Consider the following 116,000-nt stretch of genomic DNA (forward strand, 5'->3'; position numbering starts at 1 on the left):
TTATCTCTTCAATATCATAGTTAAATTTCTTTCCCAGCTTCCAATCTACTCATCTCAGGCTCTTGTTTTTATTGACATTAAATCCATCCATCAGTCGTCAAGCCTTGTCTTCTGGAGGCTTACTCCCCAGGCTGTTGATCTCCTCTGGTGTTCAGGCTCTTTTTTGTTGGTTTGTCTTCTGGGTGAGCAGGAAAGCAGAGACCGGATTCAATCAGTGCAGATGGCTGATGGGTGTCTCAGAAGCAGGGAGCTGTTTCCAGGGCAGCTTCCCCTGAATGACAGGATTGGCCTCAGGCCTTATCAGGAACAGTCCAGAGATGTCCACAGACATGCCCTTCAGGCTGTATAGATTGGGAGGGGGGCAAGCTCAGGCACCCCCTCCCCGCCCTGTCTCCCCAGAGTTGCCCTAAAACAAGAGCTGTACCCTCTGTGCACAGTACTCGATTTTGCTCTTTGGTAGCAAAGTTCTCACAGATTCCCTGGGACAGTTCCTGCTTTTCCTTTTCTTTTCTTTTCTTTTTTAAATATATATTTTTAGTTGTGGATGAAACTTTATTTTTATTTATTTATTTTTATGTTGTGCTAAGAATGGAACCTCATGCCTCACACATGCCAGGCGAGTGCTCTACCACTGAGCCCCAGCCCCAGTTCCCTGCTTTTTTCTAGGGAACATTCTCCTGAGTATTAACCCTCAGCAACTCAGTATTAATCCTGAGTAACTCAGTATTAATCCTGAGTAACCTGCCAAGGTGTCTGGCCATCCTCCTGCTGACCGCGGCCCCTGCTGGACTCCCAGCCTCTGCTGCTTCTCAGTGGGAGGTCTTGCTGGGCTCTGAGGACCACCTGAGACACTCTGTGTCTGTGCTAAGAGGTAAGCCCAGTGCCTCCGTGCCTGCCTCCTGCTCCACATCTTCCAGAAACTTGTCGAAACTTCCCGCTTGCTGATGGCCCCTCCTGTACGCCTCCGTGGTGATAACCATAGAGGTTTTCTATCTCTATATTCTGCTGTTGGGGTGCCCAGCCCATGTGTTGACCCAGGAGTGTCACTTACTCTTGAACTTGTCTCTTCTGAGACACTGTCCTCATTCATCAGCTGCTTAGTGAGCATCACCGTGAACCAGGACTGCACCGGAAGAGGCTGGTGTGGCTGGCCACTCCTGATTCTGGTTCCTGGACTCCAGAGCTAGCTCTTCTTTCTCTGCTGTCCCTCAAGCCCTGTGTCCTCAATGTCCATATTCTTTGGAGCAAGTGTCGTCTTCTGATGGCTTCAGCTACCGCTGAGTTAGGCCTGGTTTCCAAAACCTATTTTTATCTGAGATCCGAGGCCTGGGACTGGTGTCCAGCTGTTATGTGGACATATCCCCTGCATCTCACACATTCCTTAAGTATAGCACACCCCAGTTCTCTCTGTCTCTCTTTCTGCCCAATACAGGTTTTTTGCTTTGTTTTGTTTTGGGGACTGTACAGTATGTGGTGATAGCATCCACTCAGCTGCTCTTATGGTTCATCTGAGAGCAATGGTCCATTTTCCTTCACTGTATAATGAATTGCTGGGGACTTCTACATAGAATCAGTTTCGGCTTCTCGACCCCGTGCTTATGCCTTAAGAGAGGCGCTCATCTCTCACACTAGTCTATTGTCCTAACAGCTCTTGAAAACAGTTTCCTACCCTTGGCCATTGGTATTTCGGGTCATGTAATTCTTTGTTGTGGGTGGGGGGCCTGTCCACTGTGGGTTTAGCAGTATCTCTGGCCTCTGGTCACTAATTGTGGAGCAATCTCATCTCCCTCAGTTTTGATAGCCAAAAAGACCTCCAGACATTTCTCATAGCCAGCGGCAAAGTCACCTCTAGTTGGGAATCACTTCTTTAAAAATCCCCAATATGCTTCTGGAACATACTTTCAAAATATAAAGCTAATCATGTTACTTACTTAGATGTCCCCATGGTCCATACAAGTGATCTCCAAAAAGAAGTGTGCTTCTTCTCCCAAGGACAGCACTGCCCCATCTACTGGTGCAAGGAAAGTACTAGAATATCCATTGCATTTGTTTTTTATCTAAAAAAAATTAAGAAAGTTGTCAACCTTTATTTTTGGAGAATGGCTTAAAAATTGCATACATACATAATTTCCAAATACTCTGAAGGATACTAAGGAATTTTTAAATATTTTGGCTATCTCTGGTCTGTAGGAGAAAGTCCAAAATTTCTGTCTGACCACTTCCATATTTCTTCATCTCATCCAGTTCCTAACCTTCTTCTCTTAAATGATATTTTTAATTCCCTCAACTTCAGGTATGTAAGTTTAACGTTGTCTGTGCCTTTTCTTATGCTACTGCCCATGTTCACACAAAACCCAAATCCTGGTCTCCTTCATGAAGGAAAATTAACTTCCCTCCCTCTTTCTGGCCTCAGTCTAGATTGACCTCACATTTTTTCCACATCTCGTATTATTTATTACTGCACATGAATATGTGGATAGAAACTGTTCTCATCAGTCTTAAGATCCTTAAAAACAGGACCAGTGTCTCATTTTTCATAGCATTTTCTGCAGCCAGAACAGATCCAGATATGCAGAGGAAATTCAAATTGTTTTATGAAGTTATCGATGAATTTATAAATAAGGGTAAAGGCCCAGTGTTTCTGTTATGATTTCTGCTTCTCCCACAAACTGGAACAGGAGAGAAGGTAGGGCTAGACAACAGTTGTAACTCTTCCTGGTGGAGCGAACACAGCAGGAATTCTTTCCCATATGGATTTCCCATGTCGTGTGCTCCTGAGTACTTGAGACTGAGCAGGCCTGGACTGTTGCAGGGACCCGTGTTGTTTGAGGACGTGTCTGTGGACTTCACCCAGAAGGAGTGGCAGTTTCTGGACCCTGCGCAGAGATGTCTGTACAGGGACGTGATGCTGGAGAACTACAGGCACCTGGAGTCACTGGGTGAGCCCAGCTGCTACGCGGCCCCAGCAGCATGCACTTCCTATCTTGGGAGCCAAATTGTCGTAGACGGTGAGAAGTCTGATGCTGAGATTGTTGGTTCTATGACCCTCGAAAGAATATTCTGTTTTCACTTCCCTGATAAAAGGTCTTTTCACCAGATGCGCAGCCCCCCAGGGAGGAAACCTAGCCACTGGCCCAAGTTCTGACAGGTGACAGATGCCCCCCACCCCCAGGCAGAGGCTTAGCCACTGGCTGTGATAGAACACGGCCAGACACTGGTCACATGTTCTTCGACCAGTGACCAGTTCTTCTGTTCTTCGAAGGGCCTGAACCCTAAGCAGCATTGCCAAGTCTCATGTCATTTCCCATCACAGGACACTGTGTGACCAAACCTGAGCTGATATGCAAGTTGGAACGAGGAGAAGAGCCGTGGATACTAAAGAGGGAAGTGCCAAGTCACAGCCACGCTGGTGAGTTGAGGTCAGATGGAAAGAAGCTGGAAAATTAGATCCTGGGTGGCCGGTTTGGGGCTTGGTAGCTTTGAAAGGTGTTTTGGAAATCTGTCGGAGGCTATCGATGTTTAGAAGTGAGTAAAGAGGTGACCACATACCTTACACATCATGGGCCCTCCTAACATCACTCTCAGGTGTAAGTGTTCTTTGTTTCCTGTTTGGTTTTTAGAGAAAGATTCACTTGGTGTTTATAGAACCTCATTTCTGCTTTCTTCATCCTACATCTTTATTTCTGTTTTCCTTCCTCTTCACCTTCCTCCTGTGCCAAACACTGGTCAGTGTGCATGAATTCATTTTTTCCTTTATTAAACAAGCACATGCTGTGCACTGGTCACACTCTAAGCCTCGGGGGCACAGAAGCAAATGCTCTACTTCTATCAAGAGGTCCAGTTAGCACCAGGCATGGTGGCACACACCTGTAATTCCATTGCTCTGGAGGCTGAGGCAGGAGGATAGTGAGTTCAAAGCCAGCCTCAGCAACTTAGCAAGTTCCTAAAGCAACTCAGCGAGACTGTGTCTCTAAATAAAATAGTAAAAAGGGCTGGAGATGTGCCTCAGTGGATAAGGATCACTGGGTTCGGTCTCTGGTACCAAAAAAAAACAAATTGTCTAGTTAGAAAATAAATATATAATAGGGTAGACAGTCATCAGCAGTATGAAAAACTCAAGTCAGATGAAGAACGTGGAGTCTGATAGGGCCTTTTAGAAAGGGAGACCAGGGAGACCTTTTAGGGGAGGTGGATATTTGAATAGGAACAGTGGGATGGGTCTTGAATGGAGGGTTTGAGTGAACCAGGGGTGGTCAGAGAGATTTCCAGATCAGAGGGACAGCAAGGGCCAAGCCTCTGATACAAAAGTGTCCTTGAGAAAGCAACAAGGAAGCCCTGAGACCGAGCAGGTGGAGCGAGGAGAAGGAGCAGAGAGTGACAGAGGGAGCTGGGGAAGGCTTCTGGTCCTGCTGAAGATTTCAGTTTTCCTGGGTGAGATCACAGGTGAGAGAACAGGCCAAGGGCAACACTTTAAGCACAGCCTTTGAAGGTCAAGAGGACACACAGGACTCTAGCAAGAGAGACTGAGAAGGCCCATCCATCCAAAATGAAGGTGGAGAGTCAGAGTGGTGTCCAGAAGCCAGATGGACAGAGAGTCGAGAAGCAAGGAGTGAATCCACTGCAGAGGCAGGGATGTAACGTCAGCAGCGTCCCTTCTTCACCTCACCCAGAACCCACAAGGAACAGGAAAACACAATGTCATCTCCATCTCCACCTTCACGGGAGACTGGAGGCCACTGAAGTCTCAAAGTAAAAATAACGATGATACTCATGTGGAAAAGCTGCCAAAGCAATGGAAATTGGGAAGATGTAGAGAAAAGAAAAGTATGCATACAGCACTCTGGAAAATAGTGGAAGAATATATTCTGAAGACAGTTTTATATGCAAATTTGACTACAAATGGAACTTAAAGGGGTGAGGATGTTTTTTAAGCAGTGGGTAGGAGCATTGTCCTGAAGGATATCTGGCTTCCAAGTAGAGGACAGAACATGTACCAAATAAGGGGAAAAGATGGAGGTAGGATTGTAGTTGGAAATTAACAATTTATGGAATTAGCCTGATCTGATAGGAGCTGACAGCATTGTAGACTTGTGGGATAAGCACATGAGCATGAATCGTGAATTTAGGTGTAAGAATCTAGTTTAAAATCTAAGCATAAAAATCTAATGTCACATTCTTTGTTGGGATATTGACTTCTATTTGTTTTATCTATTGCAGAAAAGCCAAACTTTTTAAAAAAATTTTTTAGTTGTAGTTGGACACATACATTCATTTTACTTATTTATTTTTATGTGGTGGGTGCTGAGGATCGAACCCAGTGCCTTGCATGTGCTAGGTGAATGTTCTTCCACTGAGCCACAACCCCAGTCCCAAGTCAAATGTTTTTAAGCATACAGTTAATGTTATTTCATAAAATGTTAGTAACAGAAGATAATAATAATCACCCTCAGCTAAATTGTTTACAACAAAGAAAGACAAAGGTAAGTAGAGGGCCCTGGGCCACATCCAATAACCAGGAGCTTAGTTATCACAGGAAAGAAAAGCAATAGAGGAAAACATTAAAATAGCATTAAATGTTAGGAGTTGAAATTTATATTACAAAAACCAGCACATGGGTGTATAACGGAGCTTGATTCATAATCGCCAAAACTTGGAAGCAACCAAGTTGTCCTTAAGTAGGTGGATGGATAAACAAACAGTACATCTAGTCAATAGAACTATTCAGCACTAAAGCAAAACAAGCTATCAAGGCATCAAAGGACATGGGAAAACCTGAAACACTTACCAAGAAGTGAATGAAGACAGTCCATAATGGCTACACATTGTATGGTTCCAACTGTCCGACATTCTGGACAAGACAAAGCTATTCATTAAAAGGATCAGTGGTTGCAGGGGCTTGGAGAGGGATGAGCAGGATTCATTCGTAGAGAATTTTTAGTGAAACTATTCCGTATGATACTATAATGGTGGATACTTCTCATTATACTTTTGTCCCAACCCACAGAATGTACAACAAGAAGAGTGATCCTTAAGGTAAACTATGAACTATGAGTGATAGTAATGGGCAGATATAAATTTGATGGTAAGAACACATGCCACTCTTGTAGAAGATGTTGATGTTGGGGAGGTTGTGCAAATGTGGGAATGGGGCACATGCAGGAACTGACAGTACTCTCCGTTCCACTTTACCATGCTAAAAAAATAAAGTCTATTTAAAAATTCAGTGTGTGACAGATCACCACCAGTTGGTAAAGTCAGTCAGTGGGTTGAAAGAGGGAAAGTAGAGTTTTCACCAGGATGGATAACTATTGATTAACTCTGGTAGAACTGAATGATAGTGCCACTCGTCAGAATATGGAGGGGACTAGATCCTGCTATAGTCATGGCTTGCCCTCTTATCCATTTTGATATTTTATTGGACATTGTTTCCCATATCATAGCTGTATAGAGACATAGGACCTGAACTATAGGATTGACCTTTAGACCTGAGGATGTGAGTGACTTCATAACTTTAGTTGGGATTGGTGTGCAGTCTGGAAAGGGGAGAGAGATGGGAAGCACATAGAATGGATTAAGGATGCTCCTGTGGTGATTATGGTAAAAAGGAAGAGAAATCAGGATCCTATCTTCTACAAGCCTGTTCCTCGCTCTGCTGTTTTCCTTGGGCACCCTCTTCCTCCTTGCCTCCTGTTCAGGGTTCCCCTTCTCTACCTCATGTTTTGAATGTCCTCCATCCTTAGATCGATCATGTTCTTGACATCCTTTGTTCTCAGTTCACCATTTCTTGTGTTTATTTCAAGTTCTCTACCCATTTTGAGGTCATGTTTATAACAATCCAAAACTACTTATGTTTTTTTCAGCTTTCTCTCTTTTTCTAGTATAGTATGTGGCTTTGGCTTTGTTTTCATATAACCCAAAAGATGAGAAGAAACATTTGCTTAGGACTATTGTCCACCCAGGAGACTGCCTGAAGCCCAAGAATCATCTCAGCACAGGGCACTGTGTACAATCCCTTTCCTTCAGACAGGTGCCAAGATGTATAATGTCTGGTTAATTTTTCATATTTCTAGAAGTCCAGCGAGCCAATGACATGAAAGAAAGCCAAGAAAATGAAGACAAATATTCAAGACCAGCTGGATTTATCCACAACAAAACACTCCCCAAGGAGGGAAGGAAGATCTTAAAAGAAACAGTAGAGATGGCCACGAACCTAGTGCCCTCAGGAAAAACGTCTCATAACTGTGACTCATTTGGAACAAGCTTAAAAAGTGTTTCAAAATTAATTATTAGCAATAGAAACCATTTAAGAAAAAAGTCTCCTGATTTCAGTGAATGTAGGACCCTTGATACGAAGCAGGAGAATATGCGTACAAGGAGCAGGCCCCATGGAAATGATCAGAGGAAGAGACCCCACAGTCCTCATGAGGACTGTATTCAGAACAGTTCATCTCCAGAACAACCTCTCGAACATGATGATTGTAGGAAGGCCTCTCATAGGAAGACACCCTTGGTTACATGTGAGAAAGCTCACACAGGAGAGACATCCTCTAAAGGTGACAAATACACACGAACCTTCAACCAAAAGTTAAAGGTCATTTCTGATATGAGGATCCTTGGGGAAAGGAAACCACATGAATTCAGGAAAAGTGGGAAATTATCATGCGAAAAGCCAAAAGATGCACATCAAAGAATTCCCATACAGGAGAAGCATGTTAGCTGTAGTAAATTGGGGAAATCCTTTAGCAAGAAATCAAACCTCACCCAATGTCAGAGAATGTGCCCAGGAAAAAATACTAATGAGTGTCACAAAAGTGAGGAAGACTTAAGGAAGTCATACCACAGTCAAGATGAGAAAACTCATGCAGGAGAGAAGATCTATGGCTGTACAGAGTGTGGGGAATCCTTTCATGAAAAATCATGCCTCACTAAGCATCAGCGAACTCACATCACAGAACCAAGCCAGCATGATGATAGGAAGAGAGCCTTGGAGAGGAAATCCCACCTCACTCTAAATCAGAGAGACACCACCAGAGAGGATACTGAAAAAGGTGATAAATGTGAAAAAACTTTCCGCAAGAAATCAATATACACTCAACATCAGAGAATGACCTTGGAGAAAAAAACTCATGAGAGTAAGAAAAGTGGAAGAGCCATAAGTGGGAAGTCACACCTCACTGAAAACCGGAGCAGTCGCAAAGGAGAGAGAACTTATGACTGTGGTAAATGTGCGGAAAGCTTCCATAAGAAATCGAGCCTTACTCAACATCAGAGCACACACACAGGGAAAAAGCCCTACGAGTGCAATGAATGTGGGAAATCCTTCTTTGTGAAGTCCAACCTCACTGAACATCAGAGAACTCACACAGGAGAGAAGCCATATGAATGCAGTGAATGTGGGAAATCCTTCTGCCAGAAATCGGCCCTCACAGTGCATCAGAGAACTCACACGGGAGAGAAGCCATACAAATGCAACGAGTGTGGGAAAACCTTCTGTGTGAAATCCAACCTGACTCAACATCAGAGGACCCACACTGGAGAGAAACCCTACAAGTGCAACGACTGCTGGCGATCTTTCTGTGTGAAATCCAACCTTGTAGTGCATCAGAGAACTCATACAGGAGAAAAGCCCTACAGATGTCCTGAGTGTGGGAAAACCTTCTATGAAAAGTCAGCCCTCACAAAGCATCAGAGAATTCACACAGGGGAAAAACCCTATGAATGCAATGAATGTAGAAAAACCTTCAGCCAGAGGTCAGCCCTCACCAAACATCAAAGGAAAACACACAAGAAGAAAACTATCAACACCCTCCATGTGGAGAAACCTACAGTCACAAGCCAAACTCACTGAACATCAGTAGGACCTGAAGGCAAAACCCCGACGCGTCAACATGAGTAGGAAAGTCTTCACAAATACAACTAATGGGAATCAGAGAATTCATATAGGAGTAAAACCATAAGAACGTTTTGAATATGTGAATGCTTTCTTTCACATGTATTTAAAGTTGTTGAGGAAAATTTATAATTTTAAGGTGTATGGATTAAAATGTCCTAGCAGAAATGTTGTTTAACCAGAAGTCAGATTTCAGAGGTAATATCAAACTTATTACAGAAAATAGTCTATTCTTAATAGAAAAATGAAACATGGGCCTTTGGTAAACACATGAATCATTTAAGCCATTCTATATCAGCATTAAATAGAATCCTTCTGGCTAGCATTCTCGATTTTCTTCATTGTGTTTTCCCTTTGTTTCCTAATGAAATTTCTCTTAGGTTTTTAAAATAATAAAGTGGACACTGATGAAGATAGAAAAAGTAAAGTAGGTGAAAAAGAAACAAAAACAAAGTATAATGACCTCAAGAAGGAAACCTGAAAGGAAACCAAACATAAGTTATCACAAATAATAAGAATAAACTGAACTGCCACATAGAAGTCAGAAGTAGTTTAATGATGATTTAGAAAGCTAAGTCTGCCAGGTATGGTGGTGCACATCAGTAATCCCAGCTGGCTCAGGAAGCAGAGATGGGAGGATTGCAATTTAGTGACACCCTTAGCAACTTAGCAAGACCCTGTCTCAACATAAAAAATAAAATGGGATGGGGATGTGGCTCAGTGGTACACTGCCCCTGAATTAAATTCCTCTACCCAAAAAATAAAGTAAAATACTAAGACTAATGTATGATCTACAAAAACTACTGTATCTAAAACCAGTTGATGGAGTTTGAAAGTTAAAGGATGGCAAAAATTTATCTTTTTAAAAAAATGTCCAGCTACTACTATGCTGGGCACAATGGCACACACCTGTAATCCCAGTGGCTTTGGGAGGCTCAGGCAGGAAGATTGCAAGTTCAAAGCCAGCCTCAGCAAAAGCAAGGCACTAAGCAACTCAGTGAGGCCCTATCTCTAAATAAAATATAAAATAGGGCTGGGATGTAACTCAGTGGTTGAGTGCCCCTGATTCGATCCCTGGTACCACCCCCACCCCACCGCCAAAAATGTCCGTCTACTGAAGTATGACTCATAAGTCCTGTGTTATGTGGTTTAACCACCTTCCATGGAGTTGTAGTCTCGGGGGAGGACGGGTGTTAAGGATCCCCCATGCACTTGGTGCATAGCAACTGTGGCCTGGTGGATTCTTATCCTCCAGCAAGCCTGGTCCTCTTCCTTCAATAGCAGAACTGCCCATGGGTGTTAGCAGGCTACATGGCCACCCAACTGGACTCTATATTTCCTAGCCTACTCTGCCACCAAGGGAATGAGAAGGAAATGGCACCCACCTGTCCAGTGGGACTTATAAGTAGATTATTGTAGACATTTATTTCCAAATGGTTTACTGAGAATTTATCCTCTTTTGGATAACACCAAAACAAATTAAGGCCCACAAATACACCATAATAGGGGATTGGCCAAGTAAATTGTGGCACATCCAAAGAAAAGAAGACCTTGGTATTCACTTACAGTAGGTGACCCTGCTGTAGAGTTTACTGTGTGTCCGGCATTGTTCTAATTAACATATACATGTAAAACAATATGATAAGACTATTGCTTAATCCTCATAACAACCTATGAAGTAGATACTATTATCCCTCTTTTATTGATGGCGAAACCAAGACACAGAGGTTAACTTGCCCAAGGTCATACAGCTAGCAAGACCTGGAGCCTGTCTAAGTCTAAACAGTCTGGCTTCCGAGTCTGCTTAGACTCAGCATCTTTAACCTCTCATCAAAAACCAGCTTGGGGGGCTAGGATTGTGGCTCAGCAATAGAGCGCCTGCCTAGCATGTGTGAGGCCCTGGGTTCGATCCTCAGCACCACATAAAAATAAAATAAAGATATTGTGTCAAATTACATGTAAAAAAATAAATATTAAAAAAAAAAACTGCCCAGTGCACGCCTGTAATCCCAGCAGCTCAGGAGGCTGATGCAGGGGGATCACGAGTTCAAAGCCAGCCTCAGCAAAAAACAAGGCACTAAGCAACTCAGTGAGACCCTGTCTCTAAATGAAATACAAAATAGGCTGGGGGTGTGGCTCAGTGGTCGAGTGCCCCTGAGTTCAATTCCCAGTACCAAAAAAAAAAAAAAAAACCCACCCATCTTGTAGGGAAATCCACTGAGATGAAAATATGTTCTTGTTATGCTGCTTTTATGTCTTTAACTGACATTTTTGACCCTTCTTGGCCAGAGGATTCACAAAAGCCCCTGGAAAGTGCAAGGTAGGGCAGTGGCTTTCTGGCATGTCTGTCTGCCTTTTTGATTGATGGTGCTCCCTTGGTCGTGATTTACAGCAAGAAACTTGTTCATAGCTTAATGTATTTTAATAGCAGACTCTTATGGGAACAGCTCAGAAGAAAAACACCATTGAAAACACTTGAAAGTAGGACAACTCAGGAAGTATAGTGAATGGATGGAATCTACGGTATGATAAAAACGCTACCAGAACCATTTAGTTGCCATCAACAAGAAGTTCACCTGTTAAAAAAATCCAAATGCTGGATTATCCAGAAAAATTTAACACTTTTATTTATTATTGTTTATAAAATTGAACTATTGAAACTTGTTCAGTGGACCCTTTTGAGTTACATTAGTGCTTTACATCCTGCATTTATATTAAAAATCGACACACAAATGAACCCATATCTGCTATCCATCCCCTGTTATCTATCCCACTCACAATTATATACCTAGGTACCTTTCGACCCCATGGGTAAAAAACATCTAGCACTTAGAACTACCAACATTAGGAAGAAGAGAAAAAGAATGTTTTCAGGAATGAAGTGTTTCCTGTGGTAGTGAATCCTTAAGCATGTTCTCATGAATGCTGTGTGCAAGTTAGATGTCTTCTGCCCTAACTGTTACCTGTTTGGCATGGATAGCACCCAGGTTGGTGTCTCAAAAATGCCAGCCAGGGAAGCCTCGCCTGCCTCCTGCAAAGCACAAGTACCTGTGCTCTGGAGACACAGATGCAATTTCTCACCCAGACGCTGGAAGGGGAGTTTTTGAATAGAGGTTCAGCGGGCTCCTGATAACGTCTGGGTTCCCAGAGTGTTACTTACCCAGCCTGTAACGATGAGGAGAGTCATTTCCCGGGTGCTTTACCAGTGGTCGAGTTGCGGGCAGCCTGCTTTGTGCCCGCCACGGTAGGCAGAGGGCCTTACTTACCTGCCTTCTCCTTTAGCTAAAGCTCCGCCAGCGAGAGGCTGCTTTAAAGAGCAACCCTGGTGCAGGGAGGCTGCAAACAGAATTTTTGTACTAAAACACTTGATTTTATTTGGATTGGTGAACAGGACACAAAGTGGGACCACTTAACTTCTCATCCTGAGGTGGTTTCTAACCAAGTGTTGGCCTAGTCCAGCCCCATTTATTCCTCTTTAAAGTACGGCAGAAGTAGATAGCACTACGATGCTTTTCCACTATTATCGTCCTGAACTTTGTAGGTCAGTCCACAGGGCAACCTGCACATCCTCACAGGCTCCAGATGATGACTGGGGTCTGGGTGTGCTCCATATTGGTCCAGGGGAGACCGAGTGGAGGATCAAGAGAGCTCATGTCTTTGGAGAGGGTTGATATGGAATCTCCACAGCTCAGCCTGAAGATGCCATCTTGCTCCAATTGTGTCCTCACAGTCATCTGAGATAACAGGACTTTTCTCATGGAGACTGTCCCCTCAGCTCAGCTCACTCCTCGAAAATTGTCCCCAACCCCCCATTATCACAGAGCTCTCACGGTCTCTGTGGAGGTGACTCCATTAGACTTTGCACACACTGAGCAAGAAGATAAAGAATTGCTTGTGGCCCTGCTGCCCGAGGGAGGGCTCTTTTGCCTCTGCCTTCTGCAGAGAGAGGTTTCATTTCAGCTGTGTCCCCGTGGGTGGATATCTGTTCCAGAGCCTTCTCTTTATAGTACACAAAACCATTGCATTCATGTGCGCTCAGCCTCTGGGCCCCAAGCATTACCTCGCTTTAGATGGAACCTTCCATAGCATGCCTGTATGGCTCGCAATATCCTGGCTGTAATTTGTGTCTATTTGCAGGACATTCGCATTGGAAGATACTGGGTGAAAGGAACCCGAGATTTCCCTGTATCATTTCTTACAAATATCAAATGCCTGTGAATCTACGGCTACCTCAAAATACAAGTTTAATTTTTAAAGGGAGAATAGGAATGATCCCAGAATATGGGTTAGCAGTTCCTTCTGGGACTGGGAAAGAAAGAGGAGAGGAAAAGAACGTCCCCCACCTATAGCCCTCGGGCATCTGCCTTAAGTTTATGGTGAGTACAGATTTTGGAGTCATGAGCGTAGTTCCCCCAAATGACCTCCTTTTCCAGAACAATTTCATTTCTACCTCTGAGTCCCCAGCTGCTTAATCCAGGCCCATTCGGATAAACAAAGTCAAATTCTGAGACTTCCTAGCCCCTTTAGATTGAGAACCAGTCCCATTCAGGATTATCTTCTCCTCATCCACCTAGAGTTTCACATTGAAGCTGAATTTGGGGGGGGGGGCTGCACAGATGCACTGCTGAGTCCGTGGGGGAGGGGCGTTGCCCTTCGTCTCATCTTCACCCGTCTTCATCTGGCCTCCTGCTCCCAGGGCTGCAGGTACCCAGTGCTCAGGTACCCAGTGCTCACTGGTCCTAGGCACCGGTGTTGCACAGGGTCCCCATGAATCGTGCCTGGTTGGACTCAGGGCGCTGGCTCAGGGCTTCTTGGCCTTTGTCTTTTCCCATGTTGTGCCGCTGTGACAGGATACCGGGGCTGAGTAGTGGACAACAGACAGCGCTGGGGACTGAGAGGTCCAAGGTGGAGTGGCTGCTGACCAGGGCCTTCTTGCTGTGTCATCCCGTAGCAGAAGGCAGGAGAGAGAGAGAGAATAGCCAAACTCCCAGCCTCAGCCCTTTGGAAATCAGCACTAATCCATTCCTGACGAGGCCACACCTCCTAAGGCTGCTGCATTGAGGATTAAGTCTCCAGCTCTTGGCAGGTAGCAGGGGACACATTCAAACCACAGCAGCTCCCTTGGTCATTGATCCCATGTTTGGAGCTGCATCATCAATTACTTACCAGTGAGACTCTCTCTGCCGTATCCTGACTATATATGACTCACAGAACAGAATTACAAATCAACTATTTATTTTCCACTATTCCTTTAAATCTGCACTGCAGGACTCACTCTCCTCCCAGCCCTGGGTGGAAGTCAGGCCTCATACCTTCTCTGGCTGCTTGTAGGTAATAAATAACCAGCAGCCAGCCCTGGAGGCAGCAGAGAGGTGGGGAGCCCTTGGGAGGCAGTGCCTTGTGACTGCTTGGTGGGGCAGGGGAAGCTGGCTTACTGGCTGCTGGCCACAGTGTTTGCCACTGGCTCAATGGTTGCTGAGCCCTGGGCTTGAGCTTCTCCACTTCTTGCAGCCCAGTGGGTGGGTACATCCACCCAAGCCCAAGGCGCGGCCCCTGAGATCCGAAAGCAAGAACCACTATGCTGTTTGCTGTGCTCTGAGTGACACACCATCTCACTCTCTGTGTGCTTTGGGCACCTAGAGTCACATCAGGTCCACCCCTGGATGTCCTCTATGAGGCTGGGGCTCTTCCCAGTGCCCTGTCTCATGGCCCCAGGGGGAAGGACCTGCTCCTTCAGGGAGCTAACCCTCTGGAGCTCTGCCCACTAGGCTCACAGGCCCCAGCCCTCCACTCCTCATGTCAGTTCCAAACCTGGGGATCTGCTCCGACCCAAATACCAGGTGCTGTCTCTGAGAGGGGCCAGAAGGGGAAAGAGCTTTCAGAGGGCCACACTGCAATGCAAGGAGCCTCAATGACTCGGCCTCGTGGCCTAACGGGCCTCGTGGTGCTAGAGACATGGTGGAGAGACGGTAAGTTAGGGTGAATCTCACTGGGAGAATCGTGACTCAGATCCCTAGGGTTCTGGAGCAAAGCTGTGTCATCTACACCCTTCAGTGGACAGTCCCTGAAGGCTGCTTGGCTCTGGTAGGGATGGAGCCCTTGGACATGGGAGAGCAAATGGCCTGCAGCCTGAACTGTCCACAGTGAGTCAGAGCAACTAAGGCACAAGCTCAGGCAGGCCGAGGGCATGCCAGGATGGAAGTGGGACATTAAGGACTGAGCCCAAGAGGACCAGATGGCACACGCGATCTGCAAGAGCAAGTGGCCCCGACCCCACCTCACCCATGTGTGGGCTCTTCCTCAGCTTACCCATATTGTCGCGTCCGGCAGGACACATCAACGTGGGCAGCGAACCTAGATGGGGAGGAATGAAGGGACAAGAGACACGAGAGGTGACAGCAAGACAGGGGTCTGATCAAGCTGCAAATTTTTATTGTTCACACAGGGGTATTTATCTGCTGGGGATGGGGAAGCTCTCTAATCATCAATTGCTGGATGTGGGTGGTAAAACTGCCAGGTGCAAGATGTCTGATGATCCTGATAACCATAGCCGCAGGATGTTCCAGGGAGATAGGTAGCTGCAGAATGCCTCCCGGGCAGGATGTCTCCCAGGGAGCTGTCAGGCTAATCTTTGAAGGAGAATTTCCTTCTAGTCCCCGACACATATGGCTGCATGGGGTGTGGGTCCTTTGTCATTGGTGACCAAGGAAGAAGCCTGCGCCTGGTGTGGATCTAGTTTTGGTGGTCAGTAGCCATGGGCATTCATCATATCTCATCAAGAGAAGGCATGGTAACTAGGGAGGGGTGGATCCCTTAGGGAAGAGGATTGGGGTCAGAGCACCAGGCAAGCCACCAAGTCCAACTGAGGTGCGAGAGTGAGGGAAGCTGAGATAGAGCGCTGCTGGGCAGCTGCCCCCCTCCGCACCCCCTACCCCAGACTCCCATCCCAGGAGGAAGGTTAAATGTTCTACATGTTTAAACCACATTGAGTTGGGTGTCTGTTGCACAGGATTCTGGCAGTATTCCTAACACCAGCACATGGCTGGGCTCTGTTCAGTTCTCTTTAGTGGGTCTGGGTTTAACAGGAGAATTTGGCCCATTTGAGGTTTCTATAAAAGGGATACCTAATTTATTTTATTCCCTCCATTTAATTTAGGTTCACTGTCTCACTTTATCATTTCTCTCTTCCTTTTTTATTTTATATTTTTATTTTTGCTGGCGTGATCCCAGGCTACTTGTTGCATCTTTCCTTGCAGATTCGGACCTTCCTCTGGACTTTCCGGATCCAGGAGTGGTCATTTCCTTTTGTTCTCTCTCTTTGCTTCTAGTTTTTTGAAATGTACCTGTCACCACCTCTCACCCTCTCGCCAGGCGGTCACCCCAGAACTTCTTCCCTCTCCCCGACTAGACCTCGCACCCCCTGAAGGGCCTCTCCCACCCCTCCCATCCCTGTGTCCCCAGCCCTGGGGACAACCTTCCTGCTCGGCCCCTCTGAGGTCAAGTCCTTGCTGTGCATGGCCTATTTCGCAGACCATATGACCTCCAGTCCCACCCGTGCTGTCCTGGGGTCACCAGGCTCAATGCCAGTCCCTTGTGCACACGCATCGCATTTTCTTTGTCCATTCCTCAGTGGGTGGACCCTTAGGTGGCTTCCTCGGTGGCCCTTGTGGAAGTCCATGATACACAGGGGGAGTGAGTCGCTCCTCTGACCCGACCCGCTCCTCGCCTTCCTTCCTTCCTGGCTGTGTCCCAGGCTGGCCTCCCCGTCTCCACAATGGCTGGACTAATGGACGTCCCCTTCCTCCACACCCTCAAGGCACTTGTGGCCTCTGTGGTCTCCCAGTGGCGCCTCCTTTCTGGGGTGGGGTGATGCCTCGTTGAGGTTTAATTTGCATTTCCCTGACGGCTGGTGATTTGGAGCGTCTTTTTCATATACCCCTTGGTGGCTTATACATGGGCTTTTTATTTTTCCTTTTTAACGTACAGAATAAACACACATTTCAATCACAGAATCTGCCATTGACTGAAAAAAAAAAAACACCACTATTCCCCCACCTTAAGACAACCCACTTATGCTTCTTCTGTTTCCGCTGTTGACCGGTGACGAGTCCTTGCTTCCCCAATGTTGAAGAATAACACAGAGAAGCAGGCCGAGGCAGGGTCAGGGTGGAAAGTAGAAGCTTATTAAAGGACAGCAGAAAAGACTTCTCCAGGAGGAAGAAGGGGACCCAAGAGGTGAAATCCGTGGAAGTGCGGTTGTCTCCCCTTTTTATAGTTCTTTCAGTGATGGGATGTAGGTGGGAAGGCCCAGGGGTGGGACTCAGGTGGCCAAAGAAGTGATCTGGGCAGGAAGGACTTCATTAACACTTCTTTGGGATGGACTTTGGGCCTAGGGCTTTTCTTGGGACTTCATTAACATTCCATGAGTTGTCCTGCTCCCTGGAATTCATTCTCAGCATGGCCTCCATTTTAGATTTCACTCCATATTAGACCTGATTTACCTAACTACACTGACTACCTAACTTTAAATCTAGCTTCACTTCTACCCTCCATTCTCCTTACCCCTGAGAGATCTGAACACTTTATTCTCTATCTCCATCTGCCCTTCCCGACACTGGGCTAGCTTCCTGCAGGACTTACAATCCCTCATTACTGTTTGTCTTTCCTTAGGACTCTTCCTCCCAGAAGCCCCTAGATGTTATAGCATCACTTGTTCCACAGTTACAGACAGGAGTCCAGTGCCAGCCTCACTGTTAATTGTTATAAGCTACTTACCCTCCAGAAACTGGTAAGCTTTTAATATTGTTATTGCAGGACATGCCTGAAGGTATGTTAAGTTCTGTTAAGAATTCAGTGGGCCTTTCAAATCTGCAGGTCAAGTCTTTATTTTAATTATTTCAACCAGATGGAATTTTTTTTTTGCAACTGAGTTGCTGGGATTACAAGATACCACCTACCTGTCATATCAGAACATGGGAGGATGAGGCAGGAGGATAGGAAGTTAGAGGCCAGCCTCAGCAACTTGGTGAGGCTCTAAACAACTCCAAAAGACCCTGTCACAAAATACAAAATAAACATAAATCAAATATTTCAAGAAAAAAAGTTTTTCCAATATTTCTTTAACTGTTTCCTGTTTTCCATTTGCTTCATTTTATGAATTTTTATTATTTCGAACACAACAACTTCAATGTTGCATAATTCAACCCTATGGTTTTTTAGCATCCTGGGTCACTCTCTCTAACTGCTTTTATTTCCCCTCATAATTCCCATCTCTTTGAATGTTTAATGGTGTCTTATTGTCTTCATTCAGTATTTCAGGTCAGATACCAGCAGAGAGCATCCTCTCTTTGATTCCCTACCTGGAATGTATCAGCCTGCAGAGGAGACCCTCCACCTGCAGAGGAGACCCTCCACCTGCAGAGGAGACCCTCCACCTGCAGAGGAGACCCACCAAGGGCCTCTGGGCTGCGAGACCCACCAACTCCACTGTAAGACTGGAAGACGCTGCACCACACGACACAGATCACCAAAGAGGTTCCGCTTTACTACAAAAGGCTGTGTGTTTATATAGGTCTAAGAGAGGTCGCAGGGCTGAGGTAGATAACAGGTCGCCCGTTTATTGGCAAGCTCTTCCATATGTCAGTTCCGGAGCCCAGGAAGTTAATTCTTATTGGGGCTAAGGCTTCCCACCAGCAGGGTTTGAACATTGGCGCCGGCGGGAACGTTTCGCGCCAGTGAAAGAAACAAAGAGGAGAAAGAGGGTCGTTAGACGCCATGCTGGGGTTTTTCTCTGGGGTGCTGCTGCCGTTATATGTTTACCCAACATTCCTCCCTTTTTGTTTTCTTAGGAATTGGGGCGTCGTTGGTCAGATCTGGCTGCTTCTGGCTGTGCAGGGGCGGCATAGGGCCTAGAAGGGGAAGTGGAGGAATGTTGGGGGTGGGGTTGTTCCACAGTGAAGTGTCCCAGATCTCACTGCTTCTCTTCGGACCACTCCTCCTGTCCCTGGGTCCCTGAGTACACAGGGGACTCAAAGGCAGAGGCTATCTGTCCCAGCTCCCCCTCTGGACCCCAGAGATGTCCTGGATCTCACTGCTGTTCCTCACCCCAGAAGCTGCTTGGCTCACCAAGGCCCGGGAGCTGGTTTAAACTGAAGGACGAGGGCAGCGAGGGTGGGTTCCAGCAAACATCTCCCCAGAACTCCAGAAGGAGATGCCCCTGTTCTCCAAAAGGCAGGACTGTGCCAGGCCTCTTCACAGACCCGCAACAGAACTAAAGGCAGCCACCCAAAGAACAGCCAAACAACAAAAAGCCCCCGCCCCCCACAGAACCCCGGGGACACCAACGTCCCAACTCACTCTTCTAATTATCCCTGGAGTTAAAGAAGAAATATCAAAGTAGAAATCATAAATTATTTCTCGTGAATAACAATAAAAGCACCAAACATAAAATCTATGAGCTGTGACTAAATGCAAATTTAAACAAATCTAAATTACTCTATTAGAAAAACAAAAATTAAAAAGCATGAAGAGGTCTCAGGTGAAAGCAGCAGATGGAGCATAAAAGTCTAATCTTGTTCCCACAGAAAACCTATTAGCAATAGAGGGAAGGGATTTTATTTTTACCTTCCTATTTTGTAAAATATCGAATCCCCAGAAAAGGCCGAAGAATGCTGCGATAACACTCATGCACGGACCGTCCACATTCACCACTTAGATTTTCCTCCCTTTTTTTTTTTTTAATATTTATTTTTAGTTTTTGGCGGACACAACATCTTTGTTTGTATGTGGTGCTGAGGATCGAACCCGGGCCGCACGCGTGCCAGGCGAGCGCCCTACCGCTGGAGCCACATCCCCAGCCCTTCCTCCCTTTCTTTACCTTTCTGTTCTTTTTGTTTTTTACATACATACTTACACATTTTTGAAAATCCCTGGGAATGAGTTAGCAGTGCTCTGCTCCTGCACATTTACACATGCGTTCCCTAAGAACAGTGTCCTAACGGGTTTCCCTCCAAGAGAGACCCTGAAACAGAGCTGGACACGAGGGAGTTGCTCAGGGAGGGCTCTCAGGACCCACGTCTGTGACGCTGAAGAAGGACCAGGCAGAGTGTGGAAGCCGACGACGACTCAGACTTAATAAAAACAAAGCCACCTTCATGAGGAGCTGTGAAACTGTCCACTTCAGAGTTGACCCAAGGCAGGGAGAGAGAGAAGATGAGCCTGTTCCTGCCGTTGGAACATGGAACAACCTCATGTTTCCACTGTCAGAAAGCAGAGACCAACCACTGCTTGGAGACATTGGTCTAAGAGGCTCTGGTTTCCTCAGTGCTGTTGGGAGAAGCCTAATACAGACTGGAAATGCCAAAGATTTAATGCCTGATGTCAGACACAGTGGTGCACACCTGTCATTCCAGCGACTCAGGAGGCTGAGGCAGGAGGATCACGAGTTCAAGTCCAGCCTCAGCAATTAGCTAGGTCCCAAGTAACTTATCGAGACCCTGTCTCAAAATAATAATGCCTCTTTGCTTTGCTCTTCTCTGGCCTCTCCTTTCCCCTCAACCTGGTCTCTGAGATTGCACTCTCCAAAGAGGTGTTAGCACCCACGTGATTGTCATGGACTGTTTCCTGGGGATCCCAGGCTAAGACAATAGTCTTCTTGAGAAATAAGAAAAGAACAAGAAAATAATCTGGGGGTGGGGGAGTAGGAACAGGGAACTTATTTAAATAGAAGACAATATTTTAGAAATAGGGGAAATAGCAGGAAAAAAATCTAAAATGCACTTCTTTGAGAAAAAAAATCCCCTGATAAATCACTTAAGTGTTCTATATGTGAGAGATAGAAGCTGGTTGGGCTGAGAGCAAGTTTATTAAAAACACAGTCAGACCCCCTTAGAATTGTTGGAAAAGCTGAAAAAGCTAGACTCTAGGGTTAGCAATGCCCCAAACTGTCCCAGGTGCTGATCTAGTGAGAAACTGCTGTCCCTGTCTCCACCCTGTCGGGGACTAGAAGGAAATTCTCCTTCAAAGATTAGCCTGACAGCCCCCTGGGAGACATCCTGCCCGGGAGGCATCCTGCAGCTACCTATCTCCCTGGAACATCCTGCGGTTATCAGGATCATCAGACATCTTGCACCTGGCAGTTTTACCACCCACATCCAGCAATTGATGATTAGAGAGCTTCCCCATCCCCAGCAGATAAATACCCCTGTGTGAACAATAAAAATTTGCAGCTTGATCAGACCCCTGTCTTGCTGTCACCTTTCGTGTCTCTTGTCCCTCATTCCTCCCCATCTAGGTTCGCTGCCCACGTTGATGTGTCCTGCCGGGACACAACCCGCCATTGGCAGGAGCCTGATGTGGCAACAATCTCTTCCAAGTGGGCACCAGTAAGCTCCCGCCCACCCCACCTGGGCCTTGGAAACAGACGCCAAGGGAAAGTCCAGCTCTCCTGGAGCTCACTTCCACTTCATCCCCAAAAGGTCAAACATGTGCATCGTAACTGTGGGGGGTGAGGACTTTGAGGTCTAATGTCTTCTCTGGGGGACAGGAGAGACGGGAGTCAGGACTGTAATTTCTCCCCCCCCCCATAAAAGGGCTGTTCCAAAGATGATGAGAAGCCTGAATAAGACAGATGCCTACCCTAAGAAATAAAATAGACTCACCCCTCAGGAGGCAGATAAAAGATGAGTCAAAGAGAACAAAGACCATTAAGAAAAGTTCTGGCCCAACTTATTACCTGGAATAGAGCAGCCCAAAGGAAATACCATGTGAGCTCTGTGTGACGTCAACATTAAAAAGAGTCAAATGAAATATGTAAAATTGACTTTAATAACGTTTAATCCAACATCTCCAAAATATTGTCATTTCAGCATATAAACATAAATGTTATAAATGTGACATTTTACCCTCTCTAGTTTCAAACTAGGTCTTGGTATGCTTTATCCTTACAATCCATTTCCATTCGGGCCAGTGGTAGTTCAAACGCTCAATAGCACATGTGGCCTGTGGCAAGTGTGTTGAACACTGCAACCACAGAAGAAATAAAGTTGACCGTAGTTCATACCATCTAAGCAAAAAGTAAATTCCAGGTGAATTAAAAACCCAAATCTAAAAAATAGAGCCATGATAATTTTAGAAGAAACCACGACAGTCTATCAAGACAGTCTATCAACTTAGCCCTCGGTGAGCTCTTCCTATCTACGTGCAAATCAGATGTCAGCCACAGGTCTGATTCCTGTATACCCAGAGAGCTCTTGCAAATAAGTGTTGGAAGAGAAATCATGAGAAGGAGGAACCAATCCAAATGGTGGATAAAGGTAAAGAGATGTACAGTCTCCCTCACAGCTGGGGAAATGCAAACTAAACAATGACATCTCACTTTATTCACATCCAACTAGGGAACCCAGAGCCTGGTGACACCTACTCCCACCTACTCGCCAGCGGCTAGGACCCTGTTAGAAAGCGACGTGGTGACATACATCAGAATGAATCTCCCCATGCATTCTTTTACCCTGCAGTCCTCCCTGAGAAACTGTCCCATGAGGTGCACTGAATGCAGCGGTCTCATCACCAGTGACGGTGACTGTAGTGGAGGGGTATCCTGGATACCGGGTGAATGTCCCATAGGGAGAGAGATGGTGAAAAGGTTATGGAACATTTGATTCATGGCCCTTCATGCAGCTATCAAACAACAGTAATTTAAAACCTGTCTACTGCCTTGAGAGCACTGTAAGATGTAGAGAAATTAATAAACCTTGGCTCAATTTTTGCAAGAATCATCTATGTGTATGTGAATACTAGACAGGATTTATGAGTCTAAAGAAAGAAGGACATGATCGCTTTGCTGCCAAGGTTCCTAGAAACAGGAGAAATGGGGGTACAATGGAGAGAAGGGGAAGTAGAGGCTAAAAGAAAACACTGTTGCTCAAGGGAAGGTGATTTTTATACGGTTATCATTTGTGCTTGAAAAGGGAAAATGTTTACCTCAATATAAAGCCACTCCATAAAGCTTATTATCATGGTACTCAAATCCTTTATGCTCCTCACTTGATTTTTTGACTACTTGTTCTTTAATCTAAAGGTGCATTAACATAATCCCCAAAGCTGCAGATTTATTGTTTCTTCCTTATAATTCTATCAGTTTTAGTATTTACATATTAGGCACATACAAACCTCCAAGTCTAAACTTATTGGTAGATTATTGTATCATGAAAAATATTATTTTTTCTCTCTTCAAATAATACTGATTATTTTTGCTTAAAATCCACTGGATTGCTGGGCATGGTGGCACACACCTGTAATCCCAGCAGCTCTGGAGTCTGAGGCAGGAAGATCATAAGTTCAAAGCCAGCCTCAGCAACAGCGAGGCACTAAGCAACTCAGTGAGTGAGACCCTGTCTCTAAATAAAATAAAGAATAAGGCTGGGGATGTGGCTTGGTGGTCAAGTGCCCCTGAGTTCAATCCTTGGTACCAAAAAAAAAAAAAAAAAAAAAATCCGCTTGACCTAATGCTCAGATGGCCGGCCACTTGCTTTGTTTATGCTGACATTTGCCTTCTAGAACTTTTTATATCTCAATAATACCAATCTTTCTGTGTTATTCTATTTTTGCAGACTCATGCAACAGCATACAGTTTGGAACTTTTTTTTTTCACTTAGTTCAAGGGTCTCTGTCTTTTAATGGTAAATTTAATATATTCATATTTATTGTGATCATTGATAAGTTTGTACATTTCTTACCAATTTACATTGTGTTTTCTATTTTACATGTCATTTTAATTTTTCTTTTTTAATATTTGCTTTTTGGTTAGCTATTGGCTGATTTTGGGTTTCCTAATTAATTTTCATTCTAATGACTTGGAACTTATATGTTCTGCTCCTATTCCCTTTATATTTGTGGCACACATGATCATATTATTCATTGTCTCAAGTTTTGTATCTTCTCAGATAAGAGACTCTTAACATGCTTTTATTTCATTGTCCTTTCTTCTTTCTGAACTTTATAACACTCAGTCCCACATTATTATAAGCATAGATATTTATTTAGACTTAAAAACAAACTTCGTTGGTTTCCTTGCTCACCTGTGCATTTCATGTCTCATACTTTTCCCCCAGATCCATTTCCTCTTTGCTGGACTATCTTTTCTATACCTGCAAGTTCTCACCAAAAGGCAATGCAGTACCTCTCCCACTGCGGGTATTTTGTTTTGTCATAGTGAGGAGAAACCCTACAAACATCTATGTAATGGATGGTGATCAAAGACACTGAGAAACCGGCAGAGTGTCCATCAGTCTTGCCTGGTGAAGAATTGTTCTACCCAAAATGTTACTATTACCCTGTAGAAAAATGCTATGCTGCACAAACTGTGAGTTATAAACTTTTTGCATCTGTTCATATCTTTAAATGTCTTTATGATATTTTCACATTTGCTTAATAGTTTGGCTAGTAAAGAATCCAAAAAACACACATATTCTACCAGAAAAAAATAAAGATAGTATTTGGTTGTTTTTTTACTTACCAAGTTGCTAATGAAAAGTCTGATATCAATCTTCTTCTTATTCCACCTTGGGTCATTTATTTTCTTTTGTTGTTGTTGTTTTTAGATATACATAACAGTAGGGTGTGTTTTGACATATTATACATACATGGGGTGCAACCCATTACAATTTTGATCCCATTCTTGTGGTTGAACATGATGCAGAGTTACACTGGTCGTATTCTCATATGTGAGCATAGGAGAGTTATGTCCGATTCGTTCTACTGTCTTTCCTATTCCCATCCCCCTACTCTTTTGGAATATTACTCAGCCATAAAAAAGAATGAAATTATGGCATTTGCTGGTAAATGGATGGGACTGGAGACTATCATGCTAAGTGAATGATGTAATCCAGGGCCAGAAAACCAAAGAGCAAATGTTCTCCCTGATATGAGGATGCTGACCTAAAGTAAGAGAGGGTCTGGAGGGGAAGTATAGAAGGTCATTGGGTCATTTATTTTCTTACTCTGAAAACAGTCAGGGTTTTTTCTTCTTTCCTGAGTGTCCTAAAATTCCATATGATGTGCTCAGGGTGAGTTTCTTTACATTCCTCCTATGAATATTCACCAGCTCTTCCCAATAGGAGTGTCCCTAAGTTCCAAGATATTGTCTTAAACTATCACCTGGCTTCCAGGACCCTCCTTTGTTAGATTTCTTCTCTCCTACTGATGTAGGGACAAACGAGGCAAGGCACCGAAGACAGCAGGAAACAGTGTTTGGCTGCAGCCAGGCTCAGGGGGCACAGCTTTTGCTGTAATCAGTCAATCCCCTGAACCCTGAGTTCAGGGAGTTTCAGTTTTATACCCAGCATGGAAGGGGAGGGGCTCAGAAGTTCCCAGTCTGCAGAAATTCACATAAAAGCAGCTTTTGCTTTCACTGTTCTGGGCAAGTTAACCCTTCAAGGACAACACCTGAGAAGGGGAGAGCTTCTTCTCCCCTTTCTTTCCTCCCCCTGCCAGCTGTTACCATGGAGCCCAATTGTAACTTATCTTAAAAATGTAGACATCTCTGTGAAGCCCAGCTCAAGGCCAGAGGCCTTGTTTGCACAGTTCTACAAACTACTATACTGGATACGTTTGTGAAAACTAGTAAGGGGTGTCCAGCACCTGGAGTGCTGGTGTCTTCTCCATCAGTGGCCAAGTAAACAGGGCAACATGAAAATAGGAAGTTTATCTACATTGGACTCTTTTGCAGAGAATCTTTTGCTGACAGTCCTAAAATCAGCTACGGTGGAGGGGGATTTTCTGTGGAGAAAGGGGGTGCCATTTCACTACGGAAACACTGAAAACTTAACATCTCTCTGCCCTCATGGCTCCTAAAGCTGGTTTATTCTTCTCTTTTTTTGCACAGCATTCTGGGAAAATTCTGCTGCTATAATAAAATACCACAGGTTGGGTAATTTATAAAGAAAATAGATTTATTTCTCATAGCTCTAGAAGCCAAGAAGTCCAAAGTCAAGTTGCCAGCATCTGGTGAGAGTTTTCTTGGGGCATCCTGACATGGCGGAAACCATCACATCAACCTGTGAACTTGGGGATTAAGTTTCCTGCACGTGGACTTTGGGAAAGCAGAAAGCTCCCCCTGGGCCTACCCTGCCATGTGGCACTGGAGCAGGGACTCTGACAACTGCACTTCCTCTTGGCCAGCATCTCCCTCTTATGCAGAGGCTTATGGGAGGCTGTAAGTCGGGAAGAAGATGAGTCTGGACTTACCCTTTCCTGCTTGCCTCCTATGGGTTCCTTGGGCATCGCTCCCAACATCTCCTACCCACCATGACAGTGGATGTGTCTTCCTGTAACACCTGCTGAATCTGCTTTGCAGCTTTTTTGACCCCCGCGACCTGTTTCTAAATATTCCAATGTCTTTCCTGTGTTTCTTTCAGCCTGGGGGTGGTGGATGCTGCTGGCAGTCACTCTTTTGACCCTCTTTTAGGTTGACACCTTCCTACCCAGGGAGCAATTCTTTATATTGATTCATCTGTTCAAATCAGTGGTGTGGTTTCTCTCTCCTGACTGGACCCTGACTGACACGTCCATTGGAAAGGTCAGGGCATCCACTGAAGAGCTTGAGACTAAACACCTAAACAAAGCGTAAAATCTCCAGAGGAAGACAGAGTCCTTCAAAAGAGGGCGGCTCAGCCACAGGGGCCTGGACCAGGGAGAGTCGATGGCACAAACCCCAGCAGGGCATCTGCAGCAGTGACAAGACAGCAAGCCGCACCCATGGCCTGGAAGGTGATAATGACCTCTGCTACAGATTGAAGGCCGGTCCCTCCAGTATTCCCATATGGATGGGAACCTAGCCCCCAACGTGACAGATTTGGAGGCGAGGCCTTTGGGAAGCAAGTAGATCATGAGAGCAGAATCCTCGTGAATGGGATTGGAGCCCTTATTTTTTTTATCCTTTTTTTTATTTTCTATTTTTTTGGTTCCCTTATAAAAGAGATCTCAGACGGTTCTTTTGCCCTCCTGCATGTGAGGAGCCGTTAGAAGATGGCCATCTTGATCTAGGACTTCCGGGGCTCCAGAACTGAGGGAAACAAACGCTGGTTGTTTAGAAACCATCCCATCTATGGGCTGCAGCATCCTCCACCAGAGGAGAGGGCCACCCTCTGCAGGAGCGCCGTCATGGTCAGGCCTAACTGGCTGAGCAAAGCAAGCACTTGTCTTGCACAGACTGGGGGAAGGACTCAATTTGGGATCAGGCTGGTTCCCAAGCAGAGGGTGGGTTGGCGAGGCCTGGGAAGCCTGCTCACGGCGGGATCTGCTGCAGTTGGGCTGTTGTTCAAAGCACAGACTGTCACTGATGGTTGGCTCCAAAGGCAGGTGCAGTGAGTCCAGTTGCCATGAACCTATTAGACAGGTTTAGGCCGGTTCTGGTGGCTACGTGTTACTTGGGCCCCGGGGAATCTGTCTTTTCCCAGGAGCGCACAGGCTTTTTGATGTTCATCCCCCACGCCGGCTTCCTGCTTCCATCTTTGTATCCTACTAGGACTGGAGCGTGATCTAATCACAGGAACCAGGCAGATCTCTGTCTAAACTCAAATCAGCTCATGCTAACAATCCCCCGACACGGGACTCCTTCACGTGGCCTAAAGCCATTCTCCTCTCTCTGCCTTTATGTCCCAACCACCCAGTGCCTGTCCTGATCTCTCTCAACCTCCACTTGCCATCCCTTCTACTTGGAACTCTCTACCCTTCACCCTCTACCCCCAAAGCCCTTCATCTCTTAGGTCTCAAGATCATCTCTGCCTCCTGAGAGCGGAAATTCCGCCCTGTTTGCTGGAATATGGGGAGGTGAACTGATCATCTGCTCTGATCCCTACTTGTCCAGTCTATGGTCACACTGGTTTCTTGTGTGCTTGCTTCTGTGCCATCTTCCCTGGGAGGACATGAAAGCCCTGAGGTCAGGGACCTGTTTGGTTGCTCACCCACAAGGAGCTGCTGGGTAGCATTCACTGAGCATTCAGCAAGCACCTGTGGCAAGAACAGACGATCTGTCACGTTGGGATGTCTTCCTACAATACACGAGAGCCGCGTGGCCACCACCCGCAGCCAGGCCCCCTGCGTCAGGCTGTTGGCAAGGGTGGGCCTTCATTTCTTCAAGAATGGCAGCCCCAGATTTTCAACAAATGGGCAGCTGCCCTGGACATCCAGGCCAGTCCAATAAAACTCGTGGAGGTGTCCACCAGAGCAAGGAAGCAGAGCCCAGGAGAAGAGCCAAGTCCCCACAGGCTCTGGTCCCCAGAGGAAAGACAGGGATGGTCCTGGCAGCCATCTCACTCTTGCCAGACAGACAGACAGACACACACACACACACACACACACACACACTCATGCACGCATGCACACACACACACCTATTTGGCCTTTTTAACACTGGATGAATGCCTTCTCTGGGGTAGAAGCAGGACTTTCACTTGTGTTCTCCATGCAGCCCCCTCGGCAGCTCCTATGATTAACCCCATTTTTTTCAGATAAAGGTAATGAGATTCAGAGGGGTCAAGCTCTTGGCCCCAGGATCCACAGCAAGGATGGCCATACCCTTGCTGAAGGACTGACATTCTCCCGTACCTGTTGGTGACTGGCAGCCCTAGTGCTGTCCCCCCTTCCCCACAGTCCCGATTTCCTCCTCCCCCCCCAACCCTTCACCCCCCCACTTTCTAGTAGCTAACAGGTCAAGACCTTGGTCATACTGGGGGTGGGGGAGGGTTGCCTGGGACCCTGCTCCCGGGGCTGTCTGCTCTCATCTGTCAGGGGTTAGGCTTCACGGGTTACTAAATATTTTTCATTATTAATCAGGGTTGTCTGCTTCCCTTGTAACAGATCTTACTACTGGAGAAGCAGATCCTGGGGACAAGTCTAGAGCTGACTGGGGGCTTCCCTCTTTTCAGACAGGTGCAGCCACCCAGAGGAGTCCCCAAGGTGCTCGCAGAAGCAGCACAATCACCAAGTCCCAGCACGTTACCATGCCGTCTGCTCCCAGTGCCGCTCTATGTAGCCAACTGGCCAGGGGGCGCTGCAGACCTAAAGAATGGCAATGTTCGGGTTTCCAGAGCTGACACCCAAGGTCAGAGTCCACTAGTTCTGCTACTATACTAGCCCCGATCTGCTACTTAATGGCTGTATAGCAAATTACTTATCTCTCTGTGCTTTGGTTTCCTCTTGTGAAAAATGGGAGTAATAATAATAATTGCTAATTCAGAGGTTTGGGGTGAAGGTTCAATTAGATGCAGTGTGTAAAGTCCCTGGGATTAAATAGATTAACGTAAAGTCCTTAAAACAGTGCCCGCCCTCCACCCCAATGTTTTGTTGGCAAATGGTAGCTATTATTTTTATTTACTGTGTGTGCTCGAAATTTTGCAAAGGTTGTTGAATATGCTCCCCCAAGTCCTGCCCCACCACACACACAAACACACACACACACCCTCCACAGCTTTGAATGTTGGAAGGTGACCCTTGGGCCAGCAGAGGGCGCTGGTCTCCTGCAGGCAGGCTGAGCCCCGCCCTGGTGGGGCTGACAGCTGGGCTGGGGGTCTCTAGTTCCAGCCCCCCACATAAATACATCTAACACCCTCCCCCCATTCCTGGAAGAAGGATCTTGGCAAATTAAGTTACTGTGAGTTATGTGAACCCCGGCCCGTGGGAGCTGATGCTAGACTGGCTGTCTGCCTCCTGCCCTTTGCTTTCCGCTTACAGAACCAAGTCACCATGAATTTTCTTAATAATACTTTATTCTCCTGATTTAGCCATTTTTCTTCTCTTTCCATCGGAGGCAGAGTTGTCTTAAGGGAGACAGAGTGATGTTGCAGAATGGACACAGGTCTCGAGTTAGACAGAACTGGACTTGAGTAATGGCTCCACTGCTCAATGAATGACCCAAGGCAAATGTCTGAACAGCCTGTGCCTCAGTCTCCCCAACCGTAACATAAGAATGACAGCAGTTTATGCTTCACAGGATCAAGTGAGGTAAGTCGCAGAAAGACCTGAGCACTTAGTCTCATCTGTAACGGCGCTTGAAAAGTGTGCAAAAAGGGCTGGGGACATAGTTCAGTGATGGAGAGCTTGCCTAACATGTGTGAGGTCCTGGGCTCAATCCACAGCACGGAGGAGGAGGAGGAGGAGGAGGAGGAGGAGGAGGAGGAGGAGGAGATGGAAGAGGAGGAGGAGGAGGAGGATGGGAGGAGGAGGAGGAGGAGAGGAGGAGGAGGAGGAGAGGAGGAGGAGGAGAAGGAAGAGGAGGAGGAGGAGGGGAGGAGGAGGGAAGGAGGAGGAGGAGGGGAGGAGGAGGAGATGGAAGAGGAGGAGGAGGAGGAGGATGGAGGAGGAGGAGGAGGAGAGGAGGAGGAGGAGAAGGAAGAGGAGGAGGAGGAGGGGAGGAGGAGGGAAGGAGGAGGAGGAGGGGAGGAGGAGGAGATGGAAGAGGAGGAGGAGGAGGATGGGAGGAGGAGGAGGAGGAAGAGGAGGAGGAGGAGGGGAGGAGGAGGGAAGGAGGAGGAGGAGGAGGGGAGGAGGAGGAGGAGGAGGGGGAGGAGGAGGAGGAGGAGCAGGAGGAGGAGTAGGAGGGGAGGAGGAGAAGAAGGAGGAGGGGAGGAGGAGGAGAAGGAAGAGGAGGAGGAGGAGGGGAGGAGGAGGGAAGGAGGAGGAGGAAGGGAGGAGGAGGAGGAGGAGAAGGAGGAGGGGAGGAGGAGGAGATGGAAGAGGAGGAGGAGGAGGATAGGAGGAGGGGAGGAGGAGGGAAGGAGGAGGAGGAGGAGGAGGAGCAGGAGGAGGAGTAGGAGGGGAGGAGGAGAAGAAGGAGGAGGGAGGAGGAGGAGAAGGAAGAGGAGGAGGAGGAGGGGAGGAGGAGGGAAGGAGGAGGAGGAGGGGAGGAGGAGGAGAAGGAAGAGGAGGAGGAGGAGGGGAGGAGGAGGGAAGGAGGAGGAGGAGGGGAGGAGGAGGGAAGGAGGAGGAGGAGGGGAGGAGGAGGAGAAGGAGGAGGGGAGGAGGAGGAGAAGGAGGAGGGGAGGAGGAGGAGGAGGAGGAGGGGAGGAGGAGGAGGAGGAGGGGAGGAGGAGGAGGAGGAGGGGAGGAGGAGGAGGAGGAGGGGAGGAGGAGGAGGAGAGGAAGAGGAGGAGGAGGAGGAGGAGGGGAGGAGGAGGAGGGGAGGAGGAGGAGGAGAAGGAGCAGGAGGAGGGGAGGAGGAGGAGGAGGAGGAAGAGGAGCGAATCCAAGGATGAAATGCCACAGTATGTTGTTCCATTGGGTAGTATAAAGAGAAAGACATACCCCTTGAGTCACACTGATTTGAGTACCAGACAGGCTGTGTGGTCTGAGCAAGTTTCTTTGCAATTCTAAACCTCAGTCTTACTTATCTGTAAAATGGTACACTCATATCCATCGAAAGTTGGCTGTTCTAAGTATAATGTATGTAACAGTCTCCAGTGTAAGTCTTGACACCCAGTAGATTCACAATAAATGCTGATTCTGCTTCTTTTAGAAGACAAATGCGAATTTTGACATTTAAGACCTACCATACCAGAACTCCTTCTCCTGTTTTGGCAGGAATTGGGGTTTTTTTTGACGATAATTGTATGTGAGAAGGCACACACTTAACCTATATGAGTGTTTAGAAAAGTTCAGACATTAGTCAAGTCCTAAGCCCTGGAGACTTTCTGGTTACCCAAGGCTTATTGTTATTCACTTATCCAAAGATGTAATAAACAAGATATTGAGCACACATCATGTGCCAGGCATGCTCGGGTGCTGGGGATATAGTTATGGACAAGACAGTCGGGGTCTCTGCTGTCACAAGGCTTAAAACGAATGCAGAAGTCAGAAAACAAGACAGCGATGTGACGTCAACTGCTGGGAGGACACACAGCAGCTAAGAGAAGGGAATGGGTGGCGGTGGGCTTTAGGGGTCAAAGAAGGTTTGTTGGAGGCGGCATCACCTCGATAAAGAGGAGAAGAGAGCGTGGGAGTTGAGGAAGAAGAGAAGGGAGTGATTAGGCCGGCCTTGAGCTGGGGTTCTAGTAGGCAGGGAGGGAAGTGAACTCACAAAGGGGTGACAAACCTCATAAATGTGGATCGTCACATGGATTAGAGAACTAGGAGGGGTATTTCTACCAGTTCCGGTTTCAGATATCATTTTAGGGGAACTCAAAATACTGTAAATACTTCACTCCCCAAATAAATACTTACTGAAAACTTTTAGACTTAATTTGTTGAGCACCTATTATGTGTTAGACATACGTTTTGTTTTGTTTATTTACCATATCTCATCTAATCCTCGTTAAGGTTAGAACTGTTATTTTCCCATTATTCTGAGAGTCAGAGGGATCTGGTAACTTACCCAAGGACACAGAGCTGATAAGTGGTGGAGAGGTCTGCAGGATCACAAAGTTCAGGATCCTGACTGCCATGCTCCACCATATGCCACACACCGAGCTGGAATCATGTGACTGACATTCAGCTTCGGGTATTCCTCCTACTAGATCCCAGCCTGAGAACAGGGCGCCTGGCCTCAACTGCACAATAGTAGCAGCTGGGGTGGAGGTGGAAGGATCTGGAGCTCTTCACTGGTGCACATGCAATGTTAGTGGAAGTGTCAATCCAGGAGCTGCCCTTCTTAGCCAAAGGGAAGACTCGTCACCTAAATTTGGTCCGTCAGACTCTTGTTCCAATGACTTGGACTCTGATCAAGGAGGGGAGAGAAGAAGCCAGGCGCAATGGTACATGTTGTCATCCAGTACTGTGGGCATTCGGTGGGAGTATGATGAGTTTGAGTTGCCTGGGAAATTTAGAGAGACCCTGCCTTGAAATAGAATGAAAAGAGAGAAAGGGAGGAGACTGGTATGTTTTGGCCACCTAAACTCCCAAAGCATCTGTGTTCCTTTCCTAAGGCTGATTCTCCAACTTCCCGTCACCACCATCACTTACCACTGGCCTGCCCGCGAACTCCTCATTTCTAAAGGAGCCAGAATTGGTTCCTAAGTCTAAGTGGCAGGATCAAAGGACCTGCAATCGGCATAGCAGAGGGGAGACAAAGAATTATAAAACTGAAGTGACCCTTAGATTAAGGTGAGGTCCAGGACTGGGGTGAGGCAAGGGAGGCACCCAGGACACAAAATGGAAGGAGTGAAAACAGGGTCCCTCCTCCTCCTTCCAAAATACTCGTGTCTCAAAGAGCAAAGATTATTTCTTTCACATTAAAATATGAAATGAGTGTTGCAGGGCTGCAGGGAGCTTTTGGCCCCAGGTGATCATCTGTGCCGTGACTCTGTCCTCCCCCTGCACATCGACCTCCTCATCGTCCTCCACATCATGTGGTCAGGACTGGGTTCGCCTGGCGAGGAGAAAGGGCAGGGTGGAGGCAGCCCGCTGAGTTCAGAGCCTGGCCCCAGGTTCCCGCATCGCCCCCACCTGCAAGAACTAGTTACCCACCAGACCTTCCCGGCCTCTGCACCTGGGAAACACAACCTGGGTAGCCATGGGGCCCTGGAAGGAGGGGAGAAGGGACTTTGGTGGACAGCTAGCCAGTCCTTGCTCCCATGAAGCCTACTTTCCAGAAGATTCTATTCTGAATAAAGGCTGCTGAGGTAAGTGTTGTGGGGGTTGAGGGGTGTTCGTGGACTGGAGGAAACCAGGAAGGCAGAGAGATGGGGGAATGCCACTGAGAGGCTTAGGGGCCAAGGAAGGCCAGGACATGGCCTGTCATATTTTGAAGTGGCAGGAAGGACATGGGCTGGATCAGGTGGAATGTTCGTGGAAGCTCACAGAACAGGATGGGAGGCAGAGGAAAGTCAGGTTTGAGTCTGGCTTCTGGGCTGACCTCAGATTATCCTTAATCTTGCCAAGCCTTAGATTCCTTCTTTTTAAAATAAGTGTGATAACAACATCATTAATATGATAATGCACTAATAATGAGCAGTAAAGTAATAATAACAATAAGATTGTTGTGAAGCTTCCGCAAACCAATGTCTTTGAAAGGCTTGGGGATCCAGCAAAGTGCTACAGATCAGGTGTGGACGGACCACTGTCCCAAGTCATCCCCTGCTTTATTTAATAAAGTCTCATTGGAACACAGCCGTGTGTGTGTGTGTGTGTGTGTGTGTGTGCGCGTGTGTGTGTGTGCACGCGTGCGTGTCCCCCCACAGCAATTGAGCAGACATGATGGAGACTTGTGGCCACGCGTATGTCGGACCTGGACCTAAAGGGAAGTTTGAAAGTTAGTAATGGCTGAGCCTTGGCCTCCCGAGTATCACTTTATTCACCAGTAAAACAGAGCTAATAAAAATCAACCTCAGTTCCAAGGTGTTTAGAGGATCCAGTGAAACCACGCATTAGGAACTGTTTCACAGACTGTAAAGTGCCATATAAATGGTGGTCATTATTTAGTCCCTTTGCTGAGCATGGGTTTCTGGACAACAAAATGCCTACCTCCCAGGATTGTGAGAGGAAATAAGTGAAGTATAAACTTCGGACTCAAACGGGGAGCGGCTGCGCATCTCTAGCTGTGAATGTTGACCCTCTTTGGCCTCAGTGTCCTCTCCTGTAACAAGGGGATCAGCGCACTCTCCACCCCACGGGATTGCGGTGAGCACTGAGGGACGTGGCAGGAGAGAGTCCTTGGCGAAGTGCCCGGCCTTGTTCCGATTCGCAGGTGCGGTGACGAATGCCACCTCCCACGGATCCCTACCAACAGTACAGCTGAGCTGTACCCCTCTGCCTCTGCTCAGCGCCCACGGTCAGCCCTGGGTGCCGGTATAATTAGCTCCATCTCGGTAGTGAGCCGCGGCTGCTCACTGCCGCTGACACGACTGTCACCTCCCACTCAGTTCTCCAAACCAGTTATCCCCACTGTTGAGAGTGTGTCACGTGCCCACTGGGCACAGAACTGAGTGCCACCAGAAAACAGCTTAGTCCTCATAACCCTTGATGTGTCACAAGGAACCAGAGCCTCTTTCACCATTCTTGGGCTGTGCACAAAAAAAGAAGAAGAAGAAGAAGGAAGGAAAAAAAAAGTTGGTGGGGGGAGTCTACCTCTTGCGTTTGCTCCTCTTGGCGTTTGCTGGGAAATCACGTTCCTCCAGACCAGAGAGCCTGCCAAAGAAAGGCGTCCTGTTTCTTTAAGAGGCCTTGGCTGGGGGGCGGGGACTGTCGGCGTTCCTTCACTCCCGCGCCCGCAGCTAGACCCGCCCCTTATTGAGTGACAGACTAGCAGTCCAATTGAAGGAAGAGAGCTCAGCGTGACTGCAAAACGGAGCAATAGAAGCCCGGGCCGGCTTGCGAGGGGCGGAGTCCCAAGAAGGCGGGGCGGGCGGAGGCAGAAGGACCCGCGGCGGCGGGACCCGGGCGCGGTAGCTGGGCCTAGGTCTGCGCCCTGGTGAGTGAGGGGTGCGCCCCGGGTCCGTGTGCGCGGACTGCCGGGAGGAGCCGGCCGGAGGGACGCAGGGAGGAGAGGCGGGTCCGGAGACGGGGTTCGGGGCTGCGGCCTGCTTCTGCCCCGGGGGCTGAGGGGTTGGAGAGGGCGGGCCTGGGCTGGACCCTGCCGGCTCCTCAGGCCTCTCGGGTCGCGGCCCAGTAGGGCCAGCCGGGCGGGAGGGACAGCTGGCCTCACCGAGGAAGGGTCGCCGGGTTGGAAAGAGGGCGGGCCGGGCGCGGGGAGCTGGGGCTGGGCCGGGCAGCGCTCGGAGGCCGGAGGGTGGGAGCCCGGGGAGGGGGAGGCAGGGGGAGGGGACGCGCGGGGACTGGAAGGCGCCCGGGAGCGTTGGGGCCGGTGGAGCGCTCGGAAGCCCGGGTCTGCTCGGCCTCGCCGCTCCCTGGTGCACCACCCCGCCCCGTCCATCCTGCCGGCTCCCACCCATCCACTCTCCCCTCGGTTTCCCCGCAGTTCAGGCCCCTCTCTTGCCGGACAGTTGCAGTGACCGACGGGTCTGCCCACAGCCCCGGTTCCCGTCGGCCTCGCGTCGGGCCCGGGGGAATTTGTTTCAAAAGGCAGATCAGGTCCGACCCTTGGCTTGAGACGGGCCGCCTTCCCACCCCTCGCAGGGTCAGCACTGGGCCCTCGCCCAGGCCCTGGAGATCTGGCTCCGTCTCTCCCTAGTTCCGTGTCCCAGTACTGTCCCTGCACAGGCCTTTTTTCTGTTCCTTCGGCAGCTCTTGGTGTCCTCTGGGGCTTTCTCTGAGTGTCCCTTCTCCCTGGCCTGGAGTCTAGTAAACTGTTCATCCTCCAAATTTTCCCTCAAGTATCACTTCCCCAGAGGGCGTCCCTGGTCCCTGACTCCCTGAATCAGTGCCCCACTTTGAAAACCCTGTGTTCTCTTTCACAACACTTGCCCAACTGCAGTTTTGCATTTATTTAAGAAAGTATTAATGTCTGTCTGTCCTACCAGATAGTAAGGCCCACAAGGAAGAAGACAATGTTGGGTTTTGCCCTTGGTGCCCTTAAGGCACTCTAGATATTTACTAAAAATGAGTGCAGGGCTTAGATATATTGAAGAAGGGGGTGTGGATTGTGGTCCCTGACGTCTACCTGTGGGAAATGGAAACCAACCTTTGGAATACTTTTTGTGTACCAGGCTGGATGCTGAAGTGATGCTGTCCAATAGAAAAATAATTCTTATTACATGCTTAAAATTTTTTAGTTTCAACATTAAAAAAGAATTTAAAAGAGACAAGTGCGATTAATTTTAATAATAATGTTTTACTTAACCTAATATATTCCAAAATATTAGTATTGCAACATGTGATCCATATTAAATAGTGTTGATGGGATATTTTACTTTTTTGTTCTTGATTTTTAAACTCTAGCATGCATTTTGTGTTTAGGGTAGCCCATCTCACTTTGTAGTGGCCACTTCCCAAGTGTTCCATAGCTAGTGGCTGCTATATTGTGCTGTATAGTGCCAGACACTTTATATACCTCATAGTGTTTTTTTCCCTCCAGAGTATTTTGAGGGAACTATTTGTATCTGCATTTTACTGATTAAAAAAAAGAATGTAGCTCCTAAAAGTTGTTATCTGCCAGGGATCATCGTAGAGTTTGTGAATGGAGGAGCCAGGACCAGGACCTCTGTATTGAGTCTAGTTACTCTTTTTATACCTCGTGCTAGTGCCAAGGAAGTTATGAGGTACAGGAAGTGGGAACCAAACTTCTTAGAAACAATGGCACCAGTATATAGCATACTCTAGCTCGTTCTATACCAAGGTAAGGTATCTGGATGTATTAGCAGCACCTGCCTTGGTGGCTTACAAGTATGTACAGTTGATGCAGTTGAAGAAAAACACCCTGCAAGGCAGTCCTTCTCTAACTCAGTCACCATACCTTGCCCAGCTGCACTAACAGTCCGATCCCGGGAGCTGGGTAGAAAACCTACACCTTGTAGCATTTCAGAGGTGCTGAGAATACTAGGCTTGAGTTTACAGTCTGAGTTCAGTGGTTGCTTATTGAGTATCTACCATGAGGTCAGCACTGTTCCAGGCCAATGGTGACTAGACAGTGAAAGTCGCAGCCTTCATCTTCAAGATGCTTACATTTCTACTTAGAAGGGTGAAGCTGGATCACATCAAATAACTAAATGATGTGCAGCTGGATGTGGTATGGTGAAGAACCAGAATCTGATTTGCTAGAGGCTACAAAGTGGTTGTGTGGCTAAGCTGCATGATGTATTTTTAAGCACAAATTGAATTTGAGCTCTTCTAGTCAGGGCAGTTCCTTATAATTTACTCAATTCCTATATGAAGGCTGTTTGTTGGTTTATCTTCTTACCTGTCTGACTGCTTAAAGCATTTGACTTTAGATCCCCATTAGGCATGCTGCTTTAATTTGACTCACTAGAAGATGTTTTTCCATTACCAATTGTGTGTCAGGCATTGTATTGGCCTCTGCTCTGGAAATGAAATAAAAATAAAAGGTTCTTCAACTAGGAATAATAATAATGATAATAATAATCATAACAACAACATCTACAGATGCCTTGCCTTTTAGACTGATTTTTCTCCCTGATTGCCATCATATACCTTCTCTAATTTTGTCACAATCTGGCAGTGGGTTTGTTTGTTTGCTTGTTTGTTTTTATGCTGGGGAAACATGGTTACAGTTTTTGTTTTTTCTTCAAGTTCACACAGCTAGAATTCTGCTAGATATTATGCTCAATGCTTTATATATGTTATCCTGTTGAATGGTCACACAACTTTGTAAGGTAGGTTTGGTTCTCATTCCCATTTTACAGATAAGGAAGTTGTTAGAACTGAGATCCAAATCCAGGTCTGTTCCATTCCAGAACACAAGCCCCTTAACATTAACCTGCATTGCCTCACAGTTCAAGCATTGGTAGAAACCTCGAAAACATCTAGTCCAGCCCCTACGTGTAGAGCCCATCCAGAGAGGCTTGTATTTATGGCAAAGCTGTGCTGCAGAGGGAAGACTGAACCAGAAGTGGGGGCCTGGGTCTTCTTTTGTCTCTAACTGGTGGTGTGATGTGGCCTTGCCAGTGTCTCTGTCCCTTACTTCCCTCCCTTATAAAATTAGAGGGCTTGGCCTAATTTTATGAGAACAGTGCTGTGTTGTTATGATCACTATTAAAGGAGTTGGACTCACAGCTTGGGATTTCAGTCATAACCCAGGCCTCTTCTCAGCCTACCACCTCCTCTCCCTACTCAGGCTTCATCTCCTTGTGCAACCATGGTAATTTATTGAAGGGAAAAGTTTTTCTCTCTCATTTTTGTTTGTTTATTTGTTTATGGTACTGGGGATTGAACCAGAGGTGTTTTACCACTGAGTTATATCCCCAGACCTTTTTGTTTTATTTTGAGATAGGGTGTTGCTAAGTTGCTAAGTCTGGCCTCAAACTTGTGATTCTCCTGTCTCAGCCTCCACAGTAAATGGGATTACAAGTGTGTACCACTACATTCATCAGGAAACAGGGTTTTTTTGTATGGAGGATTGAACCCAAGGGACACTTACCCTGAGCCACACTCCCAACCACTCCCCCACCCTTAAAAATATTTTATTTTGAGATGGGCCTTGCTAAGTTGCTGAGGCTGGCTTTGAACTCATGATCCTCCTTCCTCAGACTCCTGAGCCACTGGGATTACAGGTGAGTGCCACGGTGCCTGGCAGGAAACGTTTTCTTAAAGTTCACCTGTATTTCTGTCTTGGTTTCTGTTTCCTCTTATTCCCAAAAGTGGAGGCAAGTGGTCTACAAATCCCTTCTAAACTTTCAGTTATTGTAGTTAAGGATTCGGAAAGGCCTAGATAATGGATAACCCTATCAGTAGTGTTCTTATTCTTTTTTAAAGGCAGTTAGGTCTGGGGAGAGCACAGAGGATATTTTGGTATGGAATTCTGTGGACACAGTTGTATGTAGGGTACTGTGTTGAAGGCTCAGGGGACAGTTTAGGGGGGAGTAGATACAGGCTTCAAAGTCTTGCTCTCAGGTTGCTCACCTTCCTGGAGCATGATTTCAATCCTGGGACCCATTAAAATCATCTGGGGAAGTTTTGGGAGATTGTTTTATTTTTGTTTTTGTTTTTGGTATGTACTAGAGTTTGAACCCGAGCTTCCCACATGCTAGGTAAGGGCTCTGTCACTGAGGTACTTCTTGCCATCCGCCCTTTTTTGAGTTTGAGACAGGATCACTTTAAGTTGACCAGGCTGGCCTTGAACTTGCAATCCTATTGCCTTAGCTTCCAAGAAGCTGGGATTACAGGGTGCATCGCTGTGCCTGGCTTACTACTAGTCTAGGGTCTGCTTCCCAGACATTCCAACACTGGGGTGGTGTTGGCAAATTCTGAGTCAGGGGTCTGGGCTAGAGGGGTGCTTCTCATTGGTACTAGCCCCAGAGATGCCCCCGCTGCTGGCATACAGATCCAGTTTTAGTAGCTAGGGAAGATTGCACATAGAGAATCACAGTAATGGGCCCAGTGAAGGGCTGTATGGAGGACTGATGCACAGATGAGGGTGCAGGTAGCTGTCCCTGAGGTAAAAGGGTCAGGAAGCCACAAGGAACAGTGGTACCTGAGCGGGGCCTGAAAGGCTGGGCAATATGTTGCCATCAGAACAAGGCAGAGGGAACTCAGCACTACAAAGGTCCAGCCCAGAAGAACATGGTGTTTGAGGGACAGGTGGCCTGGTGAGATGGACTTGGTGTCTGCAAGGGTGAGTCTGAAAGCTAGTGTCACCCCAAAGCTGTGGTGAAACTGGAGTAAATTGGATGCTGTCCTGAGCCTCAGCACTATTCTCTAAGCTTGGGAGTGTTACAGGAACTTCTGCAGGAGGAGAGGAGCCGTGGGGGCTCTTAGGGTAGGAGTTGGGGGAGAAGCCACACAGTATTTGGTTCACACAACCTTCTCTCCACATTTTTCTCTGTGCAGGTCAATGGTTTTTAACCATATCAGGTGAGTCCTGAGTTCACATGTCAATACAAAGGAGACCCTCAGCTGCCTGTGGTGTGGCGGTTCTTCCCTGGATTTTTAGCAGTGGTGTCAGGACCTGGTCTCTGACCTGGAATCCCCCTCTGCACCTCAGCACATTGTGCTCATGCAGTGTGTGGACTAAGGGAAGTTGAGTCATGTCTCCGATGAGAAGATTGCAGAGGGGAAGCCTCTACTGAGATTGTGTTCTTGATTAGAAAATAGGGTGTGACCTCCAGTTGCCTTCCTGGTGAAGTTGTATTCTGTTGCAGGAAACATAAACCAAACTTACCCATGCCTCCCCCACTGAATCACAAGCCAAAGAACAGAACAAAAAGCACTCATCATCCTTACCCTTAAGGGAGTGGGGGAGGGAGAGGAGCTGGAAGCCTTCTGGCATTCTTCATCCAGAATTCCTTCTCCCGGGAGGAGATCATCTTTCACTTCCTCCCCAAAGATGGGCTCTCCAACCTTCTGGCAGTTCCAGTTCTATGAAGCAGTCACTGTAGGGGTGATTGATAAAGCCCCTGGGACCTTTTGTAATGGTGCTGATTTTATAAGCTCACTTTCCAGAAGCTGCTTAGGGATGGCTCCACTGGAGACACTGCTGTTCTTATTGTCTGTCTCCCCAACTTTGTTGAAAAGCAGAGCTTCATCCTCATACCTCACAGTAGACTCATCTTCAGCTCAGCCTCTTGTTTTGTGGTCTTTTTAACTTTCCAAGTCATCTTTATTTATGTAATGCTTTAAAGGGGAGGGGGTGGGGAGGGAACTGGGGATACAGCTTAGTGATTGAGGGCTTGCCTGACATTTGAGTCCCTGGGTTGAATCCCTAGCACAAAACAAATAAATAAATAAAGAGGGTGGGAGGGAGAAGAGCTGTGAAATCCTGGCCATTTGCTATTGAACTACAGTCCTGCTGAGTGGTGGAATGAGAGGCTATTTATAATCCTGAGAATTTTGCAATGTTATTGAATTGTTTCGACCTAATTTCCACTTCCTTTATAAAATGAAAATGAAAAGAGTAAGCAAGCACGTGCTCGAAGGATTTCCTACAAGGAAACCCTTTATCCTAGGAATATTTTAATTATCTGAGAAATATTACTCTATTCTCATACCTCCTAAGGTTTCCATGGAGAGAAAAGCAGAAGATATTTCCCTCTTTGTTTTAACAAAGTCAGGGGTGCTAAGACTGATTCTCAAGTAAAATTTGTTCTAATGTTAGAAAACAAAAAACAAAATTATAAACATGGAAATACTATGTGGTTGTGTTATAAGGTGTGGGCCTTCTGCAAAACTGAAGCAGCTGCAAAGGTCCCCTTCACTTGTATACTTAAAATCATGCCAGAAAGACTTCAGACACGTCTCTCGGACTAATAGGCATGAGTTTATTAGAAGGGATAGGAAAGGGGAAAAGGGGACGCTCTCAGAGGAGAGGGGTGACATGCCTGTCCTGCCCTCCTCTTTTATTGGGGGTCCCAGGGAAGTTTCCAGAAAGTTCTACCCAGGTTTACCTCTTGATTTTTGATTGACAGCAGGATGCCATCAGGCTTTCAAGACCCTGCTGTGCATGACAACTCTAGATCACTTTGGCCCATGCTGATCAGTTCTGATTGGAACCTGTTCTTACAGATTTTTTGGTTAATGGGAATTATCTTTAAATCCCTGAGTTCTGGAATCTGGTTTGTGTAAGGATCACAAAAGTCTCCCCTTCACGATAACCTGTATTCTTTTTACCTGGCATTTGGGGCCTGCATTTCTCCTGCAGATTATTTGCAAAGAAAATGTAACATATCCTGTTAACTTAAACCAGACAGGGCTGCAGGTAAATTGTTTTTTTAAAAACTGCATGTGGGGTTCAGCACAGTGGACCCACTTTACAGAATTATTCCCTTTACCTCATGCTCCCATCACTCACCTCTGTCTGTTCCCTGCCAGCTGGAAGGCAGTGGGACACAGAGGTACAAGAGTAGAACTACTCGAACATTTCCTGCCATTCTTTCCCTTGGGAAGCAGATCTGGTTCCTAGGAGCCATTGTGTTTGTGCACCTTCACTGTTCCCCAGGTGCCATGCTAGTTCATGAGACCACCCAGCTATACCTGACATGGAGGAGGAGCTAGGGAACGGGAGAGCTATGTGGGTGTCTTGTTGAGTGTGACAGGGCTGTTCGCAGAAGCAGGGACAGAGGCCCCTATCCTATTTAGCTTTGCTGAGAAAGGTAGAGAAAGCTAAGGATGTTAAAAAGAGAAGGTACCGGGCTGGGGATGTGGCTCAAGCGGTAGCGCGCTCGCCTGGCATGCGTGCGGCCAGGGTTCGATCCTCAGCACCACATACAAACAAAGATGTTGTGTCCGCTGATAACTAAAAAAAAAAATAAATATTAAAAAAAAAAAGAGAGAGAAGGTGCCATCTGAGCTGGACTTTGAAGCTTGGCTAGGGGCATCTCTGGTGGTCAGTGAAGGAAGAAAATGTGCAGAGGTACAGAAGAGAACATGGCCTGCCTGTAGAAATCGCAGGTGGTCCAGGGAGAAGGCTGACTAGATTGCAGACTGAACACTGCATGAAGTAATGTTTTTAGGCCATCAAGGACCTTTCTGCTACAACAGAGAACCCTTATTATACAGGTCTCTTAGCGTCATTGTGCTTTAACTTTAGATACACAAACCAGAAGTCTCTACAGAGTACCTGCTGCGGATTAGGTACAAAGCTATCTGCTTTCACATGACTTTCCAAAAACACCAGACCACCCGAGATCAGATTCTGGCTGTGCCACTTAACTAACTATGTGACCCTCAAAATGCTACTTCACTTTTCTGTCTGTATGGTGGGGATAACAACACACCATACAGGGTGCATCATGGATTAAGTGAATCAGTATATGTACAGCCCTTAGAGCAGTGCCGAGCATTGTGTAATTGTTACCTAGCTAGTATCATCATCAAAGGAAGTACTACTGTGTAGAGGGAAGAGAACTGTGGTGTCAAGACCTAACCTTGAGACCCAGTTCTTTTGTAATGGACTGTTTGGTTTCTTTGGAGGAGGGCATGAAAGGAGATACATTGACAAGGAATTTCTCAACCCCTCTGAACTTTGTTTGCCTCACCTGTAAAATAGGAATGTTTTTCAGGGTTCTTGTGAGATCCAGTATAAAATGCTATAACATGAGTACTTCAAAGTCACCATATAACTGATCTGTTTGCAACAAGCCAGACTTATCTAAGTGGGTTTTGCTCTCATCAGTTTAGTGTTAATTAGATGCGTACTCAGTGTCATTATCTTATGCTAGTGATGTTGCTCTATTTTCTTACCTCCACTTCAGAATTCTTCAGAGCTTGGGGTCAGTCTTGGTCTTTGGCTTTTTAGTTGTGGCAAACAGAAACAGACTAGCTTAATTTAAGGAGTTGTGATGATAGAATGTCAGGAATATCAGGTAGCCCAAGCATAGGAAGTACAGCCATGGAATCTGGAAAGTCACTAGCCAGGGTTTTTTCCAACTCTTTAGTCCCAGCAGCTGTGGCAGGGCTAGGGATAGTGTCGTGCAGCCCAGGTAGGCTGCCTGGGGTTTCTGGGAGAATGGGAGCTTGTTAATATCTTTTGGGTAATCTGGATTGTTGCAGATCTCTGACTTAACATGGGTGTGAGTTTTCAGAATTGCTAAGAACCATTCAGTGCTAGCTTTAACAAATGATGAGACATCCCAGGGAATGTCATGTGGGACCAAGGAGAAAGTATATCTATAAAGTACTGAGCTTTAGCTTCTTTTTCTCCAAAGATAGAATTCAGAAAGGAGTTTTTAAAAATATGCAGTTTCTTAAATTAGGAGTTTCACTTTTATTTTTCTTTTTTTGGTTAAGGACTTTACAATGGTATCTTCATTTGGATTTTTTAAGTTCTGCTTTACAATCATGAACTTAGACTCCGGAGCACTTGAGACATGCTTTAGTTCTACTCTAGAGAACTACAGTTCTGCTGCTGCAGAAGAAAATGGAGACTTGGGTAAAGGGACCTGAACGCAGTGTGAGGGAACTAGGATTAGGTCCCAAGTCCTGGGGCTGTAAATCCCGTTGCTTTCCTCAGCGGAGAGTCATCCCAGCCTAGTGCTCTCTATTCCTACCCTGTCTACTTATTTTTAAAAGAAGAAACCAAACTAAACAACAAATGGTCTAAAAAGCCGTGCTGTACAAGGCATGTGTGAGGTACAGAAACAGGCACCACTCCTCTATGGTGATGGAAACCAGGAAGAGGTGGCCTTTGAAAGGACAAGAAGGAGGTTCCAGAGTATTTTGGGGGGTAATGAAATGTCCAGTATCTTATTGGAGGTAGTTGTAGAGAGGTCTGTATTTTTGTGTTTCTACTATGTATATGTGTACACACATACACAAACACACACACACACATATTCTTAAGCATGTGACATTTTATTGTATGTAAATGTATCTCAGTTTTTAGAAATGACCTCACTACTGTGTAGTCCTGCCACCCAGTTACAGCAGACGGACAGTAAGCATAGGAGCCCACCTTCAGCGCCCAGTGTCCCAGCACCACACCTAGCGTGAGAACTTCCTGCCTTGCCCTGGCTTTGGAGCAGAGCCTTTCAGCTGGAAGTTACACTAATGAGTCAGTTTGTTTTCAGAGGCACATAAATCCACACGAAAAGTTCTGCGTGGAGCTGCAGAAATTGTGGAAGCTTTGGGGGCCATCAGGTCAGCCCATTTCAAAACCTTTAGCCTTGATTCACAGTGAACAGGAATTCAGGCCTGCTGAGGGGAGGAGGAAGAGCCCTGGCCAAGTCAGCTCCCAAGTTCTGTCTCTCCTTCGCCACTTACTAACTGGGCGTTCTTGGCTGAACTGAACTCTGAGCTTTTCTTTCATCATCTTCAAATGGGGATAATAGCCCTATTCTGCCTACTGCGTGGGCTACGGGGAACACTCAACAAAATAAATGAAAGCGTTCTGAAAACCACTTATTTGACATGGCCAAGTCTTGGAAATGCTGATATGACATCTGGCTTCTGAAATAGCCCACCCTGATCAGGAAATGGTGGTGGAAGCCTCCATCTTTCTGAAGCCTGTAGGTGTGTAGGGAATGGGGTTTTACCCCTTTTCACCAGGGAGATTTGTAGGTGCCAGGCTGTGAGAACCATCATCTGTTTGGGCTGAAAAATTGATAGCACACATGAATAACAGCTTAGCAACATCTATGCTGCATGTACCAGGAGAGGCGGGTGGTTCCCATTAGTGAGGCATGAAATGCGGGTGAGTGGCTCAACCTTGAGATGCAGAAAGGTCTTTTTCATTAAGAGAGTGGCCTCTCCTGAATCTGTAGGCAGGCAGTGTAAATATACATTGAAATAATCCATCAGCCAAGGCTTCCCTTCGTCAGACCTTGGAGAGAGATTCTAGCTACTGCTTAGAATACCACTAAGCGATCAGAGTTGCCTAGGATACCAGTCACATGGGCCCATCTCCCAGACTTGCTCAAAATGATTTATTTTCCTTTATTTTAGAGAGAAGTGGGGGAGGGGGGTCAGAGGTACTTCCAAAGCTTTGTCCTCCCATAGAAGGGCCTTTGTGTGAAAGCATCCTTCCCGCTTCCCTGCGCCTAAGCCCTCAGCAGCCCTTGCCCTTGGCAGTAGGGACTAAAATAGCATTTCCTGTCCCAGTTCTCTTCCCCATTTTCTGAACTCTGCATCATCCTACGCAGAGGAGGTGCTACATTGTGTCCTTTGAGGGGGATGGAGTGGCAGTAAGTAGTGGCAATAAGTAGGAAGGAGACCAGAGAGTGTGTGGTTGGGCCCTCCTGAACTGGGATCTTTCTAGGATGCTGCTGAACAGAAGTAGCCTGGCTTCTTCAGCCAACCGCTCGACCAAGAGGAGCCTGTCTGTTCTGGTCTGTCTTGGAGCATGTGCTTTTCTATCCCGAGGTCCCAAGACAGGAATTTGTGGAAAATTTGCTCTTCTACCACTGAATCCTCTTGACCCTTCAACTGAAGTGTCACATTGGCAGATATTGCTACTGGCTGAACCGTAGGTGGTAAATAGGTTTGTCCCAGTTCTTTTGCTGATTTAATCTGAAGAGACAAAGGCCCAAGGAGAGCTTTGGTATGATCTAGAAAAATTCAAACCAAATAGTTCCATATGTGACTTCAAACAGTATCTCCAAAATAGATAACAAGAATGAAAATGAAGGCATACTCTGACTTTTTCCTTCTTCCCTGTTCTTTCTCCCCAGGCAGCCGTGTCTGTGTGTGTGTGTCTTAGAGAAGTAGGGCCCACTGGGAACGATGCCACCACCATCTGACATCGTCAAAGTGGCCATCGAGTGGCCAGGTGCTAATGCCCAGCTCCTTGAAATTGACCAGGTATGCTCCAGAAATGAGATGCAGCGCTGCAAGTAAAGGGATCTGGGGGTGTGTGGCAGAGGGTGTCTTTAGGCCTAAAGGGTAAGGACGGCAACAGAAAGACTGAGCTTTCTGCCTGGCTCCACAAGGAAGGTGGGTCACAGTTTGGAAGAGGCTTTCTCCTCAACAAAAGCTGTCAGGAAATTATTTCCGCGCCCCAACCGGGCCTGCTTGGCAGCTCCTCTCAGAGCCTGGCACAATTAGCACATGATTGCTGGTAAAGGATCTCTCTCTCTCTCTCTCTTTTTCTTTCAGAAACGGCCCCTAGCATCCATCATTAAGGAGGTTTGTGATGGGTAAGTTAAAACTTCTTGTTCTGGGTAAAGTCTAAAGAGCACCAAGTCTAAAGGGACTTTGCAGGGTATCCAGTTGGCAGTCCCTTGTGTGGGCTCTTGTGGGCTGTTGTCTTACCAAGAAAGAGTGCTTGATGAAGCTTCCTTGAGGCTGCTGTGAATCTTCATTTGCTCTCCCAAGTGCAGGAGTGTTCCATGGAGGTCCTGGAAGGGTCTAAGGCCCACCCTCAGCAGTGTGCACTTCCTTTTGTGATACTACCCTTTACCAAAGGCGGAGGAGGTTATTTTTCAACCTCTCAACCTAAAGCTTTGTTTTAATTCCACTGTGGTCCAAACAAGACACCTAATCCCTTAAGCAACTCTATTGAAAGTTATTTATTTGCAGCTTCTGGATAGGCCCAAAGGAATGACCAAGTAAGATACGCCGTTTTCTTTTGTGTAGGTGGTCGTTGCCAAACCCGGAGTACTACACCCTGCGATATGCAGATGGTCCCCAGCTCTACATCACAGAACAGGTTAGTACAGGAGGACTGAAGCAGTGCAGGTCTTAACATCCAGGTAGCTCCATTTCTTGGGTAAAGCGTTATTCCCTGGGCAAAAGAGACAGCGCCGGTCCTGCTCTCCTCCAGTGACTGGGAAAAAGTGAATTTGACTTCTGAGAGCCCAGGGTGCTTGAAGAGGCTCTCAGAAGGAACAAGCAAGAGGAGAGAGCCTGGCTGAAAAGCATCAGTGTCAGTTAAAGTCATCCCTCAGTATCCACAAGGGATTGGTTCTAGGACCTCAGGGATATCGAAACCTTTGGATGCTCAGAAGGCACCGTATTTGCATATGACTAGGCAATCCCCTCATGCTTTTTTTTTTTTTTTTTTTTCCAATAAGGGATCCAAACCAGGGATGCTTTGCCACTGAACCATATGCTCAGCCCTTTTTACTTTTTATTTTAAGATTGGGTCTCACTAAGTTGCTCAAGCTGGCCTCAAATTTGTGATCCTTCTTCATCAGCTTCCCAAGGAGCTGGAATTATAGACACATGCCACCATGCCTGGCCGTACCACTCATACTTGAAATCATCTGTAGATGACTTATAATACTTAACACAAAGGCAATACTGTGAATAGGTGTTATACTATGCTGTTTAAAAAATAATGACAAGGAAAAAAATCCCACTGTTCAGAATTTCTATTGTTCCAATTATCCATGGATGTGGAACCTGTGGGAAGGAGAACTGACTAGACTTTAAAGATGACCAGAAGTTCCTGTTGGTTCTGGTTGCTTATGCTATTTTGATATAGTATCTTCATTGTTTTTTGTCTTGTTTTTTCTTTGCTTTCCAGACTCGCAGTGACATTAAGAATGGGACAATCTTACAATTGGCTATATCTCCGGTAAGTATTCTTCCCTCTTTAAGAGTTTATTAATTTAACAGTCATGAGCACCACAGGCCAGACTGACCTAGAACCTAGGACTGTGGCAATTAAAAGTAGATCTTTGCTCTCACAGCCTCCTGACAGCAAACAAACAAATAGGATGTACCTCTCCCAAGGGTCTCAGGAGGGAGTTGCTAAGGGAGCTGTGGGAACTCAGAGAGGGACCACCTTCTCAGCCTGAGGGTTTCCAGAAAGCCTTCCCAGAGAACGGGACACAGCTGAGATGCTAATGGATAAGCTAGAATTACCAGAGAAAGAAGAAAATGAAAGTTTCCAAGCAGAGAAGTCAGGATGTCAGAGTACAGAGGTGTGTTTGGGAAGGTGACTGAAGGCCTGTGGCATTCACTGGGAAGCCAGGTACTGAAGCTCTTGCATGTCCTGCCCACGGTCCACTAGAAAGAAGTGGTGACACTGGAGGATTTTAGGATGGAAGGTACATTCTACTTAGATTTAAATTTTAGAGGGACGACTTTCGTGACAGTGTGGAAGATGGACTAAAGAAGGAAGGCTGGTGGGAGGATGAGCAGCTCAGAGCTGGTAAGGAGCGTTAGCATCCCAGTGAGGCCATTGGTCATGAAGGGACCTGAGAAATACTCACGAGACAACCCTGATGGCTATGGTGAAGAACTGGATATAGATGGCAAAGGGAGAATCCAAGATGACCCCTGACTTCTGCAAGAGCATCCCTTAAAGGTAACTAAAAAAGCCACCGGAAGAGAAGAAAGAAAACCTGGAGCGTGAAGTGACTCAGGAGCTGAAGGCAGGGGAGAGAGTCAGGATGGGGGAAGGTGTGGTTTACAGTTTGTAATAAGCAGAGAGGGAAGGTACACTGAGAACAGACCTGGGAGGTCAAGCGCACATAAGATCTTCATGAAACTGTTCCTGCCAGGTTTGCTGGCATACACCTATAATCCCAGCAACTCAGGAGGTAGAGGCAGGAGGATCACAAGTTCAAGACCAGCCTCATTAACTCAGCAAGGCCTTAAGCAATTTAGCAAGATCCTGTCTCAAAACGAAAAATAAAAGGACAGTGATTAAGCACTCCTGGGTTTTTCAATACCGAGTTTAAAAAAAGAAGTGAGAAACAGTTCTGCTGGGAAGCGCTGGTGGCCAGATTAGTGGACTGAATAAAAGGTAAGAAGGTTAAGACCTGGAGTCACCGCTGCATTAAAAGGCTTGGTTTTAAAAGGAAGTAGCTGGAGAAGGCAGTAACTCAAGGAGGATGTGGAGTCAAAAAGACGTGCTTTTCAAAAAACAGGTAAAAAGTTAATATGTTTCAGAAATCATAGTTTGACAAAGATCTAGTGGAAGGTCTCTCTCCTACTTTGGACCCCATATACCTAGTTCTCCACCTTTCTGACCCTTTGAGGCTGTTGATTTCCTTTGCAGTTTTTTGTGTCCTTGAGATGGTGTTAAGGTGGGAGAGAGGAAGATTGAAGGTGCAGGAAGGAAGGGTAATTAACAGAACAGGACCTTCCTACATCAGGACACTGAGGACCTAAAACCCAGTTGGAGGAAACCACCCTGAGTGCCAGTCCCACGAAAAAGACCTCCCAGGAGTGCAGCTTTGGTCACATTTGTAGAAGGGCTGCCAGGAAATTAAGGGTGTGATGGAGCCTGTTTTCACGGTGAGGGAGAGCCTCGTCCACCTGAGAGGAGGTGGGTGTGTGAAGGGAGACCACCGAACACTGAATGCCTGTATTTTGATAATGGCATGTATGTCATGTTATTTAATCCTAATAGCAATGAGTTTGGCCTATTTTGCAGACAGGGACATGAGGACTTAGATTGAATAACTTGCCACTTGTCACACAGCTAAAAAATAGTCCCAGCTGGCTCTTTCCCTTGTGACTCTGGGCCGGTTTTTTCACCGTCGTGTTTTTCTGCCTTCTCTCCTGAGCTCTTCTCAGCTTAAGAACTTCATTCTCCCCTCCTAAACTCTGCTAATTGAACATGACAGTTTGGGAGTTACTTTTCTGGAAGTACCAAAGCAGTTTACAGACCTCTCGCATGGAGTAGTTGACTTTCCCAGAAGCTCATCTCTCTGGAGCAGGAGCCCAGAAATGCTGTCTCTGGAGGAAAATTGACATTTGGGTTGGAAGTTTCTAAGTGTGATGCAGACCAGTGCTCTTCAAATTGCTCTATCCTGTGACCTTTTCTTGTGGAGCGCATTCTCTCTACCGTAGGATTTGGAGGATTTGTGTGTCACTGAGAGCGCTATGCTGCTCTGGGCCTTCTTCAACAGTACGAGAGGAGAGACAAGGGGAGGGAGAGGGGCTTGACTGTAGCTGGTCGCCGAACGGGCTTCAGTCACTTGCTTAACAGTGTGAGGGAAAGGACTGGGGGCGTATTGGCTCTCCCAGCAGAGAAGGTTAGATTTTAAAAATATAGAATGATGAGGTGAGACTGTGAACTTGTTAAGTCGAGCACAAGGAAAGAGGGGTGAGCTCACAGAGAAGAGGGATTGAACTGTGGCTGGTGGCAAGAAGGCAGGTCCCACTAGGAAAAGTTGGTGTGGTGGAGGGAGTGGTGTCTTCACTGGCATTATTTTCCAAAGCTGTTTTGAAGTTGTTGGTATCCGACTCCTTGGATTCTTTGTTTTCCTAGGACTGTTACTGTGGGGAATGATCATATGGCCCTTGAGGCAAAGTTTTTTAAGAAAAAATATCAGACTCATCACATTTTAGGATTAAAAGAGACCTTAAAGATCATCAGATCAGTTCACCACCCAGTGTGTGAGTTCCTTCTATAGCATATCTGACAGATGGTCGTCCAGGTTCTCATCGATTGCTTCCAGTGACAGGGAGTTAGTTCCTCCGAGAAACCTCTTCTGCTGTTTGACAACATTAATTAACAGAAAACTCCTATTAAACCAGTGTCTGTTTCTCTTGCATCTTGCCACAGTAAGTAGATCTCCCAGATCTCTCTGTATTTCCTTGGTAGGGCTGTTTTTGTTTAAAAATCCATAGACCAAGGTGGTACAGAAAAGGCACAGATAACTGCAGATTGGTCTCGGCTTGCTGCATGCTGGAACTCCCTGGCAGATCCTGTGAACATATATTCAGCAGTGTGAAAAACTAACTCTGCTGGGGGTTCAGATGTCTACAGAAAAGCCCCTGTGAGCTCTCCACAGAGCACTCACCTGCCACAAGGAGCAGATGGCATGTATTTTGTCCCTGGTCCCCTAGTCCCGGGCTGCACGCCAGCTGATGGAGAGGACCCAGTCATCCAGCATGGAGACCCGGCTAGATGCCATGAAGGAACTGGCCAAGCTCTCCGCTGACGTGACTTTTGCCACCGAGTTCATCAACATGGACGGCATTGTTGTGCTGACGAGGCTCGTGGAAAGTGGAACCAAGCTCTTGTCTCAGTGAGTATTACCACTGTCATCTTCCAAGGGATTTCAAAGGCTTTACCACACGGCAGGGCCTCCCGTTCTCATTTCACTGAGTGAGGTAAGAGTTTACCACCACCTCTGCACACAGAGCAGTGTGCCGGACACTAGAGTCCACACGGAGAGGGCTGAGTCACCGTTGTGATCCTACATCTCAGACCTGGCTGTGCTCTCACAAATTAAGTAACAGTACAAAACGGTACTATGCCAAGGGACTGTCAAAACAGGGACCACAGAAGCCAAGAAGGAAGAGGTCTGCCCATGACAGACCTGCTAATGTATGGGACATGCTTGGCTTGATGAGGGGTAGTGATCAGACCAGACTGCCCCTTGTCTCCCAGGATGGACGACTGTTTTAACAGCCCTCTGCCTGCCTCCCTCCTTCTCCAGTCACCTCCCACCCTGTCCCCATGTGAGAACGCAAGCACACCACCTTCCTCCATGTCTGCCACAGCTTTCCCCTACCATTAGCCATCTCCTGCCACAGTTTCCTAGGGAGCAGGAGATCCAGAACTCCGCCTCACCACGAGATCTTTACAGTCCTCCAGAGTTAGGCAGATGTGGTGGGGAGCCATGCCTGTGATCAGCAGTGAAGGACAGGTGCTTGGGTTTCCAGCTAAGCCTGCGGAGCCTGAGCTGGCATACAGGGAGTCAGAAATCTCTCAGGCGATGGATCAGCTTCTGAAATTCCTTGTCAAACTGAGAGACTAATCATAGGTATTTGTTGTAAGTCTACATTTTCCAGCTGCATTAGAGTCCTAAAGCCTTCGGCTGCCGTAAGCACTGACGCAGGAGTTCTGCAGCCTCCTGAGAGTAGAGGGTAGACCAGCCTTAATTTCCACCTCTTCAAAATGGGGATAACGCCCGCCTTCCGGTAGCAGTCTGAGGAGTATTACGGTTAATGTGTCTGAACATGCCTGGTAAACGGGAAGATGGTTTGCTAACTAGAGATCGCTGTACAGGTGCATGGGGGATTAAATGTGTAAGGAGAGACAAAAGAAAGAACAGTTGAGTCCTTACTCTGTACCAGCACTACTGTAACGCTCTGTGTACAGCATCCGCTGCCTTCACCACAACCCTGGGAGCCTAACTCAGTTTTACAGAGGACAGAGTTGAACTTTGAGAAAATAAAATGTCCATGTTAGTAAATTGTTAAGCAGGCACTGAACCCACGTCCAGGCCTTGGGCTCTTTCTCTTGCACCCTGCTGCCTTTTGGCCTGAAGGTTAACATGGGACATAAGATCTGATGTCTTTTTTTGTTTTGGGAAATAGATGAGTGATTCTGTGTCCCTGAGACGAAGCAACACAGAGAAGGCAAGCCCAGTCACCCAGCTACACTTTCTCCCCTGACGATAGAGACCTGGGCTGACTGCTCCACATCTGGCTGGGTGTGCATGCAGGCAGTTACAGCTCCTTCAGCTGATTTTCCCTGGGGTGTTTACATTGAAATCTGTCCCTTTTGTGCCTGCCTTCACACTTGTGTTCCGGATCTGAATCTTTGTATTATTTTGTGTGTGTGTGTGTTGCACATGTCTCAGCTACAGTGAGATGCTGGCATTCACCCTGACTGCCTTCTTAGAGCTCATGGACCATGGCATTGTCTCCTGGGACATGGTTTCAATCACCTTTATTAAGCAGGTGAGGCCTCCAAAATCCTGTCTCTCTCTTCTCCCTCAGTTGCCAGTTATCCTCTGGGCTTAAGGGGAGATACAGACAGTACAGCCTCTACACTATGGTGAGGATAAGCTTTGTATTCCCTGGGGCCAGATTTTTTCATCATCAAGCTCTGATCTTTTTTTGACTCCTCATAAATTCACACCATGTTCCTCAAATTACAGTGGGTTCCAACCTGATGAGCCCTTTGTAAGTTGAAAATATTATAAAGCCAAAATGCGCTTAATATGCTGAATCTGCTGAACATCAGTACACTGTAAAGATTTAGTTATTTACCTAATGATCATGTGACTGACTGGAAGCTGTGGCAACTTGCTTCCATTGCCTGGTGCTATGAGAGAGAGAGTACTGTCATTGCTAGTCCAGGGAAAGATCAAAGTTTACTTCTTTTGAATGCATATCACTTTTGCACCATTGAAAAATTGAAAAATCATACTTTGAATCATTGTAAGTCAAGGGCTGTGTATTCTCAGGGCCTGTGTTGAAAAGGGAGCCAGCATCTCAGAACTGAATATGGTCCAAGTAGAATTGGTTGTCATTGAGACTCAGAATAAACCAACCAGTTTACTGGTGCTGTCCGAGTGTTCTTACCCTCTCCCTCTTGGTTCTCCCTTCTCTTTGAAAAAGAAAATGTGCATTTCATTTGCAAATTTGCCTTCTATTTACAAATCTGCAAGCTAGCCTGTTTGGATTGTCAGATTGAAGACTGTGGATAGAAGGGGGGTACTTCCAGTTTTACCCTCCTTTCTTCTACCAGAGGGGTCAGTGTCAATTCAGAAAACTGAACTACAGCCAATGAATAATATATCCCTTGACCTAGAATTTCCCCATTATTGGCTTGGGACATTGGGAACTTCCAAACACTGGAGGCATTTGGGCAAAAGTGAAATAACCATGTGTCAAGGATATTATAATGGGGGTTGAAAAGAGGGATTAGATTAAAAGACTTCAAGGTCCTTTCTGCCTCTCAAAGTCTGTGATGTTCTGAATGTGTATGGGGGAAAGTGTATGTCAGAAGCAGAGTAGATGAGATAAAATGAGATTCCAGCATCAGTAAATCTTTATAGTTTTCCACACTCAACTTGCTCAGCTTTCTCACACCTAAATCCTTGTTTTGAAGAAAAGGATTGAGCTCTTAGATTTTGAGGAAACATAATTGAGTGACTACTATAATCTGCCATTAAGATATTTGTGCCTAGGGAATGCTGGCACATTGGCCAGGGTACCATAAACCAGATACAACTGTCCACCTGGCCACAGCAGCCCGAATACAGGCATGCCCAAGGAAGGTGCCTCAGCGGCTCAGCTCTGCTGTTCAGCTCTCCTGGGCCCTGAGCTTCCCAACTGATTTGCTCCTCTCTGGGTCTAGATTGCAGGATATGTGAGCCAGCCCATGGTGGATGTGTCAATCCTTCAGAGGTCCCTGGCCATCCTGGAGAGCATGGTCTTGAACAGCCAGAGTTTGTACCAGAAGATAGCAGAGGAAATCACCGTGGGACAGCTCATCTCGCACCTGCAGGTGTAAGAGACCCCACCCTGCCTCTTCCCACTTCTTTGTTCTCATCCCTCCTCTTTTGTCTTCTAGTGCCACCTCTGCTTTTCATGTCTTCCAAGCTGTGCACATCCTTCATCCATCACCTCTTACACACGACTGTCAGATTCTCCCCATGATCCAAGCCTGATCACATCATGCGCTTGTCTGAACTCCTTGCCCCACAAGGCCACAGTGGAGCTTCTCCCAGTCTCCCCTGGGGACCACCTGGGGACCAGACAGAATTACATGCTGCTTCTCCTGTGGCCCTAACGGGCTCTGTTCGTACCTATGATAGTTATATTTATATGTAATACAGTGTCTTTATTATCTCCTTTCTATCTTATACTTGGAGCTTTATGAGAACAGGGACTGATCATTTTTGTGTCCCTGGCTTTGATTTAAGTAGAAGCTCAGTATTTGTTGGGTAAATGCTTGCTGAAAGAACAAGACGTGACTTCAGGAACCAGTAAAGATCCACCACGTTCTGCGGCCTAAAGGTCTCTGCCTTCAGCAAGTTACCTAGTTAGTCTCTTCTGGCCTCAGTTTCCTCATCTCTAGATTAGCGTCCCCATCTCCCAGACTGTGAGGACACAGGAGATTTTTAAAAGGCCTAGTATTGAGGTCAGCACATCTTAGGTATTCAGTAAATTCAGGGTGTTTTGCTTTTGTTTGTTTTTTTTTTTAAGAGGCTTTTTACATCCTAAAACATTTTGTTAGATAATAAAACCAGATGGCAAATGAACCTTTGGAAGGACTGTTTCTTTGCTCTCCGTTCCTTTTCTGCAGTTTGATCCAGGCTATACAGTTGAAGGGGGCTGGACTTCCCAATGCCAGGGGTATAATGCTGCAGACTCCCTGCACCCCTATGGTTCCCCACTGGGAGTGTACAGCAGCTCCGTCTTTACTTAGTTATGCTCCTGACCCATGTTTCCTTCCTAATCCAAGTAAAACAAAAGCACAGTGATTTCTTTGCACTTCTCATTTTATCTTGTCACTTTTAAGGAATTCTTCAGTTTTAACTTTCATACCTGAAGAGCCAACAGGGTTGATTAGTGGGAGGGAACATGAAGGTCACTGGATCGAGTTCAGATTTTCTGGTGACCTTGAACCTACCTCTCTGTTTCTTTGTGTGTGATTTGGGGACATCCCCAATTCCCTCCCTGAGGACGAAAGAGGACCATGGCACTTGTTAGAGATCTGTCATGACCACTTTCAGCCCATGGCTGATATCAGCACATTTATGTTCTGCTGTGTGGGCAGGGGCCACTTAGTGCCCTCCATAGAGTCTTGAGGTGTCCCTGCCTAACCAGGAAGCCCATGAGCCCCACTGGAAAAAGAGCCACAGGATGCTTCCACAACGTGGCAGGGGATGTCAAGTATCAGGATTATAAGATTCCAAAAATGGGTGTAGTTTTTTTTTGTTTTGTTTTTTGTTTTTTGTTTTTTGGGAAAAAGAGAGAAAGAGAGAATTTTTTAATATTTATTTTTTAGTTTTCGGCGGACACAGCATCTTTGTTTGTATGTGATGCTGAGGATCGAACCCAGCGCCACGTGCATGCCAGGCAATTGTTCTACCGCTTGAGCCACATCCCCAGCCCAAGTTTTTTTTTTTTTTAATAAAGTAGGATAAGTTTGTAGTCACACTTTAGAAAAGCACAATAAAGTACATTTTTGGCCAACCATCCCACTCTAGACATAACCACTGTTAAGTATTAAATATTCCTCTAGGTTTTTTTCTTTCCGTATTTTTAATAAAATTGGGGTCTTACTACGCATATTATGTGTACCTTGGTAATTTTTTTTAAACAAATAATATCTTGAACATTTTCCCATGTCAAAGATTCTTTTGACAGGGTAGTTCTAAAACTTTTTTGCATCCCAGACACCATTGAAAATCTAATACCAACTATGGACTCTTCTCTCTTTGGAAAAAGTATCATATATTTAATTAAATACATAGAATAATTTCTGAGCCATTCTGGGGTTCACAGTCTCTAAGCAGATCCCTGAATTTAAGGTTAAGAATCTACTTTTGCTGGACAATAGTGGCACATTCCTATAATTCCAGTGACTCAGGAGGGAAGCTAAGGCAGTAGGATCACAAGTTCAAGGCCAGCCTTAGCAATTTAGTGAGACCCTGTCTCAAAATAAAAAGATTTTAAAAGGCTTGGGGATGTGGCTCAGTGGTAGAGTGTCCGTGGGTTCAATCTGTAGTGCTATAAGACAACAACTGAACAACCCTCTAAACCATTATATGAATTAATTTTTTTAAAAAAGACAAAAAAAAAAAAGAATCTTTATCCAAATTCATGATTTTTAGTAATACTCAGGATTCATATATATAAAACAGAGTTGCTAATGGAAATATTTGGATTGCTTAACATTCTTTGATTTTTAATAGTTCTCTAGTAAAACACCTGATCAATAAATTTTGATTACTGTTTTGCATAAATTTCTTTTGCTGGATCATGAATATGCCCAGTTTAAATGCTTTTGAAACTCAGCCCCAGATTGTGATTTGTTTACAGTCTACAAGTGATTGTGTTAAACCATCTGTGAGTATGATCTCGGTCTTCTAATCTCCCTCTGCTTCTTTTCTCCATTGACACAGCTCCAACCAGGAGATTCAGACCTACGCCATCGCACTGATTAACGCACTTTTTCTGAAGGCTCCTGAGGACAAGCGACAGGTCTGTGGCTGCCTTTCCAAACTTTCCATTTGGGCTTTTCTGAGAGAATCCTCACTCTATCCAGTCTTTGCTCTGTAGAGAACAGAAATGCAACCATTTTCCCATGAGTTCCTCCTGACTTTCTGTGGTCAGAGCCCAGCAGGGTGGCTTGGCTAAGTAAGCCCTGGGAAGGCACCAGGAGGGGAAAGGAGCTGGGTCTTAGATCAGAGCAGGGCCTGAAAACTTTTCTTCTAAAAGGCCAGAGTAAATATTTCCCACTTCATGGACCATACAGTCTCTGTGGCAGCTGTCCAGCCTGGCCTTTGTAGCCATAGTAGCCACAGGGGGCAGGTAAATGAATGGTGTGGCTGTCTTCAGTGAAACTTTATTTACACAGACAGGCGTGTAACACGCCTGGTATAGCCCTAGCTTGCTAACTTCTGGGATAGAGGATCAAGAATAAGGAAGGGCAAGACCCTCTTGGCACCTCTGTTGAGTTCTGAGGAGTCTCAAACAAATGGAACTTAGCACCAAGTTTTCTGTTTAAAGGTCCTCTGATCCAAATCCTATATGTCTCTCTTTCCTTGTTGCTTAGCTATGTGACAGTAGGCAAATCACACTGCCTCTCTATTTCCTCCCCATAGCAGAGCAGCAGTAGCTGCGCGTTTACCTCATCAGGATGTCATTATGTGGACACCTGTTATACAATGAGAGAACCTGGCATCATCTGGGCAGTAGAACAGGCACTTACCTAAGAGTCAAGGGGCCTGAGACAGCTACTTTTCCTGCCTTTTGTTGAGCAAATGTTTTAACCTCTCTGGGTCTCATTTTCTCTTCCTGTAAGATGAAATGGCCAGATTAAATGATCTCTGAGGGCCCTTCCAACCCTTAACATTATAGGTCTCTCTGATAAATGCTCAACTCGTGTACAGAACTAAGGCTTTTTAGTTTTCTGTCAATATCATGGGCTCCATAAAGGGAAGTCCAAGTGGAATGGCCAAACTCTTGATAGATTATAGAGGGAGGAGCAAAAACATCTGTGGTTCTGTCTATCCTGTCTGTCCTGGATGGTGTGGCTCTGTTAAACTCCTCCTTCTGAGTCCTCCTCGTTTGAATGTAAGCTGAAGCTCATTCGTCTGCTTCTCTCTGTGCTTTTTGCTTTCTGCCGGCAGGACAAGCACCTTAATCCTCTAGACCTGCCTGTCACTGTAAGTAGCACCGCTGTGTGGAAGGGACCCTGGCTGTCTTCCAGGTGGGGAGGTCAAAGCTGGGCAGGAATCTTATGGGCGGATCAGGATGTTCAGGCTATGCCAAGGCCCAGGGAAAGGTTGAAAGATGTAAATCTCCTTTGTCAGGACCCAAGGGCGCTCAGCATCACAGGAAGGATTGAAGGCAGGTCTGCCCCAGGGAGTGAGGCCCAGTTTTTCCTTTGTGATTTGCTTTGCACATTCTGTGGTCAGCTAAGGAAGGTCAGATTCAAAAGTAGTCTGTGCCACATAAATATAAAATAAAGGCATTTTGTCTATCTACAACTAAATTTTTTTTTTTTTTTTTAAAGAATTGGGATTGTAACTCAGTGGTAGAGCACTTGCCTAGCATGTGTGAGGCACTGGGTTCCATCTGTAGCACTAAATAAATATAAATAAATAAAGATATTGTGTCCATCTACAACTAAAAATATTTAAAAAAAAAAAAAACTTGTGACTTTCACCCAGATGATGCCATGGAAGCATCGCCTCCTAATTTGTTATAGCAAAAGGGTGAAGGTCAATCCACATGCTTTGGGGAATTCAAGAAGACTTAATTGACAAAAGGGAGCCCACATGCTCATGTCTTGGTTAGAAGGAAGCTTCTAGAGGCCAGCTTTACGAGATACCAAAGGCAATGAGTGCTCCCTTCCCTAGTGTCAAGGAGAGGCTTTAGTGTGAGACCTTGTGCTCCAGCTCCCGGCCACAGTCCATTACTGATCACAGCAAGGTTAAATCTCGACTGACCTCCTATAGATACCAAAGAAGTTTCTAGGCCACTCTCCTCTCTGCCAGCAGTACGTGCTCAAGGCATGCAAAGTAAAACGTAGAGCTCCTGGCGGTGTCAGTCATCTGGGTCATGAGTAGAAATTGGAAATGAAAGAGGAAGGCCTTTCAGCTTGAGGGAAAATGACAGAGATCATAGATACTATACCACAGGAGAGGTGTTCATCTCCTTCAGGCTTATTGACTTAGAATTATCTATGAAATTAGGTGAAGGCAGCAGCTTAGAAAGTGAAATCATACTAATTAACATTGGGAAGAAGTGATGGCTGACATTGGAAGGAGGAGACGGCACTATTGTGAAAAGCTGTCAGGAAAATTAAAAGCATTGTAATCTGGGACCATTTTGTTTAGGGGAAAATAGCTTCACATTTCAATAGCTCTTCAGGGTGATACAGTGTCATAGCAGAGAATAATCACTGTTCTTTTTGATGAAGCCGAGTCCTTGGCAAAGATTAAATTATAACCATTGTAGTCTCTTCAGAATAAAGAATGTATATATTCTTAAAGATTTGCATAAGAATGGTAAAATAATAAACCTTTAAGATTTTGCTCCCTGGAAGGTTCATTTGTGTAGGATACTTTATTTCCTGGGCATGCAAAATAAGCAAATCATCACTGTCAAAATCTAAGCCAAATATAATGATTTTTTAAAACGGTAAATGAACCTATTATGAGAGCACATTACTCTCTAAGTAAGAGAGAAGCGATGGGGTTACTGTCTGTTTTGGGGCACCCATCCCCATCCCTGACTTTTGGGGAGCTGGAGGAGGGGCTGGGGCTAGCCTTTTGCTCAGTCTGGAGTCGGTGCTTCTGCAGAGTCCTGTCCAGCCTGGGCAATGGCCTGCAATGATGCCTGTAGTTTGGGAATCGTCGTGCTGCTCGTGCTCTGCGCAATGTCCATTGCCAGCATCCTTGTAACACAGTGTCTCATCGTCCATGTCCTTCTGTGAAGACATGTGGTTGATTGTGCCATTAGGTGGAAAGTTCTATTTGAATTGATTTGCACTCATTAAAAAGGAAGGGTGGTTCTTGATAGAGTGTAAGATACATTTGATGGTCAATAGATTTGTCTTCTCACCCACTTTTTGTTGGAAAGGGGAGAAAACTTAAAGAAAGGGAAAAGAAAAGCTGACATCACCTTCCTCTGGTTACTAATCACACGTGTGTGCATGCCATCTTTCCTTACATTTGCTTATTTTTTCCCACAGGATATGGCTAATGCATTTGCACAGAAGCACCTTCGATCCATAATCCTGAATGTAAGTCCCTAAACACATTTTGTTACTATTAATAGCAATTATAACTATCATTATAGTTATTATTATTATTAAAATCACTGTTGCGTATTAGGGTACACAGAGGGAACTTAATAGATATTAAACCTTTTGTTTTCATCATCTTTTTTGCTGCTCTGACCAAAAGACCTGAGAAGAACAATTTTAAAGGAAGAAAAGTTTATTTGGGGACTCACAGTTTCTCAGAGGTCTTGTTCCTAGACAGCCCACTCCAGCCCCAGAGGCTCAAGGTGTGGCAGAAATCATGGTGGAAGGACGTAGCAGAGGAAAGAAGTTCAGCATATCACATCGGAAGCAGAGAGAGAGCACTCAGCTCTGCAAGGACAAAATGTATACCTCAAAGGCATACCTCCAGGGAGCCACCTCTCCAGCCACACTGTACCTGCCTACAGTTACCATCCACTTAATCCGCATCTGGAGACTATTGTACTGATCCCGTTAAAACACTCATAACCCAATCATTTCACCTCTAAACTTCTTTGCATTGTCTCATACTTGGGCTTTTGGGAAACACTTAATATCTAAACCTTAACACTTTTTCTATCATGCTGGGGATCAAACCTAGGGCCTTATGCATGCTAGGCAAGCACTCTACCACTGAGCTACATCCCCAACCCACTACACTGTTCTTAAACTGTTAAGATTTTCATATAATCCTCTGTAAGCAGAGTTGTCTCTGGGAAGCCATCCCACTAGGAATTCCAGCACTTCAAGAAGAGACTAAGGCCAGCTCTACTGCTTGACTACTTGTTACAACTCCAGAATGTTCATCAGAGGGCGTATGTTAAAATAGGCACAATAATTGGGTGTGGTGGCACACACCTAGAGTCCCAGTGACTTGGGAGGCCAAGACAAAGTTTGCAAGTTTAAGACCAGCCTGGGCAACTTACTGAGACCCTGTCTCAAAAAGATCTGGGGATGTAGCTTAATGGTAGAGCAGCCCTGGGTTCAATCCCCACAAAAGAAAGAAAAAAAAAAAAAGGAAAGCAATTCACACTGATTATAAGCCTGAATCATGTAGGGCACTGATGAGATGAATAAGAGTGCATGCTCTCAAAGATCTTTGGTCAGTAGGAAAAACAGTGATGGTAGCATGATGTGGTCAGTGCTTCTGTAGAGATTTGTGGTCTTGAAGAGGACAACAGGAGCAATGAATCCTCACCTAGATTCAGCGTTTCAGGAAGCCTTTAGAGGAGTCTTTGGGTAAGCCCTGGAGGACGAGTAGGCACACCAGGAAGAACAGGGTCCAGCTGGAATCACGCACTGTATGACTGAGCGCAGGAGAGGGCAAGCAGCATAGGGACCAGATCCAGGAACGCCTTAGTCTAGGGGCAGTTGAGGGGATTTACTCAGTGGCAAGAGAGCTGGTTTGCATTTTAGAAAGACCACAAGAAAGAGATGTGTTGTTTCCTCAGGGGGGAAGAAGAGAGGAGAGGAGAGAAGGAATTGCCAGGCAGGGTTCTGGAAGGAGGGTCCTGTGCTATTACTGTGGTGGTGTTGTCAGGTGCAGGAGGACAGAGTGGGTAGTAGGGGAGCTGGGAGCTGGGAAGGAAAGCCAGGGATCTAGAATAAAAGGAAACAATTCTATTAGTTGTCAAAAACAAGAGACCACAGTGAAGGGAATAAGGAAAACTCAGGAGTCAAGTGTTAAAAAGTAATGCTGAACATGGACCTTGGAGTTGATGAGTCCCTGCTCTGTGATTTTCCAGTCTGCTTTGATCTTGAACAGTTCAATTCACATCTCTGGGCTTTAATTTGCTCATCTAGATGCAAGGACTAAATGAGATGCGCATGTGCACACATAGACACAGACATACTCGTGCTCAGCAGGGTGCCTGGCACTTGGTAAGCCTCCACTCTATGGGCAGAACAGGAAGCAAGGGTGATGGAATTCAGGAAGTAAGCCCTGAGCACCTTTGAAAAGGAGCCGTCAGCTGTTTTGAACTTGAGTCTATAAGCTTCACCTTGCAGAACTTTGCTTCTCTCTGCTATCTAATCGGTAGTAGTCAAAGCCCAGCCACCAGCCCAGGAGGAAGGGCTCCAGCTAATACTGGAATGCAGCCCCCAAGTGACTGGGAGTGCACAGGTACTCATGCATGGCTGGCGACACTTCTGAGCAGCTCTCCAGGCACCCTCATCTTCATGTGGGGTTGAGGGTGCCCCTCCAGGGAAATTTAATTATGTTTGAGACTTATTTTCCTGAATAGGCTTAGAAAATCAGCTCATTTCTGGACAAATCTTGTGAACAAGCAAAAATTCCACTATAGAAGATGACTCAGCATCAGGCCTTAAATGACCTGCCAGGAAATGGTTAATGCATGCTCACTGAAGCCCAGGGATTTAGATGGTTGGCAGTGGAGTAAGCCGAGTAAGCCTTCAGGCAAGACCTCCAAAGCTACAGCTGTACTTCCCAGGCCTTTGCTGGCTAGAGTAATTAACCACCTTTCCATCATGGTGTCTCTTTAGTTTGAGAAAGGTGATTAAAGTGAATGAAAACAAAGAGCCGGAGAAATCAGGGTAGTAGCAAGAGGGAACAGTAAAGAAAAGGTTCAGTGGGCAGAAGAGGCATGGAGGGGGTAAGAAACGGCAGAGGCAGGGCAGAGAGTCCAGGCCATGAGAGCGCAGAGAAGGAGACAGCTTGGGCACAGGCATTCTGGAGAGACAGAGGGCTAGAAGGAGTCCCCAGTTCAGAGGGAGGGTGAGGCAAGAATTGACTCAACTGCATTGGCACTTGCTCTAGTTTATGGAAGTGCTGTCCAAAATGGTAGCCACTTGGCACTTGAAATGAGTCTAGTGTGGCTAGGAAATGAATGTGCAATTTTAATTTCAATTAAATTTAAATACTCATACTCTGATTATGGCAACTCTACTGGGTAGCACCATCCAAATGAGGAAGAAAGCACAGAGTCACAGCTAGGGAAGAGGTCTAGAGCAGCCCAGCTGGTGGAAATAAAGTTTATCCACATATTTAATTTCAAATGTTTTGGTTACAACATTAAAAAAGGAGTAAGGGATGCCATGCACAGTGGAGCACACCTATATTCCCAGTGGCCCAGGAGGCCAAGGCAGGAGGATCACAGATTGAAAGCGAGCCTCAGCAACTTAGTGAGGCCCTAAGCAACTTAGCAAAATCTTGTCTCAAAATAAATAATAAAAAAACATAAAAACGAGCTGCAGATGTGGCTCAGTGGTTAAGTGCCCCTGGGTTCAATTCCCAGTCCCCCCCACCCCACTGCCCCCAGAAATGGAGTAAGGAAAACTGAGTATAGTGGCATATGCCTATAAATCCCAGTCACTTGGAGGCTAAGACAGGAGGATCACAAGTTCAAGGCCAGCCTGGGCAACTTAGGGAGACCCTGTCTCAAAATGAAAGAATTTTTAAAAAGCTGGGGATATAGTTTAGTGGTGAGCACTTGCCTACTATTTTCAAGACCCTGTGTTTTATCCCAGTTTGGCAAAGAAGAAAGGAATAGGGGAAATTAAGCTTAATGATATAGTTCATTTAACCTAAGATACCCCAAACATCATTTCAACGTGTAATGAATATAAACCATTATTAATGACATATTTTACATTTTTTTCTCATACTAAATTTTCAAGTTGTGGTACTCATTTGACACAACACACTGGCTTGGACTAGCTACCTGTCAGGTGTTCAATGGCCACTTGTTGCCTAGTGGCCACAGTTGGACTGCAGAGGTCTATGGAGATTAATCTAGAGCCAGAGCAAGCTCTACAGAGAACTGACCTAAGGCTGAGGGAGCTTGGAAAGATAGGTGTCTAGAGTTAGAGACCTCTGGAGAAGGGGCAGCAGGAGAGAGCTTCCTGCCCCGCAGCCACTAGCCACAATGGCTGGGGAGACAAAGAATTGTTAATCTAAATAGGTTTTAACTGATTTAAATATAAATAACCAGCACTTTGGACTGCACAGCTCTGGAGACAGGGCTGCTGAGAAGAGACCCTGAAGACACAGCGGAGGGATGTGGGAAACTTGATAGAGGCTCATGTGAACCAGAAAGAACCCCAGTGACAGGATTTAGGACGGTGGATGAGACAGAGTGGGGGAGCCGGGAAGGTACAGGGAGCCAGGAGGAAAGGGAGGGTTTCATGGCAGATGGAATGAGGGCACCTGAAGTGGGGCGGGCATGGGATCAAAGCGAGAGGCCATGAGGGGAGGGTGGGGCCACCAAGGGGGAGGACAGAGGAGGACAAAGGACCTGATGGGGGATACAGGAGCAGGACATACACAGATAATGGGACAGAGGGGCACAGGTGTGAGAGAGAAAGGAGGGGACAGGGCAGTATAAGGAGTTGGACAATAGCATTTCTTCAATAGCATTTGAAGAAAGTGATCTTCCTAAAGCTTCTCTACTGGGTGAAGCCATGGAAACATTTATTTTTTAAGGAAAAAGTGGCCCTTTTTCCATGACCTATCTGTTGCCCTGGACTTAGTGTAGGGTCCAGCCCTGAGGCCCCATCTTCTAACCTTGATGGGTGGCCCCATGGCAGGCACAGTTGAAGCAGGTGCAGCTCTGCCCTCCATTCCACCTCGCCGTGGACGGAGTACAGAGGAAGGGCGGGCGCCCTCAGCCTCCCTCAGCCTCCCTCAGCCTGGCCTGTGTGGCTCAGGTGCCTGACTCCAGCCCTTTCACACTGTGCCTCCTTCCAGAACACGCAGTCCCTGGGTGCTTGTTCCCTACCGTGCACTGTTTTCACCAGCATGTCTATGGCACTTCTTCAGAAAGAGACAGTTCAGCCCCCTGCTCTCTGCCTTTGCCTTTTCTAGCATGTGATCCGAGGGAACCGCCCAATCAAAACAGAGATGGCCCATCAGCTCTATGTCCTTCAAGTCCTGACCTTTAACCTTTTGGAAGAAAGGATGATGACCAAGATGGACCCTAATGACCAGGCAGGTGCTAAGTGGGATAGTGCCTTCCTGCTTAGAGTGCTGTTTTATTACCCCTGCTGTGCATCCCTTTGGTCTGTGCCAGGTACTGTGTGTGGTCTTTATCTTCCCTGAAAAGTAGTGTGGTGTTTGCCTACTAAGGGAGTCTCTGGGCCTTGCCTATTTCTGCTGGGGTAGAGGCAGTGCCTCCCAAGAGATTGATTGGGGCCAGAATTTGGCTCTGGATAGCCTGCCCCACTCTTGCCTTCTTCCTTCCCTTGGCTGACTGACTCACTTGCTGATTGTCTCTTCACCTGTCAGGCTCAAAGAGATATTATATTTGAACTAAGGAGGATTGCGTTTGATGCTGAATCTGACCCTAGCAATGTTCCTGGGAGTGGGACTGAAAAACGCAAAGCCATGTACACCAAGGACTACAAAATGTTGGGATTTACTGTAAGTAAAGAATAGAGGATGGTAGGCTTTCCCCTCTGACAGGAAGTCAGAAGGTTCATCTAGACAGGCTGATAACTCTTCCTTCATAATGGTAGCCTTGGGTCTTGATGTTTGGTTTGCTTTGGTAGTAGCAAGTTTGCAAGTTTTTGTGCAACATTTGGCCCCCTGAAACACATTCATCAGGGGGCGGGCCCAGGAGGTCTGCCACAGTGGGTAGAATGGGGACCTGTCCCCTAAACAGCTAGGTTCTTTGCAAAGCTATCATGACAATTTTATGGTAGAACATGACTGTAGGGTGGAGTTGGTTTATGGATTTGCTGCATACCTGCTCAGTGCCTGGCAGCAGCTAGGCCCTGGGATGCACGATGAGGCAGCCACAGTCCAGCTCTCTGAGAGCTCCCAGATCAGTCACAGAGATGGGAATGCAAAAAGAGCTAGGACCAAGGTAGAAAGCATGAGGTGCTGGCAGCAGACAGAGGGAGAACATAGGGCTTCCCTTAAGGTCTTTGCACACATGGGAGCACTACTGAGTCTTAGATCAGTTGTCTCTGTTTCTCCAGAACCATATCAACCCAGCCTTGGACTTTACCCAGACTCCTCCTGGAATGCTGGCCTTGGACAACATGCTGTACTTGGCTAAAGTCCACCAGGACACCTACATCCGGGTAAAGGTGGCAGGAGTTGGCCTTGCTCCCAGTGCCCATCTCTTGTCTTCCTCCCTCACCTCCCTAATCCTCCTTTGTGTCTTCCCCACAGATTGTCTTGGAGAACAGTAGCCGAGAAGACAAACATGAATGCCCATTTGGCCGTAGTGCCATTGAGCTCACCAAAATGCTCTGTGAAATCCTGCAGGTTGGGGAACTGCGTAAGTCTCTGCAGCTTCCTCTCCTCCTTTAGCCAGTGTTGTTGCCAGGAATCTTTTGAGACTGCAAGTTGTCAACAGTTAGATGTCAGTGGCCTGGACAACCTTGGGGTGTTTTAAATTACTACCTGAGCTGGTCATCCGTCTTATCTTTGTGGGAATCATGGTCATTACTTTGTTTAAGCTGGTAATTTGAGGTGTAATCAGAAGGTGCAGCACTGTGTGTCAGAGGTAGCTGGGCCCTAACAGGGTAGAGGAAACCAGGAAAAGCAGCCTGGAGAAGAAAGCTAGGGAGGGAGAAAGGCCCACCCGTGCTTCCTGGCAGCCTTGGTTCTTGGTCTGCTCTGGTTCTTTGGAGCTTTGGTGCAGAGAACCAAAGCTGCTGGATGTGAGCTCCCAGGCCCCATGGACAGAGCCTTCGGCCTTTGTTACTCTCCTCCTGCAGCAAACGAAGGGCGCAATGACTACCACCCGATGTTCTTTACCCATGACCGAGCATTTGAAGAGCTCTTTGGGATCTGCATCCAGCTGTTGAACAAGACCTGGAAAGAGATGAGGGCAACAGCAGAGGACTTCAACAAGGTCAGTGTCACCAAGCTGCTCTGAGGCCCATGCAAGATTATCACTCAGTGGTCTCTGACAGCTGGCCAGTGCCGGGGGAACCCCTGAGAGAGAAAACCAGCTTTGTCTGCAGTGCCGAGTCACAACACTGAGGTGTTGGAGAGCCATGGTCTCATCTGGTTGTGACTTCCTCTGTGACCTTGAGTGGGAGGCTTGTTGCCCAAGGCCCTCATTTGCCCAATGAAGCCAGCACCTGCCCCTCCTATCTCCCTTGGCTGGAGGCAGGAAAATTAGCATAGCAGAATAGCTGTGGCTTATCGTGCACTGAGTGTGGTTGCTGTTGAACTGCCGATGTTGAGAGACTTCAGGAGGCCACAGGCATCCTCTGTGCATCATGGATTTTAATCGATAATCGTCCCTTGGTGCTTTCGGGGTGTCCACTCTATAGAGCACTGTGCCAGGCCCTTGCATGCTGACACTCTAGGAGCTGAGGGTTTTAAAGTTAATCTTATCTCATTTAAAAAATAGAAAAGTATAAAGAAGAAAACGTCACCTATAATTCTACCACCCAGCACCAGCCACTGCTGTGTTGTGCCCTATTCTTCCCCACAGCTTTCCCATCCTCAGTGAGGCCATCCACACACCCAGTAGGGCAGCCAGACCATCAGCACACCACGGTGTGCCAGGCACCGTGCTTGCCTTCCATCTAACCATTTGTCACTTGACCTGAGTAGCCACTAAAGGGTGTCCCTTAGAAAGTCACCCAGCAGGTATCTCTAGGACTCGGGACTCAGGAGCTGAGGAGAGCCTGTCCCTTTATCAGAGCAGTGGCATGAGTTGCTGCCTTCTTTCCTCTCAGGTTATGCAGGTCGTCCGAGAGCAGATTACGCGAGCTTTGCCCTCCAAACCCAACTCCTTGGATCAGTTCAAGAGCAAACTGCGTAGCCTAAGCTACTCCGAGATTCTAAGACTGCGCCAGTCTGAGAGGATGAGTCAGGATGACTTCCAGTCCCCGCCGATTGTGTAAGTGCTGTCCTGGAGGAGCCTGGGAGGGAAGGGGCAGCTGCCAGCTGTGCCCTCAGGAGCACCACATCCCCATGACCTTCTCCTTACTCAGTGCGTGTCCACCCTAGGGAGCTGAGGGAGAAGATCCAGCCTGAGATCCTTGAGCTGATCAAGCAGCAGCGCCTGAACAGACTCTGTGAGGGCAGCAGCTTCCGAAAGATAGGGAATCGCCGAAGGCAAGGTGAGGAGACGAGGAACACTGGGCTGGTCCTCACCCACAGACTCCCTGTGGCCAGGAGGAGGCTGCCTGGTGGCCCCTGGAGGGAGCAGGCAGGCCAGTCGTCCTTCTGTCTTTTGTGGGCCCAGGCCTTTCCCAGTACTGTCCCAGTCCACCGGCTTGGTTTCCTTGTATTCCAGAACGGTTCTGGTACTGCCGATTAGCACTGAACCACAAGGTCCTGCACTACGGCGACTTGGATGACAACCCTCAAGGAGAGGTGACATTTGAATCCTTGCAAGAGAAAAGTAGGTTCATTTCTCTGCTGATGTGTTGTAGTAGCTAGACTTGACAGCAGACCTGAATTCTAGTCCTGGCTATTTGAGTGTCTGTTCTTGGGCCCAAGCTCGCTCAGAACCTGTTTCCTTATCTGCCAGAGATCACCTGCCTGGCCCACCTCTCAGGTTGTTTGGGGAATTGATGAGGTCACAGATGTGTACATGCCCTGTAGGTTGTAAAAAGCTCTGGTGCTGGACAGCCTGAATTTAGATCCTGGCTTTCCCCCTAATTAGTGATTAATTCTGATTAATTGCAAGTTAACTCTCCCCTCTGCTTTGGGTGTTTCTGTAAAATGGTAATGATGATCACCCTCCTAGAGGTCTGCATGGGTGGTGAAGAATGGCTGGTGGGCAGTTAGCCCAGTCTTCAGCTGCCACTGACCTTCGCTCTGATGGCATTGTCACCTTCATTCTGTGAAGTGTCCAAGGCCCCACTCCTTGGGAATTAAACCAGGAGCCCCACAGTGATGCCCAATGAGGCAGCCTCACTAAACCATGGTCTATGGAAAGTGACCAAGGAGGAGGGAACACTGCAAGGCCATGGTCTACAGCCACTCTTCCTGAGGCACTAGAGCCCCTCAAGTCTGGGATCTGCAGCTCCCTGGCACTCTGCCCAGGGCTTCCCTTCCAGCCCTGAGGCAAGCACTGACCAGCCTGCAGCATCAGCTTCCAGATGCTAATTCCCACCATTTATCAGTTCCTGTTGCAGACATTAAGGCCATTGTCACTGGGAAAGATTGTCCCCACATGAAAGAGAAAAGTGCTCTGAAACAGAATAAGGTGAGTGGAAAGACAGTCCTGAGCAGCCGGCACAGTGATACCTGCAGAGTGCAGCCAGTGGGGGGTGTTGTTTAGCCACATGCTCATTCTCTTCCCCTCTCTTTAAGTTATTTTTGAATGTTCTAGTAAGAATTTTGAACATACAAAAAAATACATAGAACCCCCATGCCTCACCCAGCCTCAGCAACTGTGGCCCATTCGGCCGTCACTTCTTCCTCTCCCTGTGACTTTGAAGAAAACCCCTAGGGTCACATCATTTCATCTGTGAATGTCTAAAACATAACACTCTTTTAACAGGAAAAGTAGTTGTTTTAATCAAATACTTTCTACATGTTGGGATGTCCACCAATTGTCTTATAAATGTCATAATATCTTCATGTAAAGGTTTAGATGCGTACTCACACACCTTCATAACCATTTTGGCAGGGGAAGGGTGGGGCAGTATCAGGGATTGAACTCAGGAGCACTGGACCACTGAGCCACGTCTCCAGCCCTATTTTGTATTTTCTTTAGAGACAGGGTCTCACTGAGTTGTTTAGTGCCTCGTTGTTGCTAAGGCTGGCTTTGAACTCATGATCCTCCTGCCTCAGCCTCCCAAGCCACTGGGATCACAGGCATGTGCCACCATGCCCAGAATAGCCATTTTATTTAAATCAGAATCCGAAGTCTATACATCATAAGTCTTTTTTAAGTTTTTTCATTCCTAAGTTCCCCTGCTGTATTTTCCATCTTTTTTTTTTTTTTTTCTTCTTGTTTTAGTTTATTTGTTGAAGAAATCAGGTTGCTTGTTTGGTAGTTTCTCAGAGACTAAATTTTGCTTAATGTCTCCCTATGGTCTAGTTTAATTTGCTCCTCTGTCCCAGATCTGTAAATTGGTAGAGGGATCTAGAGGTTTGATTTGGTTCACGTTTGTCCTTTTTCTGGCAAGACCCCTCACAGATTGTCTTGTGATCTGTCAGGAGGCTCCTAAGGTCTGGTGTCTCCTTTGGGCCACATCAGCAGACTCACTGCTGGTGCCCACACGTCGTTAGTAAGTTAAGATTTGCAAATAAGGGACATCCCAATGTAGTTATTCCTTTTTCACTTATGAGCTGAACTTCTCTGTCTGAAATTTGCCCTTATTTAGTTTTGGTTTCCTAGGAGTACAGTTCATGTAAGAAAGGAAGATCCATGCTTGATTCTTTTTTCTTATGTATGTACTTTTAAGACAGTGAGCGCCCTGTTATCATTCAATACTGTCTATTTTGCTTTGTTTTTTTAGTGTTATTATGAAGTCATGGATATAAGCAATTTATATTTGTTTCATTCAGTCCATTGCAGTTATTTTATTGATGCTCAAATTGTCTTTGTCTGCAGTTTGTTTTTTGGTAATTTTTAAAAAATTGTTAAGACTTCCGTGTGCTAATTACAGCATGATAGAAAGAGGAAACCAGTCATTTTTAATGTAAAATAAAAAAGTTTTAAGCAACATACAGTCAAGGACACTGACATGCAAGGGTTCCGAGTGTTGAAATGACTTGTCCCATCTTAAAAGTATTACCACATTTTAGGTAGAACTTAGGTGAAGAGTTAAAGTTGATGACCACTGGGCCTTATCTCTAGCCACACCTGTGTGCATGCCTGCAGGCCTTGGGGATATCACAAGTAAATCAATGCATTTGGTGACTTTGGCCAAGATCTTGATGTGCAGAGCCCAGGCCATTCTGTTGTTCCAAGTAACTGCCATCCTTTCTCCTTTAGGAGGTGTTGGAACTGGCTTTCTCCATCCTGTATGACCCTGATGAGACCTTAAACTTCATCGCTCCTAATAAATATGAGGTGAGCAGTGTGCTGCTGCCCGGAACAGCAGAGTCCTCACCAGAACTCTGCAGCGGGGTGGAGGAGGGGCAGAACAGGAGCATCCATCTCAAAGCAGGTGGCCGAGCAGATCATGCAGTCCATCAGATGCTGAGAATTTGCCACACTGTGGGCCTTTCACTGCATACTGGTCTTCCCAGGTTATTCTTTAGCAATAGCCAAATATTGGAAACATGGACTCAACTAGGGACAACTTATTCACCTGGGACTAGAAAAATTCTCTTTTCATTTCTTCTGTGGTTCCCAATACAAATTTGACTTGACAGGTTCTCCCTACTCAGGGCTCCCAGTCACATGTCATGGATCCAGCCTGGGCTTTGAAGCCAGTGGATCTGGTTCTTCTGACAAGGGGCCTGCATTTCTACCCACAGCTCTGGAAGATGCGGGACATTAAATGAGTAAATGCAGTTGAAACCCTACGTGCCTGGTGACCTCTGAGAGCCATCAGTGAGAACCAGAGGCCAGGTGTTGAGAAGAACATACAGTTGGTAGGGTCTGAGCTGCCAGTAGAGTTTAGGTGGGAGGAAAGGAAGGATGCGCAGGCAGGGAGCCAGGTGAACAAGGCAGGAGGGCAGGAAAACGGCAGCAGAGAATACAGGAAGATTTCAGGGGGGAGGTTGGGAAGAATTGTAAGTTATTCCCTCCCATCTCGACACCTCCAGCTCAATTTCTTTAGTACCTACCTACTTTTTTAACATTTATTGACTGATCTTTTTAATTTACTTTTTTTTTTTTTAATAAAACTGAGATACTTCCATATTCCTGTATGGGTCCTATTTTATCCACCTAACACCCTCTGCCCCATATGCCTCCAGTTTTGGGGACTGACTAGCATTCACTGACCACCATAATCATGACAGATCTGTACCCAACTTCAGGTAGGTGTTGCTCCAGATTTAGGTCTCATTTTGCTTTATTAATTATTTTTAGGCCACATTTCATATTATTTTAGGAAGTTTAACTGTAAATCTTCCATAAAAACCAGAATTAGTAATAAAAAGTGACTACTTCCCACTTTATCTTTGCTATGACCAGTTTTGCCTGTTCTAAACAATGCAAAGGGGACCATGGTAAGTTCCATCAGAACAGGGACTCTGGCAGGATCTCTTGTGGCCCCATGGCTACCATGTGACATTTTTGCAACTTGCTCCCCACAGTACTGCATCTGGATTGATGGCCTCAGTGCCCTTCTGGGTAAGGACATGTCCAGTGAGCTGACCAAAAGTGACCTGGATACCCTGCTGAGCATGGAAATGAAGCTGCGGCTCCTGGACCTGGAAAACATCCAGATTCCTGAAGCACCGCCACCAGTCCCCAAGGAGCCCAGCAGCTATGACTTTGTCTATCATTATGGCTGAGCCTGGAGCCAGAGACCACAGTACCCAGGAGGGATTTGGGCCCAGGAGAGACACTCAGCTCTGGTGCCTTGTCTTTTGCTTGTACAGAAACTACAGTGATGGTGGTGGCCAGTAAATGCCAGCCACTCCTCAAACCCACCTCAGACCACACAGAGCTTCTTCCTGGTCCCTGCCTACTAGGAGTCATGGAGGCAGGGTGCTTTGCCTTCCCATCACCGCAAAGCCTGGGATTGGGCCATGAGGAATGAATGATAGGTGCCCTGCCTTCCAGCCTAGAAACTGTTGTCTTGAACTGGGTTTAACAGCAGCCACCCACCTTCCTTCCTGAGGCTGCTCTTGTTGGCTGGATCCCACATGAGCCAGAGATGGCTCAGGAAAAGCTGCATGCAGAGGACAGGTAATCCCGGCATGTTGAGAGCCTTGGAGTGGCTGCCTTTGGGTGGATTTGAATATAGGCCTTGTGCCTTTGCTTTGTCTTCTTTGTGAGGGCTCACTCTAGCCTCATCTGGTACCGAGATGTTGCTGCTTCTGAGGTTTGGCTCTAACATCTCTGGTCTCCAGAGCTATCAGATCTCTCTTGCCCATGAAGGTATCAGAACAGATGGATGTTCCTCCATACAAGCTCTCCGTCTCTTCCGGCCAGGCAGAGACCTCCAATCCAAGTCCTGCCCTCTTAGTTTCAGGAACACTGCAGGGAAAGCCCCGCTGAGGCCTAGGTCAGGACTGACTGTGGTCACAGGATTCCCCCTGGTTGCCCCTACATTTATCTTTCCTTCCTGGAGAAATCTCCCACTGGCTTGAACTGCAGCCCCTCCAGTTTGTTTTCCTTTGGCCTCCAGACTGTAGGAAGTTTACCTTCCCTTCTCTCCTTCCTAGTGCTGTGGTTTCTGCCACTGGCCATGATTTCAGGGAGCTGGCTGGGGTCAGCCAAGGCCACAGCTGTGCTATGGGGCTTCCCTGGTGCTTCAGCACTTGAACCACATGCACATCCTCTCCCCTTGGACCCGTTAACACAGTGGCATTCAGTATTGATACCCTGGCATGGTAGGTACTACCCAATGAAGAGTGTACTATATATTTTCTTTACTATAGGCCATACTTATACAGACATGTATATATATTTATATAATATCTACCTATCCTAGGACAGAATGTTTGCAGGGCAGTAAAATGGGGAAAAAGTAACACTCCCAATTGTGAGCCAAGAGTAACCAGAGAACAGCCAGGAGCTTCCTGTCAGTAACCAGGTTTTCAATAAATACTCTTTCATGTACAAATTGTGGTTCCTGTTAACAGCTGTTTCCCTGCACTTGCTCCCTGCCCAAGGGTGGAGTCACCTTGGTCGTCTTCATTTTAGTATACCTGGGAGGCTACAAAACTCCAGGTGGAGCCATTAGCCACTCCAAAAGTCCCTTCCTCCTCCTCATCCACGCCCCCCCCAGCACACACAGCACACATCTGCTGGTGAAGAACTCTCACAGATTGTGTACTGGGACAAAGTGTTTCCAGCTCCGTGTCGCTCTGTACAGCAGGGAAAGGAGTACTGTACACCCCCATGAACACATCCTCCCTCTTCCCCCCTGCCAGGGAACAGCACTTCTGCCTTACAAAGAAGACGTTCTTCACCCAGTGTCATCTATGTTTGGTGCCCAGCCTTGCAGCTGGTGTTTAAGGCTGTTGCTCCAGTCCACAGCCTTGGTGCCATGAATGTCAGTAATGATGAAAGTAGATACTTTAATTTCTCTCACCTCTGAGAGAGGAGGGAATGAGAACAAGTTCTCTCAAAAGGCATAGAAAGTACATGCCACACAGGCCTTGCGGACTGAATAAAGCCAAGACCTGGGGCAGCGACGGGTACCACTGTAGGTGCTTGGTAAGCACTGAATGAACTGATGCCTGCGTGATGCCAGCTGGCAATGGAGACAGCAGCAGTTTGCACGAAGCTCTGCTCACACTCTGGCCTTGAGCCTTCTGTTCAGAGGGGTTGGGAGCCCAACTGAGTCACAAGGATCCTTGTTTGCAGCCAGTCACAGTGCAGAGCCCAGGAGACTTGAGTAGAGCAAAAAGCACAAAACTGGGTCTTGGTGTGCAGCCCTCACCTGCGGGCCTAGTGTTTCTCACTGTCCATAAACACTGCCCCTTTTAACCCATCCCACAAGATGCATCAAATCTGAATGCTCTCGGCTGGCGTCTGGGGGTCACTGCAACCTGTCCCTTGGCTACTTTAACCACTGTAGTTTTTGTTACCTTCTTGAACCACCTGAGCTCCCAGCAAGCCTGGCACTTTCTCAGCCCCTCTTAAGGTTCTTATTTCCTCTGGGATACTCTCCTCTTACTCAACCTCTTGAAATTAGTCTTATAAGGCTTCAGATGAAATATTTCACAAATGTTATTCTGTATCTTTCTAAGTAAAAATTCAGTGTCCCTGACATTACTCCCCAGCTGGCTGCAGCTTCCAGAAGCGGAAGCCCAGAGAGATTTCGTGGTTCGCTGCATGCTTGCCTGGCGCTGGGTTGGATGTAGATAAACCATCTGTTTAACAAAGGTAAATAGGTGACCACGACGGGGGTGCTCACTGTGTGCCGGGCAGTAGCAGGCACCGCGGCTCCACGACAAGTGGCTGCTTGCGCGCCGGAGACAAGCAGTTACAATACAGGGCTGAACAAAAGGTGGGCGCGGGCGCCCAGCGCACGAGGGCACCGCGGGGGTCTGGCTGAGCGCGGAGGAAGGCCCCCCCCCCAAGCCAATAGAGCGGCTCCCGCCCCAGCCTCTGCACATGGTCCCCGCTCCGCCCCCTCACTGCTCGGCCCCTCGGCGGCTTCCGGCGGAAGCCACCCCTCCCGCGGCTCGGGGGCGGAACCCGGCTCGCACTTCCGGCGGGAGGATCGCGGCCGCGAGCGCCACGGTGGAGGTGAGTGGGCGCGTTGCGGGAGCTCCCGGGAGGGGGTCCGGCTGGCGTGGGGGGCCGTCCCGCCTCGGTTCTGCACGCTGCTCGCTCCTGCTGCCGCCCCGGCGCCCGGCCCGGTCCGCGGAGGGGCGGGGACCCCGGCCTCCTGCAGGCCGCCCGCCCCGCCGCGCCGCCTCGGCTGGCACTCGGAACACCTGCAAGGTGCCAGGCCCTGCGCCGGGCGGGAGCCGACACCCCGACCGGCTCGCAGAGGCCGGGCTCCGCGGGAGACACGAGCCAACACGGCCACGTCAGCTGGTGGGGAGGTCTGGAGGATGGGGACGCTTGGCGGAGTCCGAGGACGCGGACTTGATGTGCCTGACCAGCCGCTGGAAGCCGGGCGGCGGGGGCCGGGGACAGCGGTAGGAGGAGGTTGCAGACGTCCGCGGAGGCCAGGTGGTAGGTGGCCTCCTCGCGGGCCGAGCCGAGGAGTGGGATCCGCCCCCGGAGGGCGTGGTCTGCTTTCTGTGTGTAGGCCACCCCTTTGGCTGCTCCGTGGACTCCAGGCTGTGGGGACAAAAGAGGAAGCTCCGCGATAACGGAAGATAACGTGGCTGAGACTGTGGTTGTGGAAAGGGAAGTGAAGAAAAGTGGACGGGTACAGAAGTCATTGGTGGTGGAGCTGACAGGGCAGGATTTGAGGACTGAGGGCCAGAGGGGATCAAGTGTTCCTCATCTCCGATGTGTGCATTTGGTTTAAATAACTGCATTACACTGGCGCTTACTAAATGACTTTGGAGTAGGTTAGGGGCATGGGGAGTAATTTAGATGTATTCTTAGGGCATCTTAAGATTTAGATGTCTGGAGTGGAGCTGCCAAAAGGACACTTAGATACACAAGCCTGCACTCACAGGAAAGCTTGGCTAATGTAAAGACATCACTGGCAAGTGGTTTGGGATGGATGCAGTGGTTTGGTTAGGATGAGAATGAAGAAAGAAGAGAAGCCAAGATCCGACCCTCAGGTGCCAACTCTTGCACGTTGAGTTGAAGAGGGGGTGTCAGCTAGAAGACTGAAGAAGGAGCGGAGAAGAGCAGAAGACAAGCCAGAGATTGTAGGGTCCTGGCATCCAAGTCATCTTTGCAGAAAGAGGAAGTGGTCAGTGTATAAGAGGAGAACAGAGAGAACAGGAGAACAGAGAGTTGGCCCTTGAGGGGGCAACTGGAGGAAGGTGTAGTAACTCAGAAGCAGGACAGGAAGTGAGAGGAGGTCAGTAGGAGTGGGCTGTCAGTGCAGGGCCTCTGGGGAAGTGTTGCTATAACTGTACACCATCCAGCATCAGTGCTGTATGTACCTAATGCTGTTGACTCCTTTCCCAGGGGCTAGACGGTTCTGTTTCCCGTTACAGTTGGAGAAACTGAGTTTCAGCGTCTACTCATTTAGAGTAGAAGCATTAGGATTTGCTCCAGGTCTCTAACTTCAAACCTGTACTTTTAAGCACTAAGCTGCACCACTGTGTTGAGGTTGGGAAAATGGAAGGCAGCCAGGTGCTACGACAGTGCACAGTCCTACCCCCACTGTGGCTGCTACTCCCCAGGGAAAGTGAGGCACACTGTGGAATTCCTTTCTTGGGCAAGTGAGATTTGGAAAAGAGCATTTAACCCTGTAGGTCTGGTCTCCCTTACCACAGAGTAAGAGCGAGGACCTCATCCAGTTTCACGCCTGTATCTCCAGTGCTCCGATACAGTAGTGTGTCATGAATGTACATTGAGTATGTGGCTCTGTGATTTTTGGCTGGCCCCTCTAGCTGACATGAGTCTTTGTGTTTTAGGTAAGTGAATTACCTTTTGAATGCTGATAAGAAATAGTGTTGCTGACTTTGAGATGGAGCTGGGTGGGGGGCGAGTGTATTACAGGGATCTGGACAAGCTCTTGGAAGGAAAGGCATGATTGGAACAGCCCAGGGAGGACCTTGTGTTGTTTAGCAGGCACTGTAGTGTAAGCAGAAGGTGCAGGTTGATCCCGGAAAGGGAAACAGATGGCCCTAACTTGGAAGCCACTGGAGGGACCCATGGAGCAAGTGCTAGGAAGAAAGTCCCCTTAGTATCAACATGCCCTGCAACTGCCTGTGTAGCGTAAGCAGTGACTCTCAACCAGGAGCACTTGTGACCCCAGGCAGTGTTTGGCAATGTCTGGACACAGTTCTGGTTGTTAAGTGTAGCGGGGGCTAAGGATATTCCTGCATCTCGCAGGTGTTGACTGGGGATGCTGCTAACATCCTACAGTGCACAAGGATTGATCCCGCCCCAAACATGCGTGACACCAAGTTGAGAAACTGGCGTAGAGGAAAGTGGGCCTCGAGCTTGCACCATGTGGGTTTGAAGCCCCATTGCCCCACTCAGTCACAGAAGCAGGAGTCTGTCTGGGAGTGGCAGGAGGAGCAGAGAGGCCACCGCAGGAGGTTGCTGCAGTCATCTGGAGAGAGGTAGGGGCTGGGGTGGCGGGAGTGGAGGTCAGGAGATGTGATGATTGGGGATATTTGCAGAGATGGAGCTGCCAGGGGTTGAGTGAGCTGGGGACAGAGGAGCAGAGGAGGAGAGTGGCGGTGCCTGCTGTGCTGGGAAAGGGCAGGAGGGACACCTGAGATCAGACATCGGGGTAAAGAGGTCAAGTCGCAGTTGCTCTTCCTCTGAGGTTCATGATGAATCAGAGCTGGGCTCCACACTGGGGAGGTATGTCATGCTTTAGACCAGGAAGGACAGTGACACAGCCCACTGGTTCCAGCATGTTCCTTTTTTTTCTTTGGCAGGATTGGGGTTGAACCCGGGGTGCTTTCCCACTGAGCTACCACATTCCCAGCCCTTTTTATTTTTTATTTTGAAGACAGGGTCTCACTAAATTGCCAAGGCTGACCTCAAACTTGCAATCCTCCTGCCTTGGCTTCCTGAGTCACTGGGACTACAGGTGTGTGCCACCAAACCCAGCCCTTCACATATATATATATTTTTTAATGAGTGTGTCCTAACATAATGCAAAGGAAAGTAACTGACAATAAAACGTGTTTCTATGTGGAGGTTTCTGGGCACAGTACCAGAGTGAGGGTGAAGTGGCCGGCGGCTCCTTTCTCTATAGAACACCTAGGAACATGGTAGCCACAAACACACCCTCGCACAGCCATGGTGTGCCCCAGCTCAGAAACCATGAGTGGTTTAAGTTTGGGGAATTTTCAGTGCATGGTGGAGCCATAGAAAAGCTGCTGCGTGTGTACACCTATGCCTGATTTAGGGTCTGGGTTCAGGTGATCATAGGCCAGTTTTCCACCTGCACCTCAAAGTCATACAGATTGCAGAATAATTCTGGTTCTGTGGGCTACGCCTCATGGTCCTTGCTCCCTGTATGCTTCCGGTATCCTCCCAGTTCACCACTACAGATTTCTAAAGTTCCTCTGAAGAGAACTGCAGCCCTTGGAGCCCAGTTTGCCTTGCGGGTGGGGAAGCGATAGCACTGGTTCCAAGAGTACAGTGCAGGTGTGGTCATTCCCTTCAGACCCACGGGCTGGGGTGGGGTGGGGTTCGGCCTTCTAAGAAGGCTTCCAGGAGATGGCATTGCAGCAGGTGGGGCATCTCCCAAGTAGGCAGTGAGGAGGGGACACACAGCTGAAGCAGAGGTGTGATGCTGGGCCCCAGCTCCCTAGGCACAGGTGGGTCCAGCCCCAAATGCTCATGCACTCCTTGGGGCTGCGGGGTTGCTTGGGTGGCAGGGAGTGGTTTGTTTAGGCAGGACCCTGTGCCTCTGAGAGCAGTTGGTAGAGGGTAGGGCCAGGTAGGTACAGGTTTCCTGATCCACTTTCAACCCCTGAAGAAGAGATCAGTCTCCTGAAAATGACATGCATGTTGTCTGGCGCTGAGTCATCAGACCGAATGGAGAACTTACACAGTGTCAGGTGTGGTAAGGTTCTGTCTGTCCTCAAGTTCCCGGCCTTGCAGAGGACCAGACATTACTCAGATCACACCCCGCAGAAGTGCTGGGAAGGGATAGTAGAACCACCTGTATCTCAAGACTGGTGGGTGGGGACATCCCCAGGACCTTTGTGCCCAAGAAAAGCAGGGTGACTGAGGAATGGTTGAAGAGGGGCGTTCGTTCTTCCAGGCAGCAGGAAAGAGCCTGGTGTGTTGGGAGAACCAAAAGGCAGCCAGTTGGACCCGTCCTGGAAAGTGTGAGGCTGAGGCTGGTGAGACTGCAAGGCCAGATCTGGGCCCTCGGAGCCCCAGAAAGGGTTTTGGCCTTTGTCCGTGAGACAGCACTGGTCCAACACAATCAGATTTACGTGTTGAAAAGGTCATTTTGATAACAACCCATGGAGAACAGCCTGAAGTGACGAGGGAGTGGACTGACTAGGGCTCTGGGAGTGCTGGACTGGGTGTGGGAGCCGCAGAGCCACCACAGCTGTCTTCTCATCTTTCTAGCAGCAGAACTGGGGTCCTTTGAGCCCTGCACCCAGCTAACCATGGAACAGGTCGGCCTGGGCCACCAGCCCCTTAGGTGAGGACTCCACCCGGAGCTCCACTGACCATTCCAAACATGGAGGCGAAGAGAACCCTTCCAGCCAGGGCATCTGCTTGTTGAAAGTCGTGGTCCAGCGCCGCTCCTCTGTGAGCTGTCTTCAGGAGAGGTGCTGTCCCGTGGCCCAGGAGCGGGGGCACCGCAGCCTCCGCGGATGGGGAGGTGGGCCCTTGATGTGGCCTTTGTGTGGAAGGCGGTGTTGACCCTGGGGCTGGTCCTTCTCTACTACTGCTTCTCCATCGGCATCACCTTCTACAACAAATGGCTGACCAAGGTAACTGAGGCCTCACCAGTGCAGGGTGCTGGGTCAAAGGTGCCACAATTGGCATGGCCTTAGTGGCCCACAGAGGCTCTTGGGCAAGGCTGATGGACCAGCCAGCGGGTGTTGAAGTGGAGACAGCACCAAACTGGGAGTGAGCCCAAGGGTGCCACTTCTCTTTTGGACCTCCACAGTGGGGACAAAGGGTCTCTCGGTCTAAGGAACTGGAATGCAGCTGAGAGCCCCTCCCTGCAAACCAGGGGTGAGCCCCTCCCACCCGACAGCAGCTGGAGGGAGGAGGGGGCCCCAGCCCAGGGCGGTCTCTGAGGCGCCGGGTGTCTGCTTGGGCTCTGCAGAGCTTTCACTTCCCCCTCTTCATGACGATGCTGCACCTGGCCGTGATCTTCCTCTTCTCCGCCCTGTCCAGGGCGCTGGTTCAGTGCTCCAGCCACAGGGCCCGCGTGGTGCTGAGCTGGACCGACTACCTCAAAAGAGTGGCCCCCACAGGTACGTGTCCCTGCAGAAGGAGGGCTGCTAGAGGACCAGAGAGAAGCCCTCTGGGCCTTGAGGTCAAGTCCCCTCTCTGCCCGCCCCACACCTCTTTGTGCCCTCTGCCTCCCTCCCCTCGCCCCACCATCTCTTGAGCTCTCCCCACCTCCCCTCCCGCCACACACACAGAAAGCCCTGTGGCGGGCAGGGAGCCTGCAGCAGGTGCATGCGCCTCGCAGGCAGGGTCCTGGGCCTGCTGTCATCTGGGTCCTAGGTCAGGTGTGAGTAGGCAGGTACTGAAGGACAGGTGGCACCAGCTGGTGCTGGTGTGTCACACACTGAGCAGTGTGTGAAGTGTGAAAGGCCACTCGATGCCACCCGAGAGCCTGGAGGGCCAGGTGCCCTGTTGAGTTCACTTGGTCCCCAGGGAGGAGGGTTTTCACCCGAGGATTGACTGGCTGAGAGGCTCCAGTCTAGTGGGGGCGAGGACATTGAAATCAGTCGACACATGAGCATAGCACCCCCAGTCAGGGTGGACTCCAGCCCAGTGGCCCCACTTTTTAGCCAGATGTTAACCACATAATTACTGGTGGAAAGGAAAACCTCGGGTTCCCAGAGAGGAAGCCAGAGTGGGGTAAAATGGGCTCCTTAGCCACCTCCAGGACGTAGCGGCCACCTGGCTGGATGTTCCTGTGCCACCTCAGCCCCGGGCGCCCCTTGTCTCCACAGCACTGGCAACAGCACTTGACGTGGGCTTGTCCAACTGGAGCTTCCTCTACATCACCGTCTCGCTGTGAGTACCGGCTGCTGTCTGCGCACCTGGCCGATGGGCCAGCCACTCCATCACTCTCTGGGACCAGCCCTTGCTCTCTCAGCTCCTCCCTGGCACCTAGCAGCTCTCCAAGAAGTCTCCAGCCTCTTCCGTAAGCCCAGCGCAGAGGGGACGCTGTGCCTGCCGGGCAGCGGGGGAAGCCAGGGGATGCAGACAGCACTAGTCGAGGCAGGGACAGAACAGCAGAGCCGAGGAAGGGGCTGGCCACAGAGCATGTGGCCACATCAGCGCCCAGTGTGGGCACGGCTGGGTGATAGCTGGTTGTGTCGCGTTGGCTTCAGAGGACACGGTCCTCTTTGTGTCCTCTCGTCTCATCTGTTCTTCCTTTCCTAGTCTTGGCCAAGGGCTAGATAAAGGATAGAACTCCTCCATGTCAGACACGAGCCTTGTCTCCCAGTGATAATCGGGGGCCTCAGAGAGTCTTCCGATGACAGGTCCCTTCTCGGCCCAGGTGACTCAGGCAGGCTCCTTTTGATCTTCTGTACCCAGATTGCCCTGCTGCCCTGAGCAGCGCCACTTGCTCTCTGGAAAGTCAGCCTCCTCCCCCTTCCAGCCTGCTGATCTGTGCTCTGGGCTCTCTTCTGGGTGGCGGGTCCTAACCCCGACTCCAGCAGTGCAGTGTGGGTAATCTCCACTTCCAGGTACACAATGACCAAGTCCTCGGCTGTGCTGTTCATCTTGATCTTCTCTCTGATCTTCAAGCTGGAGGAGCTGGTGAGGCCCCACTTCTGTTTTGTCCTTCCTACCCGCTGTATGCCCAGAGTAGAAGAGGGAATCTGAGCGGTGACTGAGACAGGCCCAGCCCAGGTGGCAGTAACTCCCTCTTCTGAGAAGGGACCTAGGCATAGGGACAGTATGCAGAGTATTTAGAAACAAGTGTGTCAGCAGCTGACAGAAGAAATCAGGAGGGTCCTGGAGAGCCTTGCTGTGCAAAGCGGTGGTCCTCATTTGGTGGCCAAGGAGGCGGAGAGGCCACTCGGGACTTGGAACAGATCTCAGAAAGCACTGTGGTATTTTAGACTAGGAAGGGATACTGAGGACATGCCAGTTGTCAACCCTTCATATGTCAGTGGGCAAGGGCTGTCTGTGACTTCCCTGGGAGAGTTGAGGTAGAAGATCTCCTGCCCCAGGGGAGATACTGACCCCGGCTCTGGGTGTGGCGGACCCCCGAGTCAGCTGCACCTGCTCCCCTCCTCCCAGCGTGCGGCCCTGGTCCTGGTGGTCCTCCTCATCGCTGGGGGCCTCTTCATGTTCACCTATAAGTCCACCCAATTCAACGTGAAGGGCTTCTCCCTGGTGCTGGGGGCCTCGTTCATCGGTGGAATTCGCTGGACCCTCACCCAGATGCTCCTGCAGAAGGCTGAGCTGGGTGAGCCTGGGCGGGGTAGGTGCAGGCAGGCTGGAGGCTGTGCAAGCACCGGCCAGACCTCCTGACCTCTGTGTCCTGCCCTGCAGGCCTCCAGAACCCCATCGACACCATGTTTCACCTGCAGCCACTCATGTTCCTGGGGCTCTTCCCTCTGTTTGCCATATTTGAAGGTACGTTGGGCCAGCCACCTCGGGGCACCTCAGAACAGCGAATCCCAGATCCCTGTGTGGTGCTAGTTTTTGAGGTTGCCAACATTGAAGACGCAGCCCCACCCCTGTACCCTGTTGGGACTAGATAGACTCGTAAGCAAGTGGCTAGAATCCAATCTGATAGTTGCTGCAGAAAGAGTGTAAAACATAAGGACAGTGATGGTAATGACTGTACAGAGTGCTGAAGGGACTATTTCCATCTTTTTGTTTTTCTTTTTCCAGTACTAGGGATTGAACCCAGGGGCACTCTCCCACTGAGCTACACCCCAAGCCCTTTTGATATTTTATTTGAAGATAGGGTCCCACTAAGTTGCCCAATCTTGCCCCAAACTTGCAATCCTCCTACCTTAGCCTCCAGAGTAGCTGGGACTACAGGCCTGCACCATCACACCTGGCTATTTTAATTATTTCAAATACTTATTTTTTTATGAAAAAAATACATGAATTTATTTAAAAAAGTCAAACAGCTCAATAAGAAATAAAACTACACAACAGCAAAAACCTATTACAAATGCCAGAAAACATTCATATTTCCTGTAGGTCAGTAAATTGGAATAATCATTTTTAGAAAATAATTGGCATTTTCTAGTAAAATTAAGATTTAGGTTCCCTACCTACAAATTTCTACTTTAGTGTATCATTGAAAGTAACCTGGCATATACACAATAGGAAGTGTGCATGTTATAGTCTGGGTGTGATTTGTCTTCCCAAAGGTTCATGTCCTGGAAGCTTGGTCCCAAAGTGGAAGCTTCAGGGGTGGATCCTAGTGTAAGGTGATTAAATCATGGGGCCTCCATTCTGAGAAATAGATCAATGCTGTCTCACAGGAGTAGAACCAGGACTGGGTAGGGGTATTAGTTTCTGAAGAGCTGATTGTTATATATATATATATAATTTTTATATATATTTATATATATGTATATATTATATAGAGATATATTATATAGAGATATACGTGTATGTGTGTGTGTCAAACACTAAGTCCTCCCAAAAAACTGGCTGATACTGTAATTGTCACCTGGTTTTGCAGATGAAAGAAACTGAGGCTCAGAAGGGAAGAGAGCTTGCCCAGGGTCCCAGAGCTCACAAGGAAGCCAGAATTTGGACCCAGCCTCCTGGCTTCAAGCGGTTAAGCCCACTCTTCCCTACCTTGCATGCTGCCCCTAGGAGGGCAGAGTCACCGCCTGTTTTAGGAGGGGGAGTGAGCGAGTCAGAAAAGGTCCCCAGACCATCCGTGTATTTTGGCGGATGAGAGGAGTGGGTGGACTAAGGCAGGCAGGGTGTCCTGGGAAGCAGGACAGGAGGTTCACTCACATGTTGGCCTGTAGCTGTGTGGGATGGGCTGGGCAGGGGCCAGCATGCAGGAGGCTGGGGCTGAGGCTTCCAGAGGAGGAGGAAGGAGAACTTGAGGGCGGGCGGCACAGTACCACCTTCCTTCCTGGTTTTTGGGATTAGTCTTTGTCCACTGTCTATTTATTCTTTCTCCCAGAGTCCCGACTGTCCTCAGGGTCATTACAGAAAATTCTGTCCCACATCCATTTAAGTTTCAAGCAGTGAAGCATCTCCAGCCTCCCTGAGAAAATTATTCTGCAGCCGTTGTCCAGGAGACTTCTGTTCAGAGCCTCATGTTTTCCCTTTTTAAAATCCCTCCCCATTCCTTCATTACGCCCCCTGCACCAAACACCACGCTCCCGGCCCCCCTGGGTGTCTGCACCATTCCCCCATCTGCAAACCCTCATCTGAAAGCCCCTGGTAGTCGCCACTTAGCAAAGCTGCATGGATTTAGCTCCTTTAATCTTTTCTGGTAAATTAATCCCCCAAGCGCCTTCATTACTTATGTTGCTCTTCCCCGAATTCCCTTCAATTTGCCTGCGCCCTGGCAGCCCTGCGGAGCCAGCCCAAGCTGGATGTCCTGCATTGTGAGTCCACCGGCTGCCTCGGGGACAGGGGTGGGCCGTTCTCTACTTCTTTGGTGCTTCCTTCTAAAATGCCCAAGTGCATGTCAGTGCCCAGCTTCCACATGTGTCTAGTGCAGAGCTCACTCCACCCTCTGCTGATACACCATGGGGATCTTGCTGGGGACCCAGAGAATTGTCCCTTCAGAGGGACAGTGTTGGAGGGACTCCTAAAAGTCCCTAGGCAAGATTTGTGTTTTGTGCAGTCATCTGTTCACATAGGTGAATGTTTTCTTTTTGAGAAATGCTCATCAGCCCTGGGGAGGCTGAGGCAGGAGGACTGCAAGTTCAAGGCCAGCCTTGGCAACTTAGCAAAACTCTGTCTCCAAATAAAGAAATCAGAAGGGCTTGGGGTGTGTCTCAGTGGCAGAGTACCCCGGGTTCAATCTCTGGTCCCAAAAGAAGGGAGGGAGGGAGGGAGGGAGTGAAGCTCGCCCGATGGCGCTGCTTGCTAGGGAAACTCCAATCCAGTTCCATCCTGTCATTTTATCAGCAGAGAAACTGAAGTCCAGAAAGGGAACATCTTGGCCCAAGTCCCACAGCTGTGTACTAGCAAGACCTAGGTTTGGGCTTGGTGGCAGGACGCTTGCCTGTCATCCATGAGGCCCTGGATGCTCCCCAAAATGACAAAAAAAAAAAAAAAAAAGGCAAGCAGACTGTCTGAAGGAGCGCCATCAGCACCCTCCAGGGAAGCCCTCAGTCCACACCACTCCCTGTTGGGACCCCTCCTGAATTACCCTGGGGCTCCAGCTCCTCCAGTCTCCCTGGATCTCAGCCACTTGGTGGGATCACTCTGTACCCCTTGTTCTTTCCCCCAGCCGGATGGTCAGCAGGGGCTCCATGTGTCGTCTACCTCAGTGATGACAAGGCTGGTTGCTGGGCAGGGTAGCCCTGGCCCGGCCTCGGCCTCCCGCTCTCTCTCCCCGCGTTGCTCCAGGTCTGCACTTGTCCACATCTGAGAAAATCTTCCGCTTCCAGGACACGGGGCTGCTCCTGCGGGTACTTGGGAGTCTCTTCCTTGGTGGGATTCTCGCCTTCGGTTTGGGTTTCTCGGAGTTCCTCCTGGTTTCCCGAACCTCCAGCCTCACTCTCTCCATTGCTGGCATTTTTAAGGTACAGACTTGGAAGTGACCCTCTTTTCCCTTAGAGGGCCCATAAAGGCTCCTCACCCAGCCTCCACCCCAGCTCCGGCACTCCTGGGCCCTTTGGAGACCAGAGTGTCCCGTTCAGTGACAGGCACTGTGCTCCTGTCTCTCCTCTCTCCACCATCCCCTCAGACCTGCACCAGCCAAGGGTGCACAGTGGGATTCAGGGCCAGTCTGACCCCTCTAGACGGTTACATTTTACTCCAGTGCCAGCCCTGGACGTGTGGCAGTGTCCTGGAGCCATAGGTTGAGAAGCCCCCACCCAGACTCATCAGTAGAGCTCCATGATTGATTGGCAGTGTCTGCCATGGGCCCAGCAGGAGTTGTGTCATGTGACGGTGCCACCTGTTGCCAGTCTTAAACTTTTCTGGTGCCTTGAAGCCCTCCCTGCTCTCCCTCCCTCCCTGCTCTGCATCCCACCCCCTCCCCCACCATTGCTGCAGCTCCCTGCTCAGAACCAGGAGGGGTCTTGTCTTTGACCAGGCAGACCCCACACTAGAGCAGAAATGAGGTCCCCTGAGGACCTTCTGGCTGGCAGCCAAGGGATGAGGCATAAGCTGTGGTTCTCAGAGTGCATTGTTCACCAATCCCACCTGCGGTCACTGTTCATGAAGGACCCTGGGACAGTGTATCCTCAGAGCCCAGCACAACCCTGCATTTGCCCGAAGGAGCTGAGGGCTACCCATCCACAGGTGCCCGGGCCAGGGCAGCTAACCCTTTCCTGAGCCCTTGGTGCAGGCTCCACACCAACCCTGGGTCTGTTGTGCCCCTCTTTTTCCCAGCAGAGTTCTGTGACATTCTGCGTCAGTCGCAGAGTGGGGCTGGCAGGAATGCCGTGTGGGGAGCCTGTCCCTCACCTCCTCACCCGCTAGGCAGGCCCCACCCTCCTCTCCCCGAGAAGGAGCGCCCCCTGTTGACCACCCCTGCCCATCTCTCTGCCCACAGGAAGTCTGCACTTTGCTTCTGGCAGCTCACCTGCTGGGCGATCAGATCAGCCTCCTGAACTGGCTGGGCTTCGCCCTCTGCCTCTCGGGAATATCTCTACACGTGGCCCTCAAAACTCTCCACTCCAGAGGTAACTGGAGCCTTCCAGAGGCCTCCATTCTCTGATGTCACTCCCTGCGACTCTTGGCACCTCTGATTCCCCCTCGCCCAGCCCTGCCTGCCCTGAAGGGCCTGGCTCTCAGCTCCCCTCCTGGCTGCTGCTGTGGCTCAGGGAGTGTGCCATTATCGGGTCCATAACTGATCTCTGTCCCCAGGTGAAGGTGGATCCAGACTCCTGAAGGGGCTGAGCTCCAGCCCTGACCTGGAGCTGCTGCTCCGGAGCAGCCAGCCGGAGGATGAGGACAACGAGGAGGAAGACTACTTCGTGGCCCAGGGGCAGCAGTGAGGGGCCAGCGGAGCAACTTAGGTGCAGGCTGCTCTGTGACCAGCGCTGCTCTGAGCATTTGGCAGCAGCCCAGGGCCCTGTGGCTCTTCACAGCAGCTGGGAGCAGTGGCCTGAGAGTCACCTGTGGCGGGCTAGGTCAGGGGCTTGTGGCTCCTACCCTCCCTCAGAGCTTGGTCAACAGGGTGAGCACCAGGCCAGCCTCGGCCTGGCTGGAGCTCGCCCACGCTACGCTGGGATCCTGGTGGAGAAGAAAGTGGTGGGTCCTTCTAGGCCCTTGGCCAGGCCCTGCCCAAGACTGATGTCAGAAGCACAGCGGCCTTCTAGGGGGACTGACTTTGGGCTGCAGGGCAGTGGGGGTGTGACGATGTTGGGGCCTCGTCACCTGGACTGCATCTTTCTCAGTAGATTTATTTATAGTTTGGAAATAAATGGGTTTATGGTCCAGTGGCCACTCACATTGCCTAGGGGAGTAGGGGCAGGGAGGGCTGTGAAGGCCAGACCTCATCTTCTCTGTCCCTGCTGGGGCCTTCCCTAAGTGACCAGGCCCAACCTGGCCTCCTGCATCTCCTGCTTGCCCCTCTGCAGGCAGAGAATAAACAAGTATCTACTGAGCACAGCACCCTGGGGCTGAACATGTTTTTCACAGCCTATATTTGAATCCTGGCTTTGTCCCTTTCCATGTGACCTTAAGTGAATACTTAACCTCTCTGTGAAATGGAAGTAATGTGAGTCTTTCTTAAAGATTCTTGCCAGTATTTGTAACAGATTTAAATCTTAGGCTTATTGTTTTAAACCTTTCATCAACCAAGAGATCAGGACCTAGAAAAGACAAAGCTTGCCAAGTGAGCGGCGGGCCTGCGCCTCCATCCAGGTCCTGTGCTGCCTCCTGTGAGATCCCTGGCCCACCTTCCTCGCACTTCCCTCCACCTGGCCAACGCTTCTCCACTGTGCGGTCCTCTCCTGTTGTGGGCTGGGAGCAAGCCCCAGCCCGATACCTTTGGCTCCCAGCCCCAAGCCTACAGCCAGGGCTTCCCCTGGGGTGCTTGGGCACTCACAGCAGGTGGCGCCATTGCGCCGGCTGCAGCACTCTGCCACCTCTGCAGGCCTGCCACCTGTGTCCAGAGGAGGCAACTTAGGGGGGACCAGGACGGGGCTCTTATAAAAGGCTAGCCCTGTTGAATCTGCTAGAACTCACTGGCCTGGGCCTAGGGTGTAGAGCTTTTAAAAGGGTCTGCAAACTTCCTGTAAAAGGACACATGGTAAACATTTTCGGTTTGGGGACCACATGGCATCTGTTACAACTTCTCAACTCTGTTGCAGCGTGAAAGGAAGCCAGAGCCAATACAGAAACAAAAGGGTGTGGCTGTGTCCCCGCGAAACCTGACTTGGGGAGGAGGGACTGAGACAGTGGCTGGCTGCTGAACCCTGCTGTGAAGGGTCCTCAGGACAGGCCCTCAGATCCTCCACGGAGGACCAGCCTCCAGTTCCCATTCCCTGCTGACGCTGGCAAACAGGCTGCCCATTTGTCCACCTTGGATCCTGCAGGTTCCGGGGCCAGGGGCCAGAATGAAAGGAAGCCGGGTTCCTAAGGAACCCAGCCTGCTGGGGAGGTGGCCTCAGCCTCAGGGCCCGCTGCTGCTTGGGGCGGGAGTGCCTGCCACTGCCCCAGGCGCAGGTGGATGAGCACTCCCCCCCCCCCATGCCGAGGGAGCGCTGTCTGGTGCAGTAATTACAGGGTGCAGCACCGGGCTCCTGCCACCCTCCTGTTGGCCTCAATGACAGCCCCTCACTTAGCAGCAATTACCAGCCAGGCCTAGAGGAGGGTTCCCTCCCCTACCGCCTGGCCTCCCGGGCCAGACAGCCTTCACCCGGCTCGGCCCTCCAACCACCCGTGCTGTCTGCAGCCATTGCATCTCAGGGCTGCAGCGTCACCATGGAAACTCGGTGCTTGCACAGGTTGACAGGAGCTGAGGATGTGACTGGTCTCTCCAGGCTGTGGTGTCTGTCCCCAGCAGAAGGGGAGGAGGGAGGAGGGCTGACCTGCGGGTTCGGATTTTAAGTGCTTACATGCCCACTGCCTCTCCCAGGAGCCCACGGTGGTAGGAAGGTTAATGCCCCCAATATATGAGGACGTCGGCAGTTGGCATTGTAGCGGGGACTTGCGCAAGCTGGAGTTTGCTGTGGGGGAGGCCTGAGCCACCAGGCAGGACCCTGTGTACCTGCATCTTTATTCTGGTCCTCGCCTCAGCCTTGGGGACTCCGGATCATCTGCCGCTGTATCTGCTCCAATCTGCTGTGAAATCCTGAAAGTCCCGGTGGCATGAGAGTAGTTACCCAGCTGCGGGAGAATTCTCTCAGTGGTACTCGCTGCATGGACTAGCTATTGAGTTGGGTTCCAAGTTTCCAGTGCAGAGAAACAAAAGTGGGGACCCTCAGATCATCCATTTAGGGCAACAGCATTCAGATGGTGCTGGCCATGTGGCAAGCACTGCTGGACTTGGGGACAGAGATGTTTGTCCTTGGAGAAGCCTGCCCTTCCTCCCAGCCCAGACTGGGAGAAGAGATAGGCAGAAGATGGGAATGGGGAAGGAAGCACAAAGGGACCAGCCACTGGACGCCCTCTGCCCTTCACACAGGTTACTGGATCCTGAGCAGCCCAGTGCGGCAGGAACCGCTGCACCTATTTCATGGTTGTAGAAACTGAATTCACAGAGGCAAGGCATGAGAGCAGTTAAGAATTCAGCTTGGGGACATGACCAGATTCAGATTCGCTTTTCTCTGCTCTGTGATCTCGGCCATATTGCTGGTCCTCTCTTCCTTGTCTAAAAAGAAGGAATGATAATCTATAAGTGGCTGTAAAGAGAAAATAATATGCAAAGTGGTTGGCACGGTGCTGGGCACATTCTCCTTAGCTCTCAGTGAACATCAGGAGTGGAAATGTCACACACCGTTCCCAGTGACAGCATGAAAGAGGAGTGGCCAGCACTAAGGCCCCACCACCATGGTCCCCATCCTTGCCTCAAAGAGGAGCCACTTGGACATTTGTTCTGCAAAGGAATTTCCAATAGTGGGAACTAAATGGGGGGTTTCTAGGTTTTCACTTTGAAGTTATTGCCCGAATCCTGGGGCGGAGCTTAGCTCAGTAGAGCACCTGCCCGGCGGCGTGCAGGAGGCCCTGGTTCCACCCCGGGACCAGGGGGCTATAAGAAGAGCTGTGCCCACCACCAGCAGCATTCATGCCAGGCCTCAGCCTCCCAGCTTCCCTCTGAGCCTGTCCCTCCTGCCAGCCCAGCCCTGACATCAGCCAGTCCCCTTCCCCTGCTTCGTGGTAACCAGGTAGCCTGGCTTCTGTTCCCATGGTTATTTACAGGTTCGTTGGCAACTAGTACGTTTTCCTGAACAGGCCCCTGAGTCCTGCTGGCTTTGGCTGGAGGGGTGTCCCTTTCTCCCGATACCTGATGGGAACTCTCTGCTGGAGACAACAGAGGCCCAGAACAGAGGACCGAGAGAACGCATTAGCGGGTATTCAAACAAGGTTTCTGCAGCACCTACAAGGGGCCTGCCTGCCGTTGATAAAAGGAGTCAGTGACAGGTGACAGTAACACACCCACTGTCCCTGTCCTCAAGGAACTTCTGCGGGCCTTTAAGCCCAGTGGTTCCCTGGAAAGCAGACTTAGAGATGAAGATTAGAGCAGGCTGCTGACTAGAAAGAGGTCTTGGGAAAACACCGTGGAGGGAGCAAGACGGGACTTGCAGAGGAGGAAGCTGAGCGTCCCCAAGGCAGACCCCAGCCCCACAGTTGTGCCCTAGAGCTGGGATGGCCCAGCAGAGGTGCCCTGAGACAGGAGACAGGCAGTGAGCCGGCCCCTGGAAGGGGCCTGACTTTAGGTGTGCTGGTTATCTTCAAACCAAGAGAACCCCCCAGAGGTTGACAGCCAGGCCTGTCCCCTTGCCATGCCCCAGGGGGATAAGGCCTTCACGCCCAAAGGGGGGTCTGAACATGGCCCCACAGTGTCCATGGTACCCAGGGCCACAATCTGCCTCCAGAGAAAACTAGGATCCATGAAAAGGGACGCTGCACCTGGCATGTGTGTACATACGTGTATTTTCCTGGGACAATCCAGACTTGTCCCAGACTTGTCCCAAAGTTCAGTGGGATCGGAGATGCGTACTCCAGGTGTTCAGCGGAAAGTCTGGATGAATGGGCGATGGGTGGATGGATGATGGATGATGGTTGGACGGGTGGAAAGGTGGATGGGGGGCGGCTGGTAAATGGGTGGATGGGTGGATGATGATGGGTGATGGATGAGTGGGTGGACAGGTAGTTGCCATAATTGAAGAATGTCCAGGAGGCACAGAAAGGGGAGGAATCAATTCTGCCTGGGTCTATCTGCATGGGTGGGGGGACTTCCAGGAAGGGCTGAGTCTTGAGAACTAACAGGAGTTTGCTAGGCAAGGCACAGAGGTGTGGATGAGCACGAGATGACAGTGTGTTGGGAGGGAAGAATCAACTCACCACAGCTGGCTGGAGGTGTCTGTGGGGAAAGAGGGGTGGAGAGGTCCACCTGTGCCTGAAGAGCCTCCAGGACCTAGAGGTATCCTGCTAGGGACTTTTCCACTGGGTTCTCTGGAACAAGCAGGTACACCTCCCTCCCCCCACCTCACTTAACAACTGGGGGTATCTCTAGGTTAGGGAGGGGCAGGAGGCCGATCCTAAAGAGAATTCCATGCCAGGAGGAGAAGCACCAACCATCTCATCCACTCGCCACCTCCTCTCCCACCCCAATTTCCTTTAGTCCTCCTGCAGCCCACCGGAAGTCCTTGTTATTAGTGGTCCCGGTTTGCAGATGAGAAACAGGATCAGAGAAGCCAAGTGACTTGCCCAAGGTCACTCACCTCAGTAGCCACCAAGGGAGCCCTCCCCTGGGGCTCACCCATCCCAGAGTCCCTCCCCTCCCCCGCCCGCACTCTGCAGCCTCTGGTCTGAAGGGAGGGCAGGCTCTGCCTCCCAGGGGTGCGTCCCTCTGGTTAGGGATGAGAATAATGGCCCTCCTAGGGGGCCCTGGGTCTAGCTGGGCGGCATCCTGCTGGTAATATTTTGCCCAGGGAGGAATCTCCCACTGAGCCCTGCTCCGTCCTGTTCCCGGGGCTGCCCCATGAATTAAACATGCCCCCGTGGTTAACTCAGTAATGCTTTTATTAATAGTTAATTACTCAACGCGCACTGGGGAAATGAGACTCACTCAGGCCTCGTAAATTAAGGCAGTGATCTCCCGAAGGAAGCCGATGGGAGTTCAGTGCCTGGCCCTTCCCCCGCTGCACCTCTGGGCTTGCCATTTAGTGGCGATAAATGCTGTCCCCCACCCAGACGTGCTGGGGTGGGGGGCGGGAATCACAGGGGGAGCTGGGAAGTGGAGGAAGAGCGTCTGCTGGGCTTCCTAGAGAGAGGGCCCAGGGAGAGGTGGCCAAAGTGTCAGCGAGGAAACGTTATTCTGCACCTTGGTGGCTTGTCATCAGCCTGTGTTCCCTGTCATTGCTGGGGACTCAGTGCAGCCTCCAGGGATTCTCAGACAGGGCAAGGTCACCCGTCTCAGATGAGGCACTTCTCCACTCCAGCAGCTGCCAGCGGCAACCCCCACACTGCCTGCCAGGAGCCCAGATCCAGGGGAACCCCCCCTCAGGGGAGCCCCCCTAGGGGAGGCCGGCCCCACCAGTCCTGTCCTTGCTCGGACTCCCCAGCTGCGGGCTGGATAAGGGGCTCCTTATAACCTGGCTGGGCTTTTCTAAATTTAACTTTCTCCCATGTTTTGTTTCCTGGGAGACAGAGCCCCTCCATTTATCTTCCAGGGAGAAGCAAGCCACGGCCGCTCTGCACCTACTACGTGCCAGGGCCTGCCTGAGCTCATGGTTGCGCTCATTAGCTGTAACTTCCAGCGTCCGACCCCACCGCCACGTGCACGGGCTCCATCTCCGCACGGACAATGGTCATAAAGCTACTGTGTCTGAGGTGACCATTGCAGACTCTGAGTGAGACCAGCGCCTCAGTGGCTGCTGATCCCTCTTCACTACCAGGCTCCCGGTGGAGTGTTACCCCACTTCACAGATCAGCAAAAGGAGCTTCACATGCATCAACTCACCCAAGGACGCACAACCCAGAACTGTTGCCAAAGCTCCTCCTCCTCCTTCCATGAAGGTGACGTGGAAAGTTGGTCCCCCTCTAAGACAGCACCATCGGCCAAGCCCCAGGAGCCAGGAAAGATCCGCTCATCTGTCCCCAGGTCACAGGGCCTCCCCAGGCAAGGTGGGATGAGACTCAGGGAGCCCAGGCCCTGAAGCTAGATTGAGCTGGGCTCAAATCCTGCCCAACTGTGGCTTGTCTCAGTGGAGCCTCTGTTTCCATGTCTGGAGAAATGGGCTCCTGGTGACACCTACATCCTTGGATACTCAAGGTTTCCTTTGGGAAGTACTGACATCTGGCAGTCTTCTTCAGAACTCTAGGCACATTTTTTTTTTTTTAATCGGCGTGTCCTTTGGGGATAACAAGAAGCCTCCTGGCCAGGTTGTGGGAGGCCCAGAGACCACAGCACCATTTGCCTTGGGAGCTGGTGTTCTGGTCAAGGCCCCTTCTGGGGGCTGCACAAGGCCACCCCTGACCCTCTTGGGCAGTGATGGAGAGGGCTGGGACACGTCATCACCACACACTCTTACCAGCTACCAGACGCTTGGCGGGCAGAGATCAGCCGGGTCTGTGACCCCCAAACTGCCCAAGTAGCACATGGGCACGGAGTCTGGGCTGGGAGCCTGCGACCGCCCCAGTTCAGGAGCACAAGCCACAGAGGAGTGTAGCCGGGGTTCATATATAATGTGGAACGTCAGATTTAAATGTCACTGCTGCAGGCGGCTGACCCGGGTTCCCGCACAATGGGCCGCGAGGGGCGCCTCCACCGCCTCTTCATCTTCCTGGCGGGAGCTGACCAAGGGAGGGAGATTTGGTTTCTTAAAAAACTAAATAGTTGTTGAGCACTCTGGCGTTGCCTGGGCAACAGCCGGGGGAGAGAAGCATCTTATTGTTTAAAGTTATTCTTGCTCGATTTCAAAGGTCTGCTCTGAAAAGACCGTATTCTCCCCGCAGCCTCGGCTGCTCCTCTGTGCCCTGGCTGAGCGCTCCCGCCCTCACCGTCCCAACTCGCAGCCCCGGGCTGTGGAAGGGGTCGTGGGTTGTGGCTGCACTGGACACGGCAGCCTCCCTCCCCCAGCCCTGGGGACTCCCAGGAGTAAACACACAGACAGCCTGCGCAGCCTCTGGACCCAGGACAGTGACTTCAGGAGCAGCTCCACACATGTGCCTGAACTTGGAGGAGGGGGACGTGGCCACATGCATCCCAGCAGTGGGCATCTTGGTTTCAAAGCCCAGCCAGGGGCAAGGGGAAGGTGGCTGTGTCAGGTCATTACTCAGAAACGCTGGTTTAGTGCACCACCAGGATCACTGGAGGCCATGTTGAGCCGCCCGGCATCATGCCCCTCCGCCCTCCCAGGACGTGATACCGGATCGTTTACTCATCTGTCTTCCCCGCGAGGCTGCCCGCCCTGTCAGCAGGGCTGTGTCTGTTCATCTGTGTGCTCTTGTAACCCGCCTCAAAGCCTTTCAGGAGCAAGGCAAATTCTGAAAATCCAAATGAGATGTACATATATTTTTAATTAAAAATGTTAAGATAGTGAATGCATACACACTTTACAGAACTCAGAATGTTCAAAGGAAATAAGTATCCCTGTCTCCTGGTACCCGGTTTCCCTGCACAGTGTATCCTTCCAGAAATATTGTCACACAGACACAAATGAGCATCGAATAAGATATATTATTCATGTCTCTGTCCTCACTGTGAGCACATAGGAACAGAGAGATGGTGAAGGATGGTGGATGGATGGTGGGTAGATGGATGGATGGATGATTGGGTGGATAGATAGATGGTTGGGTAGGTAGATAGAGGGAGAGAAGGAGGGAGGTGTAGATGGATGGATGATGGGTGGATGGACAGATGCATGAGTGGAGAAATAGGTGGACGGATGGATGGGTGGGTGGTGGTGGGTGGGTGGACAATGGGTGGGTGGTGGTGGGTGGTAGTAGGTTGTCGCAGCTCTTGAGTGACCTGATCTCTCTTCTCCCACGTGTTTGAGTTCCCCAGTGAGAAGATCTTGAGAAAAGGATGACAGGCCCGCATTGCGCGTGTCCAGTCTGAGGGGTCTGCTGTGCGGTGGAGCTTCTAACAAGCGGTTGGGTCTGTGGTCACGTCAGGTAGGAGTTCTATTCTACGGCGGGTGGCGTGACACGACCACACTGCCTCCAGCCCACCGTGCTTTATTCCCTCAGGGTGGGAAGTCCAGGTGGAAGCTCTGCTCTGGAGGACCTCAGGTCAAGGGCGCCGGTTCCCCTGACCTTTCTCTCACGGTTCCAAAGGGAGGAAGGGGGCTGCAGCCATCAGCAAGAGGAAGAAGAGGGACAAGAGAATGAGTCAGCATCCTATCAAAAGCCCATCCTGGAAGCCCTGCCCAGTGACTGTAATTAGATCTCCATGGCAACCCTAGCTGTAAAGAAGGCTGGGATGTGTGGCCTCCAAGCTGGGCACATTACTCCCCCGGATGCTGTTGGGAGGGAAGGAGACGTGGATAGAAGGAAGGCAGTTGGCAGCCTCTACCATGGGGGCAAGGGGTCAGAGGAGAGAGCCGGCCAGGGGGCGGAAACCTGGAGAGCACATCCCAGGGAGGGGCAGGAACCAAAGCCCAGTGGGAAGGTCCCTGGCATTCCATTCAGCAAAGTCCCAACGACCTCAGCCTCAAAACACAAAGCCTCCTCGCTGGGTTCAGTGGTGAGAGCCTGTGTTCCCCCAGCCCACAGCTACTGGGAGGCTGAGGCAGGAGGATGGTGAGCCTGAGGCCAGTCTAGGCAACTAAGGGAGAGCTTGTCCCCAAACAGAAACAAACCCAGCCTCTGGAATGAGGATGGGACAGCTTGCCCCGCTCCAGGCCACTGTCATTTCCAACCATGGTATGACTGTGGCCACCATGTCCCTGATGTCCCTGCTTCCCACTCACCTGTCACTTGAAGCCCAACATCCAAAGTGAGCCTTCCTACCGATACCCGGGAATGCCTGGCCCCTTGGAATACAGGGCCTTCCATCACATGGTCCCTGTTCCTCTGTCCTGCCCCCCATGGCCACTCCCCAACCACCCTGGCCTCCGCTGCTCCTTCCCACCCAAAGGCCTCAGCCCTGCGGTCCTATCTGCTGCGGTGAACTTGACCGGGAATCCTCACGCTCTGGAGGCCCCTTGGCCTCCCTCAGGCTGCTGATGAGACCCCACCCAGAGCCTTGCTGGCCACTCTACTGCCACCTGCCCTCAGCCACCTGCTCCCAAGCAGGAGGGAACCCGTGGGGCCCCAGGTCCCTTGACACTTGGCGAAGCTTATGGTCCCTTCCTCAGGGACCATAATGATGTTCGTCATTGCCCAGGACACACACAGATGCACTGAGGCAGACAACTGTACCCAACACAGCTCCCACACAGTCACAAGACCAATGTGATGCGACACTCGACGTGCCTCTTTATCAATGCGGTAAGCAACAAGCTCTAGCGCTGGCTCCATCAGCTTCCACGACTCCGAAGCAGCAATGGCTGCCGATGAGGTTTGGATAGGTCTGCAGCAGCTCTAATGTGATAGGACAAAGTCACAGGCCCTCTTAAGACGGGCATGACGTGTCACCAACACTCATAATTAAAGAGAAATACTGCGTTTCAGTTAAGGGTTAGTGAAATTAGAAGTGTGACCTTCACCGACCCCTGAATTCTCTCTGCAGACGCCTTGGCTGGGCAGGGGCCTCTGCTCCCCGCACCCCACCTTCTAGGTCCTCGTCTTGGCCCGGCAGCCCGGGGTCCGTGCAGACCTGCTGCTCTCAGAGCTCCACAGGTGTCACTCCTCTGTTCCCTGCGGTCTCTGCAGTGCCTGGGCCAGGCGGGCGCGCAGGTGGCGAGCAAGGGTCTCACAATGAACAGGCGGGAGATGTCGCCGGGTGGCTGGAGTCCCATGAGGAAGACCTGGAGTGCCACCCTCGGAGGGTGGCTGGGACTGTGGGGAGGGACTGACCCTGGAAGGGGAGGCTGGTCTAGGGAGGTGTCTGTCCCCAGGCCGGCCAGGCTGGCGGATGAGATGAGCTGGAGGGGAGCAGACTGTGACCGGCCTCAGAGGCGGCCTCTGAGGGAAGCACACCCACTGTGGGTGTCACAGGCACGTCCCCTGCCACTCCCCAGCTCCTCCTCTGGCCTCCCTGGATGCTAAGCGGGACCTTGGAGAATCGGCCGAGGGCTGTCACCATTCTTCATTCTGGCAGGAACAGCATGCAGGTGACGAGGCCAGGGCCCAGGGGACTGTGGGAAGGAGAGGCCCCAAACTCAGGGCACACCCTGGGACGTCTCAAAGACAGCCACTGCAGAGGGACCCCACGTGTTGGACCCAGAGGAGCTGGTCACCCCTCCAGCCTGGGCCTGGCTACTCGGGAATGTGGAGTTTTTACAGCCCCCTGAGACCCAGGGAAATGAGCCAGTTCCCGGAGCCAGACCACCCGGGGGGAGCTCCGGCTCTGCCACCTGTTCTTGATTGCACCAGGTCGAGGAGGTCACACGCCGGCTCCAGGCCTCCTCTCAGTCTCTGGGATGGGGGTGCTTTCCACATTACAGGTTTGGGGTGAGGGTTCCAGGGGGAAGTAATGACTCCAGAGCAGCCAGCTCACGGCCAGGTGTACGGTCCCCACTGGGCCAGCGGCTGCGCTTGTCACTGGCAGCGTGCAGCCGCAGCCCCTGGCTGCTGTCCCTCCAGGATGCGCCTCCCGCCCTCTGGGAGGGGCGCTGGGGAGTAAGGTGGTGCGTGGCCGGGCGCGTTGAGGAAAAGCGACAGCATCTCTGGCCTCTGAGACTCCCGCTGCTCTTGAGCACAGGACGGTGCTTTGGAAAGTCCTGCAGAAAAGAAACCTTTGAACCCAGTGGTCCCCGCTTACCTGGCCACAGGAGAGGCCTTGGCCACACCTACTGATTTGGAATGCCCTGCGGCAGGGTGGCAGGAGTCCCCGGCCCAGCCTCAGGTGATGAGCACATGGTCAGGGGGGAAAGTGATGTGCCCAAGGTCACTCAGCATCAGACCCAGAACCCAGTCCCCACCCGCAGCTAACACAAAGGTGTCCTCAGGGCGCACACTGCTTGTTCTCCCCCTGACAACCTGCTAGGTGGGCGTCAGCTCAGGGGCTGCTAGTCCATACTGTGCCTTTGTGTCAATTACAAAGAAGCGCCACCTTCTTCTGGACCAACGCAATCCCGCACGGGGCACCTGGATTGATGCGGTATGGTTTGGGCTGAATTTCAGCACCCACCTACCCTCTTGGCAAGTACCATTGTGCAGGATACAACGTACACAACCGTACAGGTGACCCTTACTCACTCCTTTCTCCTCGGTGCTTCTTGCTCCTTGTACCCTCTGCCCCTGCATGCTAGGGGCACTTTGCTCTCAGGGTGCCAGGTTGAAGTGGCTGTGGGGACAGCTCAGTTATTGGGCTGCACTTCCCAAGCCCCAAAGCTGCAGCGGCCAAAGGTGCTGACTCAGCAAACTTTAATTTATCTCACAGGCCAGGGGTGCGTGTGAAGCAATTAGTGAAATAATGGTTATGTCGCACTAAAAATTATTTATAGAGTCACCGTGCACACAGCTGTGATTAAATTAGACAGCCAGGGGGACTTTTAACTGCCCGTGGAACCGCATCCCAGGCCCGGGCTCCAGCTGGCTGGGTCGGGGTGCAGCTCCTTTCTCGTCCGCTGACCCCCAGCCAGGAGCTGGGTCAGCCCTGACCCAGGCGGGTGGGGAGGGCCTGTGGGCAGGGGTGCAGCGAGGGACCTGTGGAGAGGGCTGAGCAGCCCAGGCCGCCGGCCCACATCTGAGGCTTAGCAGCAGAACTTTCCATCAAATAGTCTGTGGTCCCCATGAGTGAGAGGGGTGGTCAGGTGAACCCGAAGTGTGGTCCTGGAGCCCCGAGGACTTGGCATGGACCACAGCTGTGGCCCTGAGAGCCCCCGACCAGCAAAGTATGGCACTGAGGACCACAGTTTTCGTCTCCTCTGGTCCCCAGCAGGCGCACTCAGAAAACCTTTGACCCTCCTCCAGGCCCTGGTGGGCTCTGTATCCCTCTCTGGACTCGGGGTATCCCCTGAGGGCTCAAGTTTGGACAGGTGGCTTCCCCAGGAGGGAACAGGCATGTGCTGAGCACCCACTGCAGCCCGGCACTGTGTCGTCTCTCTAGTGATTGTCTTCTTGTGTCCTTTGCCTTCTTAGCTCCTCACAACGCTCCTGGGAACGCTCATTGTTCTCACGTTCCAGGCGGAGACTGAGGTTCAGAGAGAGGCGAGGCATTTGCCCACAGTCCCACAGCACTGAGGGCAGCGTGGTTTTCTAAAGGCCGCGTGGGGCTGCGGGTCTTGGGGTGCTACAAAGTGGAGAGAGGGTTTCCTCTCCCCGGCCGTCACGGGTGGTCTACCCCCAGTCCAAACCCCCTGGGAGTCACAAGACCTGAGCTCCGGAGTCCAGGGTTGGGACCTCAGCTGCACCGGGTCCAGCGAATGCCAGGCAGGGACCTAGATGACTGCTGTGGCCTCTGGAGCCACTCGCAGACTCTGGCTTACCCCCAGGTCTTGCCAGGGTGCGGCCTCTGTTGCAGCCGCCTCATCTCGAAGCCAGGCCGGGCTCCCCGTGTGCCTCCAGGACTCTCCCCAGGCCGCTGCAGTGCGGGTGGCGCAGGGGGGTCCTGGGGCTCCGCGGACGTGGCGCTGACAGCAGTTGTGCAGCTGCCGTCAGGAGGCACGGGGGTGGGGGCGGGTGGTAGCGCCCAGCCTGGCTCAACCCGAACCCCCAGCCTCGCCCTGGCCCTTCCCTCCCTCCCCCAAACTGAAGACGTTTTCAGATCATTTCACAAGAGTCCTAACCCCAGTCATTTCTCACGGTTGGGCCCCTCCTGGCCTTCCCTCCAAACACGCCCCTGCTTGGCTCAGGGCAGCTGGGTGACCAGCAGGCCAGGCCCCATGGGGCTGCAGACTCAAGGACTCCTCTCCGGCCACAGCGGCCGCCTCCTCCTCCCAGAGCCTCCCACCAGCTCCTTGTCTCCTGGCTCAGGTGACCACAGCAGCCAGCCCCCTCCAATCATAATCCTGCCACCTTGCTCTCTAGGGGCCCTGGCCCAGGGACACGTGCTCAGGGATCCACCGGCACCACCCAGGAACCCACAGGAGAGGTCCGAGAATTGGGAAGAGCTCGGCCACCCTGGAGCTCCATCTTTGGCAGGTGACCCACCCTGGGAGTAACCTCGGACCCCACAGGATGTGCCCTCCCACCCACAGCCCCCTGCCCCGTCCAATGTGGCTTCTCCTCCAAGTCAGGGCGGCCTCCAGCTCTCCTGGGCACACAGAGGCCTAGGCGCCTCCCCTGGGTCTGTTTGGGGCCGGCCGCTGCCTGAGGCCACTTAGCATGCAGCCAGGGCTGTGCGGCTGCAGCAACCAAATGAGATTAGCTTGACTGCAAGAGCAAGTCCCCCTCGCCACCACCACAGCCCGCAGCTACCAGCTGTTCTGCGCCTCCCACAGCCAAGGAGGCCCAGCCTTGGCCCCTGCCCCCTCGCCCCATCCAAACCAGGGCCATGAGGGGCAGGTGGGAAGAGGACAAGGGTCCTGCCTGGCCTCGTAGCCCTGCCGCTTCTCCCCAGCAGACCGAGTGTCAGCAACGGGGACGAGGAGATGCCGAGGGGGACAACCCAGATCAAGGACTGTCCCTTGCTTTGTGTCCCCTGCCCATGTTCCTCCTGGGGGAGCAAGGGACACAGGCCACCCAGCTTCTTCCACATTGCCACCTCTCCTCTTGTGGCATCCTGGGGACTTGCAGGGGGGCTTGAACTCCCCCCTCCACTTCTGCCCCCTTGGGCCCCTGGGGAACAAGCAAGAAGGGTCCACCCAGCCCCAGCACCCCCTGCCCCCTCCCGCCCATGTAGGGCAGGAAGCAGGGTCCAGCCGGCCCCTCGGCCCAGCCCAGCTGGAGGATCTTCCAGGTCTGTAAAGGAGCCAGCAGGAGGAAGACGCCTGAGATGCCCGCCCGGCAGGCTCCTGGGCGAGGCCATGGCCCCTGGAGCCAGGGCCTGGTGGGGTCTTGTAAGGTTCCTGGGTTCCAACGGGCAGCTGTGTCCTCACTGAAGCCTTGCCCGCCCGGGTCTCTGGTCCAGCACCTCTGTATCTGCCTGTCCCCATCTTCCCTAGCTCTGTATCCAGGCCACCTGTCCAGCCTGGTAGCTTGAGCTGCCCCGAGGCTCGGTCCCTGGCTGGAGGCCCAGGGCTGCCGTCTCTCAGGTTGGAGCTCAGCCCCTGCTGGCTGGGGACGCCCTTCCTGCCATGCACCTGGCTGGGTCAGGGGGAGCAGAGAGGGCGGAGGACTCCCATCCCCTCTCCTTGCCTGAAGAGCCTCCGCTCCCCTCCCCCGCCCCTCTCCCGGCCGGGCTCCCCCCACCCTGCCCAGGCCCCACAGGGGCTCAGGCTCCTCTGCCCTCTTGGGCTCCCCTCTCGCCCTGCTCACGTCACCTGCCCTTCCTTTACGTGCCTGCTCTGGCCTCTGTGAACCGTGGAACCGCTTCAGGAAACCTCACTTTCCCCATCTGCAAAATGGGGGCGACCCTGCCTATCTCAAGGGCCGGTGGTGGCTGCGTTAGACCCCAGCTGTGCGCAGCCCGAGGGATGACGGGGCGTCAGTGGCGGAGTCTCCTTCCCTCCCGAGTTCCCCATCCTCTCCCCCGTGGTCGGCCTTTGTCCCAGCCGTGCCGATGCTCCTCGGTGGCGCCCAGGAGTGGACCCACCGGTGGCCTGTGATGGCGAGCACAGGCAGAGGGAGGAGGCTCCTTGGAATGGGAAGCGGGTGTGGATGAGCGGCCGTCACCGTCACCGGGAAATGGCTTTCTTATCACGACAGCCCGAATTGCCAGGGCCGACTCTGGAAATTGAATTGCCTCTCCGTCCCCACCACCTTCCTCTGCTCCTGGTCCCCTCCCTGGCCTCAGTCCTGGTCCTGAAAACCCTGTTGAGAGACACCAGGAGACAGAGAGGCAGGAAGGAGCTGGAGCAGGGGAGCTGGGATTCGGAGACGGGGCAGAGGTGGGAGCAGGAGATGGGGGGGCAAAGACTGGGGGGGCGGGGGGCAGTGGGGATCCACTGAGGCAGCCGCTCTCCCTGCCGGTCCCCCGCGGGCCCCGGCGCCCATCAAGCCGGAGTTGGGCCCGACAGGTTCTGCCCTCTCCTCCCTGCTGGCCCCTGTCCAGCCCCCACCTTGGCGCCTTCACAGGGCAGGGGGACAGGCCCTGATGGCCCCGGCGGAACCTGGGCCAGAGCCCACGGGTGCTTGGAAGCAACCACAGTGAGTTCCTGGCAGAGCCGGGCTGCAGGTGGTGGGGAGTGGGCCGCCGTGGCCGGGGGCAGCCAGCTGTGTAGGCAGGGAGCTCTCCCACACCAGGAGACAGGGGTGCGGGACGGGAGTGGCAGGGGACGGCCTGCCACCTGCCTCCAGCTCTCCAAACAGGCAACCGGGGCCTTGTGGGGCGACGGGTGGGGGGGACTCAGTTCAGAAACTCAGAAGAAGCTGAACCTCTGTCAGGGGGGCTGGCCCTCCACCACGCAGTGGGCCAGCCTGGCCCCCAGGCCCGTGGCCCATGAGATGCCACTATTGTCATCTCCCAGCGTGGCCCTGGCTCACCCTTCTCAACCAGCAGCCCAAGTCTAGGAACCTCGTTAGCCAGGGCCCGACAGGCAGCCAGTCTCTGCCCTCCCCTGGACCCAGTTCCACAGGAAGAGTGGTCAGGCAGCACCCGGAGGGCCCTGGCCCAGGATCACGTGGTCCTTCTCTACCCAGCCCCAGCACACTGACCCCTCTTTGGGGTCACTCCGAATGCACTGCGAGTCTCAAGTTCACAACTTGTCAACTCCGCGACCTCTTAATCCAAGCCCCATTTCATGGGTGGGGAGACTGAGGCCCTGAGAGGGAATGGACTTGTGCAAAGTCACATGACCAGGGACTCCCTCTTAGCCCCAGCCAGTCCTTCCTTCAAGGGGACTCCCCTGAGAGACCCACTGGCCTCAGGACTCTGACCAGACTTCCATGTTCTCCTGCCTCCCTGCCCACCTGGGCCTCCCTGCCCACCTGGGCCTCCCAGACCTGGCCAATTGCAGGGCCCCAAAGTTAATAAATCAAGGTGACTTTGGGGACAAGAATCGGCCTCTTTCTCCCTTGTCCCTCCATTTGCATAATCCTGGCTGGCAATATGATAATGATGTTTGTTAAAGACAGAGCACAATAAATTAATACCGTTAAGTTGTTGCTGCAAAATGCAAAGCAGGTAATTTAGTGCCAGCGAGGAGCGGAGCCTTTAAACTGTAATGGATTAACTTTCCCAGCAGCAAATGTGTCCCCCGAGGGAGGGAGTAGGGGCGGCTCGGTGGCTCTGGGTTGATCACGGGAGGGCCTGTGGCTTCCCAGGGTCAGGCCTTGGTGTCCAGGCCCGGGCTTGGGCCTCCACGGATGTTTGCCCCTTCCCCATTGTACAAAGCGGGAGCCTGGGCAGGAGTGCGGCCCGTGTGGGCTGTGTGTGGCCTGGGCTCGGGGAGGCAGCCGGGCCCTCTAGAGGACGAGGCTGCAGGCGCCCCCTCCTCATACCCTCTTTGGGGTCCTCAGAAGGAGCCCTGCTGCGGACCCTGAGCCTGCTCTTCCTGGGGTCACTAAGGAGGTACCCCTAGGCCCCAGGGAGGCCCGGCCCCGGAGTTGGCCCTGCCCAGAGCCCAGCTCATCTTGGGGTCCACCCAAGGCAGGGAGGGTAGGACCTGGCATTGGAGGAGACTGAGGAAGAAGGTGGCCAGGGCAGGTGCCCTCCTGCTCCCGAGGCACCTGCCCTCCAGAGGCAGGAGGGGGCAGGGTGAGGCAGCCGGGAATGAAGGTGGCAGGAGCTGGTGGCCGGGAGCCAGGGCAGCAGACCAGGCCTCGCAGGGCAGCGCCTCCATTAGGGCTGAGACAGTCCCATCGGTCCCGAGGAGGACTGCGGCAGCCGCGGCTCAGGGCAGGCTGGCAGGCGGGTCCTGGGGACCCCAGCAGAATTCTAATTTCCCATTTATCTCTGCAGCTTCTCCGGCGATATTAAAGGGGCGACAATCTGCAGTCGGCTCCCAGGCTAATTGGATTTGGGCCTCCTCTCACTCCTGGGTGCGGGAGGGGCAGCTGTGATGGGGGAGGGGACGCTCGCTGGGGACCTGGGCTGGGGCTGGGCTCAGCGTGGGTGGCTGTGGTCCCTTTGACCAGACTGACTGCCACGTGGCCTTGGGCAATCCTCTGCCCTCTCATTCCCTGTCTCGGGGCGGGGGGGGGGGGGGGTGATAAGGACAATAACAATCACAGGCCCTCCCTGCGGCCCCACTCCTGTCCTCTAACCCGCCCCAGGCCCAGAACAGGGAGGTCATTCTGCCCGTTGTGCAGGGGGGTCCCGGGGCTCAGGTCTAGGCAGTACCCACAGTGAGACAGACGTCCTGGCTGTAAAGTGCCTGGATTTTAAAAGCCCAGGTCCACCCAGCAGCCCGGGCGGGGGTGGCTGTCTGTGTGCATTTCGAAGTCAAGGAAGCAGAGACCTGGTCTGGGGCTGCTTTAGCTTTAGGATTCTGCCCTCCCGCCCCAAGGTCCCGGCGTTTCCAGGGTGAGGCCGGGTTTTCAGGTCGCACATTTGGTGCCAGTCACTGAGGCGGGGCAGGGGACCGTGCTCCCGACACCTGTCTTTCCCCCATCAACGGCCTCTTTCCTTTCCTGAACGGAGGCCTCCACCCCAGCACCCTCCAGGCCCGAGGCCCCGCCACCCACACTGCGGAGCTGGAGGGCGGCTCTCCCCTCCTCAGGTCCATCCCCAGGTGAAGCCTAGGCACAGGTAGTGCCCTGCGCAGGAGCCCGTTCCCAGGACCCAGGCCCTTTATATCTGTCACTTCGTGTCATCTTCATGTCAGAGCTGGGATAGCTCCCACGGCAGCCGTCTGGATGCAGAGCCCGCGCTCCGAGCAGCTCCACTGTGGAGAGAGAATCAGACTCAAAAGTTGCAGCAGCAGAAAATCTCTAGAACCAGGGCCCAAGAAGGGAAGGGCCCTGGCCGGGGACCAGCAGCGTTTGAGTCCGCACAGCCCAACTCCCCGCGTGACCCTGGTTGGTTACTTGGCTTCTCTGAGTTCAAGGGCAAAACAGGAACATCAATGGTGCCCATCTTCTGGGGCTAGTATGTCACAGGAACCGTCAATAAACCACTTGTCACCGTGCCTGACACACACTAGGTGCTCCGTCAATGCTAGCCGTCATTTCTGGGGACAGAGTCACACTAGACTCCCAAGACAGCTGCAGGAGCACTTGGGAGAGCGTCACTCTGCGCCGAGACTCCGAGATTGTCAGAGCAGCAGGCAGCAGGGAAGCGCCCTCATCCTTCAATGGGGAAACTGAGGCCCGGGCTGGGAACGGGCGAGCGGCAGGGCTGGGACTCAGCCCCGGGTGTCCTGGCGGCCTCCTGCTCCAGCCATGGGGACTGTCCTCCTCCCAGTCTCCTTCTGCCCTGTTGTGTCCGCATGTGTCTGTCCGGCGTCCCTCCCCTACAAGGCCAGCTGGATGGCTGACCCCACCGCCCTTTGTGGTCCTCAGCTGGCAGGAACCAGCTGGACGGAATGCAGAGAGACCCCCCGGAGGCTGCTCTGGCCGTGTCCCCTGTCCAAATGCTGATTTTGCCAGGGCCTCCAGGAATCCTCCTGTGTCTCCTCGCTGGAGACAGATTTCATCTTACTGAGAGGTGACACTTCTGCCCTTGGTGCCAGCCCTGCATTCAGGCAGGGGCAACAGGTCCAGCCCCCGTTCACCCCCTCGGCCCCCAACCCCCTCCTTACACGGCTGGGGCTCTGCCTCTGGCCCTTCCAGGGAGGGTCTCCAGCCCCTGGGCCCCGCCTGAGCCCGACGGTGCACTTGGCTTCCAGCTGCCTGCGCCTCTGGGCCTGGGGCTTGCTCAGCCACCTGGCCACCAGGGTGGCACCCAGCTCTTAGCTGATGACCCTGAGGAACTGGAGGTCCACTGCCCGGTCACCCCTGGGAGGGAGGGGAGAAGAACTCAGGGGTGAGCCGGGCACCACCTCCCAGCATTCCGTCGTCCCCGGGGTAGCAGGCCAGAGAGGGCGCCCAGGGTGGGCAGCTTCCCCGCTGCCCTCGGCACCTCCCGGACTTCACTTCCTACTAAGATGCCTCGGATCCTTTCCTCTGGGTCTTCTTCTGCAGGAACCCAACGAAGACCCTCCCCAGACAGAGTCAGCCACGTCCAGACACATGCCCTCCGGCAGCTGTGGAGGCACAGTGGAGGCACAGAGTGCCTGCGGCAGGTACCGTGTTTCTTGCTCCTGGATCAACTTTTCCTTCACCCTGAAAGTCAGCACTGGAGGGTTGTCTCAGTTTCACACAGGGGAAAAGAGATGCCCAGAGAGGTGGAGTGATCTGCCCAAGGTCACACAGTCAGCACAGAGAATCAGGATCCAAACTCAGGCAGTACCCTGTCTTATCCCTTCCGTGTGCTCTGCTGGGGGAACAACCAGGGTGTGGTCAGCAGGTCACTCCTCTCAGGCGGCCTTCTGCAGGTTGTCAGGACACCACAGAAGCAGGCAGTTCCTGGAGCCAGGGCTGGGGACCTGGTGTGGGAGGCAGAGTCCCGTGTGCACAGCAGCTCTCCCGAGAAGGCCCTCTTGGGATACAGGACCCTCAGCCAGGGGCTGGCTAACAGTCTATTTCAATACATCGTCATACAGATGGGACAACTGAGGCCCCCAGAGAAAGGCAGTCGCCCAGTCTGTACCCCATGACCCAGGCCCTGGTGCCTGAACTCTGGTGAGCGTCACTGACCCTACGCTCCCAGCCTCTGCCTTGGTCTTAGCCAGAAATTCCCCAAGGGAGCCAGAGGAACCCTTAGGTTCATAAGCAACTCTCAAAGTTAAAAAACAAAACAGATTTTACTACATAAAATATTTAAGCATCTCTAAAAATCTAAGAAAAAATAAATGTACAGATTCAGAAAAAAGATATTGGCACATAGCAGGTAAAAGGTTAATGGCCTTAATATGCAAAGAGTATTTATCAATAAATAAAAGAAATATGATTTTTAAAATGGACAAAAGATACAGGCAGAAGATGCTAGTCTGAGGAGCTGAGGCCAGTACTTTGAATTTCTGAGGATCCTGAGGGTGGTAAAGCTGTTATTACCTGTTAAATAAATGCTTATTCATTATTAAAAGATCCATTTATAGTGTGGGTCACACATTATTGCTCGTTAAACACTTTCAAGTGCTGGGAGTCTCCCAGATGCATTATTTACAGTTACACTCACAGAGGAGGTGGCTAGATACCAGAGCCCCAGCCCTGTGACGAAGCCACTTCCTTCCCATCCCAAGAAAAGTGGCTGCAGAGTCAAGTTGCCTTTGCAGTCTGAGGACCCACCATGGAAGTGTGACTTTGGAATCAGGATGCCCGGGCCCTGTCCTGCCCCTGCCCTGACTGGACACATGACCTCTGCCCTCTTTCTGGACCTCAGGTTTCTCATCTGTAGAATGGCGGGCTGGCCACCAGGCACGGAGGCTCATTCCAACACGTCCGCGGACGTTCTGGAGGAGGGGTGCGCCCAAGACAGCTACTGCCTGACCATGTGTCCCTCAATTAAGGACTTGAAGTGACCTAGACTAAGATCTCACTTTGCAGATGGGAAGCTGGAGCCCAGAGAAGGCAGGACTCCCACAAAGCTCCCGCTCCCGCGGCCCTGGGGCTGGGAGGCTGCCTCCTCCTCCCCAGGGGGGACAGGCAGCCGGGGCAGACCCAGAGCCTGCGCCTCAGGACCCCTCTCCTCCTCCCCATTCCCTGGAGATCCCTCCCCCTGGGGCCAGCAGCACGGCAGCCCAGCGGGGTCCCCTCGGCCTGCCAGACCCCCTCATCTCTACTCGAAGGCCACCTCTCGCTCCCAAGGGGCAACTGGACAACTGGCACCCTGCTCTGCCCGATGCTTGCCCTTGGGGACACGTCCCTTCTGGAGGGCAAAGCAGGACCCTTGTCGGGAGTCGGGGGGGGGCACCTAGGCACCTGCTATGCTCACCCTTTTCTTGGGGTGCCCCTCCATCGCTCCCGGCAGTGGTCCATGGGTGCCCCATGATGTCAGTGAGGACAGCAGGGCTTGGGGACAATTCTACCAACTCACTGTGTGACTCCAGGCAGACCAGGTGGCCTCTCTGTGCCTCTCAGTGACCAGGCTGCTATGAGGGGACAACGAGGTGATAAAGCACAGGCATCGCTGGGCCAGGACTCGGGAGGGGCTGGTATCGAGTAGCTACTGTGGTCGTCTGAAAAATGGGATTAATAATCTCCACCTTGGGGTTCCGGTGCCATAATGACATGAGGCATCTGAAGACACGGCAAAGTAGCAGGGCTCATTTAGTGGCCGCCGAGGGCCAAGACCAAGATGGCGAGTGGCATCCATCCGGGGGCTCCAACTGCCACCAGGGTCCCGACCCCTCGTCAGCCCCACCACCCAGCCGCCCGGGGTGCCGTCCAGGCTGCGGGGCAGCGAGCAGGGTGGGCGGGAGCCTGGAGCGGGAAGACGGTGATCGATACTGAGCGGATCCCGGCCCTGGCGTCCAATCGTAAAGAAAATCCCGCGGCGCCCCGGGGAGATGTGAAAAATGCCGCAGATTACAGCTTGGGATGCGCCGAGCGAGAGTAAGTGAGTCCGGAATTGTTTGCTGCAGTAAATAATTCATCCACTTTAAATTTCGTTTTTTCTTGCCCAACTCCTTCCCTCCGCCCGCGGTGACCCGCCACCAGCTCCCTCTCAGCGGTTCCCAAGGCTCCCTCCCAGCTCCGTCCAGGGCACCCCAAGCCCACAAGGAGCTCAGAGCCCAAATGTCTGGAGCGTGTTAATGACGCTGATCGCCTTCCCTCTCATTAGTGAGCTGCCAAGGAAAACGTCCGGCTAGGGAGGCCACCGCCACCCAGGAAGGACAGCTTGGTTGGGCAGCGGGCTGCAGCCACGCTGGGGCCTGGGGGGCCGGGCATGGGCCCCGGTGCCAGGGAGGGCCTGTCAGACCAGGGACAGCTCCTATAGCGGGGACCCTGTCCACTGGCCAGCTACTCATAGGAGAGGGCCTAAGTGGGAGGCTGGACAGGGACGGGGGTGGAGGCCAGGGAAAGAGATGTGGCAGGTGGTGGCACCCAAGGTGCAGAACGATCAGGTAACGGGTCCAGGTCACACCAAGGTGGAAGCCGGGCATGACCTGGCACCTCGCCTGTTGATGAAGCCGCTCGTTGGGGTCACACAGACCTCTCACAGGAAAGGGAGAAAGAGAATTTTAATGCAGCAGGAGCTCTGCTAAAATTGGGGTGTTTGGGGAGCCCCAAGGAGGCCCAGTGTTCAAGGTGTGGGGAAGGCTTCTGGGCGGAGGTGAGAGCCCGGAGGGAGAGGGCATCAGCCACAAGGGGAAGCACCTGGGATCCTGCACCGAGGGGGGAGCCGGCCGATGCCCAGAGCCAAGAGGGCGGAACTGGGGGTCTGGATGGCTGAGGGTGGGTGGAGCCCTAGGAGGAGCTGGAGGCCATGCTGAGGGCCACCTGCTGGGAGCAGGGGGCACCTGCCTCCAGGGAGCTCCTGCTGGCCTCCCAGTGTAGGAGATGGACGGCCGGAGCAGGGCAGGAAGGGCTGACCAGGGGCTGCTGGGCTAAGAGGCCAAGCCAGCAGGTGACCTGGAGTTGGGGTCCCCGCAGGACAGGGGGAGGGCTGGGAACAGAGGGAAGAATCCCTGTGCCTCTCTCCCGACACAGGGAGCCATGGGTGGGGGTCCAGCCTGCAACTCTATCCCAGCGGGCCGCAGGAGGCCCAGCCGCCAGGAGCTGATAAGGCACAAGCCTGAAAGGCCCCTGGCGGACTGCGCACCCCCCCCCAAGTCCAGCTTTGCTCCCTGGGGTCATGGGCTACATTGCCTGTTCTCTGATGGAGGCATGATGCCTGGGCTCTTCCGGGCAGCCTGAGGACTCAAATTATACCATCATCATGTTTCAGGGGCGGCTTTCTGGGGTCCCCCAGGCAGGATGCATTGTCCCCCTCTGTGGTGCCTCATGTGTGCACACAGCCCTGAGGATATGAAGGAGGGCGGTTTTCGTCTTCCTGTCCCAGCCGGGGGCTCCCAGAGAGGCCAGGTCCTGGGAACCGTGAGTCTGTGTGTGTCTGGAAGGCGACCTCCGTCTGTGTGGACTTTCAAATCCTGTGTCTCCTTCCTAGACCGTGAGCCCCTGAGGGGTCTCTCTAACTCTGACTCTTCGGTGTGGGCAGCTCTCTAGGTCTGAACGCACTGGACTCAAGTGCCCAGTGTCTGAGGGACTGTCAACCCACAGACACGGTAGCACCCTGTGGCTCCCCGCGGGCTCCTCACTCTCCCACTTCGACTTTCAAAGCTGCACCGTGGCTGCACCGTGGCTGTCACCGTGGGCTTGTGACTTGCTCTAACAGCTCCCAGGACCTCCCCGGCATGTGTCCCCGGCCTTCTCTGCTCACTCCCCTGGAGAGGGCACCCACTGCTTCCGACTCCTCCTGGAACAGTGCTGGGATGAGCGTCCTCAGACGTGTCCCTGGTGGGGACACCAAGAATGTCACTCGAGTCATTCCCAGGAGGAGGAATCTCTGGGTCATGGGGTCGGGGCACAATGACCTCTAGTGCTCATGTCACTCACAGGGTTCCCGGCCGTCTTGGAGGTGACCCTTAACAGGCTGCACAAAGCTGGCAGGACTTGGCCACTGTTCCAATTGGCATCGGGCCATTCTGGAAGGCAAGCGGCTGGTTCCCTGTGTCTTGGCCTCCCAAGGCCTTAGCCCACCTCCTTGACCCCTGTTTCCCCCTGGGACCCCGGTCTCTTCCCAGCATCCCACGGTGAAAGGGTCACACGTGGCCTGGCTGGGCCTCTGACGTCCACAGCCAGCTGTTGCACATTCTGAGTGTCCTCCTTGCCCACAGCCCTGTGCAGGGGAAACACTCAAACAGGGACTTCTGTGCTGAGTTCAGGTCCTCCGCTGGTCCTCGGCCAGCTCCTCCCTCGACCCTGGGGAACCAGCTCGCCCCAGCCCACCCCGTCCCAGCCACTCTGCAGCTGGGAGGTGGTTCTCCTCTGACAGATGACAACCTGAGCCCCAGAGGGTGGGGGTGACTTGCCCAAGATCACACAACGAGTAGGAGGAGAGCTGGGACCCAAGAGCGCCCCTTGGCCAGCCGGCACGAGGCGGGGTTCTGTGGACATTTAGTTAAACACTCATTAATTCTGATTTTGCAGTTTTCTTTTGGTATTTTGAAGCCAAACTTCTCTCTCTCTCTCTCTCTCTCTCTCTCTCTCTCTCTCTCTCTCTCTCTCCCTTGAAACTGCTTGAGTACTGCGTGGGGTCTTGGGGTCTGAGGGTGCGGGATGTGGATATGGAAACTGTCTGACGCGCTGCACAGCACATGTGGGTCATTTGGAACATTCTGGACCATAGAACATTGGGACCACGCTGGAGCAGGTCCCCAAGGTCCCGAGGAGTCAGCCTTGAGTTTTGGGATGTGGGGAGGGAAGGTGCCTCTCTGTGGGACAAGGGTGGTCCGCGGAAGGAGCATGTGTCCCTGGCTATTCCCCCACCAGCCTGGAGATCTTGCGATGTCCTAACGAGCCCCGCTGGCTGCCAGCTCAGGTTCCAGTTCTGTTATAATCATCTCCGTTTTATAACAGGCAGATGCCACCTCTGTCCGGAGGGTGCTTCCTGAATTTAGACCTGGGCTGGGTCCAAACCATTCATCATTAGCTCCTGGTGTTTGGCTGCACCGACCCCGACCAGGGGCTCCCCTTCTGGGGAAGGGAAGGGTTAACGGGGCCACAGCCCAGGGCAGGCCTGGCACCCCTCTCAGGCCGGGCAGAGCTGGCACCTGCCTTAGCCTTTCATCTCCACAGGCTCCAGGTGAGCCCGGCAAGAACCCGGCGCCCGGCCCCAGCAGCGAGTCTCCTTTGATTCCCGCGGAGGCTGGCGGCTCGGAGCCGGCATCAAAAGCAGCCGCAGCTGTGCCCCAGGGTCCCTGGCTTGGCAGCCTCGCGATGCCCCTGCACCTGCCTGCCCTGAGCCTGTGTCCCCTTCCTTGGGGGCAGATCAGAGCCAGAGAGGAGCTGAGGGGGAGGGGACCGCGGTGGGGGAGGCCGGTCCCGGCTCAGCCCCAGCTCAGGTCCTTGGGAGCCGGCTGCCGAAGGCGAGGTGGAGCGGCCCTTCCCTGGGGCCGGCGACCTCGGGGGCTCAGGCCTCGGGGGGGGGGGGGGGGGGGGGGGGGGGGGGGAGGGAGCTGCGGGGGGGGCTGGGGAGGAAAGGCAAGGAATCTAGAAGGAGTTAGTCAGGAGGAGGTGACAGGCCCATTCTGAAGCAAGATGAATGGCTTTCAGTTGGCGAAAATGATCCTAATTTATAATCTGCTTCTTGCTGCCGCTCGCCAATTAATTCTCTATAGATACATAAATAGGCCGCGGGTTTGCTTTGCCTCAAACGCAATAAACATTACACTCTGTCCCCTTCTTTTGTGCCGGTTCCTGTCATGGCATTAGTCCCCACAGCTAATTCCTCACACCTGTCTCCGCGCCCGGGGAGCCGGCTGAGCTGAGCTGAGCAGAGCTGGGCTCCCGAGGCCGCTGGCACCGGAGATAAATGACGGTCCAGGCTGCGCCCCGCAGGGGGCTCCCCACGGGAGGAGGGAGGAGGCACGGAGCCCCTCCTCCCTTCCAGACTCTACGTCACCAACGTCACCTCACCAGTCACCAACGTTGGGACCAGCTTCCTAAGGAGAGAGGGGGAGGCACGGCACTCATCTCCACCTCTGATGGTCCCTGAAGTCACAGGCACCGACCCCCAGGCCACCTGCTCTGGCCTTTGGGTTGCTCTCCGCCCAGAAGCCACCTCTTCTGTGTCTTCTGCACATGTCCCCTCCTCAGGGAGACAGTCCCCTGACTTCCTGTCCTAAAACGGAGTCCCCTCCTCAAGGCGCCTGTGCCCTTCCTTCTCTGACTCCCCGCAGCACGGCCCTTGACACGCTGGTCACTTTGCGAGTTGCTCCTGTTCAGGAACGTTTCCTGGAGTCAGGGGAGGAAGGTGCCTCAGGCACACTTGTGAAGGACGGAAGAGGTGGGGTGGCACCTGAGGGGTGGAAGACGGCCCAAGGACCGGAGTGACATCTGCCTGCAGCTTGTCATTCCACCTGGCCGCGAGGGGGAGGCTGAGGAGAGTCGGTGGGACTTGCCCAGGTTGACACAGTGAAGTCGTGGCAACGTCGGGTTTGACCCAGTCCTGGGCTCTTCTGGAAGGTGGCTCAGCCCACGGAGATTTTTCCAGGTGGGGGGTTGAGGAAACTGGAACTCAGGGAGGCTGTGAGTCGCCAAGGTCATGCAGTCATTTACTCAGAGACATAACTGAGTAACTACTGTGTGCCCAAGCTCTCCAGGTGACAAGGACATAGCAGTGAGCAAGACAGGAAAGATCCCCGCCCCAGCTGCACTCTTTCTAGGAGTTGAGAAGTCAATGTAAATGTCAGGAAGTGGGATGAGCTCAGAGAGTAAATATCCAGGTGAAGAGGGAGAGGGCATGGGCGAGGTGGCGCCATGATTAACCTGCAGTGCCAGGGAAGTGCTCCATGCCCAGGCGCCAGCTCGTCCGGAGTCCCACAGCCAAGGAAGCAGCCTGTGAGCAGGGAGCCCATCTCCACGCTGGAGATCTGTGTGCTCCAAGTGTTGATTCTCCCCCAGTTGAACTGTGCTGCACTAAAAATGAGCCCTGGACAGCGAGGACCACGACACGGTGAAGCAAGGAGCACCCAGCCCCAGAGGCAGCTGGGGCGGGGGCTGCAGGGGAGGGGGGGAGGCTGAGGGCCTGGGCTCTGGGGAGGGCAGAGACAGACCCTGTTTGTCGATTTTCAGGGGTAAATACTCACAACAGGGTCAATTCAAGGTCTTGCAAAACTGGCTTGCAAAATTCTGGGGAAAAAAACCTAACAATTGCTTTCATAAGCCAGCTGCAGCGCAGGACCACTTCAGGCCTCACTGAGGGGTCCTGGAGCAGCGTCCACAGAGAACCCTGATTTTATGGTGCTGGGGACTGAACCCAGGGCCGTGGGTATGCGAGACGAGCACTCTACCTACTGAGCCATATTCCCAGTCCCAACACCATTTGTTTACATGATAGAAAACCAGGGCCTAGAAGGATAGGATCTGAATCCCAGAGACTGGGAGGCTGAGGCAAGAGGATGGAAGTTCATGGCCAGCCTGGGCAACTTAGGGAGACCCTGTCTCAAAATAAAAAATAAAGAAGCTGGGAAAGCAGCTCAGGGTTAGAGCACCCCCCCCCAAGGTTCAATCC

The 116,000-nt window shown here is 50.7% G+C and overlaps 3 protein-coding genes across 8 annotated transcripts; all 3 read left to right on the top strand.

The window, feature by feature from the left end:
* Positions 1 to 2,809: 2,809 nt before the first annotated feature.
* LOC143394931 (uncharacterized) lies at positions 2,810 to 8,848 on the top strand. Its single transcript, XM_077109094.1, has 3 exons — positions 2,810 to 2,939; positions 3,314 to 3,409; positions 7,953 to 8,848. The coding sequence occupies exons 1-3, from the start codon at positions 2,906 to 2,908 to the stop codon at positions 8,846 to 8,848; spliced, it is 1,026 nt and encodes a 341-aa protein (XP_076965209.1). The 5' UTR covers positions 2,810 to 2,905.
* A 26,358-nt stretch (positions 8,849 to 35,206) lies between these two features.
* Positions 35,207 to 74,636, top strand: Elmo2 (engulfment and cell motility 2). Of its 3 annotated transcripts, none has more exons than XM_076852015.2 (21): positions 35,207 to 35,288; positions 46,552 to 46,681; positions 46,976 to 47,016; positions 47,456 to 47,528; positions 48,348 to 48,398; positions 51,629 to 51,810; positions 53,374 to 53,473; positions 54,879 to 55,030; positions 57,655 to 57,733; positions 60,954 to 61,004; positions 65,827 to 65,949; positions 66,247 to 66,381; positions 66,942 to 67,052; positions 67,138 to 67,246; positions 67,689 to 67,825; positions 68,664 to 68,827; positions 68,938 to 69,050; positions 69,227 to 69,334; positions 70,062 to 70,144; positions 71,885 to 71,962; positions 73,159 to 74,636. In XM_076852015.2, the coding sequence occupies exons 2-21, from the start codon at positions 46,604 to 46,606 to the stop codon at positions 73,357 to 73,359; spliced, it is 2,169 nt and encodes a 722-aa protein (XP_076708130.1). In that variant the 5' UTR covers positions 35,207 to 35,288; positions 46,552 to 46,603; the 3' UTR covers positions 73,360 to 74,636. The 3 variants fall into 3 exon arrangements, with proteins under 3 accessions (XP_076708130.1, XP_076708131.1, XP_076708132.1); XM_076852016.2 differs by having other exon boundaries at positions 66,942 to 67,046; XM_076852017.2 differs by lacking the exons at positions 35,207 to 35,288; positions 46,552 to 46,681; positions 46,976 to 47,016; ... (1 more) ...; positions 48,348 to 48,398; positions 53,374 to 53,473 and having other exon boundaries at positions 51,748 to 51,810.
* A 1,579-nt stretch (positions 74,637 to 76,215) lies between these two features.
* On the top strand, positions 76,216 to 89,112 carry Slc35h1 (solute carrier family 35 member H1). Of its 4 annotated transcripts, none has more exons than XM_076852019.2 (10): positions 76,216 to 76,270; positions 80,714 to 81,081; positions 81,423 to 81,573; positions 82,285 to 82,348; positions 83,029 to 83,101; positions 83,588 to 83,756; positions 83,843 to 83,926; positions 86,858 to 87,033; positions 88,011 to 88,140; positions 88,325 to 89,112. In XM_076852019.2, the coding sequence occupies exons 2-10, from the start codon at positions 80,962 to 80,964 to the stop codon at positions 88,453 to 88,455; spliced, it is 1,098 nt and encodes a 365-aa protein (XP_076708134.1). In that variant the 5' UTR covers positions 76,216 to 76,270; positions 80,714 to 80,961; the 3' UTR covers positions 88,456 to 89,112. The 4 variants fall into 4 exon arrangements, with proteins under 4 accessions (XP_076708134.1, XP_076708133.1, XP_076708137.1 ...); XM_076852018.2 differs by having other exon boundaries at positions 76,219 to 76,270; positions 80,711 to 81,081; XM_076852022.2 differs by lacking the exons at positions 76,216 to 76,270; positions 80,714 to 81,081 and having other exon boundaries at positions 81,546 to 81,573; positions 82,285 to 82,478.
* Positions 89,113 to 116,000: the final 26,888 nt, after the last annotated feature.

Source organism: Callospermophilus lateralis, chromosome 3 (assembly GCF_048772815.1).
Source record: "Callospermophilus lateralis isolate mCalLat2 chromosome 3, mCalLat2.hap1, whole genome shotgun sequence".
Taxonomy (NCBI): domain Eukaryota; kingdom Metazoa; phylum Chordata; class Mammalia; order Rodentia; family Sciuridae; genus Callospermophilus; species Callospermophilus lateralis.

What these genes read in the sequence shown, in the direction of transcription:
- LOC143394931 (XM_077109094.1), top strand. Translation starts at nt 2,906, where the DNA reads ATGCTGGAGAACTACAGGCACCTGGAGTCACTGG. An exon ending in CAGGCACCTGGAGTCACTGG is followed by an intron (nt 2,940 to 3,313) that starts GTGAGCCCAGCT and finishes TTCCCATCACAG; the next exon opens with GACACTGTGTGACCAAACCT. An exon ending in GCCAAGTCACAGCCACGCTG is followed by an intron (nt 3,410 to 7,952) that starts GTGAGTTGAGGT and finishes CTCACATCACAG; the next exon opens with AACCAAGCCAGCATGATGAT.
- Elmo2 (XM_076852015.2), top strand. Translation starts at nt 46,604, where the DNA reads ATGCCACCACCATCTGACATCGTCAAAGTGGCCATCGAGTGGCCAGGT. An exon ending in TACAATTGGCTATATCTCCG is followed by an intron (nt 48,399 to 51,628) that starts GTAAGTATTCTT and finishes CTGGTCCCCTAG; the next exon opens with TCCCGGGCTGCACGCCAGCT. An exon ending in GTGCTCTGAAACAGAATAAG is followed by an intron (nt 70,145 to 71,884) that starts GTGAGTGGAAAG and finishes TTTCTCCTTTAG; the next exon opens with GAGGTGTTGGAACTGGCTTT.
- Slc35h1 (XM_076852019.2), top strand. Translation starts at nt 80,962, where the DNA reads ATGGGGAGGTGGGCCCTTGATGTGGCCTTTGTGTGGAAGGCGGTGTTG. An exon ending in ACAACAAATGGCTGACCAAG is followed by an intron (nt 81,082 to 81,422) that starts GTAACTGAGGCC and finishes TGGGCTCTGCAG; the next exon opens with AGCTTTCACTTCCCCCTCTT. An exon ending in CAAAAGAGTGGCCCCCACAG is followed by an intron (nt 81,574 to 82,284) that starts GTACGTGTCCCT and finishes TTGTCTCCACAG; the next exon opens with CACTGGCAACAGCACTTGAC.